Below are 144,179 nucleotides of genomic sequence, written 5' to 3' on the forward strand. Positions count from 1 at the left end.
TCAGGTTATGTTGCAGTATAACTATCCTTGCCAAATATTGGTCCCTTGATGCATTTAAAAATATTTTTTTATTGTGTTCTCTATTCAATATGAGATAGAAGTGGTTTTTAATCATCATCATCATCACTCAGAAAAGGTACTCCATCTGGGCACCTGCTTTCAAAATCAATGGCACCGACAGAGTGCTGTAGTCTTATACCAGTAATGCAAATTTCCTTCTTGGACAGGACACATACCTAAACCCATACTTACAGGTGGACACACACACACACACACACACACACACACATCATTTGCTAAAATACATCAGCCAATGCATATAAAATGGCCCTGGTTAACTTTAAAAAGAATGTTGAAAGTACAGTCTTTTTATAAAACTTCAAAGGAAGAAGAGATGTAGAATAATTTCTATGAACCAAAGTGGAGTGTCATCAGGGTAAGTCAGCTTCTCCTGCAATACAAATGCCCCTTAATGATTACCGGAGCATGCATCTTTCTATTTTAAAATGTCTCCATCATCTTACTGGATTTACTGTGATTTATTGCCTTCAGTGATTCAAAAACTTCCTTCAATCTACATGGATTAAAGAAAGTGATGTTGGTACTAAGGATAGCCATGAGACCAAATTTCTCTTCTGACCCTGGGAGAGATCTATGAGTGCCCCTTAGAAAGCTGCTCTCTAGCACTTTCCAGGGGAAATCCTATGATACTAAAATCTGGATAAAATCAATCACTACAACTCTTCCGATCTGGAGAACACAGGAAAGTTATGAAAATCGATGGAAATGAAACCAAGACTTATCACACTGCACAAGCCTTTGTGCATTCGATCAGCTTCAAATGAAGGGTAAAGCAAACTTTTCTCTGGAAATGCCAGTTTATCTCTTCGAAATCTGACATATACTTCAAAATCCACTTAAAGGAAAATGTGATTTGCCAAATGCTATTCATCCATTCCAGTCACAGTCTGCCGGCAAAATACCTAACTAAAATGGCAAGGAATCGACGAGTTTTCCTTATGACAACGATCACATTGACATGACTGAAGCATCTTTCACATCTGGGAGGATTACGGTGGGTGGCTCAAACCTAGTAAAAGACTCAAAAGATAAGTATTAAAAGGAATTCTGGCTCGATAATGAAGGATAAAAATGAAAAAAAATTAAAGGCAAATTTCAAAGCAAACATTTCATTTTTAAATTATATTTTATAGAAAGGATGATTTTGTTTTATTAAAACTAAACTAGCCAAAATATAGAAAGCAAATAAAACCCAGAGATCATACTTCATAGACATAGAAGTACTTAAGAAGTATTTATTAATGTTAAAATACTATTTCTTAAAATGTGGTCTGAGTAGTGTAATGACCTAGAGAATTGTTCAAATGTACATCCCAGCTCCCATCTTCAAATTACAACATCTCCAGGGAAAATTCTTAGGCTAATGTTAGAAAAACTATGTCAGGAGGAAGATGTGTTGAAACCACAGGAAAATAATTTTGAGACACATATGCAACCCAGGTAATAATACATCAGAGAATTTCTGTAAAAATTCAATGACAGATTATCGGTAAAGCACTTCCAACAGCATTACACAAACTAAAAAAAGGTGAGGGCGTCCCGAAATGTTCTCCAAACAATAAGGATGGGTGTTCTATTGCAGGACCCAAAGTTGTCATAAATCCAAGTGTTGAAGGGAGTCGATTCAGTGAACAGACATTTCATCCATGCAGCCAGAGATGTGGGGGGAAATAAATGGGAAGTTGAAAACATTCATTTAGAAGAAAGTAAGCTTCTTTTGTCTATCAATCTACCTATTCTTGAATCTTCCCTTCATCTTCTGGGACTTTATAAAAATTTTTTAGAAAGGCATTTTAGTAAAATCATGGGATTTTACCTGTATCATGAGTTGAGCACATAAATTTTGATTTTTTAAATTTTAAATACATGCATCATGTATAATTGGAAAGACTTTGCCAAGATCACTTTTGAAGCACAGGTGGAATTCTCTAATGGTAATGCCTAAAGTTCATGTTGACTGAAAAACAAATTATGTAACTAAAACAAGTATTATTTTATATGTGATTCAAAGATTTGAAAAACATCATGTATAGCATTTGCAAAAATTAATCAAAATAAATCAATTTTGCATAAAAGGGTGTTTTCTTTCCCTTTTGAAAATAGATAAAGATGAGTAAAGAAATAGAAGAAGGTAAAACATGATGCTTCCTGCAAAATACATATTCAGCTACTTTTGTGAATGCATTTTGTAAAGAACAGGTGCTCTAAACCTGTACACAGTGACTATGCCTAACTCCATTGAAAGTTGCTAAGGAATTATAATTCCTTTGTCTAAAATAAATATGATTAATATTTAATTTACCTTGTTTACTGAACAACTTCAGTCTTCTGGGCATTGTCTAGTTCTTAATTTATTCTCCTATACGATAAAGATAATAACAAATGTCCCCCCAAACTACATTTCATTTATGGGGAAAGATAATTATTATCTTCATAGTATGTGAAAGTGTGTGTATGTGTGTGTGTGTGTGTGTGTGTTAGATGTTTCATTACCTTCTCAACCCTTTTGTGTATTATACATTGTGTGTGAATCCATTGCAAAAAAAAAATAACGTTTTGTGTTAGGGGTGTTTATTGAGAGGTTCTGACACTGAATGTGATTATATGCAAAATTTTGAGAATATGAATTCTTTCAACAGTACTTGAGTGATTTTACTTAGAGTTTTTTTTTTAATTTTTTATTGATTATTTAAAGCATTACATAGCTCATGATATATCATCTTTCATACATTAGACTCAAATTGTGTTTTGAACTCCCATTTTCACCCCAAATATAGATTGCAGAATCACATCTGTTACATATTCACATTTTTACATAATGCCATATTAGTGTCTGTTGTATTCTGCTACCTTTCCTATCCCCTACTATCCCCCTCCCCTCCTCTCCCCTCCCATCTTCCCTCTCTACCTCCCCTGCTGTTATTCAATTCTCTCCCTTTTTTTTCCCTCCCCCTTGCCCCTCATAGCCTCTTATAATTTTATGTATCCTTGAAGGTCTCCTACCATTTCCATATGCTTTCCCTTCTCTCTCCGTTTCTCTCCCCCCATTCGTCTTTGTTTACTGTAGTCTTTTCCACATGTTCTTCCTTCCTGTTCTGTTCTTAGTTGTTCTCTTTATATCAAAGCAGACATTTGGCATTTGTTTTTTAGGGCTTGGCTAGCTTCACTTAGCATAATCTGCTCTAATGCCATCCATTTCCCTGCAAATTCTATGATTTTGTCATTTCTTAGTGCTGCATAATACTCCATTGTGTATAGATGCCACATTTTTTTTTATCCATTCATCTATTGAAGGGCATCTAGGTTGGTTCCACAGTCTAGCTATTGTGAATTGTGCCGCTATAATCATTGATGCAGCCGTATCCCTATAGTGCGCTCTTTATAGAAGAAAAAGTTGGCCACGATCTACAAATTGTGGGGTCGGGCTCCAAATTCCTTAATAGGACACCCATAGCCCAAGAGTTAACAACAAGAATAAACAAATGGGACTTACTTAAACTAAAAAGTTTTTTTCTCAGCAAGAGAAACAATAAAAGAGGTAAATAGAGAGCCTACATCCTGGGAACAAATCTTTACCCCCCACACCTCCGATAGAGCCCTAATATCCAGAATGTACAAAGAACTCAAAAAATTAAACAATAAGATAACAAATAACCCAATTAACAAATGGGCCAAGGACCTCAACAGACACTTCTCAGAGGAGGACATACAATCAATCAACAAGTTCATGAAAAAATGCTCACCATCTCTAGCAATCAGAGAAATGCAAATCAAAACCACCCTAAGATACCATCTCACTCCAGTAAGATTGGCAGCCATTATGAAGTCAAACAACAACAAGTGCTGGCGAGGATGTGGAGAAAAAGGTACACTTGTACACTGCTGGTGGGGCTGCAAAATGGTGAGGCCAATTTGGAAAGCAGTATGGAGATTCCTGGGAAAGCTGGGAATGGAACCACCATTTGACCCAGCTATTGCACTTCTCAGACTATTCCCTGAGGACCTTAAAAGAGCGCGCACTATAGGGATACTTAGAGTTTTAAAATGTTTCTGACAGAAATTAAGAATGGGCCATGTAGATAAGATGTATCAGTGTTTTTTCAAAATTATTTTTCCACCACAATACAAAGATCCAGATTTTACATTATGACCCAACAGGTATGTGTACACATATGCATGCATATATCCATACACATACAAAAGAACAAATTTCACAAAACAATACTAATGTTTTCAAGTTGCAATGACTCTAGTAAAATTTTATTCCAGATATTAAGAAAAAGGGCTCACTCTATCCTGCACAGTTTTGCCTCTCAATACCTGTAACTCATGGAACTCTATCATAATTAAGAAAGGCCTGGTAGGCAATGTAGAAATCTCACATATCTCCTGGCATTCCTGACACCACAACATTCTTGCAGATTACACTGTCAATCATAATACACATCCAGGACAAGAAACCCATTTCTTGCAGTGTCCTTGTCAATAAGCAGATCCTGGTAAGTATAAGCTTCAAAAGCCAAGTAGAGGTTGAAATGTGGAAAGCCAAGGATGTAATTATGTCAAGTGAAGTAGAACTCATTAAGTCCCATTCTCTCTCTTTGTCTATTCACATATTCTGGGGAGAAAGGGACCTGTCTCATTCATGGTCTGGATATCACAATTATTATTTTATTTTAATTAAGAAATGTTAGGGCTACTGTCTTAAAATAAAAAAAAAAATAAAAAGGGCTGGGGATATGGCTCAATGGTTAAGTGCCTCTAGGTTCAATTCCTGGTTAAAAAAAAAAAAAAAAAAAAGAATTTGTAAACAGATTTTTCCTCAGAACTTACAATGCAAATTTAATCCAACTAATACCTTAATATAAATCTTTAGTTACCCTGAATATAGAACTTAGTCATGTACAGCCTGTGACCTATTAAAAAGTGGGCTTTTAAATTGATATTGCTTTAAACAGTTATGTTTCTGGTAAATTTTTACCCGGCAATAGAAAACCAATAAGTATCTGTGACTATCAAAAATAAAAATGTTCCTGCAATTACAAAAAAGAAAAGAAAAGAAATGTTAGGGCTAATATCCCTTGATTTTTCAATTACAATGCAGTTGGTGGATCACTGTAGCCAGGGTCTTGGAGGAACAGCCACAATCCTAGGAACAAATGGCAAAATACTGATCTCTCCCTTAGTGGCACCATATGTGATTTCCTTTGTTTTATTCTCCACCATTTGTTATTCTTTTCATCAATGAATTCAACTTGGCAAAACCCCAAATATACAAATGAATCTTCCTAACACAGGAAAAGTAGATCTTTAAATAATGCATCTGTTTTTACCACTCCAAATTATTTACTACATATCAAGGTCTAAGCTATGTACTTTATGTTTGCAAAAATTCATTCAGGAAGATTATCAGTTATTTTTTTTTTTTTTTTCGTTTTGAACATTTCACCCTTTGGGAATCCCATGTCCAGCATTTGACAGGTGATTCTCTTTGTTGCTGGGGGCCCCAGGACATATTTCCTGTATGCCAGAAGCACACTGATTCTTGCTGGTTGATGCAACTGCTCCTACTGTATGGTGACCTCTCCTGGGTAACTGAGCCCTTTAGTCATTTCCTTCCTGTCCTTCCAGGCATTGCAGTCTCCTCAGGCAGCCAGGGCCCTCTTTATTGCAAGGATGGCATGGTTACTTCAGTCTCCACTAGAGGAATTCTCCCCTTCCCAGCACCTTCTAAGAGATACATTCTAATGGGGATGTATTTTGGTCCTCACTGTTTAAAATATTAGTGAACCAGGTCTTTTGAACCTTGCTTAGAACCCTTTCTCCTCTAGGCGGTGTGTATGTGTGTGTGTGTGTGTGTGTGTGTGTGTGTGTGTGTGTGCGCGCGCGTGCGCGCGTGCGCGCGCGCGCAAATGTGCATTCCTAAAGAAGATAAGGAAATATTCAGGACAAAGTCAACACCCTACACCCAGATGGGCAAGCGATTTCAGATTCCCTCTGCCAACAAAGTCTCTTCCCTGAATTCTGCTCTTTCTCCTGTTCCTCTGATCAGGTGTCTCGAGTTAGTTCTCTTCTTTTGCAGGGGCCTGTCAGAGTCACCCAGGGCTCTGTCCACGATGGTTTTTCTGACTGTGGGACATTTCATAACCAGCAGTAGGGTCTCCTACTTGGGGCTTTTCAGGAGAGACTCCTCAGTCATGACATGCACTGGTCTCTCTCAGATCAGCCCTTTCCCCCAGGTTGTCCAGTGTTTCTGGACATAATGAAGCAGGAACTTCATTTCATGGGTATTTTCTCATGTTAATCTTCTGAATCATTCTGGGATTTGGATATTTTATTTTCATTTTAAGGTGGGGAAAAACTGAGTTCCATTAGTTCCAAATGATGTTATATAAGTAAAAATCACAAGTGAGGGTTAATTTGCCTCCAAGCCCAAATGTGCATTGAATATACTGCCCCATCTGATAAGACTGAAAGATAGTTTTGCGTTTTTGTTCATAACATTAAAAAAAAAAGATTGTCTTTATTCTTTAAAGGTCATTGGCCTACGACCTTCTGGGTGCTTAAAGAAATATTTCATGCAAGATTCTTTGGTGACCCACAATAGATAAAAATAGGCTAACATCCTAAATTATATTTGCTATTCTTCCTAACTGGCTCAACATCTCTGCCCTTTCTTTCATTTGCATTCTATTTATTTATGCTCAAAAATCTGTAATGTCAGCTCAGGTATCCCTCCTGAGCTTCCCACCAAAATCTCTAGCTACCTTATTGGCATATCCCAGTGGAGACGCAGATGCACATCAAATTTAACATCAAGGACTTTGCTAACCATCTCCTCTTATTGCAATACATTACTCACCCTAGTCCAAGTTTGAATCAATGCCATCCATTTGTTCCACTGAAAAATGTAACCATGACTCAAAAGTTCCACCATTTTTTTTCCTCACCATTCACCTCCAATCAATCCTGATTGGAGGATTTTTTGAGTCTTTATTTTTTCCAAATATGTCTCTTTTTCTCTATTTTCAATATCACTGCTATAGTGGAGTCTCGTGTAATCCTAACTATCACTCTTACAAATTTCCAAATTGGCATTGATAATAAAGAATACCTAGTCATGCCCACACCTTCACTCTACCCACTTAAAACTCTCGGAGGGCAGAAGCCTACCTATTAGTCTGAGCTTTGGGAAGGTGGGGGTTTTGATGATACTGTGATGGGAGCAACTCCTGACATCTGATGCTCAGGACTGCTAGAAGTTGAGCACCACATTATCTGTTGCACACGCAGAACTGTGCCAACAATGCACAATTGACAAACCCCCGGAAGACACTGAGCAAGTAAAAAAGATTCGTGTCAGTATCTACACTGCACTTTCATTCCATTTTACACAAACACATCACATGGTACCTCGTACATTGAATTCTGTAAGAATGTTACTACCTAAGAAAATCAGATGACTCTTTGTTTGGAGGTCGGCAAGATCCCTGTGCCTCTTTGGAAAACTGCATCTGCACGGCCGTGCAGACAATGCAGATGGAGCTGCCAGTGCACACACCGCATGGGTCTCTGTTCATAGAGGTCACATTCACAAATTCAGGGACAGATGAAAGCATCTAACTATTTAATATTTTCTGTAATGCCTGACGTCTTACATTCTAAAACAGATATTTTTGTTATAAATCACGGTCTTATTTTTATTTTCTGTACCATGATGGACACTATTTTGATTTTGTTTTTGGTTTCACCTCTAGAGATAGATTATATTACCTATAAATTTAACTTCAGGGGCTGTGGTTGTGGCTCAGTGGTAGAGCACTTCCCTGGCATGTGTGAGGCCCTGGGTTTGACCCTCAGTACCACATATAAATAAATAGATAGATAGATAGATTAATTAATAAAAGATCTATTTACAACTAAAAATATGTTTTAAAAAATTTACTTCAACTTATTAAAGAAAACGTTACTATTTTTAAATAAATTAAGGTCACTGAGTCTGAAAGTATAGAAAACTATTTACCTAAAGTTGAAACTAAGGTAGCAAAGTAGTAGAGGTCAGCAACATTTGGTCCTTATTTACCTCCCTTTTTCCCTCCTCTCATATACAAACATGCCATTTTTGCTCATATACAGATTTTCCTCAGGCTCATCTTTCTGCCTGTCATGGTATTACTACAATATGCATGTATTCTATCCCCAGACTTAAAAAAAAGGTCTTTCATTGGGACAAATTAAATCTGTATGTGGATATATATCACTATCACGAGATTTAGTGTTCTGTTCAGCACATTATAGTAACTGTGCTTGCTGTTTGACTCTTAGCACCCAATTTCCTTCCCACTTATAGCAGGCCTCTTGGGATTGTGGACAGGAGCCTCGCATTTGGCTTGCTAAAGGGATAAGTCCAGGATACTATCTAGGTCTATTGAAAATCACTATCTTGATGTATTGAGGTGAAGGGAAAACAAATAGACACAAATCTCAAAGTAAATTGAACATGGTGGTACCTGCCTATAATCCTGTACTTTGGATCATAACTTCAAGGCCAGCCTCAGAAACTTTGGAAGACCCTGTCTCCAAATTTTATTTATTTATATATATATATATATATATATATATATATATATATATATATACACACACACACACACACACACATATATATATTCCACCAAAGAAAGAGAAGCCTGAGGATGTGGTTTGGTGGTAAAGTACTCCTACCTTAAAGATCCCGTACAAAAAACAAACAACAAAGTACATCTGTTACGAGATCATTCCTTCCTTTAGTATTCCCCTCCAGGTTTGCCTTATTTTTTCTCACTTTAATCCTAGTTCTTCAACCTTTTGTTGATTCTGTGAGCCACCAATAACTTTCCTTAATTGGTAATTTGCTCAAAGTGTTTGGGAAATGAAACTTTGTTTCTGCCACTAGTAAATAAAGATGCACAACCAAGGTGTATGGATTTCATGATTTTTTTTTACAATAAATACATGGAAGGATGAATGGAAAATCAGACCAAGTATTATTTCTTTATAAGTGAGTCTCCTAAAGCTCACTGAATTAAATAACCTGCCCCTTCTCTTCACTCCCTCTGTTCTGGGCATGCTAGACTTCTTGTTATTTCTTGACAAACCAATTTTTTTTCCAACTCCAAACATTTATGCAAGGTGTTTTCTCTGCCCAGAGATATTTTTCTCTAGATCTTCTCATGCTTCTTCTTTTGTTCATTCTCAAGTCTGCCATGTACAGTTGTAGAGTATGGACACTGCACTACAGCAGGTAGCAGAAATGTCAGATGCAAATCAAAATCCAGTCCAAACATGGGTTGCCAATAAATCCAGTATCACACACAAGGGGCATATTTAGTAATTTACTTGAAGGTATCATATGTGCCAGCAGAGATATGTTTTAATTAGTTTATTTATTTTCATTATGTTTTGAAAATACTTCCTAAGAGAGATTTTTATCTGGCCATCACTTTATGCAAAATTGCCCTTGTCCACATGCGAAACCATGCCTTTTTCTTTTCTTTCTTTCAAATGTTTTTTTTTAGTTGTAGACAAACACAATACCTTTATTTTATTAATTTGTTTTTATGTGGTGCCGAGGATCAAACCCAATGCCTCACACATGTAAGGCAAACTCTCCACCTGAGCCACAACCCAGTCCTCTTTTTTCTTTTCTTTTTCTTTTTTTTTTGGGGGGGGGGACTTAACTGAGCAGTAATTTTTTTAAACTATTTTTATGTTTTAATTATTTTCTCTTTTGTATTATTTTATTTGCATGTGTACTTGCATATTTATATATAATATTTTATTTTATATTAGAGTATTTTACTTTTATTTTATTATTTATATTTTATTTTACTTTTAAAGTTACTTATTTTCTACTTTGAGACAGGGTCTTGCTAAGATGCTGATGTTTTCCCTGAGCTTATTATAATCCTCCTGCCAAATTTTTTGAGTAGCTGGGATTATAGGCATTCACCACCATATCAGGTTGATTTATTCTGTGTCAACGTACATACCACCTTTTCAGTTTGCAGGAATTTATTCATTGTTTACTGTCACCTCCTGAAATGGGAAATCCATGCAACCAGACACCTTGTCTTGTTCACCACCATAACCCCAGGACTTACAGCATTGCCTTGCACCCACTTCAAGCTTAATAAATATTTAGTGAATTGAATCAGCACTCCATAATAAGACATTTAGATTGGAACCCAATGGTCTTTAATATTGATGAGTAGTAATTTCAGCAGTAATTAAATGTACACAATTTTGTATTACACGCAAAATAGAGTTAGTGTCACCAGTACAAGTACTACAAATTTAAAGGACAAAAAACATTAGAGTCATTTATTTCAAAAAACGCCTTTTTCATAAATGCCAAGTTATCACCATTGCAAAAACAAAACTTGTGATGCTCGAGGCTTTGTGTGAAAGGCCTCTCTAGTTATGCTTGCTTTTGCTTCTCAAACCTACAGTTTTAGGACATCAGCTGACCACTCTATTGTGAAGACGGGAAACCGCAAACATTCACACTCCTAAGAGCTTCATCTCTTAATATAACTTGGAGTGTTTACGTGTTTCAGACTACAAAATGTAAACTCTTTTCTTGTTTATGACATTTCCCAGTATAAAAAAAAATATACAGCACACATAATAAAATGTCTATTAGAAATTTAAAAAAAATTGGTTGTTTCTCCCATGAGGATGAAAATTAGTCTTTATTTTTAAAATAGTATATTTTACGTCTGCCAACACTGCCGATGTCTGATGGTGAGCATTCTGATTCAAAATTCTGCCAGTATCTTGGGATATGCCCATTTCTACATTGTTAGCAATGACCCTAAAAATATTTTGGCAATCCCAACTAGACCTGAAATCTTGATTCTTCTAGAACAAAAGATGTCATGAATAAAAGTCTATCACAGTTTCTCCCCAACTGAATGATTCGAACTAGGTCTCAGTCTGAAAATATACTTCATACTAACAAAGCAAGAGTTCCTCTCAGAACACTTTCTGAATTTAGGAAACAAAAAAAGGATAAACTTCTGTTTGCCTAATAAAACAATATAGATGTCTTGTTCTGTTTCTAAAAGGGAAATCCTATTTGAAAGGACAAATATTACTAAGAATTACAAATTAAGATATTTTTCATATAGGTAAATGTCAAGGTAAGCAAATGAGACTGTCCCTTTCTATTAAAAGACAAATCCTGTCTCTAAAATACTTTTTAACTGAAGACTCCAGGCATAACCCCAATTGTTTCTTAAAATATTGGACAAAATAAATTTCAAACACTTAGCTAAGAGAACTATACTTTTTTTTCCCCTTTCATTTCATCATAAATTCAGTCATGTATTACTTTATTCTAGAATGAATTAGAACCTCAGTGAAACCATTATAATACCAAGGAAAACCCTTGAAGAATGACATGGGCATTGTTTTGCATATTTGTATATCTTCAGAGTTATTGTTTAGGTAAATTTAACCTAGGTCAAGTTTTAATGCCAGATGTTGATGTGTAAAATTAATTCATGCAGGAATACACAACTCTCAATAATAGACATTCTCACTAAAACTCACAGTGTAAAAATGTTCTGAAGGCCCGAACCTCTTTAAATATCTATATGAACTAGTTGAATGTTCTCAACAACTTTATCTTGTCTGATAGTGGCATTAAAACAAATGAGCTCAAGGGTCTTTTATTCAATGATACGTCTGCAGATAAATTAAAGCTACTGCTCACAAAATAAGAAATAAAAGGCAGTTATTTAAATGTTGTGTTCTGCATCCTAATTTGTTTTTTTCCAGATCCACATTCATCTGCTTTTCTTTGGTTGGCAGCATGCAATTGGTTGCAAATGCTAATTAGAAATATTGGTCTAACGTGTCAATCTATGACAATAAGCAAGCAGGGGGAAAAGTTCATGATTGTTATGTATACATACCCCTACTTCTATATTTCTGCTATGATTATCTCAGTGGGTTTTCTCAAACATTTCACATATAACACACCACCCACCATGAAATACTTCCCTCTTCAGATTTTAACCAGTTATCTAAGGAGGAAAGACACAGAGCCCAAAGGTGCCACTTGGAGACTACTACAGGAGGGGAGTGGGGTGCCAATTGGAAGGAGGCCGTCTAGGAGCCTGGTCTACTTTTCAAACCCCAAGCCCTCTACACATTTCATTAACATGCACACAGGGCTCTATGCTATAGCCTCTGCAGTTTGCTGGCTTAGCAGAGACATTTAAAACACTTTAAAGTCCTCTGGTCAGGGAGTTTTTATAATATCCTTTTTTTGGCAAAGGTCTTTACCTGTGTTCTCTATCTCAGTTAATATTTCATTATTTTCCCTGTTGTTCCAGGTTAGCAACTGGAGTTATTTTAGGTCTTTTCCTTCTCCTTTACTGTTCATTTGCAAATATGCAGCAAATCTTATAAAGATTGATGACTGACTGATTATCAGTAGGGGTGTGTATGCATAACCATCATGAACTTTTTTCCCTTCACTTCCCGGGCCTAATAGGAGTTAGATGTCTTAGTACTTGCAGTGTAAGAGTGTGATATAAGTTTCTCTCTTCAAAGATCTTACCCAGTGACTCTCCATTCAAATCCAAACGCTTCAGACTAATTTTTAGGCTACTAGCCTTCTCTCTGGTTCCAAGTTAGACTATCTTCGATACTATGCCTGACTACCTAGAATCAACTCAAAATGTGAATTACCTACTAACAGCGATCTATACAAAATTCCTAAGCATACCCCCAACAAACTCAGAATCTATTTTTATTTTTACCCCATGACTTAGTAATGAGTTTATTGTTTTTCCAACCATTTATTAGAGCCCAATACATATGTGTACAGTACTTGGGATATAAAGAAAAATCAGACATGATCTCTTACATTTCATTGGTAAAAGCAGACTGACTAGTGACCTAAAAATTCCAGAGCAGTCAAAGTGTAGAAGACATATAAGTAGTACTTAGAGGACAGAAATGCAATCTTTATTTCTACATGCCAAAATTTTATCCAACTTTCAAGTTCAGATTGAAGGTTTAATACCTCATGAAACCGTAGGATGTCAAATATTTCCACCTTCTCATCTTTAACCTACTTAGTTTTATATTTTTTCATAACATTTTCCTCTGAAATTGTTTATTTTTTTTTTATTTTTTATTGTTTGCTTCCTCCATAGTTGTTAAGATTCATAAAGACAGAGATCCTATATGGAGAGATTTACTTATTCATTTATGTATTCAACAAGCACTTCCTGAGCGCTTATCCATGTCTCTTATTTTTATGTCCAGAGCCTACACTTTCAGTAGTCCTTGCCTCATAAGAGGTCTAGAGTAAGTTTTTTTTTTATTTAACAAGTGAATGAATATATATAGGAATGAAGTTTCTCTGGATGTATTACAATCTCTCTTCTCTGTTCCACCATTCAACTTTGTTTCTCTTCAAATTTCTTTGTGGTATTGTATTTTATTTAATATTATACAAGTATGTCTTAGTCACTAAATTATAAGACCTGGAGGAAAGGGAGCATGGGGTTCTTATTTGCAATCCCACAGAGTTTAGTTCCTTGCAGACACTCTAATAGTAGAAATGAATGGCCAGGCATAAGAAACAGAAATTCAGACCCCATTTATTTATACAGTGAGTTTAGTCTATTCCCTGAACCAGAGTGCCTATATTTTCCATCAGGCATCCCACAGGCTTTGCCACCGAGCTTTTATGCTTTGTTGCAAATATAACTGTATGAATTACTTTAGATGGAGACTTTCTTGAAGCAAGCCCAATGCATAAAATTCAGAATTAATAGAAAGGAGAAAAATTAATCAGCTTAATAAGATTTCCTATAAGAGATGATTCAGTATGAACTGTGGGTTTTACTCTTTAAAACAATGCATTCTTCTTGTATAATAAAAATAAGTATCAATTTTCCAAAAAGGCTATTTTTGCACAATGTTAAGAATATATCAATTATGTCAAGAAGATACATACAAAATTTTGTCCTACCAATTCAGTCTTGTCAAGGACATTCAGGGGATTAAAAATATCAGGGATAAAAAGCTACCACCAGTAGTCCAAATATAATGTAAACCTGTTGGTTTTTTACATCTTTTTTTTTTATCTAAGTGTAAGTGTTTAGCTTTGTTAAAGGATATCCACCTTGGTCCTCTACCCTTTATTTTTCAATCACACTTTTTAACACGCAGCTATCCAATGACTGAACAAGGAGATTTTATTAGTGGAAAGAAATGTGGAGATTCTACTTATTTAAAGGATTTGTAAATTATTCTAAGTATCCTGACTCATGTACCCTAGCCTTGTGGCCCACTCATGGCTAGTCCCAGTCTTCAGAATTAAGGGAAAGCAAGAAGGTCTTGGCCTTAACCCAGAGAGAAACAAAGAAGGAGATTTCTAGCCTTTCTTGACAGAGCCATTATATTGGGACCCTTGCTAATTTCTGCACACCATCATCTTGTTTAATCCTTAAAATAATGCAGTGCAAGAGATATGTCATACAGAGAAACAGAGGTATAGGATTAAAAAAGGAAACTAAGACACAAAAAGAAAAAAGAGTTGGGCATGGTGGCACATGCCTGTAATCCAAGAATCTAGGGAGGCTGGGACAGGAAGACTGCAAGTTCAAAGCCAGTCTTAGCAAAATCAAGGTGCTAAGAAATTCAGCAAGACTCCGTCTCTAAATAAAATACAAATTAGGGTTGGGGATGTGGCTCAGTGGTCAAGAATGCTCCTGAGTTCGATCCCTGTTCTTCATCCCAATCCCCTAAAAAAAAAAAAAAAAAAAAAAAAAAGGAAAAAGAAAATGAGTACATAGCATGTTAAAGGAGGAATACACACCATCTGAAGAAAGTCTCATACAAAATTAAGAACTGAGTCATAAAGGCAAATAGAATGTAATTATGGACCATCTAAGTGCTTGGCATTGTACTGAGTTCTCGAAATCCGAGAGAGGAAAGGAAAACAAGCAAAGTTTGTGTAGTAATATGAATCCATATTTGAATTCTAACTCTCTTGAAAGCTGGCTGATGACCTTAAGCACGTTGCTTAACATCAGACTGCTAGACTCAGACTCTCTCCTTCCATAGTACTGAAATGGCAATGTCCCTCCAGAGCTTGTTACTAGAATGCAATAATGCTATTCAAATAAAATGAAAGCATGTGACCCACAGAAAAATGTTGAATAAATTGAGACCAATATCACATTTGGGTAGATGAACATGTTTGAATGGGCATAATGATTTAAAATGGAAACATTGTCTATTTACTTTATGTAAATATTAGATTCATAAAGCAATAATACAAAGAAAAAGAAATCACTTAATTGGTCTCCACTAATTGATCTTGCTCAATCCTAGATATAAAAAAAATGTTAGAGGCAGAACAGGGAATATAACTTAGCCTTTATAAATCTTTATTTTTACCAAGATTCTACATAAAGAAATAGCCATGCTCTTGAATAAATCATGAGATTAGAAGAATTTATAAGAAGATATAATTATTTAATAAATTCCTTCCCTTTGGAATAAGCATTGTACATCTCAACTATATCCCCGAAGACATTACTCTCATATAACTCTTAATAAGTATTTTGCCTGAGACTATACCAGCAAAGAAGCCAAAATGAAATGCAAAGATTGTTTTGCAATTTCTTGCATCAATGCACCAGAATGATTTGGAAGCTAGAAACCAAACATTAAAAAGTAGTTTCCAGTTGTCCAACAAGAATTCACTCTTCAGCCCCTTACACCTGGTTCAATATCAATGTGGTTATGGGTGGGGATCCTGAAATACTGCCTTAACCAAAATTCCTTTCAAAAGCTCTCTCTCCTCATCCTTCTGCTGTAGAAAAACAAACAAATAAACCTCACATGCAAGTTGTTTTTGTAAACAGTGCATACACACCTTAATAGTTTGAACTATACAAATGCATTTTGCATCTAGAGAGAGGGCCATGTAAGAAGCTTTTACCAGAGAGTACACTCAGCACTCTTCCCTACCATCTTGAGTCTAAAATATGTCTCAGAATTTCAGAGACATCATCAGAGGATGTTCAATAAGGCAGGACATTTCTTTATTTATTAAGCAATATCCTAATAAGGTACACTGCTAGTATACAACCTAAGTGAAACTCAAACAAATGGGATTCACCTGAATAAAAAAGGCTGAAATTGAGAAATAAAACTAAGTTTTGATGAGAGACTAAATACACCAAGAGGCTGCCAGACTCTTATGAAATATCCCTTAAATATTTCTTAGCTACAATGGAGACATTTAAAGTGAAAAGATAATTTATATAAATGATATATTATAAAGGATAAATTATCTTTTTAATTCTTTTAGTAATCCTAGGAAGTAAAATTTTGTTCCTTTTTAAAAAAAATAGAAAGGGAAAACAAGGACAAATGGATTGACTGGTTTTTCCACTCCCAAACACACAAAATATTAGCAGCAAAGCACGTTCTGATTTTTTGTACATTTTTGCTTTTACAATGACAGGATGAAGAAATAGAAACCTTCCTTAACAAATCATGAGATTAGGAAAATCCATAATCTAAATCCTACATATTTCCATTGCCCTATTGGTAGCATTTTAGCAAAAAATGTACATATTTTTTATAAGAAAGAGTTAGTTGTAGGGGATAAGACACCCTGGATCTCCAGGACTTTAGTCACAAATAAGATCTCAACTGGAAGTCAAAAGTGAGTTGTAGCTTCAAACCTGCATCAAGATTAATGTTAGGGAACTTGTATTCTGCCTTTTGGTTGAACTAATAGATCTGTAAAGGAGAGGATCAGTGTAGGTAAGGAAGCAGCAGGCAATGGCATGTATATCTTCAGATATTTGTGTCAAGAAACTCAGAGGCCTAGGACCAAATCTTCTTCTCCTGGTTATTAGTAATGAAGCCCAGGAATGTCTGTTTCCTTGTTAAAAAATAATATGACAGGAAAGATTTAGTTCATAGCATGTTGTGGATATCAAATGAGTAAATTAAAGGAATTTTTAAAGAGAGTACCACATATCCAGAGCCCACTTAATAAATGCTAACAGTATTACTAAATAAGTTTGATTTTACAGTCTATTTTGATGCCAGGATGTTTTCACTTTTAAACTGTGTACATTTACTCATTATAGCTAAAGATTCCGAAATAAACAAATAAATAAATAGCAACCCAGTAACTCTGAAAGCTGAATGCAACTTTTTTACCTTTAGTCCCTGTTCTCAGAGGGTGTCCCAGAAGAAAGACATTCAAATAGAAGAAATGAATGAAAAGGTAGAGAAAGAAATGGTTTGTAAAGGAGGGGAAATAAACAGTTTTACTTTCATGTGACAGGGATAGTACTGTCTTACAGGGAAGGTTGCAGGCAATCCATGTGGGAAAGAGAGCAGCAGTGTTAGGTGAGGGTGTTACTAAGAGCTATCCCAAATGCCAGAAAAAAAGACTGACTGTTTTTTGGTGTTTTTTGTTTTTGTTTTTGTTTTTTTGTTCTGTGTGTGTGTGTGTGTGTGTGTGTGTGTGTGTGTGAATTTAAATAGGCCTGGATTTTTAGGATATAATTCAAAATATGTATTTGAGTCAGGCATGATGGGGCACATTTATAATCCCAACAAATTAAGGCTGAGGCAAGAGGATCATAAGCTCAAGGCCCAGCTTCAGCAATTTAGTGGGTCCCAAGCAACTTAGCAAGACCCTATCTCAAAATAAAAATAAAAAATAAAAAAAAATAAATTAAAAGAGCCAGGTGTATAGCTCAGTAGTAAAGAGTCAATCCCCAGTACCAAAAAATTAACAAACAATAAATGTGCAATTGAATGTGAAAACATAACTCAACTATAATCATCAGAAATTCATATGAATAAAGGCCATCATTCCTCATGTACATTCTCTGAGGGAGGTTCTGCCAGTTGTATACACTCCAAGCACCTAGGTTTTCCCATCAAAATGTTAATGCCAATTTTATTGATTGATTGATACTATATTTTCAATAATAATGTAAATTTCTTGAGGGGAGGTCAAGAACCAGGCCTTTTTGTAGTTGCACTATCCTGATTCCACAAAAATTTCATTCTAGTTTCTTTCCCTAAATGTGTTCTGTGTTGAAAAAAACAGCAGCAATTCTCAGTTACAAAAAGGCACCACAGGTAGAATCAACAAGTTATATAATGCCAGTTTTTGCTCATCTTTCTAAGCATCAGGATGAGAATACAACCCCCAATTGTAATATTAAAATATCCCAGTGGGATAAAGAAATTTACTGGATGGATATGTATGTTGCAGCATAGATTCAAGAAAATACACTTCAAATGAAGATTCTGGCTATAGCATAATATTCCCTTAGCATAGATATTTCTCTACCAGAGAGAAATGTAACCCTGTGGGGTTTTTTTTTTTGTTTTGTTTTGTTTTGGGTTTTTTTGTTTTTTTGTTTTTTTTTTTTTTTGCTTTGAACAGGTATTACAAGTTCTGATTTGAAAGTTCTTAGAATAAATAAAAACAATAAAATAAAATGATGGTTAAAAAATAAAAGATCCATTGATCACTGATAATTGTTATTTCAGAATTGATGGGGTTTCATATTTATACTATCTTGTACTTACAAAATCACCCTGGTCTAACTTTTCTTGTACATGAGTACCTAGTTTTCTGAAAAGTCACATCCCCAAGGAATATTTGAAGAGGTCTTGTTTCTTCTTTTTAAGACACAGTTACCATAACACTAGCAAGCTACATCAACCATTACTAACCTGGTTTCTACCAATGAAACACTGCTGAAAATATTTCGTTTTTTGTTACACATCTATGCATTCCACTATTGCTTCCATAGAATATTTAACTCAGAAGAGGTCTGTTATGCCATTACATCATTAACCATGTGGAGGCACCACGTGTAGAACTGAGATATTCAAAGGTATTCTTCCCAGTGGTAATTTGATTTGAGTCCTCTGCTTCCTAGAGAATTTTCCAGTGTCCACTTGGGACTAATTACAAATAATCCTCAACTAAAATTTGGCTTAAAAACCTACTTACAATTTATGTCATCATAAATATAAAGCCTGTATTCATTTTTTTAATCTTCCTAGGATTGCTGTAACAAATCACCACAGACTTCATTAATTAAAACAATATCACAGTTGTGGAGGCCAGAAGTCCCAATAGTAGGGTGACTCTTCCTCATAAGATTAGATGAGAGGACCCTCTTCACCTCTGCCAGCTTCAGGTGATTCTCAGCTTTCATTGTATTGTGCTTGCATAGTTTCAATCTCTCCATGTTTTCAGATGGCTTTCTTTCTATATTTCTCCTCTTCTACCAAGTACTCTTTTCTTGGAATTGGGGACCACCAAATTAATCCAGCATAAACTCATTATATGGTCCTTCACATAACTGTATCTGCAAAGATCATTTGTCTAATAATATCACATTCACAGACACCAAAAATTAGAACTTGAATATTCATTTTACTATCACAATTCAATTGACAAACCAAACTGTAATACCATCGATGAACCAAAACATGTTTTATCAATAACAGTAAAAATGTCTGCATTGTCACATGATACTGAGAAGCGAGTTATGATCCAACTGTTTTATTTATCTCTTTATCTCTCTGTTTTTTTTTTTTGCTGTCCTAGAGATCAAACCCAAGAATCCTGTAGCACTGAGCTATATCTCCATCCTTTTTAATTGTTTTTTCTTTTTCTTTTACTTTCTTTTCTTTTTTCTTTTTTTATTTTAATACAGTTGATGGGGCTGCCTCAAACTTGTGATCCACCCATCTTGGCCTATAGAGTCACTGAGATTAATAACCATGATCCATCATACCCATCTTAACTGATTTTTAATGGAATGGAAGAGTAAGGGATGGTTAAAAAGATTTTTTTTTAAAGTAGTCATTGGAAAATTTCTTTCACTCAGCAAAATTTACAACTCTAATATTTTTGAGCCATATAGCCATGCTGAAATGATAAAAATTTTAAGAAAAATGAGTTTAACTTTGGATATAATTCAAATATACTTAAATGAACAACACCTTCCCTTCTTATAGATAGGTTAATCAGGAAATTAAAAGTCTTTAGACAAATATGTTTAGTCACAAATTTTAAAAACCTTTCCTGGTGAAGCCCCATACATGAAACAACCTTTGCCAAAGAAAATATTTACAATAAAACTAGAATATGGCTTTATTTTATTTACTAATATATATATATCAATAAAATTGCATGCTAATGTTATATGTATTGTGATGAATTTTATGCTTTTTTATTGGTATGACCAAATGTTCCAGGAAAGAAGGCTCAATTTATAACAACTTACCTAAAGAAAATAGTCATTTTTTAATCTAAAAATGATAAGATAATGAATTTTGACATGCTTACTCTTCACTCCAATTCTTAGAGAATCACATTCACTTTGAATCTTATTAAAATATAGAGAACTTTTGCCTATCAGATCACATAAGATGACCTTTTAATATTTAGGACATTTAATTGACATTTCTCTGCTTCTAGAGCCTTGCTTTATCTGAGTAAACAAAATGTGTTCTCCTGATGTAAACAGATGCCTTTGGTTCAGGCTTCCATATCTCCTTCATTCCCATTCTCAGCCTTCATTCGAAGTTTTCTATTTATAAGGGACATGCCCATATTTCCTACCTTCTGAGATCCCAGATCAAATTCACCCCAGTGCATTTATGAAATCTCCCCATTTTGAGTTGTTAATGAGTTTTCCAGCCTTCTCTACTTCTACAATACTCATTGACCAAACACAAAACCAAACAAATTAAAAGACACACACACACACACACACACACACACACACATATTTAGGTTATCTCTTTGGCTCGGTCAATCTCTTGGGCGATTAGAAGCACATATTTCTATATTCCCACAATGAACAACACAAGAAAATAGCTCAATAAAAACTGACTGATCCAAATGGATGAGTGATTGATTGAACATGTTCAACTACAAATTAAAATATGTATTTGGAAGCCTAGAACAAATGGGGGATGGAATAACTGAAACATAATTAACTGCTGTTTTTGATAACTATTGCATTGCAAATTGTCCAAAAGCTCAAACTAATGATCACTACTGACGTTAACCCTAAATGCTTTGTGTCTTCCACGTGAACCAGAAATGAAGTTGCTTCAACAGAAACCATTTGGCAATAGTTATGGTAAAGAATTGAATGAAAAGAGTTATTTTCCTTTGGAAGAAGTTTCAACCGAAAGGTGTACTGGGTTATACATCTTCTTTTTCTTCTTTTTTTTTTCCACTTAAAGTTTGGGGAGCCAAGCAGGAATTTGTTTGCCTTTTTAGTTGCTATATTTCTGCTCCTAAAAACAATGTTCAACACAAACACATCTCTGACTTAGGAAGGGAAAAATGGAGGAAGATAAGTGAAAATATTAGAAATAATTATCTTAGATATATAACCATTCCTCAATATTTGTGGGGGACTGGTTTGAGGATCCTCCTCAGATACAAAATTTTTAGAATCCTCAAGCACCTTACATAAAATGGCATCATATCTGCATGTAGCTTGCAAAAATCCTCTGTATACTTTAAATCATCTCTAGATTAATTTAATACCTAGTACAATGTAAATGCTATGTAAATCGTCATTAAATTGTATTGTTTTGAAAATAATTACAAGACAAAAGTACATACACATTCAGTACATTCAGTATAGGTGCAGTTCCTTTTCAATTGTTTTTGATCAGTTCTTGTTTGAATGCGCAGATACAAAAAGACAAGTGTATGTGTGTGTGTGACTGTTTAAAACTTAAAAATCTTTTAATCATAATCTTTTATGGCTTTCTATTTGCAGGGAAATTAGAGATTAATATAATGGAAATCTTGACATTATGGTCACAATTGGTGAGACCCAGTCTACAGAGTCATAATTATAGGATGGGTTACTACAATTGCCTGTTAACTGCTTTCCTCTTTTTTCTCCCACAGCCCACTGTCCATTAAAAAGATAGAACATTGTCTAAGAATCATATTAGATAGAGTAACCCTTAAACCAACTAACAGCTTTGGCGTTTTACTTTTTTAAAAATTCTAAATTCTTTGTCATGGCCTAGGAGCGCTCTGACCCAGTATGATCTGACCCTGCAGATTTCTCTCACCTAATTCAAAGTCTCTGCACTAAAACCAACACAAGCAGAGTGACAGAAGAAATTCCACTCCAAACAAAATAATAAAAACAGCTGCCTGGTAGAGTCTAGAGTAGCCAGGTGTTTCTAAAAGGCACTTGTAAAAAACAAAGTCATGTAAAATACATACATACTCAAATGAAAGCATTTAATAAAGAAATGAAGAGTGAAGTTGAAGTCACTCTGAAGGCCATAGACCACACATATTTTTCTTAGAGAATTTGTAAGGGTAACAAACTAATTGTTTTAAGGAACACTGGGGATAGAACAAGAATTCTGGTTGTTTCCATGCATATTCATTACACTTTCTAATTTATGACCATGTTTACCACTAAAATTGCAGAGCAAATTATATTCTGTATCAGGCCCCAAGGGAGTGTTCATCTTCCTGGCTTGGCCAGGCACCAAAACAAAGCACATTAAAGAGAGGAATTGCAGTGTCGGTCGTTAATATTTAATGTGATGTAGAATTTGGTGCTCCTTAAAATGAATACTGCTCACCCTTCCAATGAAAAATTAAATCCATTCGTTCATTCTGTACTTGTAATCAGAAACTTGTGCAGGGAAGTATCATCCTGAAGAAACAGTGATTAAACAAAGGAGGGTAGACTTTCTCACCGAATTGTCTCCAGAATAATGCCTCTTACCTTTCTTAGCTACAGCAGAAAACAGCAAAGTAAAGTTTTACCTGGTTACATTTCCTATTTCTAATTAGTGATATTAATAAATGATGATGTCCTAAAAGAATCTTCCTTAAAAACATATTAAATCAACAAATTTGTAAGCATATCTTTCAGTGTATTAATTCTGTAAGACATCCTAGAAGAAAAATGTTACTCTGTAGTCAAAAAAGAGTGCAAAATATGGAAATACATTTCCCTCTTTGAATTTTACATGACACACAAGCTTTAAAAAGGCCCTAAAATGTCTACATTTAAGAATTCTATTCATATGTGTTTAGTATAACTTTCCAAACTTGGCTAAATATGGTGTTCTTTTTCATATTTTATTGATTGACAACTGAAATACAGACTAGAAAACTCAATTAAAGAATGAGAGAGAGGGCAGTGTTCACAGTAAATTGCTAATTGTTTGCTTCCAAGTTTAACATACTGAGTTTATAGGTAATGCTAGATATTAATGTCTCTGTGTATTCAAACGTCCAAAGTGGAGGCAATTCTATTTTGCCTTCAGGATTATGTAATTCATAACATCAACAGAAGACGAAAAGAAGTTTTATATTAATTTACATTGAAAACTATGTGTCTTAATTAAAGATGTCATACATTTCTACCAGGCAAGATCCTTTCCACTGTACCTTCCACATATTAGCATCATACATATGCCATCACAGGGAGCACTGGAGGAAACTGGTTGAAATTTAAATTGGTTTAAAGTTAAATAACCTAAATTGAGTTAGATCAGAGGGTCATCACTGTTCTGATTCTTCCTATCTTAAAAACCTACCTCTAATTTACTTACTGAACTTTGGTGCCCATTTACTAAGTGAATGTGGGTATTTTAGGGGCTCTTTGAATCTTTTAGTTTATAATAGCAAAGCTGGGGGTGGGGGGAATGGCCACCACATGTGGTACACATAGAGTGATCTATAGCACTCCTGAGTCCCTCAAGAACTAATAAATACGTTTTAAACATGGGCCTCAAAAACAGAAAAGGCTGCCAATATTAACTTTTCAATTTAAATATCTGATGTATTTTATAAGAAAAAGCACAATTTCCAAGTACTCAGACTACTTCAAAGACATCGTGGAAAAAATATATACACATAAAATCAAACCATATTAATGAATCATTACAAAGTAATAAGTCTAGAGAGTAAAGATTCTGATTTTTAGAAAAAAAAACTATAAGGACTGTGACTTTGCAAAGGGACATATAAAGATGCTGATAAAAGTGATGTTTAAAATATGCTGTAGGAAGTCACCTCAGTCAGCCATTGGGTTAAATTAGGGAACAGTCATGGTGAGCAGTGAGAGTTCAGGTCTCATGTGCCCATTTCAGAAAGAATCCCTCAGCTTCTTAATCTATTGCACATCATGAGTTCATATAACATTTATCTATGATTGGAAAAGGGTTTCAATTACATTAAAATGTTGTTGAACTGCCAGTTTCAATTATTTACAGATGAGAGAAATGAAGCCACATGATTTGAAGGGTTTTGCTCAAGGTCATAAGAATAGCTTTCTAGATTGTAGGCTGATCTGTCCAGGGCATCTGTCATTACTGTCTGCCGGTATCTAACTTTATCCTTCTATAGGGGAGTCTGTGGTGTCTTCCCTAATGGCAGGACTAAGATCTCTATCTCAAAATCCAAGCCTATGAGTTCTTCTCTCCTCTCAGGAGTGACATAGAAAATCAAACAGGTATTGGAGAAGGCACATCATTTTCTCTTATGGCTGCCAGGTGAATGTCTTTATTCTCCCATCACAATGTACCTTTAAAATCAATTCATTCCATAACTCACAGCCAAAACTCAATTCAGTGTGGTCAGAAGCCTCAGATGCTAAAATAGGAAGCGGTTCTGCCTGGAATTCCTAAACAGATGGTGAACTCTATGTGTGTGTGTGTGTGTGTGTGTGTGTGTGTGTGTGTTTTACACATGCACATGTGCACGCACACACAAGAGAGGTGGGGAAGAGAGATAAGAGAGATAGGGAGAAAGAGGAAAAAGAGAGAGATAAGGAGAAAGAGAGATCGGGGGTGGGGGAGGTGTGTCACAGCTGAAACATCTACCTGAGATTTAATGCAAATGCATTCTATCTTAGAAAAGCATAAAACTTTGGAAACTAAGATGAAATGAACTGAATGGGAAAGAAAAAGATAAAGTGTTACTCTCAGCAGAACAAAAGTAAATCTCTCTCCTCTGAGTCCCTGGATTTCTCCAAGCTTGACCTTTTCTGTGTTGGCTCCCATTTGTTTTACTCTTTTTAGGATGGACATGAATGCAATGAAAGCACGTGAAATGAAAAGGCCACATGTCCACATTTCTAATTCCCCTCCTCATGGGGCAGGGGACAGCTGCCCACTTAGGAGAAACTCTTGAGCAACGTACAGTGGCAGGCGCAGCAAGTGACTGAGCATTAGCACTTGTTCTGATTAGTTGAACTCCTTCAAAAAACAGGTTTAATGCAGGGAGAAACTGACTAAGGGGTGGGGTGTAAAATGGGGAGAGCATATTCTGGGATAAGAGTTAGATTGTTAATTTCCACCTTGTAATTATCTCTGTCTTTGTGACTAATAAGTTGAGAACAAGAGAAGGGCAGAAAATAAATGTACCTTACCCTTCACAAAGCAAATATAAGCAGAAATGTTAATCTAAATTATATGCCAGAAAAGGCACTCTGAAACAAATCTGAAATAAACATGAGTATACAGATATTTGCTTTGCTTTATAAGACCTGAACTCTAGAAATTCCCATAAGTATAACTTAAACATAATCTACCCCAAAAGTGACCACAATATATGCTAACACTGCACCAAGATACTATATATGGTGGTAACCCTTCTCTATGTTTATATCAAGAGCACATTTTCAGGGTATGCAGGGATCACTTGTACTATGTATTGTATTTTTGTTTTTCCAAAGTAATGTGGTTTTTGGCTTTTGGCTATTTGTTTTTTCCTGGTAGGTACTAATAGTTGAAATGAACTAAAATACCCAATATGGACCTTCAAATATTTTCTACTAGACTGAACTATCTGGAATATCCATTTTTTCAGATTAAAATAATTGAATAACAACAGTTTTGTTTGATTTAGACTTATAGGTAAGGCATGCTTTTAAAAAAAGGAGCTTGTTAGAATTTATTTCCAAAGCTCTCAAACTAACAAATATACTTTTACAAAGGCACCATTGTAATGAAGACTTTCAAGTGTATCCTAATTAATGTCTTAAAGCAAATCTACAATATCTACATTCAAATGTTTATGGATCTAGAAATAATCAAAACAAAGCTGAATTCCATATAGAAGGATTATGTAAATAAACTTTCAGAGGTGGCTATAAATTCATGAACTTCACTGTTTCTCTAAAAAAGTTTTGTTTCTGAAAGCATATCCAGAAAATCAATAGCTCCTAAAACTATGTTATATTTAATTGATGCTAAGTCTATTGTACCCCACTCCTCTTCTAGCAATTGAACAAATCTCACCTATTCCCATAAAGAATATCAAATAGCAAAGAAATAATTTGAACTCTATCGATGATATCATATGCATCATGGATGATTTCAAAGTGTTTTTCCTCTTGGTTCCAAACTATTGCTTCCGTACTGGGCTTAAATTACACAAAGGGGTCTCTTTGAGGAAGGAGAATAACCAAATAGACATGCCTTTCTTCAGAATCCAGGCTGATTTCAGTCCAGATGTGTGACCCTTGTGTTGGGTCCCTAATTACCAGCTAAGAAAAATGCTATTGTATAGACACAGACATCATAATTGTTGCTTTATTTGGTTTTGTTTTAGGAAGTTTTGTTTAGTTTCTCTTATATCTTGTAAAATCTTCTTTCTACATTTTGGATCATAGATCTTAGTATTGTTTCTGGTATAAATTTAATCCTCCATCCTGAAAACTTGAGAAATGGTCAAGAAGAGGGTTCTTGATAACCTTAGTTAAGACAATCCACACTTTTGGAATATAATGTGATGTCAGTGTTCAAAGTTGTCCCAATTCTATATGAATGTTGCATTTCATAATAGCTGTTCTGCTATTGCTCATCTTTCAACAATTTAGCCAAGCATAAATCAAAGCATATCAATTATCTATGTTTTTTAGGGGGAGAGTTGTACTATCAGAATAACATGCTTAATGAATGACACAGAAAAATTATCAAGTTTGTATTTCCTCCCAAGTGTATCCTGCAGATCAACAAAAAGAAAGGAGCTCTCTACAAGTGATTCCATAGATTTGTATATGCAAGTTTTCATATTACCTCTGAAAGGTCCTGAATTAAAGTGACAATATATTTACTTTGTTCAAAGAACTTCGAAAAACAAATTTTGATATGAGTATTAATCTTCCCCCACATTTTTGAGGACTGCCACTTTAGAACAATCAAAAGAGAGTGGGATATGTAGAGAGAGAAAATACTATTAAGGTAGTTGTCACCCATACCAATAATATTAAATTGGCATACATTATGTAAGCCTCTCTGAATTTAACTCTCTCCAATTAAATTAAAGGCAAATTTAAAATCAGGAACAAGATAAGTGTGTCCACTCTCACTACACTTATTCAATATACTACTTAGTATTTTAACCAGAACAATTTGGCAAGAGAAGAAAAAAAAGTCTACAAATAATGAAAGAAGTTCAATTATCACTGTTTGCAGATTATATGATGCTATACTTAGAATATTAAAAACAAACACCAGAAGACTTCTAAGCCTGGTTAAAAAAAAATCAGCAACGTTTCAAGAAATAAAATCAACACATAAAAATCAAATTGTTTCTATACACTAATAACAAATCTGCTGAAAAGAAAATTAGGAACACAATTCCATTCACCACAGCCTCAAAATAAATAAACAAACAAATGAACAAATAATCTAGGAATAGATCTAATCAAGGAAGTACAAGATCTCTAAAATGAAAATTATAGAACACTACAGAAAGAAATTGTAGAAGACAGTAGAAACTGGAAAGACCTATAATGTTCTTAGATGGGAAAAATTAATATTGACAAAATGAGCATATTATGAAAAGTTATCTACATATTTAATGCAATACCCTTAAAAATGCCAGTGACAATCTTCACTGAGCTAGCAAAAGCAGTCTTAAAATTCATATGGAGGAATAAAAGTCCCAGAATAGCTAAAGCAATTCTGAGAGGGAAAGAAAAAAAAAATCAGTGCTGGAGGCCTCACAATACTCAATTCCAAATACTACAGAGCTATAGTAACAAAAATAACCACAGTACCAGCATAGAAAACAGACACAAAGACCAATGAAATGGAAGACAGACACAAAGTCACACAAATACAATCATCTGATTCTTAACAAAGGTGCCAACAACATACCTTTCGGAAAAAGACAGTCTTTTTAGCAAATGGTGCTGAAAAACTGTATATCTATTTGTAGAAGAATAAGATCCCTATCTCTCACCCTGTAGAAAAGTCAACTGAGATGGGTGCACACCTGAAATACTAGCTTCTCAGGAGGCTGATGCAGGAATATTGAGAGTTCAAAGCCAGCCTCAGCAAAAGTGAGGCACTAAGCAACTCAGTGAGACCCTGTCTTTAAATAAAATGCAAAATAGGGCTGGGGATGTGGCTTAGTGGTGGAGTGCCCCTAATTTCAATCCCCATTACTCCCCCCCCAATAAAAATGGTACCTGAAAGAGGATCAAATACTTATTAATTAAACCAGAAACTCTGAAACTGCTAGAAGAAAATATAGAGTCAACACTTCAACATAGAGTAACAGGCATATTTCTCAACAGGATTTCTAAATATCAGAAAATAATTGCAAGAATTAATAAATAAATGGGATTAAATTAAATTAAAAAGCTTTAGCCCAGCAAAAGAAACAATTAAGAGCTTGAAAAAAGACCCCACAGAATGGGAGAAAAATAATTTCCAGTTACTCTTCTGACAGAAAATTAATATCCAGAATATATAAATAAATCAAAAAACTTACCCTCCAAAAAACAAATAATCTGATCAATAAATGGGCAAATGAACTGAATGGATGTTTCTCAAAGAATAAATGAAAATTACCAGCAAATAGATGAAATATGTCCAATATTATCAGCAATTGGGGAAATAAAAAAATCTACACTGAAATTTCATCTCACTCCAGTTAGAATGACAATCGAAAAGAATACAAATAATAATAATAAATTCTGGGGAGGATTCAGTGGAAAAGATGATGTAAACGGGATTGGAAATTAGTATAACTACTATGGAAATTAGTATGGAGGTTCTTCAAAAAACCAGAAATGAAAATACTGTATCACCCAAGTATGTCACTCCAAAGACCCAAAATCAGTATACTATTGAAATATATTTATGTATACAAATAGAGATACAATGTATGTATGCATAAACTCAAATATAATGGAGTTTTACTCAGCCATAAAAATAATGAAATTATGTCATTTGCAGGAAAAAAAATGATGGAACTGAAAACTATGATGTTAAGGGAAATAAACCAGACTCAGAAAATAAAAGGTCATATGTTTCTCTCATATGTAGTAGCTAGAAAGGAAAAAGCAAGACCAGTGGGGTACAGGAAGGGGACCTAGAGGGGAGGAAGAAGTGGAAGGAAAAGAGGTACTGAGGAATAAAAAGGATCAAATTATGTTATGAACAGGTACAAATATATCATAACAAATCCCTCTAACAGGTATAATTATAATGCACCAATAATTTTCCAAAGGAAATTAAGATGAAATAATACCTATTTAATGGCCATGATGTGAAGTCTCTAATTTGTTGGCATAGGATAAGTAGTAGTAGTTAAAGTGGCAGTAATTATAGACAAACATGGCAATCCATAAATATGAAACATATACCTGTGAACATCCCCTTCCCTTCAGGAATTACATATAGCATCTGATGTTTTCTTTGAAAATTCTACTTAAGGAATAATATTTGTGATTTATTGACTCACTATTTCACGTCTCACTGAAGCTCATTCATGAACTAATTCTCATAAAAAATTTTAAAAAAAATTAAATTTAAAAACTTGACTCAGGGAGGAAAGAGTGATTGGTTTCAGGTGTCTTACCTTTAGTGCATGCTTTCCTAATCTTGTTGCAATGGAGTTCCTTGGCCATGTTGCTTTTGAAAAAAGTATAGGTATTGTGCATATACATTACAAATGAAAAAAAGTATAGGTATTCTGCATATACATTACAAATGAAAAAAAGTATAGATATTCTGTATATACATTACAAGTTTTTCAAATCTGTAAGGGTATTAAATAATGCTAGAAGGACAATAACTAGCAGAACAAAGCCATGATTGTGCAGATCTTCCACCTGAAAATGGCACTATAACTTTCAAAACAAATTATCTAGGAAGGCATTGTCCAACTGCTATTTCTTCACAACTTGACCTATGGATTCAGGGAAAAGTTTATGCAAGCAAGCTGGAAGGAGAATATTAACAAACTGATTTTTAAAGTTTATAAAAAGCAAAGGATCCAGAACAGCCAGTAGTATCAAAGGAGAAAAAAGTTGGATGACTGACACTACCCAACTTTAAAATTTACTCTAAAGCTATAGCAATCAAGATTGTGGGATATGGGTTAAAAAAAATAAATCAAGGGAACAGAGTAAAGGGTCCAAAATAAACTACATAAATACAGTCAGATGATCTTTGAAAAGGGGATAGCGGAGATTCATTAGGAAAAAATAATAATCTTTTTAAATGATGTTGAAATAACTGGACATCCACATGCAAAACAATTATTCTAAACACAGACCTTTGGCCCTTTACAAAGAATTAATTCAAAATGGATCTTTCAACTAAATGTTAAAAAGTCAACTGTAAAACTCATAGAAGATAATGTAGAAAAAAAATCTAGATGATGTTGATGTTGGGTTTGGTGATAACTTTTTACAATCGGCACCAGTCATGAGTCATGAAAAAAGAACTGATAAGATAGACTTCATTAAAATTAAAACTCTGCTCTGTGAAAGGCAACATCAAATATTGAAAAGAGAAGTCACGGAATGGGAGAAAATATTTGCAAAAGATACAGCTGTTAAAGGACTATACATTTACCAAGAATTGGTCAATGAGTAAACAAATAGCCTAATTTAAAAAGTGAGCCAAAATCCTTAACAGATATGTCACCAAAGAAGAGAAACATATGGAAAATAAGCATATAAAAAGTTATTTGCAGATTGGGGATATAGCTAGGTGGTGGAGCCCTGACCTAGCATATGCAAAGCCCTGGGTTCAATCCTTGGTACTGCAAAAAAAAAAAAAAGTAAATAAAAATAAAAGATGCACTGGGCTCAGTGGTGCATGCCTGTAATTCCAGCAGCTGGGGAGATTGAGGCAGGAAGATTGTGAGTTCAAATCCAGCTTCAGCAAAAGTGAAGTGCTAAACAACTCAGTGAGATCCTGTCTCTAAAAACAGGACAGGGGATGTAGCATAGTTGTCAAGTGCCTGTGAGTTCAATCCTTGGTACCCTCAAAAAATAAAAAATAAAAGATGCTCCATATCATGTCATCACAGAAATACAAGCTAAAAAAAATTAAAATGCCACTCCAAATCTACTAAAATGGCCAGAATCCTGATGAATCCCTAATGCTGGTAAAGATGTAGAAAACTACGAACTCTCATTCGTTGCTGACGGGAAACAAAAATGATAGACCACTTTAGAAGACAGTTTGGCAGTTTCATTGCAACTAAGCATACTCATACAGTCCATCAAACACACTCCATGCTATTTACCAAAGAAGTTCAAAAGTCATATATACATAGAAACTTCACATAGTTATTTATAACAGCTTTATTCATAATTGTTAAACCTGAAAAGCAACCAAGATATCCCTCCCAAAGTGAATGGAAAAATTAATTGTGGTACATACAAGCCAAGACATATTATTCAACACTAAAAAATGTGCTATTAAGTCACACAAAGACATGAAAGGAACTTAAATACATATTAATAGGTGAAGGAAGCCAAGCTGAAAAGACTACATATTGTCAGGTTTCAACTGTATAATATTCTAGAAAAGACAAAACTACAACAATCAACTGTTGTCCAGAGGACAGGTAAAGTGTTTTTAGGGAAGTGAAAACTCTCTATAAGATTCTATAATGGTGGATACATGTCATTAAATTTTTGTTCAAATCCAAAGAATATACATGCAAATGTGCACTTTAATATAAACTATGGACTTTGAGTGAGATTGATATGTCAATGTAGGTTGGTTGACTACAAAACAATGTGTCACTGATACAGGTGTGTTGACCAGGGTAGAGATTGTGCATGTGTGAGGACAGGATACATGGGGTATCTCTGCAACTTCCTCTCAATTATTCTGTAAACCTAAAACTGCCCTAAACATTAAGTTTATTTAAAAAAAAAAAAAGTGGGGGGAGAAGGAAAGCAAAATTAAAGAAAAAAAAGCAATACTGGTGAGACATAGATACATAAAAATCATAAAAGTATGATGTAAATGATTGAAACTTGGAAAATACATTATCTTATGAGAAACTTTATGACAATCCATGAAGCGAATCATTATTCTATCTACCTAAGAGACAAAAGGAAAGAAGAAAGAGAGGGAATCTTCAAAAAGGAAAATTAAAATCCATGACGTCTACTGATAATTGGCCAGTTAAATTTCACACTCAGGGTTTCTAATGTCAAACCTGTGTTCTTAACCGTGTAACATGTTGCCCTATCACTTTGAAAATCTTCCATGGATCCCTTTTAAAAATCTATAAACAAACAAACAAACAAATAAATAAATCCATGGTTTATTTGGGCATCTCCTCCCATCCTGGACTATCTCAAAGCTCATCAGTGTGGTCTAATTAAGCTTTGCACTTTCAGATTTCCTATAACTCTACTGAGCAACTTTTCCTTAACTTATGATGATCCACCTTTAGCATAGGAATTTGCAAGGGACTCTGCATAAAAGGAAAATAAATATACTCAGTCTTTAAGTTCATGACTTTTACATTCTTTTGAAGGTAATAGATGTAATTTTTTTTAAGGAATCCTATACTTATAGCAATCACAGTGGTGCACACCTCAGCACCAGCCTCAGCAATTTAGCAAGACCCTGAGCAACTTAGCAAGACCTTGTTTCATTCTTACTTTATAAAAAAATAAAAAGGACTGGGGATGTTGTTCATGATAAAGCACCCTGGGTTCAATCCCTAATACCAAACAAAATATAGCAAAATAAATAATCCTGCAAGCATCTAATTACAAACTAAAATATGAGCTGTAATGGAATTACACACTTTTAAGAGAATATAGGATAGGGGTTAGGGTAGGGAGTGATAAAAGAAGAGAGAAGCAATGCTTAAGGTGAGATTGAGTGAAAACAGGGAGTTAATTAAGTGAATTTGAAGGAGAAGAAAAGAGTATTCTACACAAGGTAAGAGTATATGAAAAGCACATAAAATTGGAAAAAAGCAAAGAGGAATTGGACCAAAAGTGTAAGTACCACATTTCTGAAGGGAGTTAGAGGGTGATTTATGAGGAGGCCAGACAGAAAGTAAGTGTACATAACTCAAATGGCTTGAGTCTAAGTCAAAAGAGTCTGTGATAAAAATTGGGTAGTTTTATTATCAAGTAGTTTTCCAGCTCTGACATGCACCAGGCATGAGGGAGTATCCCTTTCATGAACAAGGATGTCACCAGAGCACATTGCTTCTTTGGGTTACTGGACTTTTGGAAAAGAGGCACTTTGGCTTCACCTTGTCTAAGGTTTCCATTTTCATTGATGATCCAATAGAAAATATGTCAAATTCTAACTATATCCCATTCTACCCAATTCATCTTCTGGTAGCAGTTACAGGAAGTATATGGGATCTTTCTGTGCCCTCTTTCCTGTACATGCATGAGGTTGTATGGTCTTGATTTCAGGTGCATTGCCAATAGTAATAGAAATTATGTGTGTTCATACAATTTACCAAGCACTTTAATGTATTAGATTTGAGCATCTTGTATAACATTTCCCTCAAGTCATTTTTTTTTTTTAATGCTGGGGATCCTGTATGCTAAACACACACGCTTCCACTGAGCTATACCACAGCCCCCTGTTCATCAACTTCTTTAGACTGGAAAGTCTAATTCTACAATGATTCAATTTATGTTTATGTGTGGACTGTAAAAAACAATTGATTTCAAGATCTCTTGGTGGTTCCATGATTTCATAGGCCAAAATTGTACATGAATTTCAATGTGCAGTTACAATATATGGTTAAAGTGATTTAAATTCTATAATTCTACTTGGTATTCTTGAATCTTTAACTAAAGTTACTTCTAAGTACATTTTTTTGCTGTCATTAGGAAAATAATGATTCATGAATGTAGCTCTAAGGGCATAATTTTACCATAATGTCAACTGATTATTATATAATTCCTCTGTTCTGGTCTAAATCCAATCTGATTTCCTTGAGGGAACATCTAATAATTGCAGTCAGGAAAAAAAAAAACTCTTATGGACAATAACTTTCACTGAAAACCCATTTAGACAAATAAGCAATAATGGATAGTTTCCATGACATAAAATACATACACACAATATGCATACATAGACTTTTTTTTATATTTATCACATTGCCAGTTTTTACAAAAAGTCAGGAAATACAGTTTAGTCCAAAACACAGCTTAATTTTTATTTGAAGTGATGAACAAACAGACAAAGGGATCTCTTACTCATATCAGAGTGCCAGTCCCTCTGAGTGCCTTTCTTAGACTCTCAGCAACTCACATCTCTTTCATTACTGGTCTTTCACACATTTTAAGTTTGCTTGTTCAAAAAATCACATCCCTTCTCACAGGATCAGAAACATTTTATCAAGCTTTGTGCTTCATACAGAGCTAAGGAAACATTCTTTTGGCATTTATCAATATCTATATATATACACACACATATATGAAAAGGAAAGGAATATAGAGGCAACAGACCAAGCAGGTCAATAACCCCAGTGCAAACTGACCTTGACCACTTAAGTCTCCCTCTCTCTGATGGCATGTGGCATAGGTCCTTGCTTTCGTATACTGAGGGTTAGTTAGAGTTGCAGAACCAGTAAGGAGGCAGAAGTGCTCCTATTTAGTCTCCCTCAGGGTGATATATTAATTTCTCCTATCCTCAATAACAAACTACCACAAACTTAACGTCTTAAAGCAATGCAAATTTATTCTCTTGCAGTTCTGGAGGTCACAAGTCTGAAATCAGTTTAATTGAATTAAAGTCAAGGTATCAGCAGACCATGCTCTCATGGAAGACCCTGGGGGAGAATGTTTATTTTTTCCCAACTTCTAGAACTACACTCCTAAGACTCCTTGGCTCCTAGCCCCTTCCTTCATCTTCACAGCCAGTGTGTAGCATCTTGTCTGTCTGACTCGGCTTCCCTATACTTCCATCTGCTTCAGTCAGATGGTCTTCTTCTCTCCCGCAGTGTAATCTCCCCATCTCAAGATCACATCTGCAGAAACCCTTTTGCCTTACAAGATGACATTTACAGGCAAACCCAGATTCCTTGAGTGGTATTATCTATCCCACTGCAGATGGGGAAGTGGATGCTCTCGTAAGACATCTCTGAGTCTAATCCATTGTGACTTATCATCTCCTCTTGGCAGATAACTTAGCAGCAAAATAGACATCCTCTAGACGTCTCTTGACATCCCTCTGGGACTAGACTGGACATTTTCTTTCTCTCATTTTCTTGGAGGGCCCAGGTTTACATGACCTTCCTTCCTACCTGAGTTTTGAAGTGTTCACAACATGTATAGCTTTGAATAGGTTAGTTTGCAACATACATTTCAAATTCTTGAAAATAAAATGCCCATTCTGAGAGTCTCAGATATATAAATAGTTCCATTTTAACATGCTAAAGTGACCTGGTGTCCAGTGACTTTTGTGTCTATTCTGAATACCCCTAAGTGAATTTGTCTTACTGGGATTTAAGACAATAAACTCCTGGCTGCTGTCAAATAGCAATAATTAATCCAAGTAAGCACATTATTGCTATTGGGATTTCTTTCTTCCTTTTTCTATTTCTTTCAATCCAACTTTTTCTTCTGTCCAAAAGGAAAAAAGAAATTCTCAGTCACTAGAAAAATTACGAACAAAGAAAAAGTAAAAGGTAAATTGAGTCTACTTCATTTCTTTCTCTTGGTTAGTGTTTCTTAGAATACATTTTTTTCATTGCTAGGCAACAAAAACAACTTATTTATTTATTTATTTATTTATTTATTTAGCTGTACATGCCACTTAATACTACATGGATTCCCCGGCATCTGACTGACAGAAGTTTTAGTTAACAAATTATAACTACTTCAACATTAGCCTCAGTAATGACAGAAAATAAACAAATACCACTGCTATAATGGGATCTCACTCAAAACCACACAAAGAATTTTTGAAAAACATTTTTAGTCTTTCCTATCTTGAAAACAGCTTTCTTATCGAACTGGATTCCTCTTTAGACAGGGATGAGATATTTCCACAGAGTTTGCAATGTCATAGGCCATGACACTCTAAAAGGCCCTGTGTAAAGAGCTACTTACTTTCTCATTATATAGTACATGAAATGCACTCAAAACATGTACTATTATTCACTAGGATCAAATTTAGTGAAATAATCTTAAGACAAAATGGAAAGGAGAAAAGAAACTGAATCAGAATCACATATCTTAAAAAAAAACACAAAAAAATAGTATGTATAAAAGACAAAAGAAGACACTTGAGACAAAGATTGATCCTCAAATGCAATAAGAAAATTCAGGTGAAATAAAACCTTATGATATAAGCCAGTTACCAGACAGAGAAAAGCCCAGAACAAAACTTATTGCTTGTTTTTCACTTGAAATTGTTCAAAACAATAAATTAGGCTCTGTTTTAAAGAAACCCTTCTGAATAATGTGTCTGAGTTAAAATGAACCTGTTTTTTCCACCTTAGTTTCTCTCATATGGACATGAGAGAAAATTACCTGATGGGATAGAATCACCAAATAAAAATTCTCTAAGGTTTAAATCTAAACCTTGAGCATGGCTGGGACAGAAGGTGGGTACTTATTCCTCAGGGTACTTATTCCTCAGGTGATAAGGGAAATCTTCTTGGTCTACTCAAACTTTTCAATGATATCTTTGTAAAGTACCAACATCATGTGTGTGTATGTTTGTGCATGTAATATACTAGATACATTACATTTTGTTCTGAATAACATGTTAAAAGTGAAGTGGTATTTTGTATATCTTTAAACTATAATGTTCAGAATATTAGGGACTGGGATCTGACATTTTATCAGGTAACCTGGTCCTATGCATTTAATTTTTGGAGCGTCACTAAAGAAAATCTGCTACCATACAACTTTTCATGGTCTTAGCCATTGGACAGCAACATTCTTAATGAAGCTGATGTTAAAATAGAACAATATGCAACATAACTATACAATGGAACACTGGGTAAAGAATAATGTCTTTAACCAGGCAGAGTGATGCATGTCTGTAATGCCTGTATTCCCAGACTGTAGCTAAGGAAACTGAGGCAGTAGAAAAGCAAGTTAAAAGCCAGTTTTGACAACTTAATAAGACTGTATCTCAATTAAAAAAAATTGGGAGCATCTGGGAGTGTATCTCAATGATAGAACATAACTGGGTTAAATCTGCAGTATGGCAAAAAAAAAATTAAATGTCATATATAGGTAAAACCTTATCTCAGAAATCACATAGAACTTAACTTGAATTCAAGCTCTATCAGTTACTAATCATGTGAACTCGGGAAATAATTTTTAGATTGACCTTTTTTCATTTTAAAATGGGAATTAAAAACTGTATTTTTGGAGGACAGAATTCAGTAACATAACGTGTGTACATAATGCTTAGAATGACAAGAGACATTACATCAAATAAGCACTCAATAAAGATATTTTTTTTCTGTTAAGTATCTTTGCTTTCAAAATAGCTGGTAGAAATATTTGACTATCTGCTTTGTAAATTATGTGAGAATATGTATGTATGCATTTGTCCTAATTTAGGGTACCATGTTGAATTATTTATTCTTGCTACTCCATCCTAGTCAGCAAATGCATTTTTTCCCTACTAACTAATGTTAATTCTAAACAAAGAAAGAAAAACAGAGAAAGATAACCTCTTTTAACACAGTGGGATGGCAATTCAACCAAGGCAAAGACAGCCTTGTTTTGACATTTGTGCACTGCTCGTGTGGATAAAATATCCTTCATATCAGAAGGCGACAGATAATTTTAAATTTTTTAAATAAAATTTGATTCCTGCATAATGCTCTTTAGCTTTTAAGCCATGTTGAAGTATGACATTTAATTTTGCCCTTTAAAATAAGTTGAATTTGAATGATATGGGCTGAATTATACCCCCCCTACTCTAAATACATATGAATTCTTACTATACAACACCTTGAAGAATGTAAACTTTTACAGTGTTTTTAAAGAGGTAATTGAGTTAAAATGAAGTCATCAGAATGAGCCCTAACTGCCCCCTCAAAAAAAAAAAAAAGCCCTTTTTGTCCTTAGAAGAGGACATTATGGAGCAGACATGTGCAGAGGGGAGACCAAGTGAAGACAGCCATGTACAAGCCAAGGAGAGAGGCTTAATGGCAGACTCCTCACCCCTGAAATTATGAAAAGTTTCATTTTGGTTTAAACTACTTAAACTGTGTGCTACAGTTTGGATATGAGGTAAGCCCCCAAAGGTCATGTGCAAGACAATGCAAGAAAGTTTAGAAGTAAAATGATTGAATTATGAGAGCCTTTACCTAATTAGTGCATTAATTCACTTGAATGGATTAATTGGGTAGTGACTCTGGGCAGGTAGGGTGTGGCTAGTTGAGGTAGGTCACTGAGGGCAGCCTTTGGAGTACACATTTTATCCTTGGTAAATGGTACTCTCCCTGTTTCCTGGTGCCATTTCCTGAGCTGCTTTCCTCTGTCACACCCTTCCACCATGAAACATTGCCTATCTTGGGTCCAAATCAATGGAGTCAGCCATCTACAGACTAAGACCTCAAAAACCATGAGTCCCAAATAAACTTCTCCTCCTCTAAAATTGTTCTTATCAGGTCTTTTTGTCATAGAAATGAAAAAGCCAACTAAAATATTGTGGTATTTCCTTAGGGTAACCCTAGAAATCTGATACAATGTGTTATGCCCATTTTAAAGATAAGGCAAATAGTGAGTGAGGATTTGTATTCTTATAAATAGAACTTCCTCACATAGTCAGAAGATTGAGTTGTAATAGAATCATGGCTTTATATGTCTCCACCACTACAGCATGACACTTACTTTTACAGCAAGATGTGATAAGGGGGTATCATGGATCTAATCATGGATGCAAGTCCATGCATCCTTGAATATGTTTCCTAATATCAATTCCAGGGTCTTTATTTAAAAACTCCTAATTTATGCTCTTGGAAAAGTAAGTGCTTGTGATGAATAAGCTGTATTTTTGATGAAACTTCTCAGATGATTCTGACAGAGACAGCCAAGCAACATTTGGGTATCCCAGCAAACAGACTATGAGTTTTAAACTGGACATATATGAACTTTGAATTTTAGTTCTGCTTCATAATTCCATTAATAGCTCTGGATTTTGGATTCTTCATCTATAAAAGATAGGTCAGACTGCAGACATAGGTTGTATGATTGCATTTGTATCCATATGCTACCTATAGGCACCCCATCTTCAGATGGCTTTTTGTGGATTTGTTTGGGTTGCTTTTGTGTTTTTGATACTGTGTATAATAGGCTTTCTGGAAGTCTGATTGAGGCATCTACTTTCAGTAACTTGGCTTATGTTTGGTTCCTAAACCTTGGCAATATTAGACACAAAGAACATCCAAAGTCTTCCCTGCCATATGGATTCCCAGTGATTCAGGCTATCAGGTTCACATTTGCCTTAATGATTCAGGATCTCTCTTTCAAAAGATTATCATCCCAGGAAGAAAATGATCCATTGAAATCCCAGCAGGACATTCAGATTCTTACCCAAACCAGATTTCTGGTCCAATAGCAATTCTTTTGTTTTAGTTTAGAGCCAAAATGTACCAAGCCATTTTACAAAGTGCTTGGGAAATTACTTTCAATGTGATAAGCCAAAATCACATCTTGAGTTACTGTTTCATCTATTTCTGGTAGAAATTTCTCTGGGTACTCAAATCCCAGCCTTTAAATCATAGCACATTTCTAAGGACCAATCATGGCAAATTTTATCTCCTTTGTTTCAGACAGCTGAAATCCAGAATCAGCTTGACAATCCTACACTCCAATAAATTGCCAACCAAAGAGAATGAGATTCACCCATTATTCTTTCTGTCACTCTATCCTGAACAATCAAAGTCCAATCGGTTTGCCTTTCAGTGTTTTCTAAAACCCTTGTCTCTCTCAGTTCTCCTTGGTGCCATTATTCTCCCTCTCTTAAGAGGTGAATAGAACACTTGTTCGGGGAAAATTCTATTAGCCAAGACATCCAGCATCTCCTCCTAGTAAATCCTTGCCAAGGGACAAGAGATCAATAAGCAAAATAACTGAGTCATTATCACCCAAACAGTATTAGGTAATGGTGTTTTCTCAAAACTGAATGAGCCAAGGGTTTCAAGTAACAACTTGGAAATAATATTTTATTTTAATGTGAGAGACTGAATCATTATATATTGTTTTTATGCCAACCATCATTCATGTCTCTGTTGACAAAATATATGGAAAACTCCTCTTCACCTGAAGGCAGAAATAGTTCTTCCCAAATTCCTTATATGGGACCAAAAATGAGACAGGAGAAAAGGGTACTCTTAGAGACTATTTTACTTGTTACTGCTGGGTCATAAATCTCCATAGTAATTTAGGCTTTGGAAGACTTCCTCTGGGTATTGTCTGATGCTAGAAGCATTTTCCTTTCTGCATTCTAAATGTCTACCATAAGAAACCATATGTGAGCAGACTTGTTAAGCCCAAGATTTCACTCTTGGATAGCAGTGAAAATCGACTACTTTTTTAAAGCATGGCTTCTTCTTCTCTATTTTCTATTACTCTCTATTCTCACATTTTTCTCCAAAGAAGTTTCTTAAATGTAACCCCCACACACACACAGAGAGAGAATTTTAGATAATTTTTGCTTTAGAAATATTAGCTGAACACTAATCATGTGATAAGCAAACTATCCCCATACTGAGAAAAAAAAATGATAAATAATTTCTTTTTCTCATAGAATATGTTTTATGGTAAGAGACACATTCATGCATAAGAAAGATAATTTTAGCGTTGTGCAGAAATTTTAAGAGTTTTACACAATCTTTTACAGATGTGTAGAAGAACATCAAAAGCCCAAGTTGGTGGTAGAAGTGGATAGATAAGAATACATTTTTGAAGAGGTAACAACTGAAATCAGAGGTGGTTTAGAAGGGAAAAATAATAGGGTAGAAAAAGGGGATGAGAGTGTGAGCTGGAGATAACAGGATTGGTACAGGATTCGTGCTAGATCTAAAGCACATTAGTCTTGAGTATTGTTCAAACAGTGTTAAGACTGACAGATGACGAGGTTGAAGAGGCAAGGCATGAGTCATGGAGTGGGAGAATATGATCTAAGGAACTTAGACCTCATGCTAGTGATAATGAGCACTCAGAAAAAAGTTCAAAGCAGGAGAATAATACAGTTCCATTTGTGCTTTGGATGGTCCATTTTCCTAATAAAGTGGAGAGTGGATTTGCAAGGTGAGAAGGACTAGGTGCAGGGAGACTAATTAGGAGCCTTTTTTCAACACTTTAGGTGAGAGCTAATGAGGACTTCAACTCTCAGTAGAGATGCAAATATATAGAAATCATGTTTTTAATTATTCAAAAACCAGTTTTGATTTCTTTTGCCAAAGTAAATCACTCCTGAATACAAGGCACTATAAGGGAAAAGCATTTTCATGGATATATTGCATGCATTAAGCCAAATATGGCACACTTCTTCAAGCTCCCACTGAAGAATTTTTAAGTAACACTGCTTGGGTAACTCCACATTATTTAAATTACAACAAATAAGAATAAATTGTATTTGGGCAATGTGCCTGCTCTTCTCTTTTCTGCTGTAGTTGCCATTAAATAGGAATGAGAATGCCAGTTTTACTCATTTACTAAAATGTTTGTGCTTGTTCTTGACCATACTGGAATTTTTCTCGCTGAAAGACAATTTTTTTCTCTTTGCTGACTAAAAAGTAAATAAAATTAAAAATAAAATTAAAATATAGTTCTCTGGAAATACGTATTATTTCTCAAAAGGTTCTCAGGTTCTTTGACATATTAAATTTATCTCACATGTCACGACCATCTTATTTCACCTGAAATCTGGGCAAGGATCATGTCATATTAATAGTTACTCATGGGAGCCACTGTTGATGAAATGCCCAAAGTAATTTATTACATTTGATTCAGCAGCTGTGCTATTTTGGAAATTCCTTTTTAGACCCAAAGAAAGATAGATAGAGGCAAAAAATAAAACTTCCCCCAAATCTTCAAGTGTTGGGATTTTGACTTCAGTTATGTTAGGAAGCCAGATTTCAATGTCTAAACACAGAGAAACCCTGTTTTTAAATCTTTTGAAAATATGGTGAGCAAAAGGCAGGATTTGCAAAATGCATCCTACTATCATGTATAAGTAATTAGAACAAATTACAAAATTAAAAAGGAAAGATTTGCACATTGGTAGTTAAATCCATGATATTGGCTCACCTGGAAACACAGTGGCCATCTCAGGTGTAGGACATTTCTTGAGGTAACATAGATGAAAACAACCAAACCAAAGGGAAAGCAATCATTGATTCTTGTTTCCTGACCTCTGACACACCTGGATTATCACATGGGGTTAGTTCCAGCTTTGTTGGATTGTGTAATCTGAATCTTCAAAGAGATTTTCTAAACTAGTGGAGCATAGATAGTTACAAATATTTATAAGGAAGAATAAACAAGAACATATCAAAACATTCCTCAGGACCTTTCAAGGACCGGGTAGGTAAGTCAGAGATACTTACAACACATTCACACTCCCAAACCCTGCCACATTGATTTTCCCTCAAACAGACTGTAGGCCTGACTACAAGTCAGAAGTGCTGCTTTTGGTTGGTACAAAGAGAAAAGTAGCCAGCCAGGTCAACAGTGACTGAAAAGAATACTCTTTTAGTGTTCTTGCCATGTTTTAAATTCCCACACCACTTTCCAAGATAACTCTGATGTGAACATCATTATTCCCTCTAGTTGATGAGAACACTAAAGAGTTAGAAAGATGTTTCAACCATCTCCATGACATATATCATGGTCAATCAAGCATTTTGAATCCTTTTCTTAATTCACAAGCATGGCAGGGGGATCTATTGTTTTTAGTTATATATAACATCACGATCCATTTAGACATAATTATAAAAGCATGGAATATAATTTGCTATAATTCAATCTCCAGTACTATGCCTTTCCCTCCCTCCTTCTTCCCCCATTCCCTTCCCTCTGCTCCTACTGATCTTTCTGCTATTTCTTGTGGATATACATAGAAGTGATAATTTATTGTGGTAATATTCATATATGTGCATAAGAAAGTTAGGTCAGAATCATTCCTGTGTTCCTCCTTATACCTTTCCTCTTCTCTCCTGGTCAACCCTCTTGAGCCTTCTACTTAGATGGAATTTCCCATCCTCACTCCTTTTATTCTCCTTCTTCATCTCCTCCTCCTCTTCCTCCTGCTCTTGATTATGCTCCCCTTCTTCCTCCATCCTCCTCTTTATCTTTATTTTGACTAGATTTTTCATTCATAGGCTAATTTTGACATATGGGTCTTTTAGCATTACAAAAATCATGAAATATTTTACTTTCAAGTGAAAAAAAAAAAACAACACTGTTAAGTTGGAGACAAAAATGTCTTTTTACCCACTGCTAACCCTAATTCTATAAATGATATTATATGACTAATATTCAGTTCTGGGGTAAATCTGGGCTAACTCTAGAGTTTGGGAATACTCTAGGCAGTCAAAAAGACTGAAGTGAGGGCTGGGGATGTGGCTCAAGCGGTAGCGCGCTCGCCTGGCATGCGTGCGGCCCGGGTTCGATCCTCAGCACCACATACCAACAAAGATGTTGTGTCCGCCGAGAACTAAAAAAAAATAAAGAAATACTGAAATTCTCTCTCTCTTCTCTCTCTCTCACTCTCTCTTTAAAAAAAAAAAAAGACTGAAGTGAGAGAGAGAGGAAAAAAACATGGTTTGTTAACAGGAAGGCACCAAAAAAAAAAAAAAAGTCATAAAGTGAATTCAAATATGTCTCAATAAGGATAACAATTTGCTCTAATTTTTCATTCTCTTAAAAATTAACCTCACTTAAGAATCTATATAGATAATTAATTTAATAACTAAACAAATTTAATGATTTAGCAAAAAAAATCATTGTTTCATACTTTAAAATCTATATAAATTATACATTTTCCTTTCTGTAAAGTTGATCTTTTCCTGAATTGACCATTTTGGTGAACAAGGATTATATATTAGACAATGGAATTATAAGAATCTAGTTTGGGTGGAATATAATCTTGTTGCTTAGATCCAGACCAAACAATTAACCCATAGTTAAATGTTTTATTAGAAGTTATAATAGCATCGATGTATTTGTATATAACATTTAACTCTGAAGACTTACATTTTAAAAAGAAAATATTGTATCTAATTGTGTGTATTATACACACACATACATATATACAACTATATATACACACAAATTCTTAAAATGCATAGGTGTATACATAGGGGCACTTTTAAATTACTTTTTAATATCAGTTAAAAATCAAGCCATTTAAGAATCATTAATTTAGAAAATTAAAGCCTCCATAATTTATGTGAATTAAAGATATAGAAAGAGTCAGGGTTGTTGTTCATTCACCTTATTGTTATAAAGCTAAGATTTTACATTTTCATAGTTGCTACCACAAAGCTATATCAAAACAGTGCTGTCAGTCAGGCACAGTGATGCACTCTTGTAATACTAGGTACTTTAGAAGCTGAGACAGAAGGATTACAAATTTGAGGCCAGACAACTCAGCAAGACCCTGTCTCAAAATAAAAAAAATAAAATAAAATAAAAAGGAATGGGGATATAGTTTAGTGATAGAGCACTGGCCTGATATATATGGGGCATTGTGCTGTATCTCCAGTAACACTAATCTAATTAATTAATTAAAACAATTTTGTCAGCACATATCTCTTGTCAGGGTGATAATCTGAGAATGGAATGTGAGGTATAAACATTCATGATCTTTTCACTGCATGACTTTCCAAAATGTAGAAATATAAAAATACTAACAGCCTAATTTTATATAATTTGGACCATAGTCTTATAGGATCAGTGACAATTTATAAGCCCTATTAGCTCTTTATAAGAATCATGAATTTGAATTGAATTCAAATGAATAGAAAAAAACTGTCAATGAAAATCTAAACATGGCTGTACTTGATGTGATCTTCTTATTGTCCAATATTCAGTAAAGTATTGGTTTTGAGTGTTGGATAGTACCAAAATTAATATACTTGCCTTATTTAAAATTCTCAGGTATTTATACCAATATCTTACCCACTGCATTAATAAAGAAATATTTTAATATAGCATTAACTTCTGTTGCATTTTACAACTGAAGAGTTTGTAATATCAAGAGTCAAGGCAGAGCTTAAATATCATCAACCAAGTCCTTTCTTTACCCATAGAAATTTACTGACTTCTGCCAAACTTCTAGAATTTTGAATTGAATTGCCTTGAACCATCTGTATGACTCTTCTTATTTAATGAAATTTCTTGAAGCCAGCACCTTATATATCTAAGTTTTGGATTGATATGTGTAGTCTTATATTACCTTCTACTGTTTTCTCCTTTATCTGAAATACAAGGATTATACCACATCTAGCAGAATATGAAACACTATGAACACATGAATAAATCTTAGATCATATCCACTGATTTATACACATTATTTAGAAAAGTAAAATAAAATAGGTATGTCTTCAATAGTATTGACAATAAATCTAACCTACACTTTATAGGTTTTTAAGGTTTTTATAGGTTTTTAGAGAGAGAAAAAACAATTTGAGTAATACAAAAAAGAAATAATCAATGTGGACAATAAAAAATATGATCACTTTAATATGTCAATGACAGGAATAAATTTTAATAAAGGGAAAACTGTTGTAGATTTTAAAAGACAGAATATAACCAAAAGTGATGTATATAAATTTTCTGGATCCAAGTTCAAACAAACCCTATTGTAAAATACAGTGTGGAAATAAATGGAGGAGTCAAATATGGACAGGTAATTAGGTGACATTGAAGAATTTTAGTTAGGTGTGATAGTGTTATTTTAATTTAAGTTAAAAAATCTTCATTTTTAAGAATGTATGTGGAAATATTTTGTGATAAGTAGCATGTAAATATGTGTGTATGATGTATATGTATGCATACATATTTATTTATTTTAACTCTTCCTGGAAAGTAATTAATGAAGCAAAATATAAATATAGGTAAAAAATGTTAAATCTACATGATGTGGTGAAATATTTACATATTTATAAATGCACATTTATAGATGTATTTGTAAAATACAATACAGAGGTAAAGGGGGGGTCAAATATGGACAGGTTGTTGAGGAATTTTTGTTAGGAGTGATAATATTACTTCTAATATTTTTGTGGTAATATTGTGATATTTATTGTTGTAATATTCATATATGTTGAATAACTGTAGTTTTCTTATTTTAAATCCTATGGGTATATTTAAAGCAAAATGAATTTTTGAAAATGTAAAGATGTATATGGAAATATTTTATGATAAATAATATATATGTGTGTGTGTACTATATAGATATAGATGTAGATATAGAAAATTTGTTTTAAATTATTGCAGGAAAATAATTAGTGAAGAAAATAATGGAAAGTCAAAAGTGCTAAATCTATATTATGGGTTATATTTACCATTATTATTCTATATATTTAAACATATTTACAATTAAATGGAAGAAAACAATTCTAATGCAAGTTATGTGCATACATTCAGGCATTATGATTTACATAAATCACAATTTCCAAAGATGTTTAGGCAGGGTGCATAGGAAATACACTTTGGATAAAATAATCACCTCTGGATGGATCAGTTGTGACTAGACACAGAAAGGGATACTTAGGAATTCAGGCAAATGCCATTTAAGTGCAATTGGAGTATACAGCTAAGGCATAGATAGTATCAGGAGAATCACTTATTATGATGGACATTCAGTATGGGTCCCATTTATTCATTTGTACATTTCATAAACATTTAAGGGTCATACTTTCCATGCATATATGATGACATAAATATTATTGGGACACATTTACTACCTAGACCACATTGGCAGGAGGACCAAACAATATTTCAGAAGAATTATTGACAAAATAAAGATGAGTAGCATGATGGCAGAGAAATGATGATAAGCTGTTGTTCTTGTGTGTCTGCAGTATCTTACAGAATAATTATGAGTTTTTCATTTGAAAATGAATAAGCATAGCCTACACAGTTGGAGTAATATATAAGAAGGAATGGTATTTCAAAACATTAAGAAATTTGGTATGGAATTTACACACACTATAAAAAGATAATGTGAAAATCTTAAATGTAAGATTGAGGAATTCATGTATATTTCTATATTTTAATTTAATTTCATATTCAAAACTATCACACATGCCATATAAATCTAAAAAAAGAAGAATAGCATTATTTTTATTTGAATAAAATTTTCTCTTACATAAGAAATTTACTCTGCAGGGAAAGCAAATAAAAATTTAAACTCTAAAAGTAGACTGACATCCCATGAGAATTGTACCATAAACACCCATTGCACTCTCCTTTCATTTCTGCCTCTCTGCTTGGTCACAAGAGAATGGGCTGAATAAGAATATGTCACTTTTCCAGCCTTACTCCTCTAAAAAAAATCAGACTTGCTGATAGGGAAAAAAAAAAAAAACAAGTCTGGGATTCCTCATAGATTTACAGATTATCCCGATATCTACAAATAGGGCTAAAAGGTTAACCCAAGTGTATGACAGACAAATCTCAGCATTCTGACAGTAGATTCTTAATAATCAGAACAGAAATGCTCAGTCACCAGGCAATGATTATCTCCAACAATAATAATGAGTATATAATTTTTATAATAGTAAAATATTGACAATACTTATGACCAACAAAATATAAGATTTGCATTCAGAAAACGGCATGCTCCATCATTATGCATATATACACTTTTTCTTTATCCATTTGTCTGTTGTAGGGCATGTATGTTGGTTCCATAGTTTAGCTATTGTTAATTGAGGTGGTATAAACACTGATATGGTTGAATAACTGTAGTTTTCTTATTTTAAATCCTATGGGTATATAAGGAGTAGTGGAATAAATGGGTCAAATGTCAGTTCCATCCCAAGTTTTCTGAGAAATCTCTATACATACTTTAATTATATTAAAGATATAGTTCAGAAATTATATATATATATATGTGTGTGTGTGTGTATACATATTTGCATATATATATTTTATATAAGACTTTATACATATACAATTTTATATATCTAATAAACCACACATATACAGAGAAAAATATAAACATATCAATAAAATATTGGCTAGTCTGAGTAGTAGGATTATGGGTGATTTAAGTAGTTTCTTATACTGTCCTATAATTTGTATTTCTATATGAAATAAATAGGTGGATTCATTATCTAGGGGCTATAATGGATATAAAAAGGAGATCAGAAGAAATAAATTTTGCATAGGGAAAAAAATCATAGAAGATATATGGTATTTAATCAGTAATAATAAAATGGATTTAACTAATATTCCAATTTTCTGAAGTATGAACCTATATACTTATAGCATATTTGTCAGGGGCCATAAATCCAAGACATGATCATATGATATACAAGACATGATCATATGAGGTACCCAGAAAAGACAGTTTCTGCCTAGTTCATTGAGTTGTGTTTCTTAATAGTTTCAGGAAAAGCTATAGAAATTATCTTTATCTTTAATTAATTTCTCATTACATTATTTTTTCTTTCATTTTTGCAAAAGATATTTATTAAAAATTGTCATGTACCAGGCACCAAACTAAATGTCGTATTTAACTTGATAATAAGAGATAGAATGACCCTCTCTACAAGAAGGGAGTTTCCATCCTTCCAACACTCCCGGAACCAGCAAAGACACAATGCTTCTTTCAGTCAGCAGTACCATGGAAGGCACCACCAGGTACATAACCACCATGGACAGCTCCTCTAGCAGTACTATTTCCCAAGGAGAATAAAAGGATATCCATAAACAGGTAGATATAGTTATTGCTAAATGTCTGCAATCCCTTGCTTTCCATGACATCCTACAGAATCATTCTAAAGAACAGACTGACTTGAATCTCAAGAATATTATTAATATTGTTATTCTTGAGATTCAATAAAGTTCTCCATTTAGAAGGAGAAGAGATAGATATCTTTAAATACTCAATACTGAAACATTAAATGTCAGGGTCACCTAGGAAACCCTGCAATTCTTTAGTCATTGTTGGTGTCTCATGAACATGTGGCCTACTGGGACCAACCACCTATTACAGTTGAGGAAATTTATCTCTGATGCCATGCAGTCACTCTACTGTAATAGCAGCTTCCCTCTTTTTCTCAGTTGAGAGCACCCTACCAAGAGTCAAGGCAAACCTAATGTGTCAATGGACAATTGCCCTCTTGAACTGCGGAGTAATCCCTTTCTATTAAATTTCAGCTGGGTCCATATTGAGGTTCCCTGTTAATGTTTAATTGCATATTAGTGCTTCAGGAATGGAGGTGGGGTGTCAAGGAGAGAAAAACAATTGTCTAATAGGAGTCTCTTTTGGATGTTGAGAAATTTACTTAATTACCAGCGAGGCAATTTATATTAAAATGAGAGTGAGGAAGTGATTAAAAAAAAAAAACAGTAAGCAAAGGGGTAGGTAAAGGGCAGGCGTCCAGGGAGACTTTAATCAAAGAGAAAAGAGAAAGAACATGGGAATGAAGAAAACAAGGCAACCATAGACACAAAGTGTCATGGGAAATGAGAAGCTTTGCAATGCAAATTATTTTATTTCCATTTCACATTCCTTTCCTTTGCCTCTGAATTCCAAAAGGCCAGTGGTACTGAAAATAGCCCCATTCCACAAAGTATTGCATAAATTTTGTGATTTCTGAGAGGGTCTTTTTTAGAAAAACCTATTCTAAAAGCAGCATTTATTTTTACAGGTGCAGAGTGGAATTCAAAAAAGAATTTATTTCTTAAAACTGTAAACACATTTGTGGAGCCAGCCCTTCTAAAAGTTCATGCAGCATGATCAAGATTTGGGTTAGCTAAGGATTTATTTCTTTAAGAGCAAAGACAAAAGAGAATAGAAATTTTGGACACAAATACTCAAACATGAATTAAACATTTCCTTGAATTTCTAACCAGATTATACTAAATGCAGCTTAACCTTTTAAATGATTACTATGAAGATAAATTATTTCACTGAGCTATAAACATAATTAGCCCATGATCTATTCCTAATAACCAAAGATACTACTTTCCAGCTTTACTATTAAAACAAAAATCTGTATTTTTATTTTCAAGTTGAAAAATTAGGGATATGACAAATATTCAACATCTCTATAACCAAGACTGTTAGGGAGAGAAAATATAAGAAAGTAGGAATGGATTTTTCGAGTTTTTGTTTTTTGTTCCTCTTCTTTCTTTCTATATTATCTTTGTTACTATTTCTTGATTATCTGTTCAGTGTTTTCATTTTTGGATATTTTAATCTGTATATCCCTCCCTCTTGCACACATAAGCATACACACATACTTGTAAAATCACATACATGTTAACTGACACTAACATGTATACTACACTTGACACTTAAAAGCAGTAGGTCCCTGTAAATAGGTGGCTTCTACTGGTGGGGGTGGGGAGGTGGGGGGATTATTATCTGACTGGAGCTCACCTCCTTTGGATTAGTAACTCTCAAGTAACTTGTCACTTGCACTGTGGTTAAATATAGCCTGCATATGGTTCAAAACATCTGTGATTTTACATTCATGCATAAATTATTTTGTACAGTGGAGTTATGCAGAAAGCACCCTCCTATCACCATGGTTACTAGTTCTTCCTGTAGAGTTCTCTATTCATATTTGCTGTTAGTACAATCACAGAATGAGTGGTAGGGAAAAAATTCAAAGATACAGTTTCACAAGCCAACCAGATGATGCTTGGTAGTATTGGTAATTATCAGGAAGTTAGCACTGAGGAAGACTGATTGAACTTAAAATTTGTGGCACAAGATAAGCAGTGGATATAAATAATATGGGAGAAAGTAAAGTTGAATAAAATAGCCCCATTATTGGAGAGTGGTTAAAAGTTTTCTACTATACTTAACCCACCGGAAGCCTTAATTCATGGTATTATTGTCTATATCTATGTTGGTACAATGCCTGGTAACTTTCCTTTAGAATTGTTTACTAATATCCCTGATTCAGTGTCACTGGCCTTAGTACTTAACATTGGTGATGTTAAAAAATTAAAGGACAGAAAAGATGCTATACAGGGACATGCATACTGCATTGAAATAATTGAGCAAGATCTATGTCCTCCTAATTATTCTCAGTATGAAATTTAGTTCTCTCCTTACTCTTGCTGTCTAAAACCAGCTGGATTTCTTTCCTTCCAACAGTGAGGTGTGAGATAAAACCAGTCACCTTATAGTGCTCCATAATTTATCATTTAGAGTTTCACTCCATGTGTACGTACACACACACACACACACACACACACACACTCACACACACACACACACAAACACACAATTACTGTTGAATGATACCTACCTTGGAAAATAAGATAGACCCATTATACATTGGAAATTTTAAGGAGGTAAACCGAGACCGAGATGCAACTTTATCAAGAAATAGTTCAAAGTTAAGGAAGTATAGCTTTAAACACTTAAAAAGTAAAACATTTACATAACATTGGATCCCTGTGAATAAAGGGGATATTCTCAATTGCATTTCCTTTAATAAATCACACTGCATATTTTTCATTATAATTAATACCATGTCATATCTTAGTAATTAAGAAGGGAGGAGAGCCAGGTTATGTACACTTCAGCTCCCTAAGAGAGTCAGTTTTTCTGCACTAAAATTATTTTGCATTGTTTATTGATTAATTACATGGAGAAATTATCCTCCTTCTGTCTTGTTTGATATTCCTTCTACTACCTGTAAGGAAAATGACAAGCAGATAGAAACTGTTCTTCATCTGGATCTATAGATGCATGAAAAATAGACTCAATGGTTTGAGAACTGGAGGGACAATGAGATTTCCAAGTGAACTGGGAAAGTTTGTCCAGGAAAAATTTACTTAGGTAAATTGTAAGAAACACCTATTAAAATACGTGGATTAAGTTAGCAGAAATGTAAACAGAACAAAATCTAAATCTAAGAAGGAACCCATAATTTAAAACAATAAAAGCACTGAAGTTGGGTTTTACTTAGAGAAAATTTGCCAAGTCCATTTAACTTGAGCCTCTAACCTAAGATTCTATGGGAAATATAAAACAGATGACAAATTCTTGGGTCAACTTTCCTGAGGAGTCCAATCATACAAGTCAATGTGTCAATCTCTCTGTCTCTTTTCCCCTTTCCTAAATCCTCAACACTAGGGTAGATGAGACACAAACCTAATACCATATCTTAGAATTCCAATGAGATGTTGCAGAACCAATAATATTTAAAAATGGAACAGAAAAGAGTCTTCCCTAAGAAACCATATGATAAGCCAAACTTCGTACAGTATTACAATATCAAATCATTCTACCATCTTATTCCAAAACTCTCAAATTATAAATGCAATTTAAAGTAGATCTGGGCAGCAGCATCACTAGGAATATAGGAGAAACAAGCACATATGGTTTTTGGAGAAATCCATTTATCATCTATTCCTTGAGACAGACTCAGAACTAAGGTAAAAACTAAGATCTCACTGTTAAAATCCATAAAATTCCCGGGAAGCTCGGGATATAGCTCAGTGGTAGAGCACTTTTCTAGCTTGTGATCCCCAGCACTATAACAAAGTAGAGCAAAACAAAGCAAAATTTAAAAATTACCCACCAAAAAGAAATCACTTAAAATAAAAGCCATAAGACAAATTTAAAGCACAAATTCTACATCTGAAGACATAAGTAACTACAATAATCAGAAACCAAATATTGAGTAGGTACAGCACAGTGAAAGAAAAACGAGTAATATAAGTTAGTAAGAGTAACAAAGAATTCTAAAATGAGTATGTATATTTTAAATTTTTCAAGTTTAACTTTTAGAAATACAGAAAACTGAGATTTTAAACAACCTAATATATACACACATACATAAAGTGATTGTGTAAATTTGAAAGGTAAAAAATAGTTCTTTTATAAATAAAAATGTTCTAGCTTTTTCTCTCTCCTGAGACTTTCTCCTCTTGGTCTCCCTCGGTATATATACAGACACACACACACACACACACACACATATATATACACACATATAAATACACATATACATACATACACACACATATATGAGTATGTGTATATGTATATGTATATATACATATAAACTTTGTTAAACATATGATCTCTCATTATATATATATAAACTTTCTTATATATATACACCTAATTAATTGCTCTGACAATTCATCAGATAGGTGAATATATATATATATATGTGCATTGTATTATTAAAATAATAATTCATTTATTTGTCTTTTAAATTAAGTAAGGCAACTTATCGGATGAGGAACTTGGATTTAAAATCAGATGTAGTGAATTCCAGTAAAAAACTTGCAACATAATTTGTACATACTCTTGAGAAAATAATACTGTCTCTCAGTTCTCTTTTTTCTCATGTGAGATGTAAGACATTTTGACTAGTTTATATAATTCAATCAATTAGATAATCAGATAAATATGTCATTTAATGAAATTAACCATATCAATTGATAATTAATACAGTAATTTAGTAATTTGACTCAGATAGCTAAAATGCAATTCTCTCCATATATATATATATATATATATATATATATATATATATATATATATCCTGAATATGTATATAGATATGTAAGTGTATATAAAGCCTTTCTATATAATTTTATATATATATATATATATTTATATTTAACACTTAAAAGAGTAAAAAGAATAAATATAAAGATATATAACATAATATAGTATAGATTAGAAAACCTGCTAAATATAAAAAAATGGAGCAGAATTTTTTGAATAGGTAATGATTGATAGTTTTCCACAACTCATGAAAATCTATACTCCAAGAATGACTAACAAATTGCAAGCTGAGAATCTATAAATGAACATGTTATAGTGAAACTGAAGATTACCAAAGATAATGAGAAAATTATAAAAGCTTCCAGAGATTAAAGACATTTATCTTAGATGACTAATAATTATGTTGAAAGCTGGATTCTCAAAAATAATAAAAGACAAACAGAATGAATGATACCTTGGATATACTGAAAAAGAAACTCAAAATGAAGCTACAATTGAAGCCCCACAAAAGTACCCTTGGGAAAATAACAAGGAAAAAAATAATTTCTAGACAAATAGCACTGTGGCAATGAACAGATGGTCAATAAAGAAAATTCCAAAAGATAGACAAAGCTTTTTGTCAATGTGGTTAACTACTATAATCATAATATCTAACTAACTTACATATAGTAAGTTCCCAATAAATATTTAAATTAATTCATTCATTAATTAGTAGTAATGACCTTCAGATGGAAAGAAAATTATTTAATATGGAAGGTACAGAAGTTTAATGAAGAAATAAAGAGCAAATAAAGCTATATATATATATATATATATATATATATATATATATATATGCACACACATATGTACATGTATATGAATATGTATATACATACATATATATGTGTGTGTAAAACAATGACTACATAGCACTAAAATGTTAGTTTTGTGGACTCATAAAAATAGTTGTAGGACTTAAATATTTGGACACAATTGCAAATGTCATAAGACTTATGTCAAGACTTAAAAATATAAGGTCATTTGTGTTTAGATATATAATACAGATACAGAATTGCTTCACACTTGATATGTATACAATTTAAGATTTTTTCTAAAGTTGCTTGAAATCCACATCTGTAGATATAAAAGCATGGAATAATAATTAAAGTCAATTCAAAATGAAATGTAATAGTGAAAGAAATGATGGAAAAAAAAGAGAAATAAAAAAATACATAATCATATATAAAACAGAGCAAAGAAAGTGTACAGAATTTAACTGCAGAAATGAATCCAAATATTTAAGAATTTAAAGCAAGTGTTAATTAACTCAATTATTCAGACAAAAGTCATATTCAGATTTTAAAAAACAACTCTAATTTATTTAAAACATAAGAATGGAGTCATTAAAAGTTAAAATGTTGGAAATATTAACCAAAAGAAAGATGGTGACACGGTTGGAGGCAAACAAAAAGTAGATAAGGTTCTGTGCCTGTTTACCTTCCCTCTGCCCTAGGACTTAGGCTGTATCTACCCCTCACAGCCCTCAGTTATTTTTGTTGATAGTATTCCAACTCCTTGGAAATGAAAGACCTAGAAAAGTTAACTTTCAAAAGTAAATCTGTTATCTGAACATGAAAGAACCACCATCTATCTACTCTGTGATGGGTTCATATGATAAATGCTTTGAAACCACCTGAGATTCTGTTAATTTGTGCTTGACTTTTAATTCATTGGAAGGTACTCAAGATTTTCCAGAATTACTAATACCCAATAAGCATAATATAAGGTTGGTAATTCTGTGGATATAGTATTATCTTACATCTTTTATTCATTCACGTAGTACAGTGAAGTATAGGTATTATAACTTTCTTATATGTTTCACTTGAGATACCTCATATAATAATAGAATGTGCAGCCATAAACTTAATGATAGAACAATTAGGAAGTTGACACATTCGTGTGAGGTGAAACCATAGTAAATCTTATCTTTTCATAATTTTTACAGATATAATGTCAATATGTGGAGAATGTATCTCACTAAGTATATTTCCAGTGCGTTGTATATATGGCATCTTAAGTGAATAGTAATGTTTAAATAGTAGTTTCTAAACATGTAATAAAATGTGTATAGTCTACATACATAGATTTCACACATTACAGTACTTACTGCTTGTTAAACAATTTTTCTATTGGTTGAATAAAAATTCCTCAAATTTTATGTGAAATTTTCATGTTTATATATTGATATTATAAATAATTTGATGCATATTCATTTCTTTTTCATTTTTATTTATTATTTTCAAAGTTTTATTTTTATTTGCTCTTTTTAGTTATACATCACAATAGAATTTATTTTGATATAATTATAAAAGCATGGAATACAATTGGTTCTAATTCAGTTCCTAGTCCTTCCCCTTTCCCTCCCTAGCAAAAGCAAGATTTCATGGTTATTGGATGATCAAAAAAATGTATTTCAAAGCAAAAAGCATTACTAGAGCTAAAGAGGAGTCAGTATATAATTGTCCATAAAGACGTAATACTTATAAACTTTTATCAATATAATTACCTAGAATTTATATTTTACATGCAATTTCAGAGAATTACAAAGAAAAATTGGCAAATTTATTGTTCAACTAGGATATTCTTTTCACCATTTCAGTAACTGAAAGATCAAGCAGATACAAAAAGTTAAAGGATCTATTTAAAGATCACGACAGATAAAAGTTGTTCAAATGGACTTACATAGAATGCTGCACCCAATAACTATGGATCACACATTTTTAAGTACATATGTACATTTATGTTATTTGTCAATCTAGTGGACCACAAAATAAGTCTAGAAAAATTTAAAATGCTTGAAGTTTTGCTCTCCTCAATATTTGTATGCTAACAGTTGCAATAAATTTAAGGACTCATTGTTAGACAGGCATGATGGTGACCAGCTATGACAAATCACAGGAAATCCTGCAGGGAATTTAAATATTTACTATTTAATGTTTAATATAGGTTGAGGAACAGAGGTGGGGAAAAAAGAGAATCAGTTCAGCAGTTTGGGTATAGGCAAATGATTATTTGGGAAAGAAAAAAAATAATCTGGTTTAATATTTTATCAGAGCAACAGTGGCATAGAGAATGGTGAGTTGCATTTACACAGGATACTTACCATCTATAGAGTGCTTACATTTTCCATCCCTTTTAATAACTAAAAGACAGGTATCATCAATAGTTAAGAGAGGTGAAATAAGTTGACCACAGACACTTGCAAGTAATAGAGATGGGGGTGTGATCTCAGATGGGGTGTGACCATTTTTGGGGGGAGCAAATGCATTTATTGATTACTAATTCAGGCAATAAACAAAGAAAAAGACTTATTGAAAGAGAAGCCACTGGATTTCAAGTTTCCTAATTAACATTTAATTGCTACAGTTATTAAACTAATATCACTGGTATATGATACTCTGGTTATTATTATTGCACAGAATTTTCAACAGATGGAGATTTCAACTTTAAATACTGATTTCTTCTTTGTTTCTATTCACTGTTAATAAACATCTCGTTCTGGGATGTTTAACATCCTCGCCTCTAGGATATACATTTTGTGAGCTGAGCTTAGTATCTCTCTGCTTCCTCTTGTGGCCTTCTTTCCTCTGTGAGCTGCTTTCCTTTGTGATGCCCTTGTGCCATGATGTTCTTCCTCATCTCTGGCCCAGAGCAATGGACTCAGTCACCTATGAACTGAGACCTCTGAAATTGTGAGAGCCAAATATATTTTTCCTCCACTAAAATTGTTCTTGTGAGGTCTTGACAGTAGCGAAAAATCTGACTAAAACAGGTGGCATACATCTGTAATCTCAGCTCCTCAGGAGGCTAAGGCAGGAAGATTCCAAGTTCAAGGCCAGCCTCAGAAATTTAACAAAACTCTATCTCCAAAAAAAGAAAGAAAGAAAGAAAGAAAGAAAGAAAGAAAGAAAGAAAGAAAGAAAGAAAGAAAGAAAGAAAGAAAAAGAAAAAATAGGAATATATCTCACTGGTAGACACCTCTGGATTCAAATACCAGTTCAACACACAGAAAAATGTATCTGTGTGTATGTGTATGTATACATATAAATATATATTTATGTCTCACATATAATATGTACATATAATACTTTTCATTGAATTTAGTGCTCAATAGTTACTTAAATGTTGTAAGGGAAATCAGGTAATAGAAGAATACAGATAGTAATCAGAGGCAAGAATAGATTGGCAATCTCAAAGTTTTTCTCAGAGATTAGAGGGAGAGGGTTGACATTCCATATACTTTTCAAAGATTTATTGAGATTTTATTTATTTATTTTTTTTAATTATTTTATTGTTGGTTGTTCAAAACATTACATAGTTCTTAATATACCATATTTCACAGATTGATTCAAGTGGGTTATGAACTCCCATTTTTACCCCGTATACAGATTGCTGTGTCACATCAGTTACATTTCCATTGATTTACAAATTGCCTTTCTAGTGACTGATGTATTCTGCTGTCTATCCCATTCTCAACTGTCCCCACTCCCCTCCCCTCCCTTCCCCTCCCCTTCTCTCTCTTCATCCCCTCTACTATAAATCGTTTCTTCCACTTATATATTTTTCTCCTACTCCTCCTTTCCTCTTATATGTAATTGTGTATAACCCTGAGGCTCACCTTCCAATTCCATGCAATTTCCCTTAACTCTCACTTTCCCTCCCGCCTATCATCCCTGTTTAATGTTATACTTCTTCTCCAGCTCTTCGTCTCTACCCTGTCCTTGGTTACTCCCCTTATATCAAAGAAGACATTTGACATTTGTTTTTTAAGGATTGGCTAGCTTCACTTAGCATAATCTGCTCTAATGCCATCCATTTCCCTCCAAATTCTATGATTTTGTCATTTCTTATTGCAGAGTAATACTCCATTGTGTATAAATGCCACATTTTTTTAATCCATTCATCTATTGAAGGGCTTCTAGGTTGGTTCCACAATCTTGCTATCGTGAATTGTGCTGCTATGAACATCGATATAGCAGTGTCCCTGTAGCATGCTCTTGTTAGGTCTTTAGGGAATAGACCGAGAAGGGGAATAGCTGGGTCAAATGGTGGTTCCATTCCCAGCTTTCCAAGAAATCTCCATACTGCTTTCCAAATTGGCTGCACCATTTTGCAGCCCCACCAACAATGAACAAGTGTACCCATTTCCCCGCATCCTCGCCAGCACTTGTTGTTGTTGGACTTCTTAATGGCTGCCAATCTTACTGGAGTGAGATGGTATCTTAGGGTGGTTTTGATTTGCATTTCTCTGACTGCTAGTGATGTTGAGCATTTTTTCATGTATTTATTGATTGATTGTATGTCCTCCTCTGAGAAGTGTCTGTTCAGGTCCTTGGCCCATTTGTTGATTGGGTTATTTGTTATCTTATTATCTAATTTTTTGAGTTCTTTGTATACTCTGGATATTAGGGCTCTATCTGAAGTGTGTGGGGTAAAGATTTGTTCCCAGGATGTAGGCTCCCTGTTTATCTCTCTTATTGTTTCTTTTGTTGAGAGAAAACTTTTTAGTTTGAGTAAGTCCCATTTGTTGATTCTGGTTGTTAACTCTTGCGCTATGGGTGTCCTATTGAGGAATTTGGGGCCTGACCCCACAGTATGTAGATCATAGCCGACTTTTTCTTCTATCAGACGCCGTGTCTCTGATTTAATATCGAGCTCCTTGATCCATTTTGAGTTAACTTTTGTGCATGGCGAAAGAAAGGGATTCAGTTTCATTTTGATGCAAATGGATTTCCAGTTTTCCCAGCACCATTTGTTGAAGATGCTATCCTTCCTCCATTGCATGCTTTTAGCCCCTTTATCAAATATAAGATAGTTGTAGTTTTGCGGATTGGTTACTGTGTCTTCTATTCTGTACCATTGGTCATCTCGCCTGTTTTGGTACCAGTACCATGCTGTTTTTGTTACTATTGCTCTGTAGTATAGTTTGAAGTCTGGTATCGCTATACCGCCTGATTCACACTTCCTGCTTAGCATTGTTTTTGCTATTCTGGGTCTTTTATTATTCCATATGAATTTCCTGATTGTTTTATCTATTTCTACAAGAAATGCTGTTGGGATTTTGATTGGGATAGCATTGAACTTATAGAGAACTTTTGGTAATATCGCCATTTTGATGATGTTAGTTCTGCCTATCCATGAGCAGGGGATATTTTTCCATCTTCTGAGGTCTTCTTCTATGTCTCTTTTTAGGGTTCTGTAGTTTTCATTGTATAGATCTTTCACCTCTTTTGTTAGGTTGATTCCCAGGTATTTTATTTTTTGGGGGGATATTGTGAATGGAGTAGTTGTCCTCATTTCCGTTTCAGAGGATTTGTCACTGATATACAGGAATGCATTTGATTTATGCGTGTTGATTTTATATCCCGCCACTTTGCTGAATTCATTTATTAACTCTAATAGTTTCTTTGTAGACCCTTTTGGGTCTGTTAGGTATAGAATCATATCGTCTGCAAATAGTGATAATTTAAGTTCTTCTTTTCCTATTTTTATGCCTTTAATTTCTTTCGTCTGTCTAATTGCTCTGGCCAGTGTTTCGAGGACTATGTTGAACAGAAGTGCTTTGGAATTGTTATGTATAAGGAATTCCCACATGCCTCTCCCACCGCATCATCTAATGCTAAGAGTTTATGTTTTCATGCTATCATTACCAAAACAATTCTACACCTGAACAACATACTTTCATCAGACTTCCACTGCTATATTTCTGTTCATGTTTATTTTTATGATTTTAAAAATAAAATAGTTAATACAGAGATACTGTTAATTTACTGATATTTATTGCAGAGATGCTATTGTAATTTTATCATAAATGTCATTTCTTTCATCAAATATATAGCTTTGTGCCTACCATGTGCTGGAAGTATCTCTGTTCTTAATTTTTACCACTTTTACAGCTTACCTTTTCTTTATTTTGACTAGTTGTACATTTTCTTTTCCATCTAAAATGTTCTGTTCCCCATAGACTGAATAATATCTCTAGTTGCTTGATCAGGGTTTTAACATTGATTATATAGTGCACTAGAATGAATATTCATAGTCCTGACAAAGTTTCTATGGAAGCAACAGAAATCTTCTTCCTGTATTAAAGTGAGATTCTTTATTTATTTGTCTTTATTCCATTGTAGAACAGGAAATGACCAGTGCAATAGAGCTGCATGAATTAATATTTTCTTTGAAATTAACAGTCCAATATTATGGCACTCAATTCTGTAGAGAATAGTTTCATTTCCTGCAAATTCTCAGTTGGCACATGTGTCCACACTGAGTACTTTACAGTAGCATTAAGCTAATCATGTTGTTTTGCTTCAAGTATATAAAGATTTTATGACTATATGCAAAGAAGGCTCCTGGGGTTAAATGTCTGCATTGGCTGATAAAAGCTTTTTTGCCTCGCAGAAAATATCAATATATTTTTGTCAGTGGGAAGGACACATTTCTTTAAGGTAGGTGTATCATACAATCATCACATTTCTTCTGAGGACAGATGGAAAAAGGCAAGACTGGAATGGAAAGAGATTAAAGATAGAGGATTCTGTTTGGAGGCTGGTGATGAGAAATGAGGACATCTGAAATAAATCTGTATGAAAGGAGTTAGGGAGTAAAAGTTAAAACAGAGATGTTTTTGAAGGACAATCAATGAAGTTTAGAGTCCATTTAAAAGAGGGTCCAGGGCTGGGGATGTGGCTCAAGCGGTAGCGCGCTCGCCTGGCATGCGTGCGGCCCAGGTTCGATCCTCAGCACCACATACCAACAAAGATGTTGTGTCCGCCGAGAACTAAAAAAAAAATAAATATTAAAAAAAAATTCTCTCTCTCACTCTCTCTCCTCTCTCACTCTCTCTTTAAAAAAAATTTAAAAAAAATTAAAAAAAAATAAAAAAATTAAAAGAGGGTCCAGCGTTGGTAGAAAAGTCAAGGATGAATATAGAAAAGATGAGACTCCCATTGCAGGAGACTAGATGGCTATTTACATCATTCAAAGAGAAAAAAAAATCAGGGTAGTTTTAGAGGAGAGATGGAAATTAATTTCTTTCTTCTTATTAAACGTAATGGCTTGTTAGAAATCAGAATTGCAATCTCTATGAAGTAGTTGACTGTAGTCATATTCCCCCGCCCCAAATACTAGAGACAAATATCATGGTGATCTCCTGACTAAAAATCTTTCATAATTTCCTGGGAAGTTAACCCTACAGTAACAATTTGGAATTGCAAATCGATGAATTTTTGTCCGTGATAAATATATTTCAGAGAAGTTACCATCCATGTTTGGATGAGAACTGCCAAGATGACCTCCTTAGGTCACTTTTCCAATCACAGAGCAAGATTTGACACTTTCATTCCATTCTCAAAATCCCTTTCTCCCTGACATCTTTTTAAAAAATCTTCTTGTTCTATAACCCAACAGAGAAATACATCAAATTTGCTCTGAAAGGCATCAGAAAATATCAGGTTAAGGGAGTAGAGAGTGAATTGAAACAGATTTAGTTTTATAGAAATGTATAATGAATGCTTTATACATTGATTTAGGATTTTTTTGGCATTTGAAAAAAAAATTGTATGCTTACACATTCATTCATCAAATATTAGTTCAGTTATTTCTATATTCCAGGGTGTTTTTAGTAGACTTTGAGAAGGTAGAAATGAATAATAGGCAAAGAAATAGAAAGAAGATCAAGAATTTTGATTGTTTGTCTTTAGTGGGCTTATGATAGTGCTAAGATAAAAATAACAAATTCCTGGGCACTAGCATGATGTATCACTTTATGCATTGCCCACTAGATCTAGGTAATTTGTATGTATGTTTATACACATATATACACTTTGGTAAGCTCCTACTAATCATTTAAAGCTGAGTAATATTCCATTGTGTACACATACCACAGTTTCTTTATTCATTCATCTTTTGAAGGGCATCTAGTTTGGTTCTCCAGTTTAGCTATTGTGAATTGAGCTGCTATGAACATTGATGTGGTCGTGTCACTATAGTATGCTGCTTTTAAGTCCTTTGGGTATAGAACAAGGAGTTGGATAGCTGGGTCAAATGGGCTTCATTTGTGTACAATGAAATGAAATGCATTCTGCTGTCGTGTATAACTAATTAGAACAACAACATAAAAAAAAAAAAACATTTAAAAACCTGCCTTGGAGTTACTCACAATGTTTCGCTGATGATAAAGTATATTAAGTACTATAGTAAAACTTTTGCACACAATACTCTGTTAAAACTAAAGTAAAACTAGACCCAGCCTGCTGAGAAGGTTAACAGGAGTTTGCTGTGCCTAAACTAAGTTTGAAGAACAAGTTGATTTAGCCAAATGGAGAGGAATTGAAAGTCATTTCAGTTCACCAAGTGATAAAAAGCAAGGCACGAAACAAAGTACAGCCAATTACACAGACATGTTAAACCACAGAAGCCAGTTACACAGAGATCTTAAACCACATCAGAAATAAGAAAGAGGTCCATACCCAGAGCTCCTTAATAACAAAAGTGGACCTTAGGGGTCTTTTAAAGATCAATAACTATGTCATATTTCTCAATCATGGTTATGCACTCAAAGTTATATATTTAAAGACTAATTTTAGAAGTAATTTTGATGTGCAGTCAGATTTAGACAGTTTGCACCTAAATACAAGTCCCCGCCTCTCTTTTCAAGGCAATATGACCACAAGGACTTTTACATTCTCAATCTACAGTCTAACCAGAAATGTATAAATAGATGTGGTGTCTTTAAAAATCTAATCCAAAATGTATGTTGACGATTAGATTCTCTCATTGTATAAATATGAGATACAATAGTATTAAACATTCTTTAATTAATTTATGGGCAGATGGGTTTAATCTATATCCATGTACATTCAGGAAAAAAAGTTAAAAATTTACAAAAAACAATGCAAGTTACAAAATATGTTCAAATTTATCTAATCCTACAAAATACTATATATATGTTATTTGCATGCTCTTTTAATACGTTTTGTGTTATTTGTATTGTCTGTTTGTATTGCTTGGATATTAATGTTGCTTTTTTGTTCATAATTTGTATTGTTTTCTATATATTTTTATTATTATATCATAAATTCACCATAACATAATTACCATTTGATTAATCTTTTCATTCTTCACTACATAGTATATGCTCAGTATACATTAATGGTTGAATCATTGTTTTTACCTTTAGGGAACATCTAACTATATTACCCAACGATGTATATGAATGCCCCAATTAATGATGCATAAAGCATATAAAATAGAACTAAAAAAAATAAGGAAACATGAGGGTGTAAGAGTTATAGACTGGTGTCAATGCTTCTGATTCTGATTCTAAAACTCCATCATTGATATCATGACTAGCTGATTTACAAAAGTAGAGAAACTTGGAACAAATAAGACATGAGATGAATATTGTAGGTTCTGACAAGATGTAGGGCATGGGCCATTCTGCGGTGGGAAAATGTAGGCAAGAGATAGCAGGAGGACACTGGGAGCCTGAGCAGAAAGCAAGGGTCAAGAGAAATCTCTCAAGGAATGAAAATGCATCAACGATATAATGTCCTGAGTTGGCAAGTTTGACTGCAGCTGACCTAAACCAAAAAACTAAAATGAGAGCGATCAGGAAAAAAATAAATAAAGTGATCCTACCTTGTCTTTAATTGCCTGTGACAAAGTAACAAAGTAACATCTGGGCCAAACTGCTGGCCTGGCCTGGGATAAGACATGTGCCTTGGCAAAGGCATATTCAGGGCTTTGCTAATTAGAAGTCTGCTTCCCCACACTTCCACAATTAGCACTGAACGATATTGTGAACATCTTTAATTGTGCTAACCTTGGCCATGAATATTTTATACATTTGGACCATACTCAAAAATTAACATACTTAAGAAACTATAATATGTTATATTATGTTAATGAGACAAACCTCTCCAAGGAAGAGATTGTGCTATGGATCCACAGTACAAACTATTTACCAAGATAATGAGGACATTTTATCTCTTCTTTTTTGTCCTGCTTACCCAGAACTTGCATTTTAAAAAAATAGAATTTATGAATAAAACAGCCTAAGAACATTGTTGAAGTTAATTATTTTGCTTACAGAGGATTTGTGGGATATACAACAAACATCCTGGTGGTTTGAGATAACCTCATCTGCTCTCATCTCCCACATATGGGAAGTTGGTGATCCCTTTCAAACAAAACAAAACAAAAAGCACAGAGAATTATGAGGATGGATTATTTAAGAGAGATAATTAGACTTCAACTTTCAAATTTCTGGCTCAGGGTTCTGGTGATATTTGCAGAGTGCTAACATGAAAAGAGAAGCACTGTCCTAAATCCTTCATGTTATGAGACCACAGGCTCCTATAAATCTGACATGCCCTGCCTGCCACTACCTCACCTCTTGATGGTCTCTTGTGTTCAGCCATGTGGCTTTCTTAAGCTTCTTGAACATTCCTAAATCCTTTCTGTTCTAGGAGCTTGCACTTGCTAATCATCTAGCCAAAACACGATTGCCTTTGTTTCCTATGTCAACTCTTACTCATTTTCCAGGTATCAAATTAATTGTCATGTACTAGGAAAACATCATCTGATCATATCCACTTCAAGGTACATAAAGTCTCCTGTCCGCTTGTGTGTTTTCTCTTAATAGTATTGAATACCATAAAACATATATCTGTAGTAATGGGATTTGCTTGACCACATGGGCTAGGACCAAGCATGCTTCATTACTACTGTGTTTCTAACAAAGTACCTGGCACACTGCAGCTGCTTCATAAATAACTGCAATTGAATGGTTCAACACTCTTTTAAGAAAAGGCATTAGAATATTCCAGTACTGCAGTGTTAAATGGTTGAGGTTTGTTAAAAATATAAAAATAATGGGGCTGGGATCATGGCTCAGTGCTAGAGAGCTTGCTTCACATGTGTGAGGAACTGGGTTTGGTTCTCAGCACCACATATAAATAAATGAATAAAATAAAGGTTCATCAGCAATTAAAAATATTATGTGTGTGTGTGTGTGTGTGTGTGTGTGTGTGTGTATATATATATAATGATGTGACTTATGCCCTTAAATAAAGTAATCTTTTTTTTTTTTTTTTTTGGTACGGGGGATTGAACTCAGGGGCACTCTACCACTGAGTCACATCCCCAGCCCTATTTTGTATTTTATTTAGAGACAGGGTCTCACTGAGTTGCTTAGTGCTTCACTGTGTTTTGACTCATGATCCTCCTGTCTAAAAGCCTCCTGAGCTGCTGGAATTATAGGCATGTGCCACCCAGGCTAATGGCAAACATTTTGAGAAAGATTTAAAGAGATAAGTAGAACATCATGTGTTCTACAAACTTTTGCATGGGACTTGGTAAATCCTTAAATCAACGACTCGAACTTTGAAGTTCTTGAGAATACTTCATAAAATTTATTAAATGCAACATTTCTCTGCCCTACCCCCTCCGTCGCTGTTAACATTTAGTAAATCTGAGGTGGAGGCTGGGAATCTGAATATAATATAATATAATATAATATAATCTCAAAAATATAATAAAATATTTTACTAAAATATGTAATTCTACAAATATCTATTGAGCACCTAATATATTCCAAGCACCACATGAGGTGATGGAGGCATGGTTGTGCCCAAGTTGGAGAACCATGGCAATAAATGTAACCTGTGGTTTTCTGTCTCTTCTAATGCCATAATTATTATTTGTTTATTTAAATATTTATTGATGATCTCTAACACCTAAGGAACTCTTTTAGTCTCAGAAGTGATAGTCATTCTCTTTACCTCAACTAAACACACATTCAAATGTTTATTTTTTGCCAAACATCAAATACTGATAAGCATTTTCAAATGTTCGAAAATAGGTATGTTTATGAATTTTCTCACCAATACTATTTTAGTCATTACTGAAAGCCTTGTGATTAGCATGTTACTTTATTACTTCATTAACTTACCATTGGAATTTTATGAAGCAAGTATCATTATTATGTATAAGCAACTTGCTCTGGTTCACTGGACCAGCAGGTAGAATAAAAAAGAAAAATTAATGTATACAAATAGCTTCAATGAGTCGGTCAGTGTTAAATGCCCAAGGGAAAAACAGAAAAACAAAGCAGGAGAAAACCATTCGAGGGGAAAAAATTCAAAAGCAAGTGTGGGCACTCCAATATGTTTGTTATTGAATTTATGATGAGACAGTTTCATCTATAACCTTATTTTTCTTAGAAGAGGACTTTCAAAGGGACAGTAGCTACTTAAGCTTCTATTTCACTTTTGTACAAAAGCCACATCATGAATTTTCTTGTCAAGATGTTTTCCCATTTTTGCATCACAAATGTCAATCTACATCAGCTGTTCTTGTGCAAGTGTTCAACCTGAGCTTATTCCTCCAGCCATTCAATACAGACAATCTTCCATTGAACTCAAGAGTGCACACCGGAAAACTAACTTTTGTCAAGAGCCATTCATGGGCAATGTGCGGATACATCACAGCATTGTGAATAGGAGAATCTGTTATCTGGGAACTTCCAGTGGAAATTTCCTCTGGCCAAGATTACCCAGATCCATTTTGAGCCCTATTCAAGCTCTGCCTGGTCCCACACAGCACTGGAGATGGGGTGACCTGCTGTAGCCACACGGCCTCTCAGAGATGGGTGTGACCTGCTAAGATGCCAATTAACCTGCCCAAGACATCACAAAGCAAGACTTCACATGTGTGAGGCACTGGGTTCGGTTCTCAGCACCACATATAAATAAATGAATAAAATAAAGGTTCATCAGCAATTAAAAATTATATATATATATATATATATATATATATATATATATATATATACCTTTGATGTACCCTCCTAAATAAATCACAGGAGCCATTTTTTAATTGTTCACCTCCAGTTCCTGTGTGGGCTGGACCTATCAGGTGCTCCAAGCTCCCTTTAAACTATAATCCTGACTTCATCTTATTTCTTCACTAATTATTTCTGACATCTTTTCAGGTGGCTTATACCCACTGGGTCAGGCAAAAGGAGCCTTGGTAAAGTGCTAGCAGCCTCTCCATAAACTTTGGTATTGGGCAATTTGAAAAGAGGAACTGCAGCCCTCCAAATGTTTTTCACAAATAATTTTCCATTAGCCAGACTCATTTTTACACCAAAATTGGGGTTGCTTATTAGGCTTATGGGAGCCATCTGTGAGAAGAAGCAAAATATGTTGCCAAAGAATATCTCCATAGATGTTGAGATCATTCAGTGAATTCATGACAACAACGAGACCCTCTTACTTTGAGGTTAGCAAAAAAAAAAAAAAAGGTGTGCTATAGATATTATTATAAATACATTTTACAAAAGTATATTTAAGGTGCTGTTGTAGACTAGTTGATGTACTATGCATCAATGAAAAAGAAGTAATTGTGTGTGTGTGTGCGTGAACGTGTGTGTGTGTGTGTGTGTGTGAGAAAGAGAGAGAGAGAGAGAAAATGTGGGGGGGACGGGAGGCATGAATCTCTGTCTTTCAGACCCTGACTCTTTCCAAGAATAGACTGTCACTTATTCCACAGTGAGCACACTTTTGCAACCTGTAACAATGACAAATTTAAAAACATTAAAGTGCTCAAGGAAAGTTTCAGCACAGATTCCATCTACCTTATGGGTTGTTACACTTTGCAGTTAGAGGCAATGAACTTGAAGGGAAATATTGAGGACTTGCCAAAATCTATGTAAATGAGTCTGCCACATTTTACTTTACGCCACCACAGAGTATCCTCCTACATTTTGTATTCAAGAAATACGGCATCACACATTTATAATAGCAACAGGGCATGTTTTCAATAGTATTAGTACTTCTAGCATATGCAAGTGAATTCCATAACATCCCTTCCCTTGAATATATTTACTCCTCACCCACTAGTTACACACTTTTTATTAGGATGTCTTTAATCCAGTAATCATTTTTAAAAAGAGTAATTATTTTAAGTCTAGAAATCAGCCAATAAGCTTCATCATTCCTCTGCTTCCTTTGTCAAAAATATGTGAAGGTGCTACAGAGAGTATAAAGAGGAAAGACGCTAGGTTCTAAGTCTCAGGTTTTGTCCATATGAACTTGGAGATTTGGTTCACGCAAAATCTGTGTTTCCTTATCTATAAAGTGGAAGTCATAATGCTGACCACCGCGGGGTGGAATGAGAGGGCGTTGAATTTACAATCATCTTCTGTTTCCATAGTGGAAGTGAAATTTTCAGTCTATTTTCAGAAGGGAAGACAATGGAAGAGACACATCCAGCTTCTCTATACCTTCATTCACTTCACTACTGAAGAAGGGTTCATTTAATTGGTGAATTTAAAAAGAACTGAGCTTGGCTTTACTTCCTGCAGCTCTCTTTTCATGTCTGCCTCCTGGCAGAGAGGGCTTGAGGTAGGATATGTTCTGATCATCTCATCAGAAAGGGCCTGAAGCTGGCTAGCTGTCTGAGCTCTCGATGATGTGTCTTTCCACTTCATAAGGATGTCTGAAGAGGCAGGCTGGCTACTGAGCCAAGCTATTCTCTCCCATCAGCTCATCAGAAGTAAAGTAGGGGAAAACAAGGATCATTTCGTTTTTGTAAAATCAACCTCCAGACACCTTATGAGAACTGAATGAGAGAATGAATGTAAAATATTTAACAAGAGTGCCAAGTATGTGCTTGCCTCTCATCAACCATTGACTATTATTAAGATGATCATATTTTGTATTGATTTCACTATCACTCTCATTGTTACTGCTGCTATTAATATTATTTAATTAATTTATTTTTGCTTTTATACTTTTATATTTTTGTTTTATACAGCCAAACAGAACTGTGACTCCTTATTGTCAAACTGTTTGCATAAGAGTAAGTGAATCTTCAAATAGTCACTTTGTGTTCAGTTGGTTAAAGGAGAAAAAGGAGAGGTAAATAAAAGGAAGATGATACTGTGGTATATGGCACCCAACTGGCAAACCATTTTATGTTCATGTTGACCTTGTTGGAGGTTTCTCCATTTCTGCTGAGAGTGGAGGGCAGCCAGACTCTGAGGGGGACTGCAGGCACCGTACTACCATTTGACTTCAGTAAAGGTCTGCATATTTCAATGCTCAGGGGACAGATTCTTGGTTAAAATAGCATTTTCCTCATGCAGCAAATAGCAAATAATTGAATGTCTTTTGACCAGCATGTAAGGGTAAAAAAGAAAGGAGCACTTATTTGTGAACAATATGAACACTCCTGGTAGAGTGCTAAAAGGCTTCTTAGGATATAGCAGGTGCTTTGTCTAAACCTGAGTCATGTCCCTGCAGATGTGAGCTATAAGCCATCAAAATGTGGATAAGGACATGCTGTGTTTCTTCATTCATACTCAGTAAATAGTGAGGTCTGGAGACATTGGGGTCCCATAAGAATTAAACTTCAGGCAATTGAACAGCAGCCACGGCAACAGAGAGTGGGCTTGGACCATCACTATAATTTAGTCTCATTTAGTGTACCATAACTGAGTAATCAAACAATAATACATAAGAAACCACTAGTGCCTTGAATTACAGAGGCTCAAACCAATACTCACTCACCTCACAAAACTTTTTTCTTCAACTTAGTAATTATTAATACCCATCCTTTGAAGAATTTCAAGAAATTCCTCAGTTTCAAATAAAAACTTGAAGTAAGAATAAAACTAAGGTCCTCTTGCTTAGTTCATTTCTCTTCCAAAATCCCAACCCCTGTCTCATTTTCTGTATCTTCCAACACATCCATTAAATAGCATTCTTCTAAACAAAAATCAATGTTTTTTTGTTGTTGTTTGGGGTTTTTTGTTGTTGTTGTTGTTTGTTTGTTTGTTTGTTTGTTTGAGATTTTAGGGACTAGATAGAGTAGTTAGCTTTTCTTTGTTTCTTTCCTGCTGCAGTCTGGAACAACTTGTGTACGTTGTGTACGTTGATATAGCAGGAGTGGAAGCCTTTTATTGTAGGACAGGAGTGCTATTTATACATTCCACATAGCTTATCTAATTAACATAAACTAGATACAGCACTCAACCAATAAGGAATCTCCACACTTAATGGCTCACTGGCGTTACTTCACAAACCACTCCCTCTGGCATTTTGCCAGGCACCATCTTGACTTGTTTACAGACCCTAACATTTCTTTGGCAAAATGCCAGGTGCCGTCCTGACTTATTTACAGACTCTAACACTTTCCCTTCAGGAACAGTCTAGATCTTAGCTTATAATTAAGAAAAGATTCAAAGAGATAAATTTTTAAAAAGAAATAAAGTAATAATTAGTTAGAAAAGCAGAGAAGAGAAAATAATAGTAGTGAAGGACTAGAAAATCCTAAGAAGGAATTTGTGCCATTTAAAAAAAAAAAGAAAAAGCCGCATTTCTGTTTTATTTTGTAGCAAAATAAAACAAAATCAACCTTAGAATAAATTCTTGATGATAGCCTGACTAATCCTCCTGCTGAATTAAAACATGGCTTCCAAAATGTAATTTTGAGATTTGATGATGACTCAATCCTTGACCTGTATTTCAGGTCTTTTTGTTCATTTTCTCTTAGGGTTTTGCCTTTACACTCTCATCATTGCATTAATCTGGCAAGTGTTCATCAAATTATCTTAGTTCACTTAGAATATATTACTAATAAAAAAGAATAAATTATTAATGATAACAATAGATAGCATATGTAATTTTATGTAGGGATAGTTTCAAGCAGTTCGTATATGTTAGTGCACTAGATTCTCTCATTAACCCTATGAAGATATAAATAATATTTGTTTTTTAAAAAGAACTAAAGTTTAAAAAGGAGAGTAAATAAGCTGTTAGGATCACAGGGATAGATAGTAAGACTAGATGCAAACCCAACCTGACTCATTCCAGAACTCAAAATCAACTACTGTGCTGAGCTGCTCTGAACATACACAAATGTGAACAAAACTTAACTGAATAACCTAACTAAATTATACAATTTATCTAATTCCTTAAAATTTTTTAACGATCTCAAAGTGTGTGTGTTCCAGAGCTCTTATAAAACTGAGGCTATCTTTTAATAGTATTGGATATACTTTTATCTCTAGTTGGATACAAAAAGACCATGATATTTCCATGATAGGGTAGAGGTTCAAACCAGTACAGAAAATCGACACTTATTATATAATTTTCATGTTTTACTTTTAGTTCATTCTCCCTTTAGTCTAAGATTTCAGTTATTGGCATGTCTTAGAGAAGGACCTGGATCTCTGCCTTGGATCTCTAGTGTTGTATCAGCCTAATGCCTCTATACCTCTTCCTTCTATTCTCCATTACCACATTATGCTTACAGAAGACACACTTTTGACATGTGGGGCTGAAAAACTCCTGGGTATGTGGGGCTGTCTCATGCTATTCAGGACCATTGCAATTACTGTCTGAGGACACCATGCGCCAAGTGACCACCACAAATGCCCTCCTCTCCGACTTTTCCAAATGCCCCTGGCATGGCATTATACTTATTTAAGGATACTTGGCCCAATCTTAAAAGTCTATCCAGTGACAACGTTCACGCACTTTTCATTTTTATTTGCTCACATTGTTATGCTTTAGAGTCTGTGAAGATAATTTCATCTACAAGTAGGCAACTGTAGTGTACATCCAATAACGTAGACTCTAGTCTATAAAGTCCTTTTGGTCTAATCCTGAGCTCTTTCTTCAGATATGATTTCTGTATCTTCATTCTCATCAGTTTACTTAGTGGGTTATTCTAAGAGCAGCCATCCCAGAATGCACTCCAACATTCCATTTTTGTCCTAGTAGATTGTTTATTGGTGCTGGGTATTGTAGCTCTACCACTGAGCTACATCCTTGGCCCTTTATTATTTTATTTTGAGACAGGTTCCTGCTAAGTTGCCCCAGGCAGACCTTGAACTTTTGATCCTCCTGCCTCGGGCTTTAGAGTCCCAGGGATTGCAGGTGTACACCCCTGCACTTGGTTTAGGAAAGCATATGTTAATGGCTTCCCCTTTAGTAGGGAAGACAAACAATTGCCTGTCAAAACTGTGCTACAGACTATGTAAATGAACTTCCCAGTTGAATCATTCCTCACTTCTCTGTTTTTGGTAGTATGATGCCCTTTTAGAATACACGAAAACTGAGACTTACAGATACTAAATAACCTACCAAGCAACCATTAGTGAATATGATAATTATATTTACAATAAGAATAATAACAAAAGTGCACAGACCTAATTTCACTATGGTAATCACTAACAATTGTTTTAAACCCACAGACATTTAATAATACACATAGTTCACATGCACATGAGAGACATCCAAAAAATGAGCAGTTCTCAAAGAAGTGGCTTTGAATTCCAACTTATAATAACATTGTCAACAAGTAAGAGTAAATTTTTAAAGAAGTGAGGAGATAAGGGAGTCTCACAGGAAGCAACTTTGGGGGAGTAAGGTAACAGGGAGATAAAGGAGAGTTGGTATAATTATTAATATAGATTTCCTTTGGTATCATCTCCAGGCCAATAAGGTTCTAAAATTGTCTTTTAGTAGTTAAGCTATTTTCCCTGGTAGAAACTGGGAGGGTAAAATTTTGACAAAATCATACATGCATGGAATATAATTAAACACTCACTTCTTAATCTGAAATGATTGAATTTCTAAGGGTAATGTTTGGAGTATTACTATAGTTCTATAGGAGACCATGTAGAAAACTATTGAAACCTGTCCAAAAATATCAGCTGCTTTGCTTATTTATCTTGTAAGACTTGACCACAATCAAACCAATTCTTGTCTAGTCAAAGGCAGAGCTTGAAGATCTATGGTTTAAAGCCTTTTACCTGGAAAATAAGATACACAATAGACATTTCATCATGTTCTAGAAGAAATGACCAATGTATCTGAAAGGTGCAAATCAAACTGCCATCACATTTTGTTTCCTTATGGATTGGACTTCCGTCTCCTTATTCATAAATCAAGACAGCTAGATCAGTAGTGCTAATATTTTTCCCAGAGACTGAGCTTTAGGTTTCATGGAATTTATTTAAGAATTTTTTTATTCAGATATTGCCTGGCTTTAGTCCCTTAATTTCATAAAATGCTCCTGAACATTTTTTTAACATCAAAGTGGGGGAAATGCTAACTTTCTCACAAGCCTATTCATTCTTTGGACTGGCTGGTGGGGGGAATAGTTTGCTTGGAAGGTGAACATACTGTATGTGGGAGGGTGCTTTGCAATGAGGGCACAAAATTACAGTACAAAGGATCAAAAAGAAAAATTGCTTTTGGAGTGACAAGCTCTCCTTCAAGAAGAAGAAAAAACCAGTAACTTATGCCTTGGAAGCACTGTAGGACTCATATTTTAGCCTGCAGAATTCCTCAGGATTGCTATAACTGGGCCTCTTGAAGGGAGGAACTATTAATCCTTTGCATGCTTTGCCATTAATATTGTTTATTGGGCCAGAAGAAGAGGACATAAACCTTAATGTCAGTTTTTCACACTAAGGATTTTTTTTCCCTTAAAAATCCAATGGTATCTGCCAATTTGATATGGCACTTTAAGGAGATTAGAGAAGCAGATGGCTGATTCTTAATGACTAATTTTTTTTTTGTATCAACCAAAGATTTGTTATCTGATGCAAACTGTGCAGAATAACAATGTTTCTTTTTAATAGAGTTGGGCTATGTTACTGAAAGGGTAAAGAAAGAGTTTTTACTGACAAATATTTTAAAAATTAGATTCAGAAGGTTCTGGAATATGAACAGAGGGCTAGGAAATACCTCACCCAAAAATAAAACTCTGGAGGACAAGAAGTTACTGAAGAAGAACCCAATACTTGATACATGCTCAATGTCAATCTTGAGAAATTACAATAAACAAACAAACAAACAAACACCTCATGTAGGAATTACAAAAAGCTCAGAGGTTAAGCAATGAGGCAATCTCACCTTGGTTCAAAATCTTAGGACAACCATTACTTTTTACAATTTAAGACTCTTACCTAGACAAAGTTTCAGTAAGAATAAAATGTGGATGGGAATAAATCCCTTGATAAACAGTTTTAAATGATGAAGAGCACATATAATGTATTGAACTCAGTGTCTGATACTAAGTAAACACTCATTTGTTAAATGTCTGATACAAGGACTCACCAGGCTCTTATTTTCCCCTCAGCTGTTTTTTTTTATCTTCTTCTCATATCCCTGATAAATCAAAATGCTTTCAATTCTCTTAATTGATGTTCTGCCATATCCAGAACACAGTTTTTGAGAATCATTTTTCATGGTCCTCTTCTTTTATCCACCTCCCAATTCCAAGCATGGGAATGTTGGGAATTCCACAACTCTCGGGACAAAAAGAATTCAGGAAAATGTAAAGGTAAGGAGCAGAAGTGGGAGTCAAGGATAAATTATTACCTCTGTTGGGGTTAATTTTGGTCTCGCCATTTATTGAGATAGCTGGGCATCATGTTGAGAGATACCCAGGAAGAAAGTCAAATACTAGGGATAGAATCAAGGCAGAAATGGCAGAAGTACAGCAGTTCCATTGTGTGAAAAAAAAAAAAAAGAAAGAAAGAAATCGATTTTGTGTATCTTTTAAAGGCAATCTAAAGTATTAAAAAAAAAAGAGCACATTATATAAGGTTGTGCTATTTGGTAATGTAGACACTAGTCACACATAGCTCTTCACATTTGAATGAAAATTAACAATCACTTAAATTTCAGCTTCTTATTCATACTAGGCACCTTTCAAGTGCTCAACAGCCACACATGACTTGTTACTGCTATATATTATAGACAACAACCATTGTTATAGAAAATTCTGTTGGTCAGTTCTTTGACAAGAAAAATAGGAAACATTTTCTACCTATTTACCATTTATCCAGTGATCATCTGGTACCATTTTCCTCACCATGTTAAGTTTACCAGGATGATTAAAGAAAAGCCCTGACTCTTGTAGAGTTCCAAGTCTAATTGGGAAATCTGACAAAATCAAACAAACAGCAACAGTGCAATAGGCACAAGACGATAATAAATACTGATTAACTGGGAAGGGGCCTGGTTATAAAGCACTGTTGAGCAACTTACTAGCTATGGAATTTTGAACAGGTTATTCTAGATCTTAGTTCTTCACTCACTTGTTGTCTCATTTTTTATTCCTGTTTTTTTTTTCTTTTAAATGAATATTCCTGAGTGTCTTTTATATGAGCTATGCAGGGTTGGGGCTATTTGGAGCAATCAGGTCTGGCTAAAATATAGCTCATTTCATCCATCACATTTTTCTCTAAAGGAATGTCACTGCTCTTTCTCATTTATTTTATGTTGATTACATCCTAAGAGACTTTCTTCTTGTTATTAGAACTGCCTCATTTATTCATGATTCACACAATAATTTGACAGACATTATTGAACACTTGCATTGTAATAGGCACCACATTAAAAACATATAAATGAAAATGTCATGTATTTTGTCCTGAAAAAATCTCGTGGGAGAGACAAAGACACAAATATAGTACAATACAATGTGATGGAGGTGTGAACAACAGGGTCTATGGGATAAAATGGAAAAGAGCCCTAACAAGCATTCAAAGACGATTCTTCATTCCATTATTCATCCATGGAATAATGCATTTAATTGATTGGCTGACTTCAAACAATGATAAAGCTCTTGCACACTACATAAAGCCAGGCTTAATTATAATCCATCAAATGGCAATCAATCCTTCAACAACAAATGGGAAGCTTTTAGGGAAGGAGAATTCACAGTCAATTGCGTTAAGGTTTCTAGATGTAAGGTTGATCAGAATCCACTAGACCACTTTATCCATAGGTCAATAATTCTCTCTGTTGATGAAAAAATATTCCTTTCAGTTGCCACTCATAGTACTAGTATTTTTTTAAGGGCTATAAGAGATTCAGAAATGTTTATGGCATGTCGTCTGCCCTCAGTGAATGTCTAATCTTCATAAATATATTTCTAAAGATCAGTTTGCAGGGCTGTGGTTGTGTCTCAGTGGTAGAGTGCTCACCTAGCACACATGAGGCACTGGGTTAAATCTTCAGTACCGCATAAAAATAAATAAATAAATAAAGGTATTGTGTCCATCTACAACTAAAAAATAATAAAAATCAGTTTGAAACTAAAGGGAATAGTTGTCAATGTAATTCAGGAAATCAAAGGAGAGAAATCAGTATTCTTCCTATATTCTAATTTCTGGTAGAAATTATGATAAGACTAAAAAAATGGAGAAGGAGGAGGCCAGACAGGGCAAATTCAAAAAAAAAAAAAAAAAAAAAAAGGTTCAAAAGGCAAGTATAAGAAGTAGCTGGTACTTCACTAGTCAGGAGTCATGAACCTGATACTGAGCTATGTACCTTAAGCATAATTCTTTATTTCACTTTTTCAATAAGACCATGATGCAAGTATTATTATACCATTTTAAATATGAAGAATCTGGAGCTCTTAGAATTTAAAACAGCTAACTTATCTGAAGTCACAAAACTAATACATGTTCAAGCTAAGATTCAAACTCAAAACTGTCATAAGAAAAGTTTTATTTTTCTAGAATCTAACAGTGAAGACATTATTCATTAAGGAATATTGATGGCCTCACTATGGGGAATGCTGAAGAATATGATTACAAGGTTTATTTACTTAAGCCAGAATATTGAGAGGCTACAAGCATGCACTTAAAAACAAACAAAAAAAGCTTGATCCATTAAATCCCTCCCACCCCCCCAAAATTTTCTAAAGCAAAAAACACAGAGTATTTTATTTGTGTATCATCCTTACTTCACAAGCTAAAGTCAGGATATTCAGAATATTAAAATAGTTATTTAATTGGTTATGCCTCCAAAGAAGGCAGAAGAAGAAACAAAAAAAATACAATTGCAGAATTCAAATTCAGATGTGGATAACACACACACACATGCACGCGTACACACACACACACACAAAACACAAAATATACACATATATTTTTAAGTGGAAATGTCATGTTCTATTATTGCCACAGTGAAACCACAGGCTTAATACATAGGGCAAAGAAGCTTTTATGAAATTCAGGTGTTGTGTTATGATAGCAAGAGTGCCACAATGGATTCCAACAATAGGATATAAATGTGTGGTAACCACACAAGCTGTTGTGCCAGGCAGAGACAAACAGCTGATTAAGACCAAATTGGCCAGCATAGGATGCTGACCCAAACTTGGCTCCTTTCTGAGGGCACAGTTGCCAGGACTTATTATTGTATTTTTACAACATGGAAATGAACACATTGCATGAGGGTTGATTTTTTGTCTTCTCCCCTGCTTCTGCTCCTTTGAGAACAGTGTCACTGTCACTCACTGATGATTGCATTTTTACCCTCTTCGTTATCTGCTTAGTTCACATAAAATTGAGACATGCAAGAGACATGTGAGAAGTATTCCTTCTGTGTCCTTATCATGGAACTTGATTTTTTTTTAAAAAAAAGAGCAAGAACCCTTCCCCCAATGCACAGACATACAAGACATATACACATTGGCAGTAACCCTGCAGCAGGAATAAAATCTCCCTTATACAGACTGAAATGATGAATGGAAGAGTTGAGAGGTAAATCGCCAGAGGTATCAGAAGATGTGTTCTGGTGACACAAGCAAAGGCATAGTCATTAATTTCAATATCTGACAACCAGGAAGTTAAAAGGAACCCATCCCTGTCATCACTTAGACTGCTGATTGATTGATGCCAATGACTCTTTTCTGGCATCCCATCTCTTCCATCCCTCTCTGACAAGATCCCCACATTTCCTCAAGCTGAGTCTGTGCCTAAGGCAAGAGCTTCTTACCAATTGAACTGCATGGAGTATAGATCTATAAAGGGCACGCTTGCCTTCTAATAAGCTGTCACCCAAACTGAGTACCTTTCAGATGTCACTAATTATCAGGTTGGTTGAGATGTCCCGAGTCTCCCTCAAGTTGGTCCAGGCAGCATTGGAGAACATCTCTGATAAACCTCAGAGATGTGCCTATTGAGCTCTCAGGACATTCTGATACAAGTGTTATGAGTAGACACATACATGAGACACATTTGAAACTGAGTGAGGACATACATTTCACAGGGACAAGCATGTGGTTTAAACTGTACTATTTCCACAGTCCAGCCACCACCTGGATAACTCTGCTATGAAAGAAGATACACACGTGGTTTTCACATTTAATTTAGTCATAGAGTCTCAGAATGTTCCATACCACCAATTAGGGGCAAAGCACATACAAACCATCTGATATGCAAGTAAATGACCATGATTCAAGAAAGCAAATATGAAACTAGCATGTTCACTAGTGTCTGAAATATTAGGAGGACATACTTATTCTCACTGGTAAACACCATTCAGAGTTTAGGACCCATGTTCCTTCACCTAGAATAGGCTTCAAACATGTCACAATTTTCATGTGATATTTAAATCTCAACTATTTCAGTGTATCTACAATAATAACATGGGTCCAGCAACATCTGCTTTCCTATTACCTAAAATATTGATACATAAATTAAAGAAAAAAAATATATGTGAGAGAACTCTTTGGAAACACTTAGAGGTTTTTAAAGGAAATAAGCTCACAATTGAATAAGCACATAATAATTGTTTTCAGGGCTCCAAATGCAAGAAAGTATCATTTAAAATGTCATATCATTGCTGAAAGCCTTGATATAAACATAATATTTATTTCAAATATATATAGCATATTAATGAAATAATAATAAATTGCACACGAACTGAAGTAAGCCTTCCCATCTAATTTCCTTGTTCAAACATTGTTCAGAAAGTTTCTTCTCTGTGTCACAGCAAAAAAATTTTTTTTAATATTAAGGGACACAAAATTTATAAATAGATTATTACTATTGAATCTCCCCAGCTTACTAAATCAATTTCCTTGGACTGTACTGAGGCTGATGTAAAGTAAAAGTAAACAAAATATCACATATAACTCAAATAGTGCCTGAACTACTTAAATCGTTGATAGAAAAGAAAAAGAAATGAAAGAACGTGACAGAGAAGTGTACCTTCTTCTGTTGGAAAAAGCTAATCTAGAGTGGTGTTTTATGTCTTCATTATGTGCCCTGACTTTGATGTATTTTGAATCATAGTCAAGGACAGGAGAAAGAAAACGGAAGAATCCATCATTTAGGACCAAAAAAAGAAAAAAAAAATCAATTGTTTTAAAGTAACAAGGGCAAGGAGTAGGGAAGACAGTGATGCTTTATCATAATATATTTACTTAGTTAATATTTACCTAACAACTACTTTGCTTCTATCTCCTCAAGAGACTGAGAACATAAAAATGAATCAGGATCCTGTCCTGAGTGAGCTCTCAGTCCAGTGAAGGAAAGAAAAAATACAAAAGGAACAGTAAGGACACATGCTCTCTTCTTGTTTGAAGCATACAAAGATACTGCCTCTCATTCATAGGACAGCTGTCCCCCAACTCAGGATGCCTAAGTGTCTTTCTGGTAGTTTTTACACTACCCTGATGTAGAAAAGTTGTATATAATCTAAAGAGGGCTAACAAAATTGCTAAAGGAGCCAGAGAGACAGACTTCCAAGGTAAGATTAAAGAAGCTACCCAGGTACAGTCTTCCTACATGACAACACCCTAATTACTTATAAATATCCTGGTGATGTAAATACCAAAGGGAAAACATAGGAGAAGCAGAATTAGAAAAGTAAAAGGTTTGCTATAAATAAGAAGAAATGTAATGATGACACATACAATGTGTAACATAAAGAAATAGCTTCTGGGGAAGGAGAAGAATTTCATCTCTTCAGTCATTTGATTCAGGCCTTTTTCTTTCTCTCAGATTGTTTTAATTGAGAAAGTATGTAAAAAGTTCATTTTCAATCCACATCTTCATATATTGTTTGAGTGTATCCTATGTGCTAGGTGCTAAGCTTAGTGTTGGATAGGGATGAGACAGAGGTTCTTGCATTAGGGGAATTTACAACCTGAAGGATCCTATGTCCTTCCGATCTCTCTCTCTCTCTATATATATATATATATAATTCACTGCTTACTGATGCTTCCCTCAGGCTGCAAGAAACTCAGTCATCTTTTGGTTCTTCTGGGACTCTATTAACCATATCTTCCACAAACCTTAAAAAAGATATTCCTCTCTCCTCACTCTCCTGCCTTAATTACACACACACACACACACACACACACACACACAAACACACACTTGCACACATACACTTGCATATTTATCTAAAAAATTCATCTCAGGCATTTAGTAGTACCTAGATTTGATGTTATTGAATGTAGTATCCTTGATCTTTATCATAAAAATGGAAGATAGAAAATCTGAGAAAAACCATCCTGATCATTTTGAATTCAAATGTAATTGGTCATTTCAAATGTTACTTTTTTTGGTCCCATGTGAAAAACATTTTTAAGGAAGAAAAATTATTTAGGAAAGGGAAAATAAATTTTTTATAATCACAGTATGGAACTTCCAGATATTAGTTCTTTCCTAATGTCTGTCAAGGACATGAGTGTGGGTTTGTATATATGTGTGTGTGTGTGTGTGTGTGTGTGTGTGTGTGTGTGTGTGTGGTGTTTGTGTGGGTTTGCAGCACATGTCTGAATAGACTTAAATGTAAAGTTGAAAGGTCCTGGCCTTCTATGAATCAAGAAACAGACTTTTCTTTCATTCTCACCATTAGCAGGATTGCCAGGTCACCTTATCTGTTGACAAATAAGTTAAATGAAGCTCAAAGGACAGTAGCAACTGGTTTTAAAAGTCTCTCCAGTTTTCTGTTGTGGAGTTAGATTTAAGTCCATGTCTATTTAATTTTAAACCACTTCTTAAACTACAAAATACTTCCATCCATACAGAAAATACACTACATATAACAAGTTATATTTACTAGCTGTCCCTGTGGTGAGATTGTAGTTGATGCCAAGAATATTCCTGCAGGGTTTTTAATATGGTTCTTATTTCAAATACTGTGTTTCCTTGAGGGAGGATATGTCTCAAATTTATGTTATGCTTCATTAATGCACCTGTCTAAATGGTACAAGATACCCCATCACCTCAACTTGGAATATTGGTAACTATACTAAGAATGCCATATTTGGAAAAGCCTATGAGTGACTTCCATTTATCACACATGTACCTTAGTCTCTGATGAGAGCCCAGAACAGTCTTTACACTCTTTTATACCAACACAACATCTGAGATCTAAATTTCTGTTACCATACCTAAGCCACTCCTTAGAAGGACACAATTTACAATATTAAAAAATGAAAACACTGATAACTAAATTCATTCTGCTTATGTGCCAAAATGCAAAAAATGTTTACTAGACACTTTGCATCATTTAGTTCTCATAAAAATTCCATAGAAAACGTATTGTTGTCAGATGAACAAACTGAATCTCACACAGATTAAGCGACTCAATTTTCAGCAAAATTAGAAAGAGCCAACATGTAACCACAGAGCTGTCTGCCTGCAGAGGCTTCTACTGTCCCCCACTGTGAAGCCTTCTTCTGCAGCCTGGATACCTATGATCACAGGTGACTTCAAGATAACTAAAATCAATGTAGCACCCTATAGAGAACCTGAACAGCAGCTAGCATTATGTCATTCAGGCTTCAGGTCAACAGAAAGAATTGCAGGCATGGCCAGCACTACTCTCTTGACCTGTCTTTGGGTCAGAGATCTCAACTCCTTCCTCTACACTTGCTCACTTCCTAGGAGACATTCAGGGGTACCCTCTTAATGCTGTGGAATTCACACTGTGTTTCCAATTAATGCAACTGCTGGGTCATTGTATTTTTTTCTTTAAAGTCTGCAAAACATCTGGGATACCAACTAAATTTGCAGATAACTGCAAAACGTAAACCCGACCAAATTACAAACTATTTAATTCTTTGAAAAGTTATTTTTCTAATTGAAGGAAAAATGAATTAGAACAAATGATATACAAAAGTGAGAAATGTGTATTGAGTGCTTACTTGGTGAAAGGAAGACTACCAAGGGGATTGTATGTATTATTTCATTGAATCCTCATGAAATCATCTAATTTAACCCCTAAAATAACAGAAGGCATTCACCATTGAGATGCCCATTTTTCCAATAAAACAGAGAAAATATAGAGAGAGTAAACTATTTTTGAAGGGTTGAAAAGCTAAGTGGCAGAAAGGCCATTAGTTTTTAACTACTAGGCTTTAAATGAGAGTAAGATTAGAGGCTAAAATTGAGAGATACCAAGTAACAGAAGTACTCAATAACAATAGAAAGAAAGAAGAATTTAAGATTGCAACACTTTTCTGATGGCCTGTATAATTAATATTTTTCTCATCAAATTGACAAGATATATGTCAGTGAAAAGTGATTTTGGTATATATAACTGTGACCAATTTGTGAAAATTGAGAAAAAATTAACTGAATTTTCTTACAGATGAGACCCCTAGATCAAGCCACACTGCTCCCTTTACATTCTACTTTGAAAAAGATCACTGTATTTTAATCTCTCTATTTCCCTAATGATTAAGATTGGTATATTTGCACTGTTTAAGAAAATAGTCTCCATAGGATACTCAGAAGACATAATCAAAGATGTATATTGTTTTTCCAGCACAGTTTTTTTAAAATTTGAAATTGAAGTATTTTAACCTCAAACGTCATCACATCCACAGTGTTTCACAGCCCCTATTCACTATTTCTGCACCTGCCTGGTCCTGGTTCACCCTGGAGATGGGATCTAATCTAAGCTGGCATTATTATGAATTGGTGTATTAGGATTCTTGCTCAGATCTCAGGGCAGATATATGCGTAGACTTGAACAAATCATCACATTTCTTCTGAAAACATTTGAGTACCAAGTTTTCCTTGTCAGTAAAAATAAGCAGAAGTATAAATCCCTTAGTGATATTCAGTTATTTATATATATATATATATATATATATATATATATATATATATATATATATATATATATTCTTAGAGCAAAAGCTGTTCTTTAGGAATAATATTAGTTTATCAGTGCTATCAGATTGATAGATGATTCTCATTTTCTAACTTAAGTAAGAGATCTAGACAATGATCCTTTATTTGGACAATGATTACATAAAATCCATTAGGTAAATGGCTGCTGGCAACCTTTTTTTAACATAGGGACATACCTGAAGTCCATCTGAATCAGCTGATCAATCTAATGTCCCAAAGGAGAGCCATCACCTGATGTTCCTTGTTAGAAGTATAGACCATTAGTTTTCTGCCACTTGTGAAAAAGGGATCTTAATAACATGGTTTGTCCATTGCAAGTCTATAAGTTTATTTATAGGTCAGAAACATTTGATGTGTCCTTCATTGGATAAAACAGGTAGGTGGATGACAAAACCAATGGAGATGAAGAAAATAATTATAAAAAGAGAAAAGTTGGACTGAAAATTAAATCCAAGTGACAACAAGATTTCATTTTAATTCCATATTTACATGAATTTTTTAATGAGGTTCAAATTCATTAGTTCACCATGTTTTTGAAATTATCTGCCACCCTAAAATTGAGGGTGGATAATTGAAAAAAAATATCAAGCCTTTCCTATTTTCATTAATCTTTTAAATGCCCTTTACAACTTGGTCATAAATCAACAAAAGTCAAATGGAATACTTAACTGTTTCATGAAACAACCTAAAATTGAGTATTCCTCTCAAACCAGGGCATGTAATAAGAAGTTGGGCTGTTTACTTGTAAAAACTCAGTCTGTATATCAGGAAACCTAAACTTCTGTGATGACACAAAATTCAGCAGAGACTCAGAGAAAAAACATCTGAACATGAGAAAGTAGGTCAGGCCACTAACCTAAAGAGAGATGAGAGTCTCTGCAGATCTGCACAATCAGCTTCCAATAGCCGTCTTTCGTCTTTGTTATGGTTTGAATATGAGGTATTCCCCCCAAAGAGTTCATGAGTCAATGAGGAATATTCAGAGCAAAAATTATGAGATTATGAGTTCTATAACCTGATCAGTGGATTAATCCATTTGATGTTCTGGTGGTTTGAAAGCACAATTGTACAGGGTGACAACTATAGGCAGGTAGAGTGTAGCTGCAGAAAGTAGGTTTGTGTTCTATCCCTGGAGCTCTGCTCTCTCTGTGTTCTATCCCAACAGCTCATGCTCTTCTGCCATGATGTTCTGCCTCACTTCAGGCCCAAAGCAATGGAGCTACTGATCCTGAGCTGAACTTCTGAACCTGTGAAGCCTAAATAAACTTTTCCTCCCCTAAGTTATTCTTGTTGGGTATTTTTTTTATCAGGGTGACATAAAGATGACAAATATTCTACTTTTCCCCTAGTCCCCCCTTCTGTTAATTTCATTTTTCAAATTCTGTTATTGCTTTATTCTGTTCCAATTTTCTTTTCTTCTTTTCTTTTTCTTCCTTCTCTTTTTTCCTTCCTTCTTTCCCTTCATGTTTCTTTGTTCATTTCTTCCTTTCTTTTTAAAACTTACACTGCTCTTTAGTTTTACCTGATTCATTAGGAATGGAAAGGGTACAGGGTGTACAAAATGAGGGCTGTTGATTTCCTCAGGGCCTCAAATCAACATAGAGCTGTTTATAAGGGCATGAAACAAAATTCTTAGCATCCTCCAAAGTGTTTTTTCTTCTATAAATAAAATAATGTTCCAGAATCCACTCGACATTTAGACTTAGTTTTCTTCCCATTCATTGAAACCACTGTGTGGTTTTATATTTTTATGAAAAACATTAAAGATGATACCAACTAGAGGAGTTGTTGTGAAAAAATTCATTAATTCATGAAGAGTACTCAGAAGAGTACATTTAAAATGTTTGTTCATTGTTACCTATTTATTATTGTTGTGATAATATTTTTGAAAAACATATTCAAAATAACATTATTATTTATAAAAAAAAACTGCTCCCAAAAGCAACATAACCAGACATCACTCTGATAATAACCTCAGAAGAATCTGAGTTTTAAAATAAATTTAATCAATAATTCAGATAATTTTCCACTAATGTTTCAGCCACTCAGTCCTCAAACAGTTGGGTTTATTGTTCATTTGGCAATATGACTTATACAAAACTTTGGTTTCTATAACGGACATTGCCACAAAAATAAACACATTTTGGCATAACAGTAAAGTACAGCTCAAAGCACTAATCTCCAGGATATATAAAGAACTCAAAGAAATTAACAGCAAAATAAATAATGCAATCAATATGTGGGTGAAGGAACTGAAGAAACACTTCACAGAAGAAGAAATGCCATTGATAAACAAACGGAAGAATATGTTCAACATCTCTAAAAATTACAGAAATGCAAATAAAAACTACTCTATGATTTTATATCACTACAGTCAGAATGGCAATTATCAAGAATAAAAGCAACAATAAATGTTGCTAGAATATAGAGAAATAATTTATATAATAATAATAATAATGTGGGGAAAAAGGTACATTGATGGTAGGACTGCAAATTGGTGCAACCACTATGGAAAGCAGTTTGAAAATTCCCCAGAAAACATGGAATGTAACCACCATTAGACTCAGCTATCACACTCCTCAGTTTATTGACAAAGGACTTAAAACCAGCATACTACAGTGATGCAGCCACATCAGTGATTATAGCAACTCAATTCACAATAGCTAAACAATGGAACCAATCTAGATGCCCTCCAACAGATGAAGTGATAAAGAAAATGTGGTATATCTACACAATGGATTATTACTCAACCTTAAAGAAGAATGAAATGGAATTTGCCTGTAAATGGATGGAGTTGGAGAATATCATGCTAAGCGAAGCAAGCCACCACCCCCCCCAAAAAAAAGTCCAAATGTTTTCTCTGATAAGTAGATGCTGATCCATAATGGGTGGGGGTAGGGAAGAATGGGGGAACTTTGGATTTGCAGAGGGAAGAGAGGGCAGGGTAGGGGGAATGGGTATAGGAAGGATGGTGGATCAAGATGGACATTATTACCCTATATACATGTATGATTACACTACCAGTGTGACTCTGCACCATGTACAGCCAGAGGAAGGAGAAGCTGTGCTCCATTTGTATACAATATAGCAAACACATTCTACTGTAATATGTAACTAATTAGAACAAATTACAAACAAAAAGTAATGTACAGGATTGTACTGAAATCCTTGATAAAGATGCACAGCAGAGAAATACATGATGTCTGAGTTAAAATTGAGGCTTTGCCACTTATTATATGTGTGAAATGAACAGTTGCTTGTGTCTCTGTGCTTTTTCCCTAAACCAAGATTTATGACAAACCTCAAACATCACCATAAAGTGAGTTTGATAATTTAATGAGATATCCAGCTTAAAGCCTCTTAGCAACACCTACAACATGTTCAGAGCTTGTTTTCCAAGAAGCTGGCTTGAGTGCCCTGCAGTCAGACACATCTGGGTTCCAATCCTGGCTCTTTCACTTCCTCTCTGTGTGATTTAGGCAATGGCCCATCTTCTCTGACTTGCTACATTCTCACCTAAAAAAACAGCCTGAGTTTGTTGTGAAAACGGGAAGAAATGTATGAATAATGCCAAGCCTATGCTTGGAATCTAGAAAACTCTCAATGCACAGCAGCTATTGATAAGAATATTACTTCCGACATTGCTGAGTTCAAACTGCTACCTTCCTTTTGGGAGAAAGAAGGAAGATTTCTCCTCCCACCCCATACAGATGGTATTCTTTCATCTAATTTGGATATCAAGAACTTTTTCCTGAAAGTTGTACCTGTTTGTTGTTGCTGTATCACAGTTGAGGAAAGAAAACTTTTTTTGGAAGTGGAAGAAGAAAGACTGGTATCACAAGAAAGAAAATACCTTCTCAAGAGTGGGTCTTCACAAACCTCCAACCAGTTCTGATACCCCAGCTTCTTCCTCTTTCCTTGGCTGTTGCAAGGATGAAACTAAAAGAAAACAATTGTGCATTCCTTTCCCGTCTTTCACTGAAGGGCTAAAGTGCTTTCTGGAGGTTCCCCCTAAGCCCTGGTTCTTTAAGAGTCTCACAGAAGAACATCTCACTACAGAGAAAGGCCTCTGGAAAGGGCTGTCTTCAGCTCTTAAGGAGAGAAAATCCTAGAGAGAGAAGTAAAGGTCTAATTCATCCTTAGCTCTAGAAAGACACAAGGAACACTGAATTGAACAAAAATAAATTGTGCCATATGTCATTTGTCTCCCAACTTTTCTTGTGCTTGAACAATGGTATTCAAAAACAAAAAAAAAAAAAAAAAAAGAAAAGAAAAAAAAAAAAAGAAGAAGAAGAAATTCTCCCTGGCAATTTGATTATTAGGTCATTTCAAGAGAGGCAATTTTTAAAAAACCAGCAAATGCCATAGAGAGAACTAAAATAATAACATGCAACACTAATAGAGAACCTTTCTTCTTCAAAGCCCTTTACAAACATGAAGTAATTAGGCCCAATTAAAACTTGAAAAAGTAGCCTGTTTAGACACAATCTTCTTTCCACATATAGTGCATCTGTTAGAAAGGACTCTTCAGCCCGTTCAATGCAGAGGATGCTCATAGGAAAAGGAGATGCCCATAAATAATCAGCAGAACTAATTCAGAAGAAACTGGGTCTGGAAGCATTTAGGCATTTACATCAAAAGTGAATTTTCCACACCTTGATTTTCTTCTGACATCCCAACAACAAACTCTATCTAGGTAACTAAAACTTCCCACGAGAGCCAGGCAGGTATGAATGGATGATAGTAGCAGAAAACAAATGCTGCTTAGTCCAGGGAATGAATGGGCAGAAGGTCTTAGTTTTGCCTTTTTAGCATAAACTAATTTTCAAGAAGAGTCCCTAACTGACTATGCAGGGAAACAGTGTATTGAACTCTAAAGCATTCTGAATAAAGAGTAAGGAGATTTAGTCCTTATTCAAGTTTAACCACTAATTCATTATGAGCCTTGGAAAAATGATTTAATCTGTTTAGGGCTTCAGTCTCTTAAATGTGAAATGAGCTATTTGGTTTAGATCCATGGTTTCCCAAGAATGTTCTGAGGGTACTGGGTGTCCTGAATGTGGACAGATAAAAGCTCTGTATTTCTCTTGTGGTTCAAAGTGCAGCCATATTTTATTTCATTTTAGAAGCTGGATTTTTATGAGATGTTGTAAATAATTCCATGTCTAATAGAGAAAAAAAAGTCAATGAAATGGATGATTGCTAAATTCTCTTACAGCTCTGCTCTTCTGTGGTTTTATGAATGTTTCCAAACCTCATAATGTAAAGGACATGTTTCAACAAAAACTGACATTACAATATGTTAAACTTCTCATATCAGAGGGAGAAGGAAAGATAAGGCATTAGTTCTGGACCTGTCTCTGTGCACTGAAGATCCGACAGTAAGGAAGATTCTTTCTCTTTAACTTGTCCAATCTCAGCTGCAGGAGATAGTACTGGGCATCTCTTCTTTTTGTTCAACCTTCCCTGCATGATGCTGGGTGGCTGATTCTGATCATGTGAACCTCAAAGTAAAGTTTTGTGGAGGGAAACAGGAGGCTCCATCATATTCACCGATGTATCATTTTTCAGACAGCCTGCTAGTTTGTCTCATTTCTCTAATTTTTAATTTTTATTTTTTTTTCTGTTTTAACCTGAAATAATTCTGTTGATATTTGAATTGCTTTCATGGGACATTTGCTTTAAACCACAAGATATCTCCATCTCCAAGTACAAAATCCCTTCTCCCCACCCCCCACCCAAACAAACAAGAAAACAAACAAAACCCCAAACCCACAACACAGCTTCAAATAAGTTTGGAAGAAATGAGACTCTAAATATTTACATATGGGGCAAGAAATAAATCACAAAACTATTTACAAAAATACACAAGCTTATATGCATTAACGATTTACACCAGTTCACAAAAATATTAAAACATAAAAAAACACTATATAAATTAAATAAATCAAAAGTATGATCTAAGACTTCCTAGGGTGCTTCTCTCATGCAGGTCATGGTTGAAAAATCAGGTTTTGCTATCTCGGAATCTAAACTGTAAAACAATCATTTTTATTCTTTGAACATTAACAGTACTAATCAGGTAAGAAAAAAAGACCCTCTGTGGACACCAACATTATCTTGCACATATTAAAAATACATCATTCCTGACATTTCCATTACACAGTACTGACAATCACATGCCTCTAACCATTTGGAAGAAACTTTCTGACATACTTTGACTTTCTTATTCATTTCCTTGCACTCTCTGTTCAGACCATACTTTGCCAACATACTGAATAGGTGACCTATAGGGATGGAACAGATAAATGGATTTTACAGGCTCCTTCTTGAACTAAAGGGGCAAATTTCAAATATACATCATAAGCATCTATTTCTGCTTCAAATGTGATACCCACTCTTCTATCCCAACTCACGTTCACGGTCCCTCTTGTTCATAGAAGTAGCTCTAGAATTTTTCAACCTGACCTAAATATTTTAAAATGCTTTGCCTTCCTAAGGAATTGTGCAGGCCTTACCCTTGGGACCATCCCAGGGAGTTCTTCAAACTGAACATTTAAAATATGTGAATGAAAAGGAAATTTATTCAGTAAGAAATAAGGCTCAGATTAAGTTTATTATAAAGAATATGGCATCCTTGGGACTCATTTCTCTAATTTTTAAGTAAGCATTTTCTATGAATCAAACACTTGGACCAAAAGGGGAATAAATGGAAGGATTGGGGAGTATAATTCCACCCTTCCCTGCTAACCACAGCCACTGTTTTACCTAGAACCTAGGCTCTTTTCAAAATCCTCCCTGACAGTGAACTCCCTCGAACAGGTCAAAACTACATTATTACTCTTAATTTGACAGACAGAAACTGAGGTCAAAGGGTAAATACACCAAGCCCTAATGCCTGTTTGGCCACAAATAGAACACTAGGCTATTTTAACCTCAAGACCTAGGTTTTGCCCATCACTAAACTGCTTGTCTTTTAACATTGTGTAAAACAAGCACTCGTAGTTCACACAAAGAAAGACTAGTCTGGCTTCCTGTACCTGATACCATTGAATTTTGCCAACCTTTCTCTTTAGATTTTCATGGCTGGGGGAGAGCATACCAAGGGAGGGATCATGGTTTGAAGTCAGGGCACCAGGTTCTAAAATTAACATAATACATGACCTCACTAAAGTTACTCATAACCATGATATATTTAGCTGGTTTCCTTACCTTGAAGAATGTGAATACCTAATCACCTTACAGCACTATTATAAGATTTCAATCTTATGTGCAAAAACACATCCAATTTTTTTTAAATGCTTTGCATAACCCCTGGTGGCATTTAAGATGTTTTAGTTTCTGATGTTTTCCATCTCTTGCAGCACCACTGATTAATGAGCCAAACCAAAGAGATTCTTAGGAGCACAGATTTCCCCAACAAAAATAAAGGATTCCTAATTCCAGATGGAAGGTATTTTGGCATTTCCTTAGAGAATATCAGTAGTGAATTGAAATAGAAATAGATGCTCCTTGCTGAGTAAAAGTCTAGCAACTCATTTATAGACTTATCTACACTTTAATTAAAATAGGACAATTATCAGGGAAATTGTGAGGAAAAGCCATCAATACTATTGACTGTTTTTGCAACCTTGACAATCACAGGGAATAGTCAGTGACAACACTAAATGTCCATATACAGGGTATAAAAGAAAAACAGTGAGTTATGGATGCAGGATTATAGAGAAATTCCCAACAGTGGCTAGGGAAAAAAAAGTGACCAAGTATCAGACATAAGATCCATAGAGCAACCAAAAGAGTGATTTTAAATTAAGTGGCCTGAGCAAAAGTCAAATACTATGGTAAAACAAACAAAAAGCACTCCTTTTATTTTATTTTATAAACCTTACAAGGGGCAGGAAGATGCTTGAGTACTGTGTATACCAATGTGTCCCATGCCTCAAATGACATGTGGTGACCCTAGAAAGAACAATTTTCATACTAAAAAAAAAAAAAAAAAAAGCACATGCAAGAGTTTGGCATAGCTCTAAGCTTGTTTTCTCAGTCAAGACTTGTAATCATGCAAATCTGCAGATCAGCAAATGAGCACAGGCCTTCAGGACTACCACTGAAAACTAATAAACCCAACTCTTAAAGATTCCAGCTTCTAGCAAATGAAGTACACTGTTTGAGTTTTACCACACTCAGTTTCCTTAATCCCCAATTATCTAGCTGTACTACCAAACACCAAGCACACTGGGCAAGTTTGTACCAGATTTTAACATCTTAGTGTCTACCTAAAATAGAAGAAGGTGCTCTGAATGTCCATTTTTTTAAATTATTTTTTTTATTGTTGGTTGTTCAAAACATTACATAGTTCTTGACATATCATATTTCACACTTTGATTCAAGTGGGTTATGAACTCCCATTTTTACCCCGTATATAGATTGCAGAATCACATCAGTTACACTTCCATTGATTTACATATTGCCATACTAGTGTCTGTTGTATTCTGAATGTCCATTTTTAATACATTATATACAGTTTTCCATTTCGACTGCTGTTGCCATTCTAATATTTCCTTTCTTAATAATCACATTATGTCTTTGCTGGACCACAGCTCTTATATCCTATTAGAAAAATCACCTGACTAGTTTAAATGCTCTTTTCTATTTGATTTCTGTCAATGAAGGCTGAAAAGTCTAATGCTACCATCTTCAAAAACATACTTTTCCCAAGTATTGCCAGATTTGGATAGGCATATCTGGAATTTGATAGGTGCACCCCTCAGACAAAGACATTAACTTCTTCAGAAATGTGAAGGAACACATCACTTTTTCAGGTCTATCATTGAGCAACATAATACAAAAATACAGGTCACTGTCTTTTATACTTGAACCTGTAATATTAAACAGAAGGCATAAATCATAATATTGTCTGTGATAAAAAGACAGAAAGTTAAATGACATGGTGCATGAAAAAGTAAATGTCCAAAGAGACATTGACAGCTAGAGGAGTGGCCTAAACATCAATAAACATGAACTGTCACTATGACAGATATATGAGATTACAGAGATCTAAACATGAGCTCTGAAACAAAACAAACATATCTTTTGGGATTTGGTGATAACAGAACATGCTTCCCTACTTAGTACTTATTTGAGTACATCTAAATTGCTTTCTCTTGCTCAGTTTTCTCATATGCTAAATGGAACGAATAAATTCTATCTTATGAGATCACTAGAAAAATTAAGTTATATAGCATAAATTAAGGTCATACTCCCAAGTCTAGAATTAAATTACTGTGACAATTTAGATGTAAAAAAAAGTGTATCAGTTTTAAACATTACCTTCACAAATGAAAGTAGAGGATATTATATATATATATATATATATATATATATATATATATATATATATTCATTAATTTAAAAAATGTTTGGTAAAAACTTAATACATGTTTAATTTCCCATTATGCCCAGTGTTATGCTTCAGAAGACACAAAGGTGAAGTAGTCTGGGCACAAAGGTAGAGTTGAGAAGTTGCAAGAACTAAATAAAAAGTAAAGACTAAATAAAAAGCAAATAGCATTACCACAAATTCCCTGTTCCCAATTTTCGTTCTTTTGCTTAATTTTCTTTGCACCAGATATGTTATGCCTCAGGGATTCTCCTTCTGAAGAATGCCTGACCTGTGGATCCTCAATTGAATGAGTTGGTCTAAATAATCCAACCCATGTTGCATTCAGGTGGATCCACAATTCTTGTCACCACCAAGCCTCTGACCAAGGCACATACCCTTCCTCAAGAGCGTGAGTGCAATCAGCAGATTTTCTCTCTTAGGAATTTGTACCAGGACACATGGAAGACTGCAGCAACTGGAAAAGGAAACTGGTAACAGGATAATGCAGGGGGTAGGTCTGAGACTGTGAGGGGCCATGTTTATGCTGAAATTCTGGGACACCAAAGAAAGGGTGAAACATAAATACACAGGGAAAATCTGAAATGTCATGAGGGTGAGACCTGGAGATTATAACTTATGCCAAGAGTTTCTAGTTCCTAATCAAAATAGTAAATGCTAAAGCTACCTCTTTACCGAGCAGTTAGTCTGTTCTAATTACTCTTTCAGTATGTTATATGTACTAACTTCTACAATCATCATAAAACTCCCCATAAGTTAGTTACTGCTATTTTTCATTTAACACATGCTGAAAATTAAAACAGGAAAAGATAAAGTAACATGTGAAGGTTTCAAGACAATATTGTTTATTGTGGCTCATATCCAAGTGGAAGCCATCTGAAGCCCAAGCTCCTGTCTTCCTGCCTTACCCTACTACAGCCCCAGATGTTTGGCACCCTTATAATAGAACACTTTACCTTTGGAAGGCCTCAGTGAGTCTCTCCTTCACTCAATGAGAAAAGTCCAAACCACAGTAGAACCTTTGTTCCTAACAAGAATCTGAGGCTGCAGGAGAATCGCTTTCTCCTCTCAGGGAACATCCTGCTTTGTGTACAGAGCAGGACTGAGTTTCTGAAGAGCAGCCTTTGATAGCTTGTGCAGTGGCATTTTGGGATAATAGAACCTTGAAATAATAATGATGCAACTTTTCTTCAAACCTTCCAAGTCCTCCCCAGGAACCCTCTTTTAAACGTCTACAACATTTCTCCGAAGAGATGAGGGGAGGGAGACAGCCTTCCCTGCCACACCATGCCACAAAGACAGGCAAAACAAGACCCAAAAGCAGTTCAAAGGAAGACCTCCCAGGGAATAATAGATGCTGCTGCACTCCGTACCCCTGTATTGTAAGTTGTGTGATTCCATGACTATTTTTCCTCCACCTCAAATGAAAGCCTTTTTATGGAAGAAAGAATATGGCATTTTTACCTTTCCACACATACTGTGCCCTGGAAAGGGCTGAACATGGAAAATTACTCCAAAAAATGACTTTCTATGACTGAATGAGTGAATGAAGAAAGGGAAAAAAACACACACATTCTATTAACATCCTTGCCTTTCCCAAACAAGGATGCTTTTTAATTGGTCAGTGCTTTTGACTTTTCAAAAAATTCAACTACAAGCAGTGTTTTTATTACAGTTATCCTGTGAGATGGCAGCACTAAAATCCAGGTGTCATTCAGATTTGTTGGATTTGATTCTTAGCCCGACTAAATGATAAGGTAGTTACTCAGCATGTGTCCTCCTCAGTTTCCTAGATTGAGACTCTTAAAAGATTTAAGAATCTTGCCTAACCCACAGGGTCTCGGTGAGGTTTAATCAAGACAACAATATGCCCATAACAGTGCCCAGCACACGGTAAGTATTCAATAAATATTAGGCTTTTTGTTATAGCTCTTCCTTGGAGGAGGAAACCTAGGCATGGCCCTGGCCACAGAAACACTATAAAGTGTACAAACATGTGGGTATATAAGAAGACAATATAATGTAATAGCTATGAGTGATGTTATGGAATTGCTATTTCAGAGTTCATATCTTAGTACAACTTCATCCAAGCATCTTTACCTCTGTATGCCTCGGCAAAGTAGACCTAATAATAGTTCCTGGTCCATCGGACTGGAATTATGAATCAAGTTTCTACATGGAAAGCTTGCAGAACCATGCCATGGTTCATAGTAAACACAACTGGTTATGGTTACTAAACCTAATGACATTCACATATAAAATCGCTCTCAGGCACTGTGCCTTCTATATTTGGAAGTATCTCTGCAGTCCAAGTGATGTGCCCCTTTGACATATACTACTACACACCTATCTGCCACAGGAAGTGTTGGCGGCTTTGTTACAATCCACAGTTCAGATTTAGTGAGAGTTTGTCAGGGAAACACCAACTTGGCAGGAAAACAGAAAAAGCAAGGTTACTTGCTTAGGGGGTATTTTGCCCAAGTCTTCTGATAACATTTTTTTTTCCTTAAATCTGCCCACAGTGATTATAACTCTTAACAATTGTTATAGCTCAGTAGCAAATGCTGGGTGACTCCTGCAAACAGTTTTATCAAACTGACATTCTAACAAATGTCCCTTGCTAAATGTCAAGTGAGATTTCTGGAGGGGAAAGTAAAATGCCTCTTTTCTTCTTCCACATCCCAAGTTTATGTAGATCAAAAAGACATTGCAGGACGGCCATTGTTTCAGCAAATCAGACATCTGCAATAATACCCCAAGAATCCTTAATCAGGCAAGCCTCCATTCTTAACTCTGGGGAGAATTAATTATGAATGTGAAATCAGCATCCTTGTCGATCCAGGAAGCTTAAGTGACTTGCAAGGGTGCTGTCCTCCTGCAGCTGTAATTAAGCAGAAATGAGTTGAAGAGTGCAGGACAGATGTACAGTGAGGCTGATCACTGGCCGACTGTGCAGGAGATCCTTGTCCATCACTGCATCCCCATTTGCATATTATTCATGAAACAAATATTCTACAATATATGACCTCTTCAGTACACTTAGGGGAAGATAATGAAATCAAAAGTGGTTAAATGTATCGGGTCACTGAAAAAAGAAAATTGCCTTCAGGAAAAAGAGGAGTATTCTCTTCCCTTGCTGGGGATGATTAGGGAAATAACCAAAACTTTGGAGAAAGAGGTCATGATTGGTTGCTGCCTACTGCCTCTATTCGGCTTCTTCTACACAGACAGAATTCTGATTTTGTTCCAGTATCTGATGGACACTATCACTGAAGGAGGCTGTTCTTTTCTCAGCCTCACCAGCTAGTCAAGATGGGCCTCAGTCCATAATCTACTCCTCTTGTCAGAGATTGGTTTACAAAAGGTCTTGTGACATTGTTGTTTTCCATAACACCTGAAGGGAGATCTGCCAGGGACATGTCTAGTAAAGGCTCTCTCATTTTCCAAATAAGATGTATGTGAGGAAATAATTGTGTGCTAAGGTAATGCATAGAATGACTGCAACCATCTGGAGGTCATGAGAAGACACATTTTAAGTTAACTGTCAGAATGCTGACATTGGCCATGCAAAAGGATAGAGACCCAAGGATTTGATGGTGCTTTGATTCACTGAATCACTGAACCCTAGAACCCAGCCCACTCCTGAACAACTAACTGATCATATAATAATTTCTCATTGTTAAAACAAATTTATTCATGTTCAATCAAAGCTAAAACATCCTAACCAATATTCTTAATACAAAAAAATTCATAGCCTCATTTTTATTTATAGTTACAACAGGTAAATCCTTGTTAAAAGTGGAAATAAAAGAAATGACTTGTCAGCAATGAACCATCAAATCAGTAGCATAGCTCTAATGAATGCCTTTTGGAAAAAAAATCATGAAATTCATCTGGTGAGGGATTTTAAGAATAGTATTCTATACACTATGCCATGCCCCTTGCTTCCTTACGGGAAGTATGTTCATTTCTACTTAATATGACTTAGCAGCTCCTAGATGCCAACAATATACAAAATGATAGAGAATGTCATAAAAATAATGATAGTCCCTGGCAGAGTTGGATAAAACACATGTCTATTAAGAGTTACAATTCAGGGGAACGATATGGAGTTATGGTGACATTGGAGCATCAGGTAGCAATGCCTCAGATAGATTTGAAAAAATGAATAAAAAGATTCTAAGGAAATTTGGTACCATTGGTGGAGAACGAGAAATCCGTGTAGAGGAAATGAACTATCTGGAGATTCACCAGTTATTAGCTATCACTGTATACCAGGGGTGGGATAGTTAGGAGCTAATTCAGAGAGGAAGCGAAAGTCCAGAAAATAGCTGCTCGGAGAACTTGAACTTTATTCTGTTGATCACTAGTTTTTAAACTTTTCTTTATCCTTAACCTTTTCCTTCAAACAAAACCATATCTAAAAGTGTTAAAGCAGATAAAAGAAGAGTTTTCTGGTTGAACCGGTAAAGCACATTTGAAAAGCCACTCTTTGTGGATGATGGGGTGTCCACCTAATGGTTTTAACTATAAAAGTGACATAAAATAATGATGTCTGAGAAAGATTATTCTGGAGACATGATAGAGGACAGATAGCTAGGGAAAGAAATAAGGTAGTGACTTCAGTTAAGAAAAGGGAAATAGATACTGGGTAGCAAAAAAAGCTGCCAAAACTTTCACAACTCTCCATGAGGAAATGTTAAATCCCCAAACTAAGACAGTGGCAGTGAGTCAACATATGCTTTGCTACTCAAGTCTCATGTCCCATCCTTTATGGTATTAGTACATCACAAAGGAAGAGCAGACAGTGGGGTTGTCAAGTCCACTTAGAAATGCCAATGTCAGCTTCAAGTAGTTTCTGACCATCTCATGCCAATAGCCATTCTTACCCCATTAGCCACGGTGATTAGTTTGAAAATAATTGTATGATACCACTGGAATCACAGAAAATGTAGTTTTATAAAAGACTTTTTTGGGAGGGAAAGAAATGTTTCCTTAATTTGTTGAGAGCTTCTAGAACAAATGGTATTCTTTCTGCAGAAACCAATATGGAACCATGAAGTCACAGATGCCATAAGAGGACAGACAGCCTGAAAATGAACAAGTACAATGGAAGAGGAAACCACAGTCATAAATATTCTGGGATTTGAAAAATCACAGAACCACTGTATCATATCTCACACAGGACTCTCACAACCTTCAGATATTTTACTTATTTGAACCACAATGTTTCCATTTTCACTCAAAATACTTCAGGTTGAGACTTCTGTTTTTCACAACTGAAAGTTCTCCAAGTAATACAGAACAGTAAAGAATTTTTACAGAGAGAAAGAATGGATTTAAATAAAGTGAAATTTTGAATCAAGGGTAAGGACAGAGCTCAGAATGACTCCCAAATGATGACTTTTTGGAGCAATGACTAGGTCCCAAGGTGAAGTATGTAGATGAAACAAAAGCAAATAGGGAAACTGAAAGAGGGATACTAATTTGGGATTAGAATGTATTTGATTTACATGAGTGTAGAATAACCATTCGGTACTACAGTGAGCATTCCTTTTAATCGACATATAGCCCTAAAGTGAGGTCAAAATCCATCTTAGAGAGTTTTTTTCAAAGTGAAACATTTAAGGTTGTGTTTCTCCATGTAGATTGTGGATACTCTAAGTAAGTTTGATATTTACAAAGACATTAGCAAAATATATAATGGGTATCCTAAGACCAGTAGCTGAGGTTAGGAATGGAAGAAATTATATGATTTGACCAATAGATAATATTAAAGTATAATTTTATATTACACTGATGAAGAGTAGAGAAGAATCAAAATGTACATGAATTTTTAAAGAGATTAAAGTCTAGACTTCACAGACATTTCTCAATTCTCATTGGCTGCTTTTGGTTATGACCCACAACTGAATCTGCTCTGCTCTAAGGGTACTTTGAAGTCTTTGAAAAAATACTCTGCTCAGGTGTCGTCAGGATTAATTTTATTAAGGAGCTCAGTGTATCAATTAATCTTCAGCTGTGACACACAGCTGTCCATAACTTTTAGCAAAACTGAGACACCTGGAACCAAAGTGGCACGAGTTTTCAAAGTGGCACAAGTTCTGGGAAAAAGCTGATATCAAATTTGATCAGGTTCCCAGTGGTACCTGAACATGGCTTTGGTCTTTATTTGATTTTCTGCTGAGGGACTATTATAGACAAGTATAAGGAAGAGTCAGATTGTGGGCTTTGTTTGTTTCCAGTGGGTTGAGGAGAAGGATGATCTGAGATTGTTGCAAATCTTTGGTACAAAAGAGTTCAAGCTGGCAATCCCTCCAACTAATTTTGATAACAAAAGTCTTATACGGAAGGCCCATAAGGCATTTTACGCATCAAACAGCTATTACTGAAGGATGTTTTGATGAAATAATTACAAGTGAATCAGAAGAAGTAAATTACCCTTGAAATAATAACAATACTTAGCATTTTCATTTTCTAAGTGTTTAACAAATTGCTAATTATTTAATTTACAGTCTAGCATCATGATGAAAGGATTTCTACTTCAGTTATATAAATGAGAGAGCTGAGCTATCCGGAGGGGTGATGTGCTCATGTCAAGAAGGCCAATCCAGATAGAATGGTAACTGGGTTTCAAGCAGTTGTTACCATGAGTAGAGTCAAAAGTGAGGAGAAAGGTAAAAGGGGTACTTTCAGGTAGAGGTCAATTTCCTTCTCTTCTCCAGCTTGTGAAACCTTCAGACAATACAACATTTTTGAAAAAAAGCTTCTAAATTAAAAATGCTATTCTAAAACTGAATGTTATCTTAAGACAGACCTTGATAGATTTGTGAATTTAGAATTTGAGAAATTTGGGAAGCCTTTTGAAAAATATTTACACATTAAGAGACAAAATCTAGATTTTTTCCTTTGGATAGTTATGGGAGATCTTGCAATGAAGAGAGCACTATGTGGAATATAGTCAGAACACACTAGTGACTTCTTCCAGGATGTCTGTCACTTAACTATTTTGACTTCTGTTATAGTTTAGATGTGGTATCCCCCAAAAGCTCACATGTGAGACAAATGCAAGAAGGTTTGAAGAAGAAATGATTGGGTTAGAGCCTTAGCCTAATCAGTGAATCAATTCCTGATGGGATTAACTGAAGTGTGGCTGAAGTAGATAGGAATTGGGGCGTGGTTTGGGGGTATATATTTGCCTCTGGTGAGTGGTGTTTCTCTCTGCTTCCAGATCCCTGTGATGTGAGCTACTTCTCTCTGCCACTCCCTCCTGCCATGATGTTCAGCCTCACCTCAAGCCCTAAGGAATGGATCTGGATTTCTATGAACTGAGACCTCTGAAACTGTGAGCCCTGAAATAAACTTTCCTCCTCTGCAATTGTTCTGGTCAGATCCTTTAGTGACAGCATCAAAAAAAGCTAACTAAAACAACTTCCTTTTCTACTTTCTTAGCTTCTGACATGAACTACAGGTTCTGATGTCTCATGTCCTCTGTTGACTTCTCAAGCTGCTTTTATAAGTTGGCATCCAGAACTCAAACTGAGATCTGCAGTCCTTACCTCCTAGCTGAGTGGCAGAGTCCACACCTGGAATTCCTTCTGCCGGCTCAGTTCTGTACTGAAGCATCACCATGCAAATGGTCCTTATATTTCAGGACAGCAACAGTAAACTGACAGCCATGCCTTACCTGTGCTCATGTTTCATCTGGCTGCCTGCGCTGCCATGTTGAGTTTGAAGAGGCATTGCGATTAGGCAAGAGTTATATGCCTCTAAAACCAAGCAGGTTCACTGCTTATATTCCAAACCTCTTCCTGTCCCGTGTTTTCACATTAGCTATATGTTACAGTTATCTATTGATGCATTGAGATTTAGTGGCTTAAAACAACAATGATTTTCCAAAGGTTATTTTTTTTTTATGTCTAGACTCATCTTGCCAATTCCTTGTTCCACATTATATTGACTGCAGTTATTCATAAAACTAGAGTCTACTGGGGATGGAATATCCAGGATAGCTTATCATCTTCCAAGTTCTGTCTTCTCAGGTGTCTACACACTTTATAGTCTAGCATAATCTTTATAAGCATGGTTACTGGTGATCCCAAGAAAGTGGTAGAAGTTCTGAGACTTCTTCAAGACTAGACTTCAGGGATGTGGGTTTAGCTCAGTGGTAGAGTGCTTGCCTAGTATGCACAAGGCCTTGGATTTAATACTCAGCACTGAAAAAAATAAAAATAAAAAAACAGACTAGGCTTTCAAGGCCCAAAATATCAATTCTACTGTTTTTGTTTGGTCAAAGCAAATGACCTGTCAGCTTGATATTTCAAGAAGAGGAATACATATTTTGAATGTAGGAATGGTATAGATATACAGTGAGGAAAGGAATTGATAGCAAATATATATGTATACACTATAAATATTTGAAATTAGAAATCTTATTTTTCATCCAGTTTTGGTGGCAAAGGTGTTTTAATATTTTGAAAAGTTAAATAATTTGTTCAATAGACATTTTCTTTAATTTTTTTATTTGTCAGTTTATTTTTTGAGTATTTATTCTTTGACATTTTTTAGGACATAGGAACCCAACAATAAATAAGAAATTGAATACCTCCTCCTATGGATGTTAGGTTCTATCACCAATAGATAGACAATAAACTCATTAATAAATGGATGGAACTACAGATTATCATGCTATGTGAACTAAGCCAGTTCCAAAAAGTCACAGGTAGAATGTATTCTCTGATATGCAGAAGTTAATCCAAAGTAAGAGGGGATATAAAAAAAAAGGATAAAAGAAAATTCAGTAAAATAAATAAAGGGGAATGAAGGGAAGTGAGGAGGAACAGGATAGAGAAAGACAATGGAATGAATCTGACCTAAGTTTCTCCATCAATAGACCACAGAAAATCTCACCATCAGGTACTTCCATAAGACACTAATTAAGATAAATAAAACTATAAGTAAACCGCAGAAAGATCAGTAGAGCTGAGGGAAGGGAACAGGGGAGAGGAGGAGCAGAGGACAAGTAGAAATACTGGGAACTGAATTAAAGCAAATTATATTCCATGCTTTTATAATTATATGAACATGAATCCCAGTGTCATGTATAACTTAAAAGAACCAAATTTTTAAAAAGAAACAACAGAAGATCTGATGGTGACGTGTGCTTTGCACTATGGTATAGAGCATGACCAGTTCTCTACTGCCCAATAAAAAGCTGAGTTAGGAACTCCAAAGAGGAGATATTTATGTTGACAGCCGAGTGACAGGAAGGGCAATAACCAGGGTGGAGGCTCAAGGCAATGACAAGCTTAGCACGTTTTAGGGACAGCAGGAGCTGGATACTGTTGGAACCCATGAACAGAGAGAGAAAGTGGTGGGAAAGAAGAGCTGAAGAGTAGCCAAGCCCTGCTTCTGGAGACCTGGAGGCAGTTTTCAAAAGTTGGGTTTCAATTCCAACTCTGGCAGAAACTCTCAGAGATTTTGAAATTGTTTCCAATTTGTATTTTGATGCCAATTCTGAGTACCAGCTAATGATGTGGATGTGGGAGGTGAGAAAAAGAGTAATTAAGGTTAAAGCTTAGACTCTTATTTGAACAACCACATAGATAGGGTACTATTTACTGCTTTTGAGTAAATTTCAGACAGAATAAGCAGATGGACAAAGAGAAACATCTCTCTTTTTGTCATGTAAATTTCAGAGGTTTAGTAGGACCCTTGTGAAGTTTCAGCTTTGTCTTTTTTTTCTTTTCTTTTCTTTCTTTCTATCTTTATTTATTTTTGTTGTTGTTACCAGGGATTGAACTCAGGGGCACATCCCCAGCCCTATTTTGTATTTTATTTCGAGACAGGGTTTTACCGAATTGCTTACTGCCTCGTTTTTGCAGAGGCTGGCTTTGAACTCGCAATTCTCCTGCCTCAGCCTCCTGAGCCACTGGGATTGTAAGTGTGTACCACTGCACTCGGCTGAGTTTCAGCTTTCTGACTAATCATAGTAAAATTCCCAGTGAGGCACAGAAGTAGTTGCTGTTATTATAAATTTATTTTTAAAAAATTATGGAGTTGCATAAAAAGTTACAGAAAGGGTTGAGTGACTTCTTGTGGGTGTCTGAATGGTAGGAGTTGTCACCCTTGTCAATGATATTCTTTCCTGAGAAATAAATAATTCCCGGGACAGTACAAAAGAACACTCTTTTGCTTCATTTTTCCTCCTTTTCCCCTTCTTTCTCTTCACAATTCCTGTTGTATAACAGATATTGACCTAGCCTTGAGTACCCTAGATTTCGTGTAGTTCAGTAAGCCAATGTAACTCAACAGTCCCCAAAAGCCCACAAAATTGAGATTTATGTGACTGCTTCCCATGGTCTAGAAGTCCCTGGGGAGAAGGGGATCCATCCATGCAGAGAACAGCCTCCTTGGAGGAAAGCCATGATGTCTCCCACGTTTAAAAGCAAGAGAAGAAACACATGTAGCAGTGGGAAACTGTCCACTAGAGGAGGAGGAATTGGGACAAGGTTTGGTGAAGAAGACTGGCATTGCTACAGCCTATAGCTAAGTCTAGAAACCCTTGAACACCTGCTTTGTAGGAACAATGGCTGAGCATGTGCATGTGAACCACACGGCCTGTTACATTGGTGTTCACCTGGGACATTGCCCTTGCTCCTCAGGAGAAGAACAAGATTTCGAGCACAGGAGTGAATATGCAAAAAACTCTGAGAGACCAATTGTGCAGAATTGCAGGGCAATCACCAATCACCGTGGTGCTTTAAGAAGACTATTACTCTCTAGTTGACTGGTGTCTGAAACTCAGCAGAACTTTGGAATAAATTAAATCTCTAGGAGGTATGGTGGGAGAGATGAGGGTTGAAGGAGAGTTTAGTGTTATTCTCACTAAGCTGTGACGATGATGGGAAAAGATCTGTCACACCAACTGAAGCAACCACAGCAACAGTTAGAAACTTTTCTAAGACGCAAATGTTGCATGGTCATAAAGCTAAACTACCTGGATTCAAATCTGATTTCTATAGATACTAATAAGTGTTTAACCTTTATGTTTCCAAGAATAGTAATAGGGTTGGGTATAAAGAGTCAGTGATGTACTTGTTGCAAAGATCAAAGAACTGCAGCTGGTATATGAAAGGCACTCAATAAATGCCAGCTATTGTTGTACAGATAAAGTGCCTTATAATTTACAACTCATAGTAAGATTGGTAATTCTTGGTCATTATAGACATTTTTATCTATCTAAAATTAAAAACACCAACATCTTTTCATCCTTTGTTTTAATGCTAAGGAGGAAAATGAAATAATGAGTTTAATAGAAAATTTGGCTACTTTCAGATAGTTAAAAAAAGTGAACTCAGACTGCTGTGTGCCACTTCCCAAACAACTACTATGCTTGCCCTCAGGAAACAGATGTATTTCAGGAATTCAAAGGAGACCACGGTGACATACTGGGCTACTGACCAAATGCACGGGGATGGCTCATATAAAAGACTCTGGATACACAGGAGAGGTTTCTCTCCTCACCCCATGTGAATTTGTCATTGTAAACTGAATGGGAACAGAGCTCAAAACTGTTTTCATGTTCTTTTGTAGAAAAGGACTTGTTCATAAATAGCTATCTGAAAGAATGTAATTATAATAAGGATGTGTCACCTTAATTTAAAACAGCAAAATTCTCAAAAACTTTGTGCACAGATACATTTGCATATAAGTCATCATGTACTCCTGACCATGGATCATTAAGGGGATTTGTTTGCTAGTTATCCCACCAACTACTACAACTTATCCCGCCAACTACTGCAATAAATGGAACTCATATGAGAAGTACATTTTTGTCTTTTGAAGTTTAATGAATTATATGACATTTCTCTCAATAATCAGAGCATATATTTTCAGACAATTAGAATTTTTTAAAAAAACGTTTAAAAGCAAAACTCATGTTTTTTCACATTAAAATATTTATTTATATGTAATTCTCTATATATTGAATCAAGCATTCACACTAATCGTATACTAACCCACATTTTCACACTTCTACTGTATAAAGAGATCGCCCTCACCATCCAGTCCCAATTTCAAAGCATTTATTGAGAATCTACTATGTAGGGTACTAGTTAAGCACCAGAGTTAAGTAAAAATTAACCAAGATCCAAGAAAAAATCTGGAATTAACTTACAATTGCCAATGTAATATCAAGTGGGAAAAAAAGGACAACAACCTCAAAACCTTGATATTTCCTGAGATAAATTTAATTGTGAAAGAGAAGAGAGATATGGAAGAGGAAAGGAAGAAAAATTGGAAGGGGGGCATAAGGCTGAGGCTGACTGAAACAGCAACAAAGGTATAATGTGGTGGGTGGCTATGTCCAGAGATCTCAGGACCATTTCCTCCTTGGTCACTATATTTTAATTTTAAAACTAATCTGATTACCCAAATATTCTTAAGCATATGACTGTGTGGCTTTGGATTGATTATTTTGTATCTTCATCTAACTACATAAAACAAGATTTTGTGTGTGTGTGTGTGTGTGTGTGTGTGTGTGTGTGGCAGTGTGGGGGGGTACACAACACACATGCCCAGTTTAGTCATGGGACTTTTCTACCCACATCTTCTCTTGAGGATTGTTGGAACAACCTGCTTATATTAAGCTACATAAACACCCATAGATAACCAAGGAGATCATTATTTAGAGGCACTCCCTTAAGTTTATTTCAGAAGATCCTACTTCAATGACAGCAGGTATTTGGATTTGGGGGGTATTTGGAAGTCGGAGGTGCATCTTTGCTTCTTTGGTGGGACAGGCTCTGTGACTTGGTCCACCATGTAATTACAGAGACATCTAGTGGTCAGGTCCAGGAGTACATCACCTAAAAAAACAGCAAAAGTGAACTTTTCTCCTAAACAGAAGGTCCTGTCCCTGAACCAGGAACAGTGGTGACCAGTGAGAAAAGTTGGGCTGAAATGGTCCATTGTGCTTAACTGGTAATAATTTTCTGGTTTGTAAATTTGGAAAACTTTGTAACAAATATAAAGGAGACAATAAATTATATAAAAAAGAAAATAACAACGAAGATTAATTAGGCAACAGGCATGATTTCAGAGTTCCTGCTTTCCTACCTCACAGACTCTGTCATCAAAGAAGTACTATATTTGGAAGTATAAACTCTAGCATAAGGCTTTATTTATCATCAAAACACTAGTTTCCCTGGAAGAAGTAATGCAATGTCTTGTATCAATCATTGACACTTTAGTATGAATCAGTTGGCAAAAATCTAGGGGGAGCAAAAGTAGTTGACCAGTCTAGGATGGAAGAATTAAAGCTATACTTTTCTGAGCCTGGCAGTGTACACATATACTGTCAACTTCTCAGGAGGCTGAGGCAATAGGATCAGTTGTGACCAGGAATTTGGGGTCAGTAATTCACATTTATTGTATATTAACACAAATTTTCATATTTCTACTGTATAAACAGATTGTTCTCACCATCCATTCACATTAATTGTGTATTAACCCACTGCAATTGTATATTAATAGCACAGCAAGACTCCATCTCTTGGAAAAAAGAAGAAGAAAGAAAAGCAATACCTATCTGGATAGGAGAAGGGGTGCTGTTGTCATTGGATTACAATAACATCAGACATGACCTGATTTTAATTCATAAAAAGAATTGTAGTACATACCAAAGTCCTAAAAAAGAGCTACTCTACCATTTTGAACGTAGAGAAACTGATGAAAAAGAAATAAAAACTAAGGAAAGAGGTGTAAGGAAATATACAATAAATGCACACATGCAGATGTACACACACACACACACACAAGCATAGAGCTTCCTTGTAATCCTTTTGTAATGCTAGCTTCATTGCCAATGTTGTGGAGGAGTTTTAAAATAAAATAATTTCACTTCATTAAAATCGAAATGCAAGGGGATGTCACATTTTTTTTTCTGCAATGGGGAGGAGGGACATATTATAATGAGGTCCTAATATCTGCATAAACATTGAAAGTATGCTTTAGCTGGCAAGAAGTTCTGTGATGTTATGTGATATTCTGACATTTAAGATAAGTGATAATGGTGGAGTGCTAATTGCTTTAAAGATGCTGCATAGAGAGGAAGGTTTGTGGGGAGGAAGGATTCTATAGAAGGTAACTGCATCTTCATCTCTCAAGGTCCCACTGAAATTTGATATCTCTAAACCATGGCCCAATAACTCAGAGGAAAGAATTAAGAAATTTTCAGGGAATTCTAGAATATGGAACCTGAGAGTTTATGAAATTATTTAGTTCTGAAATTCTATGTCCTGGTATTGTTTGATCCTAATCAGTAGAAGTTTTAGCCTTTAAATTCTAGAGAAAAAGTACCACTACCAAAGAACAAGTCACACTTCTTCTACCCTCCATAATTTTTAGTCATACTCTGCCACTCTTGATTTCTCTGCAATTTTCATGATACGTTTTAATGAAAACCAGTGATTCTGAATGAAGGAAAATAACATGAATTCTAAATTAGGCTTCTATAGTTGTTATTTTCTTTTCTGAAAGTAAAACCTACTTACCCATATTCTACATTTCTAATATCCTTTTCAACTAAAAAAAAAAAAAAGCATGTAAGATCCAAGTGTTATTCCAGTTACTGAGCTTAGTACATATTTGGCAGATGGAGGATGTTTAACATACTTTCCCTGTATGTGTGGATCCAGGTTTTTCTTCATCAGAATCACTTAGATCTCCTTACTCAGATAATGAAGCGTAGGTCTGCAACAATAGCAACTGTCATCTGGTCATCTGGGCTCTTCCTACATTCTAACACTCTCTGCTCTTCACCAGGTCCCAGAGGCATCTGTGAGCACTTTAAATACCATAATGTAAGCCAGAGTATGGGGGTGCACTCCTGTAATCTCAGTGGCTCTAGAGGCTGAGGCAGGAGGGTTTTTTGTTTGTTTGTTTGTTTGTTTATTTTTTGCAAGTTCAAAGCCAGTCTCAGCAATAGCGAGGTGCTGATCAACTCAGTGAGACCCTGTCTCTAAATAAAAAAAAAAAAAAGGGCTGAGGATGTGTATCAGGGATTAAATGCCTCTGGGTTTAATCGCTGGTACAAAAAAATTTAAAAAATGCTGCAGCATACTGTATAAACCTCTGCGTCTCTGGTTTCTTCTCACCTGAAACCTCCAGAATCTCACCCTTGGCTGGGGCTGAAGAGAAGAGGAAGTTAGGAAATCTTTTTAACAGACTTCCCAGATCATTCTTTTTTTTTTTTTTTTTTATTTTTTCAAAGAAAGCAATAACATTTGAAGACTTTCTTCACTACCATCTATTTGTTTATCTGGGACAGCTTCTGCCTTTGAGTGTGATGATAATTGATTAAACCTTTGGTCAAGTCACTTTGCTTCCCTAATGCTCACTTTTGTATCTGCAAATTAATCTTCATAGTGTCCTTTAAGCCCCAGCTGACACAATGCACTGAGAAAGACTCAAATTCTACAGAGAAGAATGCATTGCCATTCTGATATGCCTAAGAATCTTCCTACCATCTGTGGCCTAGTAGTTCCTGCTGCATGAAGACTGGAAAGGAGAGCACCTTTCTCTTACAGCGCCAGCTTGGGGAGGAAAGACTTCCTGCTAGGGAAGTACACAGGGAATTTCTCCCGTCAGTATTAAAAAGATGATGTGGGGCAGCTTGAAGTCTGCAGATCTGCTCAGCTGCGGCTCAGTGAGCAGCTGGTAATGCAGCATTCATATCATGCTGGCTCAGCTAAGAATACCCTTTCTATTCTTGCCTGCTTTTTGTTTTGTTTTGTTTTGTTTTCAGGCTGAGGTGTTAGGGAAAGAAGCAGTATCTGAATGCATTTCACAGTTACCCTGCATTTTATAAATCAGTGAATCCTCTCAGCCAACCTCAGCAATGGAGAGAGGTTGGCCCCATCTGTCAGAGAAGCAGCCAACATCTGAAAGACTGAGTGGAAATTAAAAGTCCACAAGGTCCCAGCTCCTGGATTTTCACTTAGACCTCTCTATTGACACTGCCCTATTGCAATCACAATCGTTAAAAGTAATAAAAAGGTTATGTGACTAAAGATAATGCTGCAATTCTAAAAAGATATTATTGCACACAATGGGTTGTCCTTGCAAGACAAAATTCCATATTAGAACAATATTAAAATGTTATTCTAGTACTGGTTTATGGAGATACACTACTGGTACTATGTAAAGCATTAGCAATTAAAGAGAATTGACACATAGATATCCCAGAGTACAATTCTCTCATGCTTGGAGAAAAATTTTTAGACTCCAGCAGGTCTCTTATTCCATTACTAAAGAGAAATAGTTGATCTATACTAATATAATAAGACATGGGTTTTTCAGGATGAATTTCCTGAATTTAATAGAGGTTAACACTCAAGTATCTTCCAAGAATCAAGCATTCAGTGGTTTATATGTATTACTTATATATTATTTAAAATGGGTACATATTCCTGAGAAATTTTTGTCATAATATTTTATCCTTGTATATTTGCCTAAGAGCTACATGAATATTTGTCAATAAATACATTTCCATTCATAGTAGAATTATTATGTAGGTCACAGTTTCCCAAATGAATTTCATAGGGCACTATTAATTTGCTAAATGTTAACAGATGTTCCATGAAAACAACATTCCATTGTCAAATAAATTTGGGAAAATTGCATTAAATCAAATTAAACATGATTGTTCAATACATGACTTCTTGAATTCTTCAAATATTAATTATATATATATATATATATATATATATATATATATATATATATATATATAAAAGAAAAATAGCATGGGACATTTCCCAAAGATATGACATAAGACTTTTCTTCTCTGAATACAAATATATTTTGCTTTTTTGAAAATATGTTAGATACATTTTGTAGCAATTTGGTTAGATGGACAGACCCTTGAAAAGATGCCTGAAATTGCACCATGTTATTTATTCCTGTATCATTATTATTTGTTCAGTTTCTCTAGTTTTCCCATCATCTTGATAGACATTCAGAAATAAAATTGGAATTTCTGGGAAGGCTGAGGTGGAACAAGGAAGAAAACTGATGTCAAAGAGGCAAGAGTCCCAGAGTTTAGGCTGCACCCCTGAGAATCCATGCCAGACCTTGATATCTGCTGTGAAGGACAGACAAAATTCTGAAGCAAACCTCAAGTAATGCTACTCATTTTTTAAAATAGTCCTCTGACACCCAAACAATACACACATCTTATCATGTTTGGTTCTTGTGCAACGTGTCTCACTATCACACTGTCAGATCTTGTTCGTGAAGAGGTAGATCCATCCACAGAGAAGCTGTTTGAATGAACAAATTCTTGTTAAAATCCCAGAATGGCCATAACACCTATGAACTTGGTTAGAAAAAGCAGAGGATCTTTTACAGAAATGAGTCACTAGCTTCTGCTGCTTGATGTGCAGAAATTTTATGTGTCCATAATCATCATAGAGAGCCTATTTTACAACACTAGCTTCTACTTCTGAAGCTAAGCCAGATGAATTCAGGGCATAAAATTTGACTTCTCCAAATCATCTTTCCTTGCAGACCACTATATAGCTCCAAATGACTCATACCAATGTTTCCTATAAGCTGAATGGAAAACTATGCTCACCCTTCAAGACTCCCTGAAACTCATACCTTTAACCTTTGAAAAGAGGTTTCAATGGCATCTAAGCAAGAAAAAGATACAATCACCAATACTTTTCGTGTGAAGGGCTTCAATTTGATAATCCAATAAATCCGATAAATCCCCAAATCTGATATGAACAGATGCAAGGAACCATGCCATCTGCAAGTCTTTTCAGTTAGTCTCTCCATTCTGACCTAAAATACTCAACCCATTTCCATTTTTTGACAGAAAAGACTTTGTAAGTAAATGCAACACACTAGCAAATAAAAGTACAACCTGGGCGTCTGAAAATAGATGTCATTAGACATTGGATTTTTGGGGACCTAACAACAAACTTTCACCCCCACACTTTTTCAGCATCCTGAGTCAACTCACCTCTGCAGATGTAATAAAATTATTCAAAGGTCAATTGCTGCAGAAAAGATGAGGTACAAACTAATTAGTTATACAGGCTAGTCTCTCTGAAATCTTGGTGTCCTTTACCTTTTCCAATATTATATCCAAAGTTTTGCTATCTTCCTTCTGTATAACACAATTGCATAAGAACATGACCATGCAATTCAAGATCTGTACTCTGTACCCAGGATTTGATAGAGACTGAGGAGCAAAATAAGAAAGCACAGTTTGTGCCTCCTCAGAGCTTTTAAGCCATTTGTCAGTCACCTCTATGGCCCTTTATTGACTTTTCTAACTCTTGATCCCTAGAAGGGTTTTGTCCTATGCAATGCCTGTTTGTTAAGATTATCCTCATCCATTCATTAATTGCATTTGCTTAATGACAAAATCCCCTTATTTTTGGTGCCAGAGCTTATGCTGGACCTGGGGATGAAAGAGCATTACAGTAGGATATACAGTACTGGTGTTGGAGGAGCTCACAACCTATAAGATATAATAGAGGAACTGGGTGAGAAAAGAAAAAAAGATTATATGCAGATAACATGTAGAAGGTGCTGTGCTTGAAGCTTAGATTCATTTTACCTTTTGATCTAAATAGCAATGTAACTTACTTATTAAACAATGAAACAGGTATGGAGAGTAGATCCATTATATTTCAGGCACTGACTAAACACCAGATGAAATGATCTCTGCTCCTATTGATCTTAACATCTAATAATGTAGACAGAGCAATACAAGACAATTAGCAGATACATAAAATACTACAAATTTTCAAAAAGAGCGTACTATAGGGATACTGCCACATCAATGATCATAGCAGCACAATTCACAATAGCTAGACTGTGGAACCAACCTAGATGCCCTTCAATAGATGAATGGATAAAAAAAATGTGGCATCTATACACAATGGAGTACTACGCAGCAATAAAAAATGACAAAATCATAGATTTGCAGGGAAATGGAAGGCATTAGAGCAGATTATGCTAAGCGAAGCTAGCCAATCCTTAAAAAACAAATGTCAAATGTCTTCTTTGATATAAAGAGAGCAACTAAGAACAGAACAGGGAGGAAGAGCATGAGGAAAAGATTAACATTAAACAAAGACGAGTGGGGGGAGAGAAAGGGAGAGAGAAGGGAAAGCATATGGAAATAGTAGGAGACCCTCAATGTTACACAAAATTACATAGAAGAGGATGTGAGGAGAAAGGGGGAGGAAACAAGGGGGAGAATTGAACAACAGCAGATGAGGTAGAGAGGGATGATGGGTGGGGAGGGGAAGGGGATAGTAGGGGATAGGAAAGGTAGCAGAATACAACAGTCACTAATATGCCATTAGGTAAAAATGTGAGTGTGTAACCAATGTGATTCTGCAATTTGTATTTGGGGTAAAAATGGGAGTTCATAACCCAATTGAGTCAAATGTATGAAAGATGATATGTCATGAGCTTTGTAATGTTTTGTACAACCAATAATAAAAAAAAAAAGGAACCCAACAAAGAGCTGAGATGAAGGATAGATATGGTCTCCTTGCCAAGAAGACGGCAACAATTTAGCAACAATTTTGCTAGGCTGTATGCACCAAAAGACCATCTGCTTTAAATTTAACAAATGAAGTCCTCAGGTACAAAGTGTGAAGGAATTCTGAAGCCACAAAACTGAAGGTAAAATGATGTTATGTTGAATATCTGATTTAAAAACCCATTATCCAGGAGAAATAGAGAAAATAGAGAGATTAGGCCACTGGCCTTAAATTATGTCAAAGGTCTGGGTATGAAAGCCATTATTTTCAGCATAAAGGATCTTATGATGTGACTGTATGTCAGGTCGACCCTAAGTGCTTTTGAAATAGGACCTGTACCTTCTCAAGTCCTACCTCTAACAGTTATTAGCTATATTGGTTTTGACAATTTGCTTATACTCTCTAGGCCTCAGTTTCTTAATCTGTAAACTAGACATTATACTATACTAAGAATCAAGTAAGAGTTATTTGCATTCTTGTCATTACCATAGAATACATATTTAAAAGTAGAAGTAAATATGTGGCTCAGCAATTGTCTGATTTCCAATTATAAATTTGAATATTTATTCTGAAGCTATTAAAACTGCATAAGTAATAAGCCATACTTAATTATTTGAAATGTATATGGTTCTTTAAGTGCTGAAAACATGAGATTTTAGAATCTCACGGAAGTTGGGAAATAATTTACCTTTATTTTTGTCCTTAAACTAAGTTCAGTGGGAGAATTTGGGAAACAGGCACACTGCCTCCTGAGAATATGTGTAAAACAACTTCTAAGAACAAGTTCATAGATAAAAGTACTGTAACTGACAAGATCCCAAGGTGATTATACCTATTGATGTGCTTGTGATGGCAGGGCAACCCTCAAAGAAAATAATAAAATTTAATTAAAATGAGCATCACAAAGTGGCACACAATAATATTGCAACACTGACATAAAAATATGATTAGTGGAAACATAAAATAGTATGCTTAGAATCACACAAAAATGAACTTTATTCATTACAGTCTCTTGTAAGAAAAAAAAACTGAACAATCCGTGTATGTGTGTGTATGTGTGTGTGTGCATCATACAAATATTAGTGTATTTCATGTTGTATAGCAACTTCACTTATAGGGGTGTGTGTGCATGAGTGTGCCTGCATGTGAATGTGTGTTTGCTAACATCCTCTAGGTGTACTTGACGTTTTATCTTTCCTTTATATCAGCTGGCTTGCTTAATAATCTTTTTTTTCTCTAGGTTGCCCCTTCGCTAATTGGGCAAATGTGATAATTTGTAATGGGTCTCCAACTCATTAGTGTAATTTAGTCAGGTTCTACTGTGTTTCACCAGGCACACAAACCAGGCTGCTGCACACATCTGTTTTTAGAGCTCTATTTCATAAGCATCCACAATATTTCTGCTTTAAAATTGAGAAATGATTGTCCCTTAATCAGCTATTTGTTAAACTGGGATACATAAATATATGAGCTATCATCCATAAATAATTTTAGCATAGAAAATAACAAAAAATAACATTTGAATGGAACTTTAAAGTTTACATAGCTTTTTCTTGCATATCCATACAAAAGCCTGTGTATTCCCTTGTGAAGAAAGGAATTGCCTATTTTTAAGGACTTACAAGACATTTTATAGTATTTCCAAACACAGGTTTTTGACTTATTCAGACATATTTTATGTTATCTTGGCCATTTATTTAACCTCTGAGTTTAAATCTGCCATGCTTTAAATTTTGTATTAATATCTACTTCATAGTTTTTCCAGGGGAAAGGATGAAGTTTTTGATAATGAATATAAAGTACAAGACACATGTTTTTCCCTGCTATCCTGATTCTGATGTGGCAAATAGGAATACATTTTTAAAAGTTGCCTACATCTAATGACAGAGAATTGAGTTAGTCTTCAAATATATAACTGGTGCTTGCAGACTGGGAAGACTTGGAGTTCATTATGCAAAGACGGTATGTATTCCTCCCTTCCAGCAAGAAGGCAAGAAGCCACCTTTGGAAACAGAATGCATCTAATCTGGAGCTCTCAGCTACTTAACACTGAGCAAGCAGAACTGAGACCAGAGCCACGGATGAGATTTGAAGTGGTTCAAAAAGGGCCTGAGGTAGACGAGGGAAAAGTTGGAGCTGGGGTAGCAAACTGAAAGTATAAGATGTCCTAACAGGTCAGTTGATCCTAGAGTAGTCTGAGTAAATGTCAGACAGGAGGTGTTGGTGCAGATATTGATATTTTTTGCACATTCTGTGGCTTCCACTTTGTAAGGGGGTTTAGGAAAAGATGATGAAAGCAGTTTCTTTATATTTGGCTGCTCAAATCACTAACCACCATGGGAAGTAATAGGAATAGGAAGAATCAACCTTTTATTTGTTTCTGAACCTCATATGTCAGCTCTCATCAAAGAGGAGGGTCAAAGTGTTATTCAACAGAATCCTGACAAGTGATTTCTGCACTGGACTCACAGAGAGAGAGATCGCAAGGACCAAAAATTTCATCTGAGTCATTTCTTCTTGGGGGACAAAAAACTCCTTTGCCTCATCAAGTATGTGGCCTGGTCAAAATTAGAGCTGATTAATTTTAAAATGTCTTTCCCCTCTTTTCCTGAATGCTTAGCTTAGTTCCAGACCTTAAATCTAGGGGGGGAGGGGGGAAAATCTAGGGGAAAAAAATCACCCTATGAAACTACCCAGTAAATTTTCTAAATTTATTATTGTGGAACTGTCATCCTTCTAACTTGGGAGAAACAGAAGCTGGCATCCACTTGAAGCAGAAAAGGGGTCTCTCACCTTTCTTAGAACTCAAAACTGAATGCTTGAAAGTCAGAGAATAACCTTTCTATCTACTCTTCAAGGTTGAGAGAAGTGCCATTTCATTCTGAGACATCAGTTCTTAGACACATTTACCTCTAGGACACATCATTAGAGACATTGGGATCATCTGTTTCTTCAATAGACCATCAGGTCATGACACTTGTGCCCCTTCCAGAATATAGGAAAGGGGCATGCTAGAAGCTTAAAGAGGAAGAGGAACGAAGGTCTCTAGAGAGATGAGTCTTTGCTTCTTTGCTTCCAAGGTCTGTTTCAACAATAATTGGTAGAAGAGAAAAGAAATCCAGAAAAAAAAAATATTTTAGAAAAATAGACATAGCAATGCAGAAGACAATTTTACCTGTGAAATCATAGAAAAATGTAAAAAGTAACAGAGAAAAATAGAGAATACAATGAATGACTTTAAATCTTAGGCAGATTGAAGTTTCAAACTGGACGAATCAGAGCACCTGGGCTCTGTAGATAGAAGCAACCAAGCAGATGTTCTGCACTGCTAGTAGTGATGCAGTACCTTGAGCAAATCACAAGTCACATGCAGTTCAGTTTCCTCATCTGTATCCTAAGAAAATGACACCTGCTCTATACATATGTGACATGCTTTTTTCATGTGTGTGTGGTGCTGGGGATTGAACCCAGGGCCTTGTTCATGCAAGGCAAGCACTCTACCAACTGAGCTATATTTCCAGCCCCACACCTGTGACATTCTTATCTCCTCATCTGGAATATCAGAGCACAACACACATGCTTATTTTAAATTTTTTTTCCAAGACACTCTACAGGACCCCAACCCTCACTTTTACCCTTCGTCTATTTTTTTGATGTATTTCATTCTTCTATTCACACTGATATATGCATATTTCTGATTTTGTTTCCTTGTTAGAAATATTATTGCTTTGAATATTATATATTTAGGACCAACTCCAAGTTGTCCTGCCTTCCTTAAACTTACAACTCCACACTTCGCATGATAACTTCCTTCTCTGAATTTCATGGATGGACTCCATTATGGTTTGGTCTGAAAAATCCTGGGCTGCCTCAGTTGGTAAGCAAGTTAATTTTTCCTTATCAATATAATGCCAACAATAATGCATTAATGTATTTGAGGGGGAAATAATATGGCTTATATATTTGTGTTCTATACCATAACTATAGCATAATTTTGAACCCACAATGTTTTTTTTAATAATCACACATTGAATAAATGCACCTATGAAATGATCACAGAAAAAAAAAGATGTACAATTTGCCACCAGAACATTCATTGAGAATGCTTATTTACTTATACAAAAATGATCTTGACCTAGATCTGTAGCACAGTTCTGAGATTCAGGAATAGGAATGGAGTTTGTGTTTGTTTAGTTTAAAATACATGAAGCTAATCAAGTGAGTCTTGGAAGAAAGGTACGTACCACAGAGAAAGAACAGAAATCTATGTAAACAAAGCTTGGGGGAGAAATGCAGTCATACCTATAGTGATGGAAGAAATGGAAATCAAACTTGAAGTAGCAAAGACACATCCAGGAGATTCATGCAGTAAGGCAGAAAGGGTCAAGGAAAAAAAGATTATAGGAGTGAGTGTCAACCAGAGGGGAGCACAGGAAAAACTCAGCCATTCCTGAAATGGATAGCCCCTCCCTCATAAAATTGTTGGCAGCCAGCAGCACACTCAAAATTTTAAAACTTTATTTTTGTATACGCTCTTATCTTATGCACAAGAATCAGAACAGGATGATGGATAAGATGCCTCATGCTTAATAATATTACAGGTCCCTTGGTAAATGAAATATCCTGACCAAAAGTCACATGTGACTTTTCTTTCGATGAAAGTTGAGTATTTTCCTGTGTGTGTGTGTGTATATATATACATATTTTTTTTTTCAGAATGTTCATTATCACTATGAACAACAAACATCTCCAACAGTCAAAAGTTAGCAAACTTGTCTACTGTGTAACTAATCATTTGCTTGTTTTTTTTTTTTTTTTTTTTTTTTTTTAGGTTTTCAGGAAAGAGTTTGCCTTATTAGAAAGAGTGATCCAAAATGTCTGTTGTTCACACAACTAATTTTTTACCTTGTTATTCAAACATTTTCTTAATAGATGTAGAAAAATCTTTCTTATTAAGACACTTCTATATCAAGTACCTATTAGGTTATAGGTATGTGTGGTCACAGGTTTAAATTCCAAACATATTGTTGAAAACTACTCTCTACACCTTTGTGTTTACTTGGTCCTTGTTTCTGTAACTTGTCACCTAAAACTGAAGTATAGAAGTTAAAAAAAAAAAAAGATTTGAAATCCCTCATCATTGAATAGTTTACCAACAAATATTTAAAATGCTCTATTGGTTGCACCCTCACTACCACATACACACAAAGAAAAGCTAAAGTATCCATAAGAGTAAAAATATAAATGAGTGTCTATGGATATACAAAAGCTAGATAACTTTTTCTGGGATGAGGAAAAGGGTAACATTAAATTTTTCTTTGACAGTATTAAGGCAAAGGGAGATTGACAGATCTTCTTTTTATCAAGAAAGCTTTCAATGTGACCTTTTCTCCTGTTTGTGACAAAGCAATGAGTTACATTTCCAGACTAGCAACATTTTAGGCCCTGATTTTAGAAAGCATGCCTCAGCTCATGAAATTTTGAACCAGTTCTCTTTCTCAGTCTCCTTGCATGCTCTGCACCAAATCACTCTTTTTCCATCAACATATTCCCCACTGACATCAATATTGTTAGAAGATAATTTTCTTCCTCTCTTTCATATTTTTATGACTGGACAGATGAAAACATTCACTTTTCTGTTCATTCATGTGATAGAACAATGTTTATCACCTCCAAAGGATAAGAACATTAACTGAGATTATGGTTATTATCATAATTAATATTACTAATCATTACAAATAAACATAATTTTTATTATAATGAGGTAACTTTTATTGCACTCCAGCATTATAACCTCTATTGTAAGTATTTTGTGAGTGTTCTTTTTCTTAATCTTTTAACAACAATCCTGTAAGGTAAGATATGAAAATAGCAGTATAAAATTAACTGGCCCAAGTTATATACCGAAAGAATAGAAATGCATATTAAGGGTTACTACCCATAAAGTACATTCTACAAATGCTCCCCACTGCCACCTGCTAATTAGTGTTACAAAGATCTTTATGTCCTTACTTTGTTCTGAGCCTTTTAACTGCAGTACAATATCCTACTTGGCATCAAACATTTCAATAAGATTTTGCTAATCATCAAATTGAAATAGAGATCTGCCCAAGCTATGGATTCTGCTAAAGATCATACAAATGCAGCATTGATGATGTACTAGATTAGTGACCAGTTGATTCAGGGAGAAACACTTCACAGACCCCTTGGGGACACTATGTTTGCACATCTCCCCTGATAAAGTGGGGTCTCTTATGACAACAAGATTATTTGATTGGCATTTAGAGAAGGCTTGCTCAGGACTGTGTACATTTAGGAACCTGTGTGAAGAAACATTGGGTTTGCTACCTAAAAAAAGAAAAAAAAAAAAAAACGGAAGAAGGAAAGAAACAATAGTATAAAAGAATAGACTTGAGCTTTAGTGTGAGCCAGAATTTGTGGCAAAGAAATAAATCTCTTTTTTTTTTGCCTCATTTATAATATGGAAACAACAATTCACCTTACTAATTTTTTATGAGTAATAAAAGTAAATAACCTAAGCTACCTAGCACAGTGTCTAGCATATATATTTGTTGACTAAGATAATTATGATTTATTACATTATCTCCATGTATGATAGCAATTTAATCTATAGGATGATACAAAGAAAATTTCCTTAATTCCATGCAGAACCTCCAACCACAAATTCTGATGCTCAAGGCTATGGTAGAACCAATGGACTTGTTCTTGTTATTTTGGTTAATGGACATCTTTCTTCCCTTTCTTACTATCCTGGGATTGGATTTTATAGAATGGGGCTTTAAAATTCAGTGAGTGTGAATCTGGTCTTCCTTCCCAGCCAGTCATGAAGTAGACTTCATCCATTCATTATAAAGATAGGAAGAATCCACAATCTGAAGGACACAATCCTGCTCCTGCTCCCTTCATGCACAGGGAAAGGCTGACTCTGCAGAACAGAAATACCTGGGTCAAGTGGTACCAGCCGTGCAGAGTTAGCAGAGCAGAATTGGCCTCATCACCGACAGCTCAGCTCAGCTACATTAATAGGAACAAGGCTTTTTACATCTTTTGCAATATGTTCTTGAACTAAATAAAGGTCACACACATGACACAGCCCCCGCATGGGTCAGATTCTGGCTGAGGATTCTTAATTCTGTATAACTATCACGTCAAAATTCCGGGGGGGGGGGAGGGGGGCAGCCATGGAGATTGCAGAATGTCCAGTCCAAATTTCAGAAATTGTGGCAAAGAGACATGAGCAGGAAGAATCTTTCTATACATCCCACAGCAATGTCACAGCATCTGTACCTGGTATATGTTTAATAAATAGACATCCTTCATTGTCTGTGTACAAAACGAGATGTTAGATAAAGAGCAATGTTAACACCACTTGCTGACATTTGAATTGTGTTTCTGCAACCACATATGGATGGATGCACATTATTCTCGTTACTTATATTCAGTATCATTTAGAAAGTTGTAAGCATAAGTACAGTGACATCTGGAAAGCCTGCTTAGGCTGCTCTGAGAAAAGGTCTGATAAAACCCAGTTACACAAAAAGAGCTAACTCATAGAACCAGAGCTTTCTGTCTCCAGTTTAATTAGCTCTCAGATTATGCTTGGGGATTTTGCCTACCTGCATAAAGATATAAATACACTGAGTTACATAGGTCTTTCTAATTATGAAACCAGATTAAGAGGGTGAAAGAGTAGACATGGACTACCTATAGAGTTCCAATGGTACGCGAAGGATTTTTACCAAGAAGATTATGCACAATCTTTTATTAACTTATCACAGAAGCTCTTATGAGTGACTGCTGCTGTTTTACAGATTAGATTACTGAGACTCCAAGAGATTATCTGGTTCCAAGTACGTCCACCTCCAAAACCAGTGTTCCCTACCACATTCTCCACATTCTCCTGCTATCACTATCTTCAATTCACCCTACTAACTCTGGTCTGTTTCCTGAATGCATCTCAGAATAATAGTCATTACAACTTGTGTCATTATTATAAATAAATATCCTATTTATCCAATTTCCAACTTTAACTTAAATTCTAATCAACAGCTTCATTGTGGACTAAAGTTTTTGTATTTCACAGAAAAAGACAGGTGAGAGGCAGGTTTCTTATCTTTTCCCAGTCCTTTCTACACTCCCAGTGACAATGGATTCAAGTCATTACACATGTTTCATTCCTCAAGAATCTAAAGTTATACCTCGTAGAGACTGGCCGATTACTTACATATGCACACTTCCCCATATGATCATATACTTTATATAAACATGCATACACACAGCTTACTAAGAATGCATCACAGAAATTACTGAGAAGAGGCATAGTCAATACACTTGGGAAAACAGCCAAACTCCCACAATAAAAATACTTATCACTGATCATGAAGAAAAGACCAAGCCTTTTTAATGAATTTAATTTGAAGTCATATCAGAGAAATCACTTTATATTGTATGGAAGTATATGTGAAGTCAGCATTACTATAACACTTTATATTCCTACAGCAGTGTATAATTACTGATCATTTCATTCTACAACATTTTTTCATAACCCTCATGACAACATTATGAGTTAAGAATGTTTACTTCCAAAGTATGTTGGAGAAAGTCAGGGTTCAGAGTCTTTAAGTGACTTGATAATCTCTAAGTAGCACTGTCAGTACTTGACTGACATCTGGTTCTCAATCCAGTTTTCCTTCTCCGGATTAGAACCCAACCTCCACCATTCTCCCACCTTAGCTGTGACAGCTTAGTGGTCCCAAATTGCATTGCACATGACTGAATGAGTTGAATTAGTCTATTGCAAAGCCCTGCCCTATTCATACATAAATTAATCATCCTTTCTTTTGTGACTTATTGGAGGAACCCAAGAATTTGTTTTAAGTGACAGAGACCAACACCAAGACCACACAAAGCGTCTGTCCTCAGAGTGCATATTTCCTTCATCCCTAGTATATGCATTTTCTGCTGTAGACAGTTTATTTCAGCCTGTTAATCCTCACCCCAATGCTAGCACTAGCTCAGCTCTTCATGGAGCTAATACACACCACTAGGCTGTTGAAATGACTCAGCAATCAAAACTTCAAGGTAAGTCCACCCGGTTCTCACCTACCTCCAGGGCCTGAGCTCCCAGAGCCCCTTTCCATTCTTAAACTTACTAAGCAATCTTTTTGGCTTCTTTTAAAGGTTCTCAGTAGCTGACTTTCCAGCTGTCAGTCCTGTTTGTTACAGAGGAAAAGAGCTATTCATGTGTTAAGTGCCCTGGGTCTTAAAAACATAGAAACACACTGGAGAATGTTGGGCCTGGTTGCTTGACTTGAGCACAAACCCAGAGAAGGCTTGCCAACTGACTGGAACTAAATAGAGAAGAAATTAGAATTTCCTTTATTCTCCACAATAAACTCAAAGCAACCTTGTACCAATTTATTCCTTTAAAAATATAACCTGGCATGTATTTGTTCTGGGGAACTTCAACTTCTTCATCAGCACATCTAACATGTCGTCCCAACTAAAGGGAAGTTCTCTACTACCACTTGGACCTTTCTTTTCTGAATTTCTTTTAAGCAAGAAAACCAACCCATTGAACTTCAAAACACTCTTCACCACCAAACAGAACTCAAAAAAGACAAAAAGAAAGATAGTCATGGATCTGGGACCAGGTCTGATCAAAAGCTATTTACCATTGCTCTGAACTGAGCTGTAAATAAAGATGCAAAGTTAGAGTTGTGCAAACACCATCAGAAACCTTGAGATACAGGGAAGTTGCTTTGCACGTTGCATGAACTATAATCAGAAAATCCCAACTTGGCTTGTACTCCGATTCTATTATTAGCCTGAAATAAGTGATAAAGAGTTGCTGTTGCTAGAAGATTCACTCATTACAATTATTAAACCTCAAATACACAAAAGCCAATGTTATCTTTTTTTTTTTGAGATGGTGTTGAGAATAATCTTTGCAATTAATTTTTGCCAACACCACAAGTCTAAATATACTCCTACTGGGTGAGAATGTGAAGGGGTGGTGGGGAGGAACAGTCAAAATTCAATAGCCTCAATGAAAAGAGGTACTAATTTGCCAGCTTCCAGAATGGCATTTTCAAAGGGCTTCTTTTTATTCAGAGCAGATCTGAGACAAAATAGATGACCTAAAATACTGTCCTCTACGTGGGGCTAGTTATCAAAAACTGCAGGAAAAAAATGAAGAGCTGACCAATTTAAGGAATGACAATTGCCCCCCAGCCATCTGGGGGTTTCAGATACGGTGACATGACCCATCAGCACATGAAGCATTAGGGGCTTTTCTCTCCTTATACAGTAAACTTTGTTTCCTATTTATGTAATTACCATCACCTTCTGGCTTCATGTATCCACGGCTGTTTTCTCCACAAAGAAAATCGTAATTTATTTGTGTTTTCTTTTATGTTCAATCTACTTAAAAGTGAAACAAGCAAATAAACAAAATTCCTCCTTTCTTGATAAGAGAAATGTAAATAGAATTTATGAGATATAACCCAGAAATACTTCATAAGACCTCAGAGAGAGTCCCAGCTCCCCCCATATTTTTTTTTTTTTTGGTTAGTTAAATCAGGAGAACTGTAGGGAGTAAGAGTCAGTCATAGGGCTGAGTTATGGGTGGGATGTCTTTTTAGCAGTTGTCTTTCTTTAGTTGCTTTCCTAATATCTTAGGCAAAGATCATTAGATTAAAGGAAAGATAGCCCATGTCAATTCCAGAGTATAATCTCATCTAAGTTGTTTTTCCTTTTTTTTTTTTTTCTTGTTTTGGTAATTCCCTTGTAGGGGAAAAAACAAAAAAGAAATATCAGTGCTTTGAGTATGATATCTGTCATCTCTCAACTTGGATGATCTCATAAATCTTTAAAGCATTCAATCATCTCTGAGTAAATTTATCATATTACAATTTTCACCTTCTTCCTATCTAAATATAGATGTCAACACTTGGAAAGAATCACCTAGGAATGCCCTCCTCTACCTAGTTAACATACCTGTCATCGCCACCATGAATATGTTCACAAGAACAGTTGGAGTGGGCTATCATTCCATGAAATATCGCCATTTCTCTTAGGACAAACCATTCATATGTCCTGACTGAGGAAGACTAAGGTTCCATTGCTTCCACTTGGGGTTTGAGCATTTTAGAAACCTATTTATAAGTTATTCTCACTTCTTGGGAGAAGCTAAGTGATTCCAATGCAGAGATAAGGAAAGGGGAAAAAAAAAAAAAACACACAGACACAAGAACACAGATGTTATCACAATGAAATGGTACTTTGCTTTAATTAAATAATCTCAGAATCATGACAGGCAAAACATTATCTGCATTTCAACTTGAAGGAAATGGGAAAAGAATAAAGTCCTGGCTAACCACCAGGAAACACCAAAGAGACCGAGTTAGGCAAGCCGTTTGACTAAAGTCACCTGAATTTCTGATACCACTTGCTTTTACAGCCCAGAATAGACAATTAAGAACAATTTGCAACCACACTTCCTTCTCTAGGGACAGCGTACGTAGGGTGCGAGGATGTTCCAAATAGACAGACACTAGTCTTAATCAAGGGACACTGCATTCAGAAAGGTTAATGAGATGCAATAGCAAGAGAATCAGTGCAAAAAAGTGAGGTTCAAAATACTAAACAATTTCCACTTTGTTCTCATTTGCTCCAATTAAGATCTGTTGAAGCCGCTTTTCTGTATTCTACACATTCACTACTCTCCAGAGCAGATAAAACTATTCAAGGAAAAAAAAAAAAAGGAGCCACAGGGGGTGTACTATTAAGTTATCATAAAAGTCCGGATAACACCCCCACACCCCACCCCCACAGGATTTCTGAGCACTCACTTTTGCTTCTACCTCAGAGGCTCTGCCAGCAGCTCTTTTGATTGATTTTTTTCCCCTCAAATTTAGAGATTTATTTCAAGGAAGAAGAAGGTTGGACTAATTATTTTCCCCCAGATTTTATACATCCAGAATTTACTGTGAAAATGCCCGATAAATGAGAGAGGGATAAACATGGTAAAAGGTGTGTGTGTGTGGGGGGGGTCATAACAAATGGAAATAATCTCCTTGGTATGAGAATAACCCCAAAATGCCACACACTGAGTTCTTCTGAGCATTGCAATCTCTAGAAATGCACTTAAAAACTGCACAGGGGTTTCCAAAAACAAACAGGAAAGCACAAACATCACAGAAAAGAAGGACTAAGATCTAAAGAGTCTCGTGACTTACCTTCTTGATGAATCCTCAAAGTTCACCCAGGAAAATTTAAAATCCTCTAGCTTGTCGTGCGCTACTCTATTTTCTTTTCCTCCTTCTCCTCCTCCTCCTCCTCCTCCTCCTCTTCTTTTTTTTTAAGTCACATAGGAGAAAAATAATCAGTTTTCAAAGATTCCATTTATCTGATCTTCCAGCACCAGCAAAAAACGTGTCCAAGAGACTCCGCCAAAAAGTAAGCCAAAAACTCATCAAAGGCAAAAAGAGAAGGGGGAGTGAGGAAGGGAGGGGTGGTGAAGGGGGGGGGGCTACAACTGAGAGCCCAAGTGCCCCGAGATTATTTTCATGCTGTTGAAATCTCCTACTGCACGATATACCTGCTTTGGTTGTCACGCAAACACACACACACACACACACACACACACACACACACCACGGACACTCACATATTCTCTTTCACTCAAAAGCAGGCACCCACACTCACAAGCACATACACACACACACACTCACACACACACACACATACACACACACACTCAAACAAGCCAGTGTAATGAAAACTGTCAGTAGTAACCTCCAAGAGCTGCTGTGTGCTGCAGATGGTGTGGCTCGCTGTTACCTTCCCAGGTCTGTGGAGGATCAAAAGAACATCCAGATTCAAGGGGGGGCCAGGACTAGATGGATTCCGGATCCCTCTCCCCCCAGCAGATGCATCAAGCCAGGAGCGGGTCAATCAGCAGAGGTGTCTGCTTGCAGGGTGCCCCGGATTATGGCAAGGTTATTAATCTTGATGTGCTGCATCCCCCACCCCCAACATTCGGCAGCCTGCATTGAGATGATTGCCAGAGCTGTGTCGGTCCCTGTTCTACTGCATTTTGCTCAGCCCTCTGATGCTGCAAGTGAGACACAGTGGAGGCAAGAATACTAATAAGGTGGTTAGCTACAGTTTCTTCAAGGCAGTCGGCATGCAGTACAGTAAATGTGTACTTCTCGGTGCTCTGTGTGTGTGCCTGCGTGTCTGTAGGGAGGGCAGTGAATCCATCTCCGGCCAGAAGGCGAGATGGTTTGCATGCTGCCCGGGAGGACTATATTGTCGGAATCATTGCTGTCCTGCCACGGGGTTGTCTATGACAGTATTTTGCTTGAGATAAAGGAGGGGGCTTAAAGGGTTAGAAGCCTAGAGCTGGCATTTGAAAGAAAGAGAGGGGGGAAAAATGTCCAGGGAGACAAATTAGCTTTATAAATAGGTTCCAAGGAGACCAAGGCAAATTTTTAACATGCTGCTGCCCTGGCTGTTAAATGGAAATACAAAGCAATTTCAAAAACCAGCCCCAGCCTATAAATCTTAGAGTTGGCAACAAGTATCTGAATTTGATGGGACTGTGGATAAATGGATTCCTGGTAATATAAAAAGTTTGCTCATGCATTCTTCTTCATAACCATGGACCCCATGTGTGCAGAGATCTGCATATAGTTCATTCATTTTTGATATGGATTTAGACTGTACCAGTGCACAGTTTCACTTTAATGTACCGATTTTATCACATTACTATCAAATTGTAGAAAATATTTGAGTGACACAGTGTCACTGAGGGTTTATTTGGCACTCATCAACAGTAAGTATTATCATACATAATACTCTCACATGGAGTGAGTTTCTGGTTTTCAGAAAAAAAGGAAGTATTATCTCTCTTTTAGCACAATGAAAAATATATATATATTTACATAACATGATAAATGTAAATTCCTCAGCCCCTGGAGTGCTAATTTTCCTCTTCCATGATTAGCTCTCATGTCATAACATCTCTTCTTAGGTGAAAGATCTCTCTGAGCTCCTTAAGTTAAGTTGGTATTATCTGGAAAAGAATTGGACAGTTGGAGGTGGTGAATTATGGAGTACTGTAATACCAGATATTGCCAGCAGATGTCACAGAAGAGGATACAGGCAAAAAAAAAAAAAAAAAAAATTCTACCAAAAACTACAAACATTTAATCTGATTTAATAAACACAGTTTTTAATCAAATGGATGGCATTAACCTGAATTGCTAAATTTTTATCAAGTTTATAGGTGCAAATATGGAATCATAAAACATTTGACATTTTATATTTTTCCAAATGCCCCTCTCAAAAATTCACCTTTTTTTTTTTTTTTTTTTTTTTTTTACACAACATATTGGGGAAAAAAAAAAAACTATTATACTACTGAATAAAATTAAATTTTAATCTCTGATATTTTTTACTGTATGAAGGATCAATATCTAATTTGTAATATCAATACAAGATTAAACTACAAAACTACAAGATTATCCCACACAATGGGATAAAGTAAATTGGTAAATAAAATTAGTACAGAAAATACTTGTGTAAAGATCCCCTTTTAAAGCAATAATTCTGTTTCATCTTGATCTGTAAAAATCAACTTGAACAAATTATTCATGTTCAGGTATAAAACATTTTTAATAAGTAGTAGCACATAGGCAAGATGTTCACAAGTGTATGGTTGATTCTTATTAACTCACTTGATCTTTTTGTTGCTGTTGAAAATTGAATCCATGGCTACCTGCACACTAAGCATGCACTCTACCAGTAAGCTAGTGCTCTTGCTCTTCTCTTAACCTGGGAAATCTTTAAAAATATTGAGGATATCATCTTTCCCTCTATTAATCTAAATTAACTCAAGAGCATACACCAGCTCTAATTGACCCAAATATCAATAGAATATAATGTCAAACACTTGAGATTTGGAATTTAGACAGATCTGGTTCACTGTTGCCTTATATCAACTTGTTAGTCTCTACAAGTTGTCTTTATCTCCTTATTTGAGGAGAGTTGACTTTGTTAACTCTTTGCCCACTTTCCTATTAAATACCTAAATTGAATTATTCTGAGGACTGGAATAAATTGATATTTATTAAGTATCTAAAATGTTCCCTGACACAAAGTCAGAGATCTATTTCTATTACACATTTTATAAATAAAGTAGATGTTGACTCCTACTATGTTAAGCTTTGTCTTTACAACCACAAGATGAGACAGCTGGAATCAATCAGTTAAACCTTTTGGTGTTGAGAGATGTGTTTTTAAATTTATTCATAAAATAATTCCTTTGATCTTGCTTTTGTAGGCCTGAAGCTGTGTAATACTTGGCTATTCTTTAAACATTTATTATATATATGCATGCATACATACTTCCATTTATCTGTGTGCTCCAAAACTCACAGAAAAAAAATTCACTTTTGTGATTGTGATCTGGATGCAAAGTGGATATGAACTTGAGAAAGATAATTAAATAGTAACTTTCTGCTTCTTCCTCAACTCTCATTCTGATACCAATAATAGTTACCAGCACCAAAGACACTGCAGCATGAAATATGTGCCCTGGATGTCTACATCGCCCTAATTCACATGTTGAAACCCTAATCTCTGGTGGGATGAATTTGGAGCTGGGGTGAAGAGATTCAGGACATAGATATGGCACCTTGGCATTTGAGAAATTACAGAAGCAAGAAGGTCATTCTCAATTTCTTCTTGCCCTTTCTCCCCTGAGACTGGCCATAAAAGCTAGCTCATCTTTCCTGAAGTAGGATGTGATTTCTGAGGTGCCTGCCCTTTCTTCCTAAGGAAATGATCCTTCTTGTCTTTGAAGACCCAGAGACAACAAGAACAATCTGAACAACAGGACTTGCCAAATCCCTCTCCACCACCAGTTCATTAGATCTTCTTCTCTCTATTCAACTTTACTTTTACACACCTGTTTCTTCTTCACAAACTTAAGCATCAAAATATATAGATCCCTGTCTAATTGCTTTTTAATCTCTAAAATGCCCATGTCACATAGAAGTTACATTTTAAATTAATTTTGTATTCTTTTCTCAAACTAAGCTTTTTGGTGGTGGTGGTGGTGGTTGTTGCTGTTGTTATTGTTATGGGACATCAGATGGGAATTTTGTGATGGTTGAAGAAAAAATATTATATTTTCTTTCAATTAGGGTTACTTAAGAAGTTATTAGCTTAAGTGTGTGGAGTCCTCATAAGTATGATTAATGCCCTTATAAAAAGAAGAATTAGAGAGATGGTACTCTCCTCCCCCATCTCTGTCATGGGAGGATGTAGATAGAGTCCATCCACAAATCAAAATTGGCAAGTGACACCTTGATTTTGAACTTCTAGCCTCCAGAACAGTGAGAAATATATTTCTGTCATTTAGCCATCCACTGTATAGTACTTTTAAGTAGTGACTCAAGCTGAGAAACAGGATAAAAAAAATAGTCCAGGAAATGGGTATAGTCCTCAAATTATCAACTCATGACAGCCCACAACAGACCACCTTTGTCACTTGGATTATCATTTTAAATGCCTGAATATCATGTTTCTTTAATTTATTTTTTAAAGTTTTATAGTTGGACACAATATTTTTATTTTATTTATTTATTTTTATGTGATGCTGAGGATTGAACCCAGCACCTCGCACATTCTAGGCAAGTGCTCTCCCACTGAGCCACAAGCCCTGCACCCTCATGTTTCTTTATTTTAATTTTTTTTTTACTTGTTGATGAACCTTTATTTTATTCCTTTATCTATACACAGTGCTGAGAATTGAACCCATGCAAGGCAAGCACTCCACCAATGAGCCACAACCCCAGCCCTAGATATCAAGTTTCTTGACTACTGATCCTTGCACAATTATTATCTAGCCAATAAATTATTTGACAAGGAAAAGGATTAGCCAAAAAATACCACTTACTTATAAATCACTTCTGGTATCTTGAAGATATTTATTTGTCAGATCAAAATGTGTGAGCTGTATTATTAAACAGCTCAAGAGTGTATCTGTTGTTCTTCATCCAGCATCCTCTAAATCTAGGACAGGGTAAATATTTGTATGCTGAACAAAGTTTCTTTGAAGTCAAGTTACTATGTAAGATTAATTATATCTTCTGCCTCATTCTGAGAAATTCTAGTATCATAACAGCCTAGTCCTGAACTAAAACATAGTTTATTACCAAGAACAGAGAATTCCAGGAGAAAAAAGCTCCCATGAGCCTTTCTCCTTCATCTAAATGGAAGAAAAGACTTCTCAACTAGAAAATGTTAGTGTTAGAAAAACTCTACTTTTAAAAAGTGTTCAGCTGATCTGGGACTTTTGAATGTATATAAGAATTAAGGATGAAGAAATGTACCTACATCCACATTATTGGAAAATTCTAAATTTCCCTGGGAAAATGAGTCCTCAGCTAGTATGAACAATAGGTGAACATATGATGTTAATATATCTTATTTCAGAAAGTCAATGTCAATATGATCAATTCCTCAGAATTCTTATGTGAAAATTTCAGTTTCAAAGATTCCTTCAGTTTACTGACAGCATGTCAGCATGCTTTTGTTTGCTCCCTATATCATATGACAAGAAACAAGCTTATGAACACAAAAGTGGTTTAGAATTTGTTTTCCCCTTGGCTAATTGTAAAATTAATTTGCCGGTGATCCAAATGATTTCATGATAAATGTTGAGCTACTTGGGTCAATTTCTTCATGAATTCAACCTGGAACTTATAATCATCTCATCACATCAACCTAAAAAACATTTCTTTATTCATCATCATTTAACATTTGTTACTAAATATTTTATAAATGATATGAATCTTTTAAGGATCTCTTTTATTTATTTTTTTGTCCCAGAGGACACAACAAAACTTCCTCAAAATATCAAGAAGTATGCAATTTTTGTTGTTGTTACATTTGAAAATGTGCTACACATAACTTGATTTAGGCATTTAAAGTAGCTTGTCATGGATCACATTCCTCTTTCCAACTTTAACCTCTAGATAGACTAAAACACATGTGCAGATTGCCTGGTAATTATGGTACAGTAAAACTATCATCTCATTAATTAATTACTAATTCAGAAAAATTCTTCTTATTTTTTACTACCTATAGGATCTCTAGTGATATCCCTTTCTCATTCCTAATATTGAAAATACTTGCATTCTACTTTGGCTTTATCAGTTTGGTTTATCAATTTTATTGATCTACTCAGAGAGCCAGGTTTTTTTCAATTGATTTTTTTCTTTCTCTTTTTCTAATTCCACTGATTTCATCTGTCTTATTATTTTATTCTCTTTGCTTTGAGTTTTATTTCCTCCTGTTTTCTATTTCTTAAAATGAAAGTTTTGGTTGTATTTGAGACCATTCCTTTCTAAGGTAAACTTTTCCAGCAATCAGTTTGCCTCTCAAAGTTGTTTAGTCTGCATTTCACAGAGTCTAATATGTTCTATTTTCATGTTCATTCAATTTAAAAATAGATTTTAAAATTTTTGTTTTGATTTTTTTCTTTAATCATAGTTTTAAGTATATTATTTAGTTTTCAATGTCTGGAGATTTTCCAAATAGCTTTTTATTATGGATTTCACATGTAAATTCACTGTGGTCAGAAAACATTGTTTGTAGGATTTGATTTTTCTTAAAACCTCTACTGAGGTTTATTTTATGGCTTAAAATATGGCCTAATTTGGTAAATGCTCTGTGTGCCCTTAGAAGTAATGAATATTATGCTATTGTTGGTTAGAGTATTCTAAAATGTCAATTAGGACAATTTGGTTGATAATGCGGTTGAGTTTGTCTATGCTATTACCGATTTTTGGTTTATTTATTCAGTTTTCAAAATCCTTCCCTATAATGACAGATTTATTAATCAAATTCACTTACTTTTTTTTGTACATGTTGAAGGCCTATCATTAGACATATACATGTTGAACATTAAATACATCCCTTATAAATTGACCCTTTCTCATTATAAAATGACTCTGTTACTGCTAAAATTCTTTCTTATAATGTTCATTTTACCCGGTATTAACGTAACTGTTTCAATTTTCTTTGGATTAGCGTTAGCAACCTATCTCCTTTTGCATCTATCAACCTATTTTAAGTAGGCTTCTTCCAGTTTCTTGTTTTTTTTTTTATATATATATATATAATCTGACAAAGCCTAATCTGTGATCAGGAATAGTTCAGCCATTTCCATTTATTGTGATTAGTGGTAAGATTGGGTTAGAATCTATTGTCTTGCCACTTTGATATATGTGTTTTATCTGTTCTTTGCTTCAATTTACTTATTTTTATACTTTCTTTAGGATTGAATTTTTTGAAAGACAGGTGGCACAAACATGTAATCCTAGCAATTTGGGAAAGGAGGACCACAAATTTGAGGCCAGCTTCACCAAATTAAAGAGAGCCTGTTTCAAAGTAAAAAACAAAAATGGTTGGGAATATATGCTCAATGGTACAGCATCCCTGGGTTCAATCCTAGACACTCACATATTCTCTTTCACTCAAAAGCAGGCACCCACACTCACAAGCACATACACACACACACACACACACACACACACACACACACACACAAGGGGGAGGGGAGATCTCAGTATATCATCCAGGCCTTCCAGGCTCGCCCTGAACTCTTGGACTCAAGCAGTTGTCCTTTTTCTCCGGAGTCACTGGACTTTGGGCATGTGCCACTTTGTCCTAGGATTGAGTATTTTTGTTTTAATTCCTTTTTTTGTCTCACTTGCTTTATTTGGCATGTTTCTTTGATTTATTTTCTTTCTGTGGGGAAAGGTTTCCTTAGGGTTAGTACCACATACCTTTAGGCTACCACTGTCTACCTTCTAGAAATATTCCATCACTTCCCCTAGCAGAGGTGTGCAATAGCACATATCCATTCCCCCTCTCCTGGACTTTATGCTGCTATTATCATACATTTTAGTTCCACATTTTTTATAAACAGTCAAATATTCATATTATTTTTTAACTAACCAATTGATCTTTTTAAATGATGCTTTGCTTTTTTTGTGTGTTACTGGGGATTAACCCCAGGGCATTGCAAGTGCTCCACCACTGAGGAACCTCCTCAACCCTCATTACTTTTTGGGGGGACAGGGTACCCAGGATTGAACTCAGGGGCACTCAACCACTGAGCCACATCTCCAGCTCTATTTTGTGTTTTCTTTAGAGACAGGGTCTCACTGAGTTGCTTAGCATCTCACTTTTGCTGAGGCTGCCTTTGAACTCACAATCCTCTTGCCTCAGCCTCTGAGCCACTGGGATTACAGGCGTGAGCCACCACACCTGGACCTTAACTCTCCTTTTAAGTTTTATTTTGAGACAGTGTGGTCCTGAGTTTCCTGGGTGGAAACTTGCAATCCTCCTGCCTCAGCTTCCTGAGTCTCTGGAATTACAGGCATGGAACATTGTTCCTGGCTTAGATTACTTCAAAGTAAAAGAAAAAAAAAAAAAATATATATATATATATGTATATGTACATAAATGTCATTATTACCATCTACCAAGCTTGTCATTCATATGTACTGATCCACATTTCCATCTGTTAACATTTTCCTTTTACCTAAAGAACTTCCTTTAACATAATTTGAAAATTCTCCTGATTAAATCTTTTAGCTTTTGTGTGTCTGAAAAAGCATTTGGTCCATCACCCTCTTGCTTTCATTGTTTCCCAAAAGTAAATCAATAAATAATGTCTGTTGTTAATGTTCCTCTGTAATAATACACATATATTTGTTTATACTGCCTACTTTTAGATTATTTTTTCCTTTGTTATTATTTTAAATTATTAGGATATGCTTTACTTTGATTTTTTTGTGTGTGTGTTGTTTAGGGTTCACAGAATTTCTTGATCTATGAGTTCATGATTTTCATCAAAACTAGAAAATTCCCAGGCTTCATTTTTTAATATTTTTATTTTATCCCCATCTCCTCTATTTAGTCATCTCAATTTGCATTATGTGGCTTGCCACTTGATATTGTCCCACATCTTATTGGTAGTCTTTTTTTTTTCTTTCAGTTTTTTCTCTTTGTGTTCTGTTTCCTATAATTCCCAGTATGAAATCTTCAAGTATACCAATCTTCTCTTTCATAATATCAAATATGCTACTAATTCTAAATGTTGTTTTTATTAACTCATAGATATTACAGTTTTCATTTATAGAAGTACATTTTGGCATCCTAACATTTTCTGTTACTCTGCTCAATATATTAATTTTTTGTCTGCTTTGTCAAAAATCTGAAATATAGTATATACTTTAATTTCTTTGTCTAATAAATCTTTTATCTGCATTATTTCTAGATTGATTTCTGTTGATGTATTTCTTCCCTTCACTTTTAGTTGTAAATTGTCATTTTCATGTATGTCAGGTAATTTTTATTGAATGTCATGAATTCTTCAATTTTTTTTTTTTCTTATTGGATGGTGATTTATTCGAATTATTCTTGGGAATTGTTCTGTGACATAGTTATTTGGAGGAAGTTTGAGCTTTCCTAATGTTTTTGAACTTTGTTAGGAAAAAGCCTATAATTTTGATGCTGATTTTCTTTCACTACTGAAGTGATGTCATTTTGTACATCATGCTTAGGGCTCTGTCTATTTTATAAAATCTTTTTTTTTTTTCACTTCTGAACTCTAACAAACATTTATTTTTTTTTTATTGGTTGTTCACAACATTACAAAGCTCTTGACATATCATATTTCATACATTAGATTGAAGTGGGTTATGAACCCCCAATTTTACCCCAAATGCAGATTGCAGAATCACATCAGTTACACATCCACAATTTTACATAATGCCCTATTAGTAATTGTTGTATTCTGCTACCTTTCCTATTCCCTACTATCCCCCTCCCCTCCCCTCCCATCTTCTCTCTCTACCCCATCTACTGTAATTCATTTCTCTCCTTGTTTATTTTCCCATTCCCCTCACAACCTCTTATATGTAATTTTGTATAGCAATGAGGGTGTCCCTTCATTTCCATGCAATTTCCCTTTTCTCTCCCTTTCCCTCCCATCTCATGTCTCTGTTTAACGTTAATCTTTTCTTCCTGCTTTTCCTCCCTGCTCTGTTCATAGTTGCTCTCATTATATCAAAGAAGACATTTGGTATTTGTTTTTTAGGGATTGGCTAGCTTCACTAAGCATAATCTGCTCTAGTGCCATCCATTTCCCTGCAAATTCTATGATTTTGTCATTTTTTATTGCTGCATAGTACTCCATTGTGTATAGATGCCACATTTTTTTTATCCATTCATCTATTGAAGGGCATCTGGGTTGGTTCCACAGTCTAGCTATTGTGAATTGTGCTGCTATGAACATCGATGTGGCAGTATCCCTGTAGCATGCTCTTTTAAGGTCTTCAGGGAATAGTCCGAGAAGGGCAATAGCAGGGTCAAATGGTGGTTCCATTCCCAGTATTTTATAAAATCTTTTCCACTCAGATTGAAGGGCACATAAAATATGCCTGGCCCTCTGTGAGCTTTTGGGATTTTTCCCTTTGTTCTCTTAGGTGATTATTTTCTTGGTAGTGGTAGTTTCCTCTTCAGAGGATCTTCTGCAGATTTCAGAGGTTTTCTGGTTTTTTGTTTGTTCATTTTTATCTTTGCAATTCTCTCTTTTATGTACTCTGCTCTGGAAATTCCAGTTCTAGTTGACCTCAGCAACTCCAGAATCTCTATTGCTTTGACTCAAGAAGACCCCTCCCTCCAGAAGGGCTCCCCTTCCGTACTGTATGGCCTAGAAACTGTCTCCAGGCAGAAAATATGGGCAGTAATAGGGCTAACATCATTTATATCCGTGCACTCAGGTACTGCTGCTCAATGCTGTCTATTCTCCAATGTAACTGTCCTTTAAAATACTTTGGCCACCATGTTACAGTTGATTGAAGTATTTTGGTCATATATGTTCCCTGGTTGGAAGTAAAAGTTTCTGATTATCCATGCAATTAATATAATAATTATGTCAACATATTTTATAATAGTTACTATTCTTCATACTTCTCTGAAGCACACACAGACCATATCTTTACAATCATAGAGGCTACATACTTGTGAGCTCTTACAGTCAATTAATCCGTGAACAAATATACACAGGGATACCTTAGGTGGTTTAAGAGATGTGAAGAAAATGAGAAATGCTACATAATAGATATGGTGAGTTAGGGGACTCTTTTAGATAGGGTGATCAAATCTACTTTGATGGCAGAGGCTGTGTGAATTAATATCTGAGGATGAATAACTAGTCATGGAAAGATCTAGGGCAAGTGTGTTCCAGGAAGAAGGAAAAGAAAACACAAAGATTTGTTCTATTAACAGGGAGGAGTTTGGGCTGGGGATGTGGCTCAAGCGGTAGCGCGCTCGCCTGGCATGCGTGCGGCCCGGGTTCGATCCTCAGCACCACATACAGACAAAGATGCTGTGTCCGCCAAATACTGAAAAATAAATATTAAAGTTCTCTCTTTCTCACTCTCTCTCACTCTTTCTTTAAAAAAAAAAAAAACAGGGAGGAGTTTACATTAGCTAGGTTGTCTTTTATACATTTTCATTTTTATTGTGTGGCATGGATGCATACTATCTGAAAAATCACTAATTTGGTTTATTGTTGATCATGAATAAATGCATATGTTAGTGAGTTTTCATAACTGTGACCAAAATACCTGACAAGAACATATTAGCAGAGGAAAAGTTTGCTTTTGGCTCACAGTTTCAGAGGTCCGAATTCACAGTCAGCTGACTCCATCACTCTGATTTTGGAGTGAGGCAGAATATCATGTTGGAAGGATAGTAGAAAAGAAGGTTGATCAGCTCATGGCAGTTGACAACAGTAAGAGAGAGAAACCAGGAACAAGATGTAGTGCCCATGGGCAGGTCCCCAGTGACCTCTTTCCTCCAGCCATGTCCACATGTCTGTAGTTACCAATTTTTAATCCATCAAGTGGATTAATCCACTGAGGAGGTTACAACTCTCATAATTTCATCAAACATGAAATTTTCAGGAGACATTTTTAAATCCAAACCATAAAAATGCCCAAAGAAGCTCTTTACACTATTGATATTGCTTTCAATAATTTTACCTATTTAAGGGGATGTTGAGTAACTGAAGAAGAGTTTTTACATCCTGCTCTATTATAATCCATCATGATAAACCCAGTTCTGTTGTGGAAACAACAATACCAAAAACATGCAACAAAAATAATTTATTGTTCACACAGTGCATATTACAAGTGTTGGCAGACAGTCTGAATTCATTATCTTCACTTATGTTACGAGGCTAACAAAAGTATCACCTGGACAGAGACTTTCATAACCTCCTTCACATGGCCAAGAAATGATAGAAGGTAGCGGACTGTCTTTGAAAGTCTCCACCATATTGCTTGTGTTCATATTCTGCTTGTAAAGACAAATTACAGTTCCACATATAAGTGGTCTACTGGTTTTCTTCCTGTAAGAAAGAAAATTTTAAGGTAATTCCCTACTCTATGAAAAGTTCCAGCAACTTTGAGAATAAATTTCTACATTTAAATGCTATGTCTAACTTTGGGAGGCAATCTATACAAGGCAGCAGTATTAAAATATTTTAGGACTTTACCATAAATGGAACTGCTTCCATGAAAATAAACACCTAAGACCAAAGACACATAAGATCTGGGGAATAATTAAGCATTAAGGAGACAAAAATGTCTTTTTTTTTTTTTTTTTTGCCTGGTACTGCCACTAACTACAGGAGTCCAAGGTGCCCTTACATTTGTTTCTCTTCAAGATAGAAAGAAAAAAGTCTAAGCAACCAAAGCCAGGAAATGAGCTATGATGATCGGAGCTGTTGTGTGTGTAGGGATTTTTTTTTTTTCTGTTTTTAGTCTTTGAGATTTCTTTTCTTCTTTGGGTTATTCCTCAGATGATGGTTATTTCTCGCCTGGGAGATCCCTGTACCTTCCACCATGCATAAACAACTCTGGGCCTTGGATGATTGTGTTAAACTATCTTTTTCAAAATCACAGGGGAGATGTGTTTTTTTTTTCTTGACATTGCTTTCCATGGGATCTCCGTTTTGCAATTTCTCTTTGTCCTAAGAAAGAGACCAACTAAGTCATTCAACTTGAATCAGCTCAGACATTTACTTGAAAGAGTTGATAATGAGCTGATATTAAGCATAGTCTATCCATACTATCTATACTCACCAAGGCTTGGGAACATTCGTCACAGGGTTTGACATCAGAAGTTTAAAGTCAGATCAAATTTCTTAAAGATTTTCCCAAATTCTCTCTTAACTCTGTAGCATAAGTTGATACAGATGAAGTGGGTAGGCAAGTTTTTGAACATTTTTTGTCATAAATATTTCAATATATTGCCATTTAAGATATTAGTTACAACTTAACTCTACTTCTGACTTTTTTCTTACTCATCTAAATAACTTCATTCTGTTGGCCAGTTGAAATATAGATGCCAATACTTAATATCAGAATTTAGGAAGTACTACGTTTTCATACACACACACACACACACACACACACACACACACCTCTATATAAGTATGGATTCATTCTTCTGGTATACAGGCATGACCATACATGGAAATGGTCTTCATTACATTGGTCCCATGTATTTAATCATCCCTCTTCAAAAGCAGTTTCCAAAAGAATAAATGTATTGTATAGTTTTATCTATCCCTTTTAGCTTAAAAACTAGTGTTTGTGACTAGACTGAGATAGTTTGAATGATTCAAGATCTGTACCTGGTCTACACAAAAGAAGCATACTCTAGTTTTAGAGAAGAACAACCTTTCTGTGTGTGACTTCCTTGCTGATCTTGTGGTGCAGCTATGAAAAAGAACTGAGAACACCTTTCATAGGCCTTTCTTTGTGCAGGCAGTTAGCTAGACAACTGTTTGTTCTGAGCTTATTCCAAAAGTTCCATCTGAACCCTCACCCAACAAAGCTGACTGTTGCCCAGATCTTTTTTTCCAATGTCACTTTTTGGTGCTATGGTTACCAACTTCCCATAATTCTTAAGTGTTGCAAAGTTAGATTTTTATCATCCAAATTTGATCAACAATTTCTAATAGAAGAGATAATTTAAGTCATTTAGAATTTTCTGTGATGGAGTAGACCAAGAAATTCTAAATGCATCATTGTTTCTGGGGAACATTTCAAATTGAAGAGGAATTAGGAAAAATGTTACAGAATAGAATATGTGATTTTCGTACAGTTTTCATTTGAAGTTTTAGAAGATCAGACAGACAACCCACCACCTCATCCCAACAGATATAGATAGCAAAGTGCCTCTGATTGTTATAAATAATATTATCTAAGTCACGGTATATTTTTATACTGGAATGATGTCCAGCTAGTTTGTCAATTTGTTTTTTAGTTTTTTATAAGTATGAGTGTAAGCCAACTGGGTCATTATATTAATATGATCATTGAACCAGGAGTCAAGTCTCTTAGGCTTAGTATCTGTGAGACATTAGACAAATTTTGCTTTCTTTCATTTTTCTCATCAAAAGCTACATGCTTATAATGAACTATTTATATCACAGGCTTATGGAAGGAATCAGATACAATGATGCATATAAAAGCTTTATAATTATCATTATAAACACTCCCGAGTACCATTATAAATACTACTATTAATGTTATGACAAGGAATAAAATGCAAATTAGTCATCCCTTGGTATCTGTGGAGGATTGGTTCCAGGACACCCTGTGGATACCAAAATCTGCAGATGCTTAAATCCCTCATACAAATGGCAGAGTATGTGCAGATAAGTTATGCACAGTTTCCCATTCTTTAAATCATCATATCATCTTTATACTATTTATAATAACTTATACAGTGTATAAGCTGTATAAATAGCTATCACACTATATTGTTCAAGGGACAATGATAGAGAAAAATAGTCTATACATATGCATTACACATATAATTTTTTCCTGAATATTTTTGATCAGCATTTTTATTGAATCCGGAGATTTAGGACCTTTCTCTCAGAACCATTTAAATGTTGAAGTAAGCTATAATAATAACCCTAAAACATGTCTAAATCAATTGGAAATCTAAGAGAAATATCTAATAGCTACCATAGCATGTAACCAGGGCATCAAGGTTAGAAATAAGTAGGCCATTTGACTTTGTCAGAAATATCTAAAAATAGTTATTTAAGCAGTGAGTGGTGGCCAGGCACAGTGGTGCACACCTGTCATCTTAGGTACTTGGGAGGTTGAGGCAGGAGGATTTCAAGTTTGAGGCCAGTGTCAGCAATTTAGTGAGCCTCTCCGCAACATAGTGAGACTCTGTCTCAAAATTAAAAAAAAAAAAAAAAGAATAGTACTAGAGATGGCACTCAGTGTTAAAGTGTTCCTAGATTCAATTCTAAATATCGAAACAAAACAAAAAAGTGAGTTTTTTTCTAACTAGTGTGATAACACTAAAAAGTAAGCCAAAGGTTTAAATTCTGTTTTGGGTACTCTGTTTTGCTTTTCAAAAACTTAACTGAATTTTTTTCTCTGGGCTCTGTTCTAATTCAATGTATAAAAATCCGTCTATATATGAATAGCTGAGATCAACAGTATCTAAATATTGCATTAGCTCTATTCAGCTCAATTTCCTTATTTGTGCATGAGTCTGTGGGCCGTGTGGGTTATAATATACTCTAAAGCATAAACCCTGAACCCATACTGAAAAGTAATTGCAAATTGTATTGGAGAAGTTATAACAAATACACCACTTTGCCAGAGTGTATTTTGTTTGTACTTTGACCACATCAACTGGAATTAATTCTTATTTTTCTGTTATTTCAAAAGGGAGGGTTTCAGAATGTTTAAGTTTTCTTGTCTGATTTTATTGGATATCTACTATATCCATCAGGTACTAAGCAGAATGATGAAGGTTCAGAAATGGATGATACAATTTCTGCCCTCAAGGGGCAGCAGCAAGAAGCAAGAAGCAGCAGTCACATTGAATAATTATTGACAGGAAGATAAGGAATTAAACTTTCAAGTTGGTCAGTGCTTGAACTGTTTGATTAGTGACAATATTAGTTTTTTTTACATTCTCTACCTTCAGAGGTAATTAATGTTTATTTTGAAATAATTGACATTTTTTCCTATGAGTGTGTTGACGATTTGAAATAAAATGGTCTGAATGAGGTCATTTTCCCTTGTGTTTAGAGGAGGCAGAGATAATATATACATCCAGGAGTAGAAAACAGGAGAAATTTAATTCATCTCTTTTTTTTATCTCTATGAATTTATTTTTCTGCCTCTCTCCTCCTTTTTTCATGATGACACTCTGTCTCCTTTCATTTATTCATCCATCAGATATCTATTGAAAACTATTCTATGGGAAAATAGTTATGGACTAGGTAACATAGGCTTTTAACCTTGTGGAAGACTCTATTTACATCCAACTGTAGGAGCCTGTGCTGATGGACAGTGTAAATTCTCATGCTTAGACCTCAAGAATTTGATTCCCCTCGTTACTTTCTAGCACTTATATGAATCTGGGCGATTTAGTTATCTTCTTTATGCCCTAGTTTCTTCAAACAGAATATGGGGATTATAATAGTATCTACTTGTGTTAGTCAGCTTTTTGTCTGTGACCAAAATACTTAACAAGAACAACTTGGAGAAAAAAAAGGATTATTTTAAGCTCATGAATTCAGAGGATTCAGTCCACGTTTGGTTAGCTTTATTTCTCTTGTCCAGAGGTGAGGCAGAACATCATGGCCGTACGGTGTGACTGAGGAAAACTGCTCAGCTCATGAAAGCCAGGAAGCACAAAGAGAAAAGCCAGGGACAAGATATAGTTTCCCAAGTCATGCCCCCAGTGACCTACTTCCTTCAGCCATGCCCTCCTTCCTACAGTTACCAGCCAGTAGTCCATTCAAATGATGAATCCATCAAGTGCATTAATTCACTGATGAGAGAATAGCTCTCACCATTGCCTATAAGTGCCACCTCTGAACTTTGCTGCATTTGGGATCATGCTTTCAACACCTGAACTTCTGGGAATATATCCTAGACCTAAACCATAACACTACGTAAAATAACTGTAACAGTGGTGATTTTTTTTTTCATTCTAAATCTATTTACATGTAGAATACAAATCTTTCTGATGGGACTATGCCCACTATGTATATCAGGTGATAAATGACAATGTAAGAATACACAAAAATTCCAAAATTATATCCAGGTATTTCCAATAATATTTCCAATGTTACTTTTAAACATTTTACTTTTTAGAAAAGTTAACATGCCCAATCGATTTTTAGCAATATAAGGTCTCTAGATAAAATCTGAAAGAATAATAAAGTGATACCTTATTAAGAACTCACAAACACAATTTTTCCCCAATTGCTTGTGTAATCTCTAGAGACCTGACAGTCAGTCATGGAGAATCAGTGACCCTACTCAACTACTAAAAATTGACCGGATCACAGCTCAAGATGGTATCCTTTAGAAACACGGTACTCTTTTTTTTTTTTCTTTTCTAACTATTCTTCGTACAAATGTTTCACTGAAATTCTCTAAGTTTCCACATCTTTCCTTGAAAGTTTTTAATGTTCTGTATGATTTTGAAGAATGGATTGCATAGACAGGCAGTGATCTTTAACTGAGTCCTGTGCCTTGGACAGTCATACAGGGTAAGAAGCACCCCCACCCCATTCTTTTATGTTCTGGGGCAGGATTAATCTTAAAGGGCTATGCCTTCCAAAATCTGAGACTGGATTCTCTCTCTTCCAGACTTTCATAAGACTTTTTTTTTTTTTTTTGGCTTCATCTGAATGGTTTGTTCATCTCTATAAAGGGAATTAATCGTTTACAGAGATCTTGTCTGTGTTGAGTGATAAAGGAAAGAGACTCTAGCTTATTGGTCTTTTCTGTTAGCCTATGTTGAGCTAAAGTAAATTAAGAATTCATTGAGAAGAAAGCACCTCTTTGATATGGTTCCATGTATTTTGTATTTGTGTTATGTATGCCAGAAATGTGAGACTGAAATTTTAAAACAGAGACTCTACACTATCTGTATCTGTATCTATGTATTTATGTGTCTGTAATTCAGAGAAGTCTTTTCCTTTATCACATGAACGTACTATGTTTCCTACACCTGGAACTGATTAATTAGATTTTTAAATCCTTTACTGGAAAGAATCTCTATTGTGATTGCTAGGAGATAAGAAGGTATCTATATACTCTCAGAAATTAAGGAAATTGCATCTCAATAATTTCCAAGGGAAAAGAAAAGGTACTCTCATAAAAACTAATTCAGAAACATTTAAAAATTCATATTTTCATAATTTAGGTAAAACTTCAGCACATAAAACCAGCTTAAAATTCTGTTTGAATATAAAGAACTATGTTTTCTATGAATTATCATATTTATAAGCATAATACAAATACACATTTTAATTCTACTTGGTATGTTCTCTCTGAATTTATAAGTTTACTAATAAAATAGACTACTCATTTATTGTTTAATATTTTGGAATTTTATTTCGGATGTAACCATCTTAAATCATTATTCTAAAAGACTCAATTGAAATGGTAACTATATTTTCTGTATACAAGTTTGAATATAATTTTCAACATCTTCAGGCAATTTAAAATTTCAGACTATTGCTAAATTGAGCCAATTAAAGGGTATTCATTAGGTTATATCTAAGTAATATAGAAAAGTAGGCCTTACTTTTTATAAGCATCATTTAAAGCTTATCTATTTTATGCCTCTTATGGTAAAGAGATGCTATCTCTGCATACATTTGTGAGTATTAATGAGTTCGTTTTTGCCTTTTTGAGAAATTGTACTATAAGACACGTGCTTTTGTTAATGAAAAAAAAAGAGACTATAGCTTCACAAGTGAAATAACTGATAGTTCTAGAATGAAAAATAAGAAAGTTGAAGAAAAGACCTAAATGAACATAGAAAGTTGCAGAAATATTATAAAGTTTTTTCTGTTTTGTTCAATGCTGGCCGAAAAGTTTACAGCAAA

Source organism: Spermophilus citellus, assembly GCF_964194105.1.
Source record: "Spermophilus citellus genome assembly, chromosome: 2".
Classification (NCBI taxonomy): Eukaryota; Metazoa; Chordata; class Mammalia; order Rodentia; family Sciuridae; genus Spermophilus; species Spermophilus citellus.